At 37.4% G+C, this 138,310-nt stretch overlaps 15 protein-coding genes and 1 long non-coding RNA gene across 23 annotated transcripts; 8 read left to right on the top strand and 8 right to left on the bottom strand.

The window, feature by feature from the left end:
- Positions 1-23,604: 23,604 nt before the first annotated feature.
- LOC103435762 (uncharacterized) lies at positions 23,605-42,866 on the top strand. Of its 2 annotated transcripts, XM_070821105.1 has the most exons (5): positions 23,605-23,609; positions 37,919-38,001; positions 38,279-38,416; positions 41,722-41,909; positions 42,356-42,866. In XM_070821105.1, exons 2-5 carry the CDS (start codon positions 37,940-37,942, stop codon positions 42,544-42,546), a joined length of 579 nt encoding a protein of 192 aa, XP_070677206.1. In that variant the 5' UTR covers positions 23,605-23,609; positions 37,919-37,939; the 3' UTR covers positions 42,547-42,866. The 2 variants fall into 2 exon arrangements, with proteins under 2 accessions (XP_070677206.1, XP_028958397.1); XM_029102564.2 differs by lacking the exon at positions 23,605-23,609 and having other exon boundaries at positions 37,824-38,001.
- LOC114824898 (hypothetical protein At1g04090) lies at positions 33,591-37,074 on the top strand. The gene is made up of 2 exons (XM_029102565.2): positions 33,591-33,815; positions 35,337-37,074. Exons 1-2 carry the CDS (start codon positions 33,710-33,712, stop codon positions 36,935-36,937), a joined length of 1,707 nt encoding a protein of 568 aa, XP_028958398.1. The 5' UTR covers positions 33,591-33,709; the 3' UTR covers positions 36,938-37,074.
- Positions 42,867-48,046: 5,180 nt separating the features above from the next.
- On the top strand, positions 48,047-50,893 carry LOC103435765 (auxin-responsive protein IAA11-like). 2 transcript variants are annotated; one of them, XM_008374176.4, is made up of 5 exons: positions 48,047-48,766; positions 49,327-49,643; positions 49,957-50,083; positions 50,302-50,363; positions 50,463-50,893. In XM_008374176.4, exons 1-5 carry the CDS (start codon positions 48,420-48,422, stop codon positions 50,510-50,512), a joined length of 903 nt encoding a protein of 300 aa, XP_008372398.2. In that variant the 5' UTR covers positions 48,047-48,419; the 3' UTR covers positions 50,513-50,893. The 2 variants fall into 2 exon arrangements, with proteins under 2 accessions (XP_008372398.2, XP_008372399.2); XM_008374177.4 differs by having other exon boundaries at positions 48,066-48,766; positions 49,963-50,083.
- A 139-nt stretch (positions 50,894-51,032) lies between these two features.
- LOC103435764 (MDIS1-interacting receptor like kinase 1) lies at positions 51,033-54,579 on the bottom strand. Its single transcript, XM_008374175.4, has 2 exons — positions 51,711-54,579; positions 51,033-51,612 (listed from the first exon to the last, which is right to left on the bottom strand). The coding sequence occupies exons 1-2, from the start codon at positions 54,340-54,342 to the stop codon at positions 51,200-51,202; spliced, it is 3,045 nt and encodes a 1,014-aa protein (XP_008372397.4). The 5' UTR covers positions 54,343-54,579; the 3' UTR covers positions 51,033-51,199.
- Positions 54,580-60,802: 6,223 nt separating this feature from the next.
- Positions 60,803-64,497, bottom strand: LOC103435938 (bifunctional TH2 protein, mitochondrial-like). Its single transcript, XM_029102563.2, has 6 exons — positions 64,119-64,497; positions 63,903-64,011; positions 62,885-63,184; positions 62,388-62,808; positions 61,999-62,262; positions 60,803-61,789 (listed from the first exon to the last, which is right to left on the bottom strand). Exons 1-6 carry the CDS (start codon positions 64,301-64,303, stop codon positions 61,377-61,379), a joined length of 1,692 nt encoding a protein of 563 aa, XP_028958396.1. The 5' UTR covers positions 64,304-64,497; the 3' UTR covers positions 60,803-61,376.
- A 5,812-nt stretch (positions 64,498-70,309) lies between these two features.
- Positions 70,310-71,722, top strand: LOC103435763 (photosystem II reaction center PSB28 protein, chloroplastic-like). The gene is made up of 2 exons (XM_008374174.4): positions 70,310-70,597; positions 71,010-71,722. The coding sequence occupies exons 1-2, from the start codon at positions 70,525-70,527 to the stop codon at positions 71,477-71,479; spliced, it is 543 nt and encodes a 180-aa protein (XP_008372396.2). The 5' UTR covers positions 70,310-70,524; the 3' UTR covers positions 71,480-71,722.
- Positions 71,723-71,886: 164 nt separating this feature from the next.
- LOC103419904 (subtilisin-like protease SBT1.2) lies at positions 71,887-75,174 on the bottom strand. Its single transcript, XM_008357994.4, has one exon. The coding sequence runs from the start codon at positions 74,463-74,465 to the stop codon at positions 72,159-72,161; it is 2,307 nt and encodes a 768-aa protein (XP_008356216.1). The 5' UTR covers positions 74,466-75,174; the 3' UTR covers positions 71,887-72,158.
- Positions 75,175-82,882: 7,708 nt separating this feature from the next.
- LOC114825137 (putative F-box protein At1g23770) lies at positions 82,883-83,877 on the top strand. The gene is made up of 2 exons (XM_029103504.1): positions 82,883-83,278; positions 83,398-83,877. The coding sequence occupies exons 1-2, from the start codon at positions 82,883-82,885 to the stop codon at positions 83,875-83,877; spliced, it is 876 nt and encodes a 291-aa protein (XP_028959337.1).
- Positions 83,878-85,362: 1,485 nt separating this feature from the next.
- LOC114822991 (uncharacterized) lies at positions 85,363-86,208 on the top strand. The gene has a single exon (XM_029098248.2). The coding sequence runs from the start codon at positions 85,363-85,365 to the stop codon at positions 86,206-86,208; it is 846 nt and encodes a 281-aa protein (XP_028954081.2).
- A 322-nt stretch (positions 86,209-86,530) lies between these two features.
- LOC114825136 (uncharacterized) lies at positions 86,531-87,922 on the top strand. The gene has a single exon (XM_029103502.2). The coding sequence runs from the start codon at positions 86,531-86,533 to the stop codon at positions 87,920-87,922; it is 1,392 nt and encodes a 463-aa protein (XP_028959335.2).
- Positions 87,923-88,885: 963 nt separating this feature from the next.
- LOC103409149 (large ribosomal subunit protein P1-like) lies at positions 88,886-89,628 on the bottom strand. Its single transcript, XM_008347966.4, has one exon. The coding sequence runs from the start codon at positions 89,496-89,498 to the stop codon at positions 89,157-89,159; it is 342 nt and encodes a 113-aa protein (XP_008346188.1). The 5' UTR covers positions 89,499-89,628; the 3' UTR covers positions 88,886-89,156.
- A 6,465-nt stretch (positions 89,629-96,093) lies between these two features.
- On the bottom strand, positions 96,094-96,685 carry LOC103409148 (large ribosomal subunit protein P1-like). Its single transcript, XM_008347964.4, has one exon. It carries the CDS (start codon positions 96,626-96,628, stop codon positions 96,293-96,295), a length of 336 nt encoding a protein of 111 aa, XP_008346186.1. The 5' UTR covers positions 96,629-96,685; the 3' UTR covers positions 96,094-96,292.
- A 2,222-nt stretch (positions 96,686-98,907) lies between these two features.
- Positions 98,908-101,303, top strand: LOC108170357 (uncharacterized). Of its 2 annotated transcripts, none has more exons than XR_011581482.1 (3): positions 98,908-99,153; positions 100,074-100,436; positions 100,532-101,303. It is a non-coding gene; the product is annotated as an uncharacterized lncRNA (long non-coding RNA). The 2 variants fall into 2 exon arrangements; XR_011581483.1 differs by having other exon boundaries at positions 98,918-99,119.
- Positions 101,304-102,008: 705 nt separating this feature from the next.
- LOC103409147 (xyloglucan galactosyltransferase MUR3) lies at positions 102,009-104,921 on the bottom strand. Of its 4 annotated transcripts, XR_011580598.1 has the most exons (4): positions 104,789-104,921; positions 104,588-104,657; positions 102,301-104,310; positions 102,009-102,109 (listed from the first exon to the last, which is right to left on the bottom strand). XR_011580598.1 is itself a non-coding variant. In XM_070821104.1 (3 exons), exon 3 carries the CDS (start codon positions 104,147-104,149, stop codon positions 102,386-102,388), a length of 1,764 nt encoding a protein of 587 aa, XP_070677205.1. In that variant the 5' UTR covers positions 104,150-104,310; positions 104,588-104,657; positions 104,789-104,921; the 3' UTR covers positions 102,009-102,385. The 4 variants fall into 4 exon arrangements, 2 of the variants coding, with proteins under 2 accessions (XP_070677205.1, XP_008346184.3); XR_011580597.1 differs by having other exon boundaries at positions 102,301-104,657; XM_070821104.1 differs by having other exon boundaries at positions 102,009-104,310.
- A 14,457-nt stretch (positions 104,922-119,378) lies between these two features.
- On the bottom strand, positions 119,379-123,573 carry LOC103435767 (NADH dehydrogenase [ubiquinone] 1 alpha subcomplex subunit 9, mitochondrial). Its single transcript, XM_008374179.4, has 13 exons — positions 123,334-123,573; positions 123,151-123,247; positions 122,546-122,610; positions 122,149-122,234; positions 121,953-122,037; positions 121,798-121,868; positions 121,284-121,415; positions 121,088-121,203; positions 120,830-120,953; positions 120,691-120,759; positions 120,136-120,256; positions 119,820-120,031; positions 119,379-119,684 (listed from the first exon to the last, which is right to left on the bottom strand). The coding sequence occupies exons 1-12, from the start codon at positions 123,425-123,427 to the stop codon at positions 119,892-119,894; spliced, it is 1,200 nt and encodes a 399-aa protein (XP_008372401.1). The 5' UTR covers positions 123,428-123,573; the 3' UTR covers positions 119,379-119,684; positions 119,820-119,891.
- Positions 123,574-124,269: 696 nt separating this feature from the next.
- LOC103428034 (ABC transporter C family member 5-like) lies at positions 124,270-132,280 on the bottom strand. 2 transcript variants are annotated; one of them, XM_070822568.1, is made up of 12 exons: positions 131,973-132,280; positions 129,555-131,806; positions 129,102-129,422; positions 128,904-128,990; positions 127,895-128,584; positions 127,619-127,783; positions 126,977-127,271; positions 126,227-126,441; positions 125,783-126,088; positions 125,543-125,606; positions 125,196-125,435; positions 124,270-124,974 (listed from the first exon to the last, which is right to left on the bottom strand). In XM_070822568.1, exons 2-12 carry the CDS (start codon positions 131,664-131,666, stop codon positions 124,862-124,864), a joined length of 4,608 nt encoding a protein of 1,535 aa, XP_070678669.1. In that variant the 5' UTR covers positions 131,667-131,806; positions 131,973-132,280; the 3' UTR covers positions 124,270-124,861. The 2 variants fall into 2 exon arrangements, with proteins under 2 accessions (XP_070678669.1, XP_028958395.1); XM_029102562.2 differs by lacking the exon at positions 131,973-132,280 and having other exon boundaries at positions 129,555-131,955.
- Positions 132,281-138,310: the final 6,030 nt, after the last annotated feature.

Raw genomic sequence — 138,310 nt, 5'->3', positions numbered from 1 at the left:
TAATAACTAATATCCCACTAAATAAGGAGAAAAAAATGCATCAAAATTTTAAGAGGATAAATTTAGAAATTAATAATTAACATTTTATTTTAAGAAAATATAATAATGACATGTAATTTAATTTAACAGAAAATTGTGAGGTGTCTATTTGTCAAAGCACTTTAATCAAATTTAAAAAAGGCACAAATGTTTAGTCTAAAAGATACTAAAAAGTTGTAGAAGATTCTAAGTTTCCCAAAATTTTAAGTGAGAGCTCATGTAATATTGTTAATACGGTCTAGTCCTAATTCATTTATGGGATAACTTGATATAGATCCAATTTTGTGAGCCATTAGTAGGATTAGTCCACTTCATTGAAATCGATCTAATAATTGAGATTCCACGTATGCTTATTTGTGGTTTATACCATATTTACCCCTTAGGCTTATGAATTGTAGTAAATACACAAAATTTCTTAATTATGGGATTATTTGTGGTTTAACTAATCCCTTAATTGTAGGATTAGTTATTGCCATATAATCACCTCAACCCCCAGTTCGTTTCATCCCTCCTTTCCTTCTTCCACACAATTCCCTCTGTTAGATCAATTCTCCTCTTTTTGGTCTCTTCTTTTCATGGGTGATATTTTAGTGTTCTTCCCTCCAAATTTGTTCCTTTAATGGAGGTATATTATATCATATTTATATTTCTATGTTCCGTCATGTAGGTTCCCATAATTTATCTTCCAATACAAGAGGTAGTTTATTTTTTGTTTTGCAGGTAGATTATATTTGCTTTGTAGGTATAAAGCATCTTTCTTCCTATACAATAGATAGTTACTAGCATGGACCAAAATATCGATAATATCGGCAAAATGTCCCCTTAATTATCGTTAATATATCGTGATAATATCGATATTATCAATAATATCGCGAGATGAAACCCAAAAATACTTGAAAATTTCTGAAAAGTCTCAATCATGGTCTAAAATATCGATGATATCGGAAATATCGGTAGTCCAAAAACACGGAAATTTCAATGGAAATATCGGGATATCATCAATATCGATAAAAATTGAATAAAAACCACGGAAATTGTAAGAAAAAACTTGGAAATTTTTATTGAAACTTTGCAGGATGTTTATTTAGTCAATTATCTATTAGTTTATCACAAAACATTGGAAGGAAATGCATTGCATGATGGATTTAACTGATTTAAGTTGATTATATAGCGAGCTGGCAAACATTGTGAGTGTAGAAAATATGTAGTAATTAATGAAAGAAGTTTAAACACACCATAATCATTTATATATAATGAATTAGTACAATATTTTACACTTTATACATTGCATGGTAAGATACATGAGTGACTTAGTACCACATAGAGTTCCTATGAGGTTCAAATTTTTCACTATCTTCATCATCTCTATGTGTAGAGTAAGTGTATTGTGAAGAGTAGTCAGCAACCATGGAAATGACTTTCAAGAACCAAAACCCAAAAGTCAATAGGAAACCGAATACTTCGGTATTTTTTCGGGATTTCGGGATTACCAAACAAATGGGATTTGGAAACCAATCCCATATCGAAAATTTCGGTATTTTTCGGGATGGTTTTGGTTTGGGATTTTTCGGTTTGTGTTTGGGATTTTTCGGTTTGTGTTTGGGACTTTTCCGGTTTGGTTTGAGATTTTCGGGAATTTTTTCCAGCCCTATGTAAGTTACCAAATAAAAAATAGAAAAATTAAAAACCACATGCCATTGACTAAGTAATTAATTGACATAATTTAAAATATAATACCACAAAAAATTTGCAATATGTGCAAATTTGTTTCTTGCAAAAAGAATTCAAAACAAAACTATATATATAAATATTTTAGCATATTTTCACATAAACTTAAGTGATATGGTGGTCAAGGCGTTGAAGGAGTCAAACGGGGAGGGGTTCGAATCCCTCTATCCTCAAGATTGAGACTTTTCAGAAATTTTCAAGTATTTTTGTCACGAAATATTGTCATCTCAAAAAACGACCTTGAGGATAGAGGGATTCAAACCCCTCCCATTTGACTCATTTCAACGCATTGACCACCATATCACTTATGTTCTTATGAAAATATGCTAAAATATTTATATATATGATTTTGTTTTGAATTCTTTTTGCAAGAAACAAATTTGCACATATTCCAAATTTTTTGTGGTATTATATTTTAAATTATGTCAATTAATTACTTAGTCAATGGCATGTGGTTTTTAATTTTTCTATTTTTTATTTGGTCACTTACATGTAGGGCTGGAAAAAATTCCCAAAAATACCGAAATTTTCGATATGGGATTGGTTTCCAAATCCCATTTGTTTGGTAATCCCGAAATCCTGAAAAATACCGAAGTATTCGGTTTCCTATTGACTTTTGGGTTTTGGTTCTTGAAAGCCATTGCCATGGTTGCTGACTACTCTTCACAATACACTTACTCTACACATAGAGATGATGAAGATAGTGAAAATTTTGAACCTCATAGGAACTTTATGTGGTACTAAGTCACTCATGTATCTTACCATGCAATGTATAAAGTGTAAAATATTGTACTAATTCATTATATATAAATGATTATGGTGTGTTTAAACTTCTTTCATTAATTACTACATATTTTTTACACTCACAATGTTTACCAGCTCGCTATATAATCAACTTAAATCAGTTAAATCCATCATGCAATGCATTTCCTTCCAATTTTTTGTGATAAATTAATAGATAATTGACTAAATAAACATCCTGCAAAGTTTCAATAAAAATTTCCAAGTTTTTTTTTACAATTTCCGTGGTTTTTATTCAATTTTTATCGATATCGATAATATCCCGATATTTCCATCGAAATTTCCGTGTTTTTGGATTACCGATATTTCCGATATCATCGATATTTTAGACTATACTAGATTATATCAGTTTTGTTTTCTTCATAAATAGTTGGTAGTTACTAGATAATATTTTAATTTGAGTATTTAAATATTCAAAATTTAAAAACTGAATAAATGATAAAAAAAGATTAAAGAAATTAAATATTTTTATCTGAATGGGCAAAATTAATATCAAAATATGTAATTGGACAAAACTATTCATCTACCGGCCCTACAAACATTAAAACATGGGCTGAATTAAAGCCCAACCCGCAATAAAATTCTTTTTCCATAATTACCCCTAACAGGCTGGAATATATGAGTGGACGAGCTTGTCTTTGCTCTTGAATATGCGCTGCAAGCCATCGGTTCACCAAAGTAGTTGCTTGGTATTCCCCAAAGCAACATGAATACATGATAGAGCTTCGTTTTTGACACAAAACCGTGTTGTATTACGCAGTGATAGGGTTTGTATTGTTAGATCATTTTGAGGGAGATTTGCCCATTAATGCTAAAAACTTTATTCACAAAAAAAAAAAAAAAAAAAAACGTCATTTTGATACAATTAGACTACTAGTCACCTTTTGTAGAGTATGTTATTATGCATGTACTCCATAAGCTAACATAGTCTTGCATCCAAATATAAGATTAATATAATTAAGGTACAGCTCATAAGAAATTTTAGGGTGTATCAATTATATTGTCACATTGTGTTATTGGTTTACTTATGATGATAATGATTAATGACTGCTAACGATATAACTGATATTTCGTAACTTAAGTCATAATATGTCACTATGAATAAATAAGTATATTTACAACTTGTTTATACCATATTTAGGGCCTCGTATTTAGATCTCGTACAAATACTCGGGGGACTTAAATGTAATTATGTGATAAAGGAAAGGGCAAATATGTAATAAGTGAGGAGTCCTTATTCTATAAAAGGACCCCTCACCCTCACAATTAGGGGAGGCCAATTCCTAGGCCTTCTCACCGCCTCTCAAAGCTCTCACACTCTCTCCCTCACAAATACTCTCAGAGAAATATAATCAGTGTAGACGTAGCTCAAACCTTGGGGTGAACCACGATACATCTTGTGTTATTTACATTACTTGCAGATTCACGGTCGGATTTACGTTGTACCAAGACCTCCGGTTTTGTGCATCAACATTTGGCGCCGTCTGTGGGAAACGACACGAAAAGCTATGTCGGTTCTCTTTCATTTTTTCACCTCTGCCGTGAATATGTAGAAACTTGGGATCAAAATCTACGCTCCTTCCGCATCACCGTTGAAATCAACCCAGTTCATCAAGTTCCAATTCTCACATGTTTATGTGAGGTTCATGAAAAGAGAAGATGTGGAAGTAAATCTCTCAGAGCTCAAAAGAAAAGTGGACTCATCATTTCTCGGAGAAAGAGGTGAATTTACACCGGAGATCAAAAGTGGGTTGTTAGTGATGAGGAACAGATATGCACTCTTGCCTTGCCTTTGTTCCAGTAGCCATAAAAGGCATAGGCAAACCATGTTCCTTCCTCTACTAGGTAGGCTGCCTACCAAGATCGTCTTCTACCTCTAGAGCTGATCTTCTTCTTCTCCCTTCCAATTCAATTGCAGACACTTCCACCCTTTCTCTCCTCGCTCCCTCACTCAGATTCGAGCTCACAACAACAATCTCCAAGCCTCGGAGTTGCTGTCGCCAACTGACATCCCCGCTACTATGCTTCCAGAAAACCCGGTGTTTGCTGACATTTGCGCCTCTTCCATTGCCGGCGGCGTTGCTCTTTTCTTCCTGCTGTTGTGGCAAGAAATCGCCAAGCGTGGGATCTTCGACTAGAAACTCAATAGAAAGCTTGTCCACGTGAGCATTGGCCTAGTTTTCATGCTTTGCTGGCCACTATTCAGGAGCATTTTTTGCATCTCTTACCCCAGGCCTCAATATCTTCCGAATGCTTCTATTGGGACTAGGAATATGGAAAGAAGAAGCAACAAAATAATTAAAGCAGAAATGGAGGTGGAAAGAGACAGATAGCGTGCAACAGAAAAGAGAAAAGCAAAAAGAAGAGAGCACATGGAGTTTAGAGCAGTTGGAGACGGGACCCAAGGTGGTGAAGGGGACCTGCCGACAGAAAAATCAGAGAAGAGAGCACATGGGTCATGCACTTTCTTACCCACCATGAGGAGGCAAAATAGCCTTGAAAAGAGGGAAAGTCTTGCTAACAGAAAAATCAGAGAAGGAGCGAGGAGAGCACATGGGAAACAAAAACAAAAGCAACAAAAGTGCAAAAGAAAGGCAAAAGCAATCAAGTGAGCTACGGGAAACAAAAGCAAAAGCAAATAATAAACACCCATACAGCAAAAGCAAGGAATAAACATCCCACCAAAATGATGTGATTTACTTTTCTTGTTTTTGAATGATGTAATTTTTTTTTTAATCTTTCGGAGACATCTGTATAAACCCCATCAGAAGGTAAAAAAAAAAAAAAAAAGACAAAGCCCAAAATAAATGGGCTGGCATATTGTGGAGGGCGAAGGCCCATAAGCCCAAAATAGCACCAACCAGGTGATCAAAAGTACGCCCAGTACTCCAAAATTATTCGGTAACCTGCCGCTATTACCACCAACCAGGTGATCAAAAGTACGCCCAATACTCCAAAATTGTTCGGCAACCTGCCGCTATTACCATCAACCAGGTGATGAAATGTACAACCCATACTCTAATATCATTTGGTAACTCGCCATTCATGCCACCAACCAGGTGATGAAATGTACAACCCGTACTCTAATATCATTTGGCAACTCGCCATTCATGCCACCAACCAGGTGATGAAATGTACAACCCGTAATGAAATGTACAACCCGTACTCTAATATCATTTGGCAACTCGCCATTCATGCCACCAACCAGGTGATGAAATGTACAACCCGTACTCTAATATCATTTGGCAACTAGCCATTCATGCCATCAACCAGGTGATGAAATGTACAACCCGTACTCTCCTTTATGCCACCAACCAGGTTATCTAAAGTACGCCCAGTACTCCAAATTATACATGAGCATTACTCATGTCATTCATACATAAACATTCATGAGCATCACTCATGACAATCATACATAAACATTCATGACCATCATTCATGTCAACATTCATGACCATCACTCATGTTAACATTCATGAGCATCACTCATGACAACATCCATAAGCATCACTCATGTCAATCAACATAAATATTTATGAGCATCACTCATGTCAATCAGCTTCAAAAGCTTCATTTACAGAGCTCTAGCTTCAAAAGCTTCATTTACAGAGATCTAGCTTCAAAAGTTTCATTTACAGAGCTCTAGCTTCAAAGCTTCACTTGCAAAGCTTCACCTACAAAGCTTCAGTGCAGGGTATACAAATACCGCATCCGAACAACCGCCACTTCGGCCCATACATGGATTCAATTTGAAGTCTCCAGCCAACATACTCTATTGACCGAAGACTTGGGGGACTACATTATGTACCATATATTGGGCCTCAACTGGGCCTCATGAAAATACTTGGGGGACTTAGCCCATTATCTATGTACTGAGGAGCGAGCCCTTATTTTATAAAAGGGACTCCCTCACTTAGAGAGCACTCATGAAAATACTTGGGGGACTTAGCCCATTATATATGTACTGAGGAGCGAGCCCTTATTCTATAAAAGGGACTCCCTCACTTAAAGAACACTCATGAAAAATACTTGGGGGACTTAGCCAATCACTTATCTATTGAGGAGCGAGCCCTTATTTTATAAAAAGGACTCCCTCATCTTCGTTAGAGAGCATCGCTGCCAGCTGAGCAACCGCCTCGCCACGAGCATCACTCCTAACCCATTATTCATGTACTGAGGAGCGAGCCCTTATTTTATAAAAGGGACTCCCTCACCTTCAACGCTATAAGTCGAGCCAACCAAGGCAACGTAAGCCAAGAGCCGAGCAGCCTCGCAGCATGTGCTACTTCTAGTTGAGCACCATTTTAGATTGAGCACCGCCTCATATCGAATATCAGTTCAAGACAACATCTAGTTACTTCGGCCCACACATGGACTGAATTTCCAACCAAAAGACTCTCTTGACTGAAGACTTGGGGGACTACTGTTTATACCATATTTAGGGCCTCGTATTTAGATCTCGTACAAATACTCAGGGGACTTAAATGTAATTATGTGATAAAGGAAAGGGCAAATATGTAATAAGTGAGGAGTCCTTATTCTATAAAAGGACCCCTCACCCTCACAATTAGGGGAGGCCAATTCCTAGGCCCTCTCACCCCCTTTCAAAGCTCTCACACTCTCTCCCTCACAAATACTCTCAGAGAAATATAATCAGTGTGGACGTAGCCCAAACCTTGGGGTGAACCACGATACATCTTGTGTTATTTACATTACTTACAGATTCACGGTCGGATTTACGTTGTACCAAGACCTCCGGTTTTGTGCATCAACACAACTCAACATCAATGAAATGGTACCCTACATAAACCACCATGGGGTTTCCAATGGTTGGGGACAAATTTCAAGCCCGTATTCTACACGACATGTCGTGAGTTCGATTGCTAGCACGTGTGAATCACACGATGATGGCCGGGGAGACACGAAACAAAGCCACTAGCTGTTTTTTTTTTTTTTTCAAAATAAAATAAAATGGTGCACTATTTTATGGTGTGGCAAATACAGTATTTTTGCATGTGTTGAACTTTGGAGATAAATGGACTCATTCATCTTCTTTTTCTTTCCCTTGGATTTTTTTTTTTGGAACAAATTTCCCCTGGAAATTAAGGCTCTAAGGTTGCTTGATTTCCTTTGGCCTTCAAGGCAGAAGCATCGGATTTTCATGAGCAAAAAGATTAATTAATTAATTAATTCAAAACATATGTATTTATTCTATTGGAAAAAAACATATAGTGTATCATCCATGAGATAGATGTATATTTTGTTATTGTTCCAAAAATAGTGTGAGTTATTTTGTTTTAGTTTCAGAAATAGTGTATATTATTTTACTGTAGTTCCATAAATAATGTAAGTTATCTTGGTTAAGTTTCATAAATAGTGTAGGTTTGCTGTAATTTCAGAAATAATGTTTATTTTTTTCTCTTTTATAAATAGTGTGGGTTATTTTGATTAAGTTTTTTTTTAGAAATAGTTTGTAATTGTGTTGCAGTTTCAAAAATAGTGTGTGGGTTATTTTCGTTCAATTTCAGATATAGTGGTGGTTATTTTGTTGTAGTTTCAGAAATAATGTTTGTTTTGTTCCCTTCTAGAAATAGTGTGAGTTATTATAGTTCAGTTTCATAAATAGTGTGAATTATTTGATGTGGTTCTAGAAATAATGTGAGTTATTTTGATTTTGTTTCAGAAATAGTGTGAGATAGTTTGGTTATGTTTCAGAAATAGTTGAGGTATTTGTTGTAGTTCTAGAAATAATGTTCACTTTGTTCCCTTCAATAAATACTATGAGTTATCTCAGATCAATTTTCAAATATAGTGTGTAATTTTTCCGTAGTTTTAGAAATAGTGGGTTATTTTGATTCAGTTTAAAAAATAATGTATTATTTTCATATGTACTGATTTCCAACGAAGTCAAGTACTTTGCTTGTGAGTTCTTCGGAGAAAGACGACGAGGAAGAGAAAGAGTCAAATTTAATGGAAATACTTTTGCAAATTACAATGGAAAAAAATGAAAATTAAATTCTTCTACCATTAATCTTCTGTGTTAGTAGATCCAGTACACAATTACTCTCTCTCATGCACATATTAAATTCTAGTTTGGGGTTGATAACTATTTCCTCTGTGATTCTTTTAAATGAGAACTTAAAGCTTACTTTTGAATAATTAAAATTTGTCTTGATTCTATTTTTTGTTCTCACACAAATAAAAACGTATAAAATAAATAAAAACCAGAAAATTGATGAAAGTTTAATGGAGATCATTGCATATGATGCAAGCAAGATAAAGATTAGTAGGTTCCATCTGCAAATGGTGATCAATTTGGCAAAGAAAGTGCGGTCAAAGACGTGACAATAGGTTCCAAGCCACCTGGAATAGGAGAGGAAGTCCCATGAACGGCAGGAACCACCACCATCGGCTGACGATTCAAAACCTGAACTTGTTCCGCAGCACTAAGATGTTAAGGGTAAAATTGGATGCTTGATAAATTATTTTGTTTGAGCCAGCCTTGTTGGGCTGGTTTGTGATTGAGTTTTGTTCTAACTATTAAATAAAGTTAGTACATGATTTTTTTGTTAAACTTCAAAGTATGGAAGCCATTTTTATTAATTTTCCTTTTATTTATTAAAGCATCTTTAGTGCAAAGATTCAGATATTTTGGTTTATGCCCCAATGTAAAAACTCAAATCTTAAGACTCATTATGAGTCTTAAGATTTGAATCATTGCATCAGAGGAGAAAACGTTGGGCTCATAACTCATATTTGAGTTTTAACAATTTGGTTATGTGCATTGAGATGATTGGACTCAAAACTCAAATATCATTTTCTTGATTAGACTCAAATCTAATATTGTAACCCCTATTTTGGGTCTCAACTTTGCCGAAGATTTATATATGAGTTTTTAGTCTTTGGTGCATTGGAGAATCTCATACTCAAGTCTGAATTTTACGATGCATTAGAGATGCTCTTATAAGTGGAAGATCTAATATTCAACTCTTATAGAATCAGTGTTCTAAAAATCGGCCTAGGCAGTGAAGACTCGTCGCGATTTAGGGCATATTGTTTCGAAAAATTGGTTTGGAGCTAGGTGGCACCCAAGCAGTCCTAGGCGGATTTTATTTTATTTTTTTAAAATTAATTGTGTGCTTTTTTATTTTTTTAGTTTCATGGTGGTATACTTATGGAAATGGTGTACCTAATTTGCAAAGGATGGATTGACTACAAGTTCATCCAATTGTGAAATGAATTGGAGAACTTTTGAGGGGATACATACAAAAAAATAAAAAATAAATAAACTAGATACAATAACATTAAATAATTTAGTCTATATCCAATCCAATGCAAGGGTCATGAACAAGAAGAATTTAGTCTATCATCCAAGAATACTCATCATTATGATTATATGCTTACTGTTTTTTAAATATTGAACTTGTTGGATGGATGTACTTTGTGTATTATTCTACTTCTATTTTTTACATTTTATCATTCTTCTATCATCCATACAAGTATAGTTTTTTTTTTTTTTTTTTAAGTGTAAATAGACACTTATTTACAAGATATATAATAAATTTACATAAATCCGCCTAGGCCCTTGATAGCCGCCCGACTAACGCTTAGCGTTTTTTAGAATCTTGTATAGAATATAAGTCTCGAGTTAAATAAATAATTGAAACTGTTATTAGCACTCCAAAAATCTTATCATGCACTCCTTACAAGTGCATTTTATTTCAAAATATAGAAAGTTTAGAGTGCAAAATGAGAATTCTGGAGTGTCAATAATAATTCCCTAACTAATTATAATTAATTCGTCTCTCTCAATATCTTTGCATGGAAGAAAAAAAAAAGAACTGACACATATTTTCTTCGGGGTGCTATTATTGGCACTCCAAAAGTCATTGAGTACAATTTTATGTATTTGGAAACAAAATCCAATTGCAAAGAGTGCACTATAATTTTTTATTTTTTGAAATGCCTATACCATCTCTCTTTTTTTCATTAAAAAAATTATAAACACATACCTTTTAGCATCTCATGGCCCTTCTTTTAAATTCGCAATTGTGCATGTTAAGTAGAATTTAAACATGAATGCACAACCAAAATTTAAGGTCAATTCAACTTCCTTTTCTTTTTTGTTTATTAAAAAAAATATAAGATTTATATTAAATTCATCTTTATGATAAATGAAAAGGATTTAAACCCGAAATACAGTGAACTAAAGAAAAAAAAAATCCTAACCCTACAATCCACTACTTATGTTTTTATTGGATTGGTTTGATCAAAGATCACTTTCTAGTGGGACTTATCTTAAAAGAAAAAAAAGTGGTTTGATCAAAGATGACTCTCAAATGGGACTCATCTTAAACAAAAATTATGTTTGCAAAAAAATAGTTTTATTTTCTTTATTGTTGATCATCATTATGTTCTCTCTCATGCACATGTGAGAGAGAGTCAAATTTAATGGAAATACTTTTGCAAATTACAATGGAAATAAATGAAAATTAAATTCTTCTACCATTAATCTTTTGTGTTAGTAGATCCAGTACACAGTTACTCTCTCTCATGCACACATTAAATTCTTGTTTGGGGTTGATAACTATTTCCTCTCTGATGTTTTTAAAATGAAAACTTAAAGCTTACTTTTGAATTAATTAAAATTTGTCTTGATTCTATTTTTTGTTCTCACACAAATAAAAACGTATAAAATAAATAAAAACCAGAAAATTGATGAAAGTTTAATGGAGATCATTGCATATGATGCAAGCAAGATAAAGATAGTAGGTTCCATCTGCAAATGGTGATCAATTTGGCAAAGAAAGTGCGGTCAAAGGCGTGACAATAGGTTCCAAGCCACCTGGAATAGGAGAGGAAGTCCCATGAACGGCAGGAACCACCATCGGCCGAAGATTCAAAACCTGAACTTGTTCCGCAGCACTAAGATGTTAAGGGTAAAATTGGATGCTTAATAAATTATTTTGTTTGAGACAGCCTTGTTGGGCTGGTTTGTTATTGGGTTTTGTTATAACTATTAAATAAAGTTAGTACATGATTTTTTGTTAAACTTCAAAGTATGGAAGTCATTTTTATTAATTTTCTTTTTATTTATTAAAGCATCTTTAGTACAAAGATTCAGATATTTTGGTTTATGCCCCAATTTAAAAACTCAAATCTTAAGACTCGTTATGAGTCTTAAGATCTGAATCTTTGCATCAGAGGAGAAAACATTGGGCTCAAAACTCAAATATCATTTTCTTGATTAGACTCAAATCTAATATTGTAACCCCTATTTTGGGTCTCAACTTTGCCGAAGATTTATAATGAGTTTTTAGTCTTTGGTGCATTGGAGAATCTCATACTCAAGTTTGAATTTTACGATGCATTAGAGATGCTCTTATAAGTGGAAGATCTAATATTCAACTCTTATAGAATCAGTGTTCTAAAAATAGGCCTAGGCAGTGAAGACCCGCTGCGATTTAGGGCATATTGTTTCGAAAAATCGGTTTGGAGCTAGGCGGCAGGCTAGGTGGCACCTAGGCAGTCCTAGGCGGATTTGATTTTTTTTTTTTAATTAATTGTGTGCTTTTTTATTTTTTAGTTTCATGGTGGTATACTTATGGAAATGGTGTACCTAATTTGCAAAGGATGGATTAACTACAAGTTCATCCAATTGTGATATGAATTGGAGAACTTTTGAGGGGATACATATAAAAAATAAAAAATAAAAAAACTAGATACAACAACGTTAAATAATTTAGTCTATGTCAAATCCAATGCAAGGATCATGAACAAGAAGAATTTAGTCTATCATCCAAGAAAACTCCTCATTATGATTATATGCTTACTGTTTTTTTTAATGTTGAACTTGTTGGATTGATGTACTTTGTGTATTCTTATACTTCTATTTTTACATTTTATCATTCTTCTATCATCCATACAAGTATAGTTTTTTTTTTTTTAAGTATAAATAGACACTTATTTACAAGATATATAATAAATTTACATAAATCCGCCTAGGCCTCGCCTAGCAGCCTAGGCGCTAGGCCCCTGATAGCCGCCCGACTAACGCCTAGCGTTTTTTAGAACCTTGTATAGAATATAAGTCTCGAGTTCAACAAATAATGGAAACTGTTATTAGCACTCCAAAAATCTTATCATGCACTCCTTACAAGTGCATTTTCTTTCAAAATAAAGAAAGTTTAGAGTGCAAAATGAGAATTCTGGAGTGTCAATAATAATTTCCTAACTAATTATAATTAATTCGTCTCTCTCAATATCTTTGCATGGAAGAAAAAAAAAGAACTGATACATATTTTCTTCGGGGTGCTGTTATTGGCCCTCCAAAAGTCATTGAGTACAATTTTATGTAATTGAAAACAAAATCCAATTGCAAAGAGTGCACAATAATTTTTTATTTTTTGAAATGCCTATACCATCTCCCTTTTTTTCTTTAAAAAATTTATAAACACATACCTTTTAGCATCTCATGGCCCTTCTTTTAAATTCGCAATTGTGTAGGTTAAGTAGAATTTAAACATGTATGCACAACCAAAATTTAAGGTCAATTCAACTTCTTTTTCTTTTTTGTTTATTAAAAAAAATATAACATTTATATTAAATTCATCTTTATGAGAAATGAAAAGGATTTATACCTGAAATACAATGAACTAAAGAAAAAAAAAATCCTAACCCTACAATCCACTACTTATGTTTTTATTGGATTGGTTTGATCAAAGATCACCTTCTAGTGGGACTTATCTTAAAAGAAAAAAAAGTGGTTTGATCAAAGATGACTCTCAAATGGGACTCATCTTAAACAAAAATTATGTTTGCAAAAAAATAGTTTATTTTCTTTATTGTTGATCATCATTATGTTCTCTCACATGTACATATGAGAGAGAGTCAAATTTAATGGAAATACTTTTGCAAATTACAATGGAAATAAATGAAAATTAAATTCTTCTACCATTAATCTTTTGTGTTAGTAGATCTAGTACACAGTTACTGTCACAGCTCGTCCCGAATTATTTTTATCGATAGCGTGAATTGACTAAGGTACCCTTGAGCATTTGGTGGCGTTGTGTGGTTTAAATTTTGGATTTGGACCAATTCGTTAAGTCCCTAATATTTTGGGACCAATTAGAACTAAATGACTTAAGGTTTTGTGCTGGTTGGTGACCCAACTAGGACCACACACACACACACCACTCGTGCATACCACATACTCAGACCTCTTTTTTTCCTTCCTTTCGAATTTTCTGCGAATTCCGTACAGTGTACGGACAAACCTTAGATCAAGCATTTTATGCACGGATCAAAGGTTTGAAGGGTGGTTTTGAACTCCTAGCAAGCCCAGGAATCCAACCATACCCTTGGTTGAATGCAATACCTTCGAAAACCAGAGAACCAAGAACCTCCGATTTGAGTACTGTTCATGCACACGTAAATGTGTAGTTTTCAGGGAGTTTTGAGGTTATAGGAAGCTTTAGATCACTCCCCCGAAGCTCGGAGAATAGCATTAAGGCGTTTTGGACATCAAGAAGCTCGGGAATAGTGAGTTGCAGAGGTGGCCGGTTATCGTGGATTTTTTCAGTGAGATCCCGTGAGTTTTAGGTCCTAAAACTAGTAAGGATTTGTTCTACTTGTCTTAAGATTCATTTTGGTATAAAATTCATGAAATTTGGTTGAGAAATGAAGAAGATATTAAGGTTTTTCAAATTTTCAATTTCCAGCGATGGCGACGGCGACTGGTGATTCGCTAAAGAAGAAAAGAGAATATTCCGTCGATATTGACGTAATATTCCTAACAGCAGCTAACGGTTAACGGAATATTCTAATTTTTAGCAGAATATTCCCTAACGGCGGTTAAGGATTCCGTCAGGGTTGGCCGCTCGTGGGGGCGCGTGACGGCGAGTGGGGTATCGGAAAATTTTTCTAAAAATGTTTGTACCATACTTGACCAATCCCGAAACTACTGAGCACCGGTCAACGTTATACCGTCAAGGACCCAGAAGAGTTTCCCTCCAACCAGGAGGCTAATCACAGCGCGACACGTGTCGACATCAAAAGCCAATCATAACGTGACACATGTCGACATCAGAAGCCAATCACAACACGACACGTGTCAATGTCATAATGAAACTAGAAACTCTATTCTATAAATAGAGATCATTCTCTCACAATATTTCCTAATGTCATTTGTACTAAATCATTCACTAGTACTGACAAAAAGAGAGCTTGAACCTATGTACTTGTGTAAACCCTGCACAATTAATGAGAACTCCTCTACTCTGTGGACATAGCCAATCTGGGTGAACCACGTACATCTTGTGTTTGCTTCCCTATCTCTATCCATTTACATACTTATCCACGCGAATGACTGGAGCAATCTAGTGAAGGTTACATACTTAACACTTTCTGTTGTACCAAAGTCCTCGCTGACATGGGGAGCGAAGGAAGCCACATCACACAGAATGACACCCATCTTGCACCTAGTGCGAAACAATGAAAGAAGGAAGGAAAAAGGGTTGCTCTTCAAGCTAAAGTCGATGAGCTAGAAGCTTAGAACAACAAGATAGCAATGAAGAATGAAGTCCTCCAGGAGCAGTATGAGAAGCTCTTTGAGACACTCCACGAAACTAGGCGTACTCAAACATGCGAGCTCGTTGCCCTTGTGGATATCAACCATCATTTGGGTGCCTTTCAACACGAAGGGTCACCTTCTTTCGACATGGGTATCCCTGATGAGGAGCGAGCTAATCATCAAAACATTGATCAACATGAGACTTCTCTCAACCCAATTGCTTCGACCCGAAGCAGGAGAAGTGGAGGAAGACACCTCCTTGCAGAAGGGTTGGAAGGATTGAAAGTCGTTTATCGTGACTGCCGAGACTTCCTAAAGCAACGTCGAGAGAATCCCTTCCACATATGCTCGAAGATCAATGACCCAAGGGTTTCTGAAAGACTCAGTCCCCTCCCACGACCCAGGCCAGCTGCCAATCTAGGGAAGGAACGACAGGTCCCAAAGGAACATGAAGGTACATGGGACTCTAAGGTATTCTGACAGACTCGCCCTAAAAGTCAGTACGGCGAGTCCAAGGAAAAATCACACGCCCTTACTCAAACTTTCCTACTTCCAAGAGGCGATGGAGACTTACGAAAGAAAATCCCAGTGGTTCATAACTCCACTCAGGACCCCCTTGTCCTACAGCTCATTGAGGAAGTAAACAAGTTGAAGGCTGAACGTCAAGCCGAAATACCTGACTGGAACCAACCCAGGCCTGGCCCTCTCACAATGAGGATCCTCGACACCCCCCTTCAAGCAAAGACAAAACAAAAGCTTGGTTTACAACTCTATATTGGAAGGGAAGACCCAATTGAACACCTTAACCTCTTTGAGTCCACCATGGCATATCGGATGCACACCGATGAAGAGTGATGTCTTCTCTTCCCCTCCACCCTCTCTGGCGGAGCTCTAAATTGGTATTGCCGTCTTCCACCTGAGACAGTAGACTCATTTGAGGAACTGAGGAAACTGTTTGTCTCTCAACACATACTCCAGACCAATCGCTTGCATTCTGCAGATGACTTGTAAACTATTCGCCAGAAGCCAGACGAGTCACTACGAGAGTATGTCGGTCGTTTCAGCCATAAGTATTCTTGCTGCGCTGAGGCAGATGACAAGACCGCCCTCAAGGCCTTCACGACAGGCCTACGTGATTGTTTCTTCAAGTACATGATCAATGCCAACACTTGGAAGACTTATTCTGAGGTGATGGCACAGACTTACAACCATGCCTCTGCCGAGGCAATGACATATCAAGGGAAACCCCCCACAGCCACCCCTTATCAGCAAGTAGGGAGTGGAAGCCAGATCCAACCAAATAAGAAGACCTCGACCTTCCAAACGGCAACGGCGCCTCCCCCTGTTTTACTTAATACTTTGCCAAGTCAACAGACATATCAATCTCAGGGCAAAATGAAAGATTTTCATCATCACCAGTCTCATTTTAGTAAAAGGAGTAAGGGACACTACCGCGATAACCAAGGGTATTTCCATGATAATCCTCGACCTCAGGCAGTCAACACCGTAGGTTAAGCACGTGTTAGGACATCCCCTACCCTAAGGTATAAGGCATACACACCTTTGAACGCCACATGCGTGGCCATTTACCCCAGCATAGCACACCTGATACCAAAGCCAAAGCTAAGGCAACCGGATTACAAGCCCATGAAGAACACGGGCACGTTTTGCTGCTACCACAAGCATAACGACCATGACGGCGAAAAGTGTATCACCCTTCGTGATCATATTGAAGCTTTGGCACGTGAAGGAAAATTGATCAATTCCTCCTTCACATTCCAAGGAGTAACCGTAACCAACGCCAGGTGAATGTGATATATTCCATAAGTGGTGGGACACCCATATCTAAATCTTCCAACAGGGCCATGAAAAATAGCGAACGAGCTTTAAGGTCTGGCCACCAAGTGTTTCACGTGGAAGACATCAGGGGAGGTAAACATCAAAAGCCTAACTGGGATCTAATATGTTTCTACCCTGAGGAAGAAAGAGGTATTATCTACCCTCACAACGACCCACTGATCGTGGAAGCTCACATATCCAACTTTGAAGTACGATGAATCCTGGCAGACATGGGGGCTTCGGTCAATATCATGTTTGCTGAAGCTTTCAGGGCACTTAATCTAGCTGAACATTTGCTCGATCGCTCGATTTCCCCTCTGATAAGCTTCTCCGGTGATATCGTGCAACCTTTGGGGAGCATACACTTACCTTTCACCATTGGTACATGCCCTTACACAGCTACCATTACCACTAACGTCCTAGTGGTTGATTGCCCAACGGCATACAATGTCATCTTCGGACGCACAGGCATTAATGATCTCAAGGCCATGGTATCCACACATATGTTGTTGATGAAATTTCCAACCCCCTATGGCAATGGTTACATCATAGGAGATCAACTTAGTGCACGATCATGTTACAACACTTTGGTCAAGCAACAACACCTGCTTGTGCCCAAGGAAACCCTTTCTATATATGAACAAGTCATAAAGACCAACCCAGGCGAAGCCAACTTGGATCTTCATGGTGGCAACAGTTAACCCGACGATCCTTGAGATGACTCTTTCACCCAGCAAGCACAACCCGCTGAAGAGTTGGAGAAGATCTCTATCTCAAAAAATTATCCGGATCGCATAGTGAAGATTGACACCACCTTGTCACCACCTATTCGGTTGGCATTGATCTTTTTTTTGCAAGAGAACACTGAGGTCTTCGCTTGATCATATGAGGACATGCCAGGCATCTCTCCCGATATCATCTGTCATCGCTTAAGTATTGACCCCAAGACCAAGCCAGTGAGACAGAAACGAAGATCTTATGACGCTGAACGATACGAGGCAATGAAGGCAGAAGTTGAAAAACTCAAAGGCCTAGACTTCGTCCGCGAAGTCAATTATCCAACGTGGGTAGCAAATGTTGTCCTTGTTAAGAAGAATCCGACCAAGGAAAGTCTCTTACTCCAAAAGGTCTTGTGGAGAATGTGTGTCGATTACACCGACCTAAACAAAGGATGCCCGAAGGATAGTTTTCCTCTTCCTCTTATAGACAGACTTATAGACTCTACGGTAGGGTGTGAACTTCTGAGCTTCATGGATGCTTACTTAGGATACAACCAAATCCTCATGAACCATCCGGACCAAGAACACACAACCTTCACTACTAACAGATGACTATATTGCTATAAAGTCATGCCTTTCGGCCTAAAGAATGCAGGAGTGACTTATCAGAGACTGGTCAATTCAATGTTCGTCGAACAGATTGGGAAGAGCATGGAAGTTTACGTTGATGATATGCTAGTCAAGAGCAAACATGCTGACCAACATATCACCAACCTATATGAAACTTTTACCATTCTGAAGAGGTATCGAATGAGGTTGAACCCCAACAAATGTGCCTTTGGCGTAGGCTCTGGCAAATTCTTAGGTTTCATGATAAGCCAACGAGGCATTGAGGCTAATCCCGAGAAGATCAAAGCAATCCTCGACATGAAGAAACCGGTAACTTCAAAAGACATCCAGAGCCTTACTAGCAAGGTGGCAACCTTAACTAGGTTCATCTCTAAGGCCACAGACAGATGTGCTCCTTTCTTTAAAGCACTTAAGGGAAGTAAGAAGTACATTACATGGACTGATGAATGTGTTGAGGCATTTAAGAACCTCAAAGACTACATGAGTAAAGCCCATATGCTCTCCAAACCTGAGGTTGGTGACACTCTCATTATCTATCTGTAGGTATCGGCTTCAGCAGTAAGTTTCGTTCTCATTCGAAAGGATGGTAATGTCGAACGACCTGTCTACTACGCTAGCAAGGCCTTACAAGATGCAGAGACACGATACTCCAACATTGAGAAATTGGCTCTAGCACTGGTTATGTCTGCTCGAAAACTTCGCCTTTACTTCCAAGCACACTCCATCATCGTGCTTACCAATCATCCTCTTCGACAGATACTCCAAAGTCTTGACACTTTTGGGCGAATGATCAAATGGGTGATAGCATTGGGTGAGTTTGACATCTTTTACCAACCAAAGCCAGCTAAGAAGGGCCAAGCAGTGGCAGACTTTATCGCCAACTTCACATATCATGTTGACATTGTTTCTACGCCTAAAGAAGTGGTTTCATTACCCTCGAAAGCTTAGAAAATAGAACCAACAGCCCCAACATGGAGTCTATATGTTGATGGCTCGTCCAACCAACAGGGTTGTGGAGCAGGACTAATCCTTATGACCCCTGACAAAGTGGCGATATAGTATGTTATTCGTTTCAAATTCAAGGCGTCGAACAATGAGGCCGAATATGAAGCCCTTATAGAAAGCTTACGTTTGGCCAAACACCTTGGGGTTAAACGAATTGATATCTTTAGTGACTCCCAATTGGTGGTTAACCAGGTCACCAACAACTTTGATGCTAAGGATAACTCTATGACAGCATATCTGGCACAAACATAATTGTTGCTCCAGCACTTCCACTACCAGATCACTAAAATTCCTCGAGCGGCAAACAGTCATGCATATGCTTTGGCTCGCCTCGCCTCAGAGGTGGAAGACAAGATTGGGAGAAAAGTTCAAGTCGAATTGTTGACAGCACCAAGCACCATGGCTGCGAAAGTGTGTAACTTACAATATGGGGATAGTTGGATTACCCCGATTTATAGATTCCTTGCTTATGGTACCCTTCCAAATGACAAAGTCCAAGCTAAGCAGATTCGATACAAGACTACCCGTTACTTGATCATTAATGACCAACTCTACAAACGAGGTTTTAACCTATGATACCTAAGATGCCTTACGCCCGCAGAGGTGGAAATTGTCCTTTGAGAAATACATGAAAGAGTCTGCAGATATCATGCTGGATCTCGATCCCTAGCACACAAGGCTTTTCGCCAAGGATATTACTGGCCAACACTCCACCAAGATGCCATCAGAATATCCCGCTCATGTGATAAGTGTTAACGCTACGTAACTATTCCTCACTCCCCTCCCGAGCCGTTCACTCCCATGATCAGCCCTTGGCCCTTGGCCCAATGGGAACTTGATTTGATCGGCCCAATGCCTGCAGGGAAGGGCAAGGTCCGCTATGCAATCGTTGCAGTTGACTACTTCATAAAGTGGGCCGAAGTAGAACCCTTGGCAACCATTACTGAGGCAAAAATAGAAGATTTCGTATGGAAGAACATCTTTTGCAGATTCGGAATTCCCAATGCGATAGTCACTGACAACAGACGACAGTTCGACAACAATAAGTTTAGGATGTTTTGCTCTAAGTTCAACATCAACTTATGTTTTGCTTCCCCAGCTCATCCCCAGTCTAATGGACAAGTTGAAGCCATCAACAAAATAATCAAGCGAACTTTGAAAACCAGCTTGGACAAGGCTAAAGGTTGTTGGCCATAATTTGTACCCCAAGTTCTTTGGTCATACCGCACTTCGTATTGGACATCAACAGGAGAAACCCCATTCTCACTTGCCTTTGGTACAGAGGCAGTTGTCCCAGTTGAGCTTGAGCAAGTAATGTTCCGAGTCTAGAACTACGTGCAAAGTGAAAATGACAAATAACTTACCCTCAACTTAGATCTAGTCGAGGAACACAGAAACCAGGCTCACTTGAGGAATGTCGCCTACAAGCAGCGCATCTCCAACTACTATGACTCCAGGGTCAAACCTTGTTCTTTCAAAGTGGGGGACTAGGTATTGAAGAAAAGATTACTCTGCGACAGAGTCCTGAGTGAAGGAACACTTAGTCCAAACTGGGATGGACCGTTTGAAGTTGTTGGCATCAGTTGCCCTGGCTTCTACAAGCTTAGAAGCTCCAATGGCAAAACCTTTGGCCATCCATGGAACGCTGATCACTTGAAGTACTATTACAAGTAAATTCACATTGTACAAGTGTTAAGCTTCAGCCGTTCGGCATCCTATGTAACGAAGACTATTTGGCATGAATTCAATAAAGAGGTGATTTAGACAACTCAGTCTTAATCCTTTTACATTCCTTGCAATGAAACACTCGGGTTCAAAGCTTCGACATGAATGCTTCCAATAGGAAATCAAGTCTAAGTATATGTCAACAAGACTATACAAATAAACAAACAGTTCTAGACAGAACTAGTACATCCAAGTTATGGCTTATATCTAAACAAAGGATTTGCTCAAACATAGCCAGGCATTCATCAATGATAGTGCAAATACTTGGTAATTAACAACAAACTAGTACATCCAGAGTACATGGCATAAGCCACACAAACAATAAACTAGTACATTCAGAGTACATGGCACAAGCCACACAAACAATAAACTAGTACATTCAGAGTACATGACACATGCCATACAAACAACAAACTCGTACATCCAAAGTACATGTAGAAAAAGAGGGCACTACGAGTCATCCTCATCTGAGGCCGAACCCCTGACAATATCATTTTGCGTTTCAACCCCATCGTCATCACCACCTTCCTCAGCATCTCCAGGACCATCCTCACTCTTCTGAGACTGCTCACTAATACTAGCCTCATTATCAGAGTCATCATCACTATTAGGATCAATTGCGAGGACGAAGGCTTCACCCTTTTGTCGGTACTCATCCATCTCATCACGGTACTTTCGAATAATGCTTCCATTGTCGTAACGCTCAAGGACGGCCATCCATTTCCTTTTTTCAAAATTAGCCGCTCGGATGCAGTAAGGTCTAAAAGCATCGTGAAAGGCCTGGGAACCTAAGAACTCATGCACAGCAGCATCCCTCTCAGTTGGGATACTCATCTTTAGCCTAGAAACCTCAACCAAGGCACTATCCAACTCCCTTTTAACCTTGGAAACCTCAAGGATGGTTGTCTCCAAATGTTCCTTATTCACTTCCAATTGTTTCTTGAGCCTCACGTTCTTACCATTCCGCCTCTTCAAACTCTCAAAGTTTTCATCCTTAAGGCGGATGGCATCAGCCAAAGCTTTGCTCGTTTTTCTGGCGTCATTCACAAGTTGCTTATTCTCTTTAAACTTTGTCTTGTACCGCTCGACTTCTCGTAATCTGTCATCATACTTGGTCATGACCTACATGACAAGATAATCGTCAATACCAGGAAAAAGAGGGGGGAAAGCAAAGAAATGACAAAGTAACACTTCATAAGAAGATAGCCTCATTATCCAGTCACGATCTGATTCGTTCTCATCTAGCGGCTTGCCAAGCTCATCAACAGTGGATCGACGTCCTGCCAGGCAATTATTGACATACCTAAAACTACTTGGCTGCATGGCAACCTTCAAGTCCTTCCAATGAATGCTGCCAACCTCTTCCTTGTACTTTTTCTTACGGCTACAGCTAGGGCCACCTTCTTGGTCAATAGACTCCATGGTTGGAGGAAATATGGGATTGATGGTAGGAAAATGAGGCAACAGTTGTCTCTTCTCCCTTGCAACTATGGTAGCATCACACCCGATGGCCTTAGCTTCAGCCTTCTTTGAGGCAGCAATCTTGAGGACCTCCTCTTGTGACTTAGGTTTAGGAGTTGGACTCACCTAGCGCTTACGAGCTCCCTTGTGAAACAAAATGTCATCTATGGAAACTAACATGGGTGCTTTCCCTTTCTTGGCGTTAGTCTCCTCTTTCTTGCCCACTTTCTCCACTGAACAAGAAAAATCAAAGTAAGGAATGCAACTTTGTAAAAGAAAGAGGGGGCGAAATGAATGACACAACTTACTTGCTCATCTCTAGCACTCTGACACTAGGGGCTGGAAATCGTACTTTCAAAATAAGGGTCGTAGCTTGCCCAAATGTCTATCCTCTTTGGGCACCCTCAACACCTTCTCTATGTCAGCTAGCTCCCATCCAGATAGCTTGATGGTCCTTCACGTCACTGCACGAAGAAAAAATGTTAGAAGCAAGAGAAAATCACAACAAATAGCAAATAATGCAAACAATGGATACATTACAACCTACAGTCTGGAAGTGAGTAGGAACACGTCGCTCAGGCGTGACACCTTTAGCATACTCCCAATCATTATAAAGAAAGCACTAACGGTTTTTTCAAGTGCGGTACGCCTTTTTCTTACCAAAGACAATACGCTATCTCTTACTCCGTCATGCACACTTGGCATACCCAATGCATGCTTTCACCGGACGCATCTTATAGCAGTAACACCATTGATGAAAGGAAGGCTCACCTAGTCCACATTCCATCCAAATAATATAAAACCTGATCAAGGTATCCCAAAAACCAGGGTAGATTTGCCCAGACGCATATCCAATGATAGACAACATCCGTTGCAACCACGGGTGCAAAGGCAGCTTCACCCATAAAGTCAATAATATCTAGGTATAGAACATAACATGACCCTTGGGTGGTTCAGAGGACAATTCTTCATGATGCACCAAATGCATTCCTACACTACGGGGGATACTACATGATTGCCTTAGGGCCTCAAGTTGCTTTTCGCTATCTAACAAGTTTTGCACTAAATGGTCTGCTTTGAACTCAGAGCGAAATATGGGTATGGCGTCACAAACAACCTCCTCACCCACTGACATTAAGGAGGAAAAACCAATATTGGCTAAGGCTTGGCAATTGCGAGGATCACCCAATCTCGAATTTTTTGTACAAGACTCCAACAAAAGCCCTGAAGACTCCAACATTGCAAGCTCAAACCTAGAGTTAAAGTTAGGGAAGCCCCCATCACTAGGACTTCCAAACTCTGACATCTACAACAAACAGAAACAAACTCTATCACCACATGAAAGATCGAAACATAAAGAAAATCCTAGGGTGTGGAGAAAAACTCAATCAGTTCATTATGTTCTCAACCAAATACATGAACACTCAGACAACTCAACAAGAATGAAAACATGTGATTTAGTGGAGAAGATTACCAACCTGAAGATGGTGCAAAGCAATGCCGGAATCCCTCTCAACTATAAGAACACTTTATCTCTAAAAATCACTACAAAATGAGAAAATGAAGACAATGAAAATATTGGAAACTTCTCATTCTTATAGGGTTCAACATGGCCAAAGAAATTTGAAATTCAAAATTCAAACCATGAGAAAACCTCACATGGAAAGTCCTCAAACTTCCACACAAGCTAGGGAGTTTTCAAATTTCAAACTTGCAGCACCCCTCTCCCCCTTAAAAAAAAAGGGAGGAGGTGAACACATTAGCTTCATCAATTTATGGTGCCAACAAGAGCTTCATCAAAGGAGTTCAACCACAATTCTCAAAAGCTTCACACACTCTTGATCAAGACAGTGTGAAACAAAACCAATTTATGGTGCCAACAAGAGCTTCATCAATGGAAGGCAATCATAATTCTCAAAAGCTTCACACACTTTTGATCAAGACAGTGTGAAGCAAAACCAATTTATGGTGCAACCAAGAGCTTCATCAATGGAGGGCAACCACAATTCTCAAAAGCTTCACACACTCTTGATCAAGACAGTGTGAAGCAAAACCAATTTATGGTGCCAACAAGAGCTTCATCAATGGAGGGCAATCACAATTCTCAAAAGCTTCATACACTCTTAATCAAGACAATGTGAAGCAAAACCAATTTATGGTGCCAACAAGAGCTTCCTCAATGGAGGACAAGCACGACTCTCAAAAGCTTCACACACTCTTGATCAAGACAGTGTGAAGCAAAATCAATTCATAGTGCCCAACAAAACTTCACCTACAAAGCTTCAACACAAAAGCTTCACCAATAAAAACTTCATCAATGGAGGACAACTACAAATTCTCAAAAGCTTCACACTATCTTGATCAAGATAGTGTGAAGTAAAATCAATTCATGGTACCCAACAAAAGCTTCAACTCCAAAGCTTCACCTACAAAGCTTCAACTCTAAAGCTTCACTTACAAAAGCTTCAGCACAAAAGCTTCACCCACAAAAACTTCACCCACAAAAGCTTCACCTACAAAAGCTTGACCCACAAAAGCTTGACCTATAAAAGCTTGACCCACAAAAGCTTGACCTATAAAAGCTTGACCCACAAAAGCTTTACCCACAAAAGCTTGACCCATAAAAGCTTGACCCACAAAAGCTTGACCCACAAAAGCTCCAACCACAAAAGCTTTACCTACAAAAGCTTGAGCCACAAAAGCTTTACCTACAAAAACTTGACCCACAAAAGCTTCACCTACAAAGCTTCAACACAAAATCTTCACCTACAAAAGCTTCACACTATCTTGATCAAGATAGTGTAAAGCAAAATCAATTCATGGTGCCCAACAAAGCTTCAACCTTAAAGCTTCACCTACAAGCTACTGCACCTTGATACTCAGAAGTCCCACGACCACTCAGTGACTTGGATTTTTCAAGTCTTCAACCGAGAAGTTTTCCTCACTCGGGAAATTAAGGGAGCACTACCTCAACATACATGCTTCACTCTCAAAGCTTCAACATACAAGCTTCAACAAAAGAAAAAAATTCAAAGAACTTAGTGAAGAATGCCTTGGTGTATTTAACACAATACGTTGAAATGAAGCAAAGCTTGTTTATTGATATCTCCGATAAGTTACAAATATGTACATATACATGAATCAAAATAAACAAACAAGAGGGAGCCTTCACAAAGGTTGCTCATGAGAAGTCTCAGCAGTCGGCAGAGCCCCAGAAAGAGTAGGCATCGGAGGGTGATCATTCGGAGCCTCAGTACTGGGCAGAACCCCAGAAGGAGAAGGCACCGAAAGTTGATCATTTGGAGCTTCATTACGTGGTACAGCCCCAGAAGACAAAGGCAATAAATGCCTTTGGAACAAACCCACAAACCTCTGATGATCAAGCAAAATCTGACCATCAAATTCTTGCAACTGGTCAAGCTTCCTCTTCATGTTTGTAGCATAGTCATGTGCGAGCCTGTGCAACTGTTTATTCTCATGCTTGAGCCCTCTGATCTCCTGTTTGAGACTTATTACTTCAGCCGCCAATGATTCAACTTGGCGGGTTCGAGCAAATAGGCGTTGGGCCATATTAAACACAGAACTTGCACACTGAACACTGAGAGCCAGAGAATCCTCATCAGACCATTTGGAAATTAATCTGTTATCTTTAGGAGTGAGAAGGTTCCTAGCCACCACTGCAGCTGTCATATCATTCTTCATCATAGAGTCTCCAACGGTAAGAGGACCAGTAGGGGATAAGAATGATGGGCGCCATATGTTGTCTCGAGAAGGCATAGCTGCCTCTTCACCAAAGTTCAAGTCAAAATGAGGGTCGGATGGGCCAGACATTCTCAGAAATGATGAAAGAGAAATGAGGTGCAATAAATCTTTGAAGTAAGGGGAAATTTCCTACAAGCAATAACTCTCTGAATGTACTTCTTGCACACAATTGGTGCCCTTATAAAAGAAAGGGCAACAGGGTCGTTGGTTCAAGAATCGAAGAGGCACCACTCTCCAGATTCCAAAGATGCACCACTTTCCACAAGCAACATCAGCTCATCGGGTACCACAAATAACTTTGCCAAAGATCTCTGACAAAGTTTAAACACATAAATTTTGAAGGTCCAGCTACCCTACTATTACCCACAAGGGTAAATGAACAGCACCACTGCTTGATAACTAGAAAGTCCTAATATGTGTCAACCTTTGTGCTCCGTGGCAAGGCAGACTGGTAAAAATGCCCAACATTTACTCACATTCGAGAAAACACTCCCAACAAGATTGTTTGCTCAAAAATCGAAGAGGCACCACTCTCTGAATCTCGAAAGCCAGACTCTCAACATGATTACTTTCTCAAAAATCGAAGAGACACTGCTCTCCGAATCTCAAGAGTCAGACTCCCAACAGGATTGCTTTCTCAAAAACTGAAGAGGCACCGTTCTCTGAATCTCGAGAGTCAGATCCCCAACAGGATTGCTTGTTCAAAAATTCAAGATGCACCACTCTTCGAACTTCGAGAGCCAGATTTCCTTGGATAAAGCTTGTCTGCAATCTTCACATGCAACATCAGCTTTCCAGATACCGCAGACCACTTTTTCAAAGCGCTCTGACAAAGTTAAAACATGTAAAGCTTGCAGCTCCCACTACATTGCTATGACCAAGAAGGGTAAAGGAATAGCATTATTACTTGCTCATAAATTGAAGAGGCACCGCCTTCCGAATCTCGAGAGCCAGACTCCCAACAGGATTACTTTCTCAAAAATCAAAGAGGCACCGCTCTTCGAATCTCAAGAGCCAGACTCCCAACATAATTACTTTCTCAAAAATCGAAGAGGCACCATTCTCCGAATCTCAAGAGCCAGATCCTCGACAAGATTGCTTGTTCAAAAATTGAAGAGGCATCGCTCTCCGAACTTCGAGAATCAGATTTCCTTGAATAAAGCTTGTCTACAATCTTCACACGCAACATCAGCTTTCCAGATACCGTATACCACTTTTTCAAAGTGCTCTGACAAAGTTAAAACACATGAAGCTTGCAGCTCCTACTACATTACTACGACCAAGAAGGGTAAAGGAATAGCATTACTACTTGTTGTTAGGGAGACTCATATATATGTCGACTTTCATCCTCCACGGACAGGCATACATGTAAAAATGCTCAACCCTTCCTCATATCTGACAGGGCACTCCCAACGAAGCATCTCGTAATACTCAGCTTTCTTCCCCCCCCAATAATACCTATGCAAACTAGCCACACCAGAGCAAGAGTATCTCATATCATCAGGGTCAAAAGCAAGAGTATCTCATATCATGCTTTTTCCCTATCTTTTCCTTTGCCCTTGTTCTTACTTGCAAGACAAGAAGAAAGTGAACAATCAGTCAGTACTTGGAATCAAGCTTCCAGTCAGGAACTGACTGCCTGGAATCCCTTGCCTAACTACTTACCTGGCATTGCTCTCAAGTACTTATCTTCAACATCTTATGCTTCCAGAAAAGATACCACATCTGTCTGAGGAACAGATAGGGCAAGTGAGAAGGAGACAAGCATAACAGAACACGTGCCAATTCATCCACTACTTCCTCAACAACAAAAGTATCCCATATAATTAAGATCGAACGCACTTTTGATTTAATGGACTTGTTTTGACCCTCAAATTCTTGAGTCGACTTTATACTCTGGAGGAAACCAGAAAACCCTCCAGCCCAGTTCAAGAATAAGCTTGTGGAAAGTTACTTCTTCAAAAGCAAAAGTATCTCATATCATCTCTTCTCCATTTGCTTATCCTTATTCTTGTTGCTGTTTACGACACAAGGAGAAGGAGAATTATCAACCGGAAGCTGAAGTCGAACCTCCGATCCAGGTTGCTTGCTTGGAAGTTTGATTATTTACCTTGTCTGTTACCTCTTTCGGCAAATCTTCTAGCTCGGCGACTCGGGGGACTCCTACTATAGGTTTTGTATCGCACTTAACCAAGCCTGAAACTACAAGTAAGCTTCAAGTGAAATTGATACATTACTTTGTGCATCTTCATCGGTTAAAGATACCACCCTTGGATGGAGGAAAAGTACTTCCAGAGAAGATGCCACATCTACGTATGAGACAGATAAGGCAAGTGAAAATGATACCACACTTCGGTACTTAGAAGTTTCGTGATTACTCAATGGCTTGGATCTTGCAAGTCCCCAACCGAGGAGCTTCCCTCACTCGAGAACTTAGGGGAGCACTGTTTGTACCATACTTGACCAATCCCGAAACTACTCACAAAATGAGAGCTTGAACCTATGTACTTGTGTGAACCCTTCACAATTAATAAGAACTCCTCTACTTCGTTGACGTAGCCAATCTGGGTGAACCACATACATCTTGTGTTTGCTTCCCTGTCTCTATCCATTTACATACTTATCCACACGAATGACCGGAGCAATCTAGCGAAGGTTACAAACTTAACACTTTTTGTTGTACCAAAGTCCTCGCTGATTTTGTGTATCAACAAAAAATACGACGATGTTCCTGAGGTTGAGTAGGTCTCAGTGGTATATTCAAATACCCCATTTGAGCATTGTATGAGAAATTATTTCCTAATTTTTTATATGTGCTTTAAATAATGTTTATTCAGTTATTTCGCATATAGGTCAGACCTATCCTGAGGACGAACGCCATCAATCGAGGCTCGGGTCTACGACCCTTCGACATACCAGTAAGTGTGCTTTTGGTTTTCCGTATATACCTATATACTTGAGATTTTTTCCGAAAAATTAATTTAAATGAATATATGTTTTGGAAATGCCATGCAAGTATCTATCTATTTTAATTATGCATTAGTAGTTGCATACATTCATGATTGGTGCTGCAGACGCACAAGTAAGTGCCAGGTATGTTCATAAATCAAAGGTATGAGATTGTTTCGGTTATGTGATGTATGATGTGATGTATTGAGAGCTCATAAACCTGCACCCCGGTGTTAGTGCTCCCGCCTAGAGTAGAGCACAGTCCTTCACGTGATGTTCATCTCTCGCACCATATGCTCACCTTGGATCTAAGTTGGGTGCATAGGCTTGTCATACATACCACTTTAGGTGGTTTTGACTCGTAAGTGACCCGCGATCATTCGCATAGCCTTCACGTGATCGTAGCACTAAAGCATATTTACTTTACACCTAGTCTTGTTGTACATGCCACTTGAGGTGGTTCCGACTCGTGTGCAGGAAATGGATTTGATTTGATATGATTGAGATTGGTGATGAGCTATATACTCGGAAATGCATTTTGAGTTAGAGAGATTTGGCTGATGCGATATTTGATATTTATATATTTTGCCTGGTTTACCTATAGCATTGCATTGAGATACTTTGGCATGGCATACTTTTGAATATCGTTTTCTGAGCATGGTTTTGAGATATGTATATATTCTATTTTTCTGGGGGAAATTATACAGGTTTTACGGCGAGGGGTTAGAACTTTTGAGAAATGAAATGATTTTGAAAAGCTTTGTTTTTACCCATTCACACTTTTTGTTTTGCGCCCCTCTAGGTTTCAAGTAGAGGTGATTTGGTGGATCACGAGGATTCTGACGAGGGTTCTGACAAAACATCACCATGTAAGATAACCCTCGGTTGTTGTATTCTTAGTACTTATCCTGCTTGACTGCACTTAGACTATTTATGCTCTAGTTGTGTATTTCACACTTAATCTTGCTTTAGCACTGTATCTTAGTTAGTACTCTAGTTGATTTGGTTTTTTATTCGTAATTCCTTTTATCTCTATTGCTTTCGCACTGTACACATGGTTACGTCACTCCCACGTGACGGACAGCATGCCCTGATTCAGGTCGGGGTGTGTCAGTTACTCTCTCTCGTGCACACATTAAATTCTTGTTTGGGGTTGATAACTATTTCCTCTGTGATTTTTTTAAATGAAAACTTAAAGCTTACTTCTGAATTAATTAAACTTTGTCTTGATACTATTTTTTTGTTCTCACACAAATAAAAAACTATAAAATAAATAAAAACCAGAAAATTGATGAAAGTTTAATGAAGATCATTGCATATGATGCAAGTAAGATAATGATTAGTAGGTCCCATCTGCAAATGGTGATTAATTTGGGGTTGATTGGTGACCCACGTGGAACATACACACACACACTATCCATCTTTCTCTTCTCTCTCATACTCTCTCACCCTCGGACTCACTCTCTCTTCTTCCCTCACGTATGGACGACACCCAAAACCCTTTCAAACTTCACAGATCGATGTCAAAAAGGTAAGATTCTTGTTCCTTGCAAGCTTCTGAGTTCATTGGTATCATTTTTTAGAATGGAAAGCTTCAAAAACCCTAGAAATCCTAACCCCGACTTTGTGCATTGTTCATGCACACGTAAGTTTGAAGGTTTTAAGGAATTTGGAGCTCATAGGTAGCTTAAGGAGGTCCTTACGAGGCTAGGAGTGGTTTGTTGGAAGAGTTTGGACGTCGGAATAGCGAGAACGACGAGTTGCAAGTTTGGCCGGAATATTGAGGAGTTTTCCCGGCGAATCTCGTGGGATTTAGGTCCTAAAACTGGTATGAGTTTGTTCTAATTGTTCTAAGCTTCATTTTGACATAAAATTCATGAAATTTGGTTTAATATCGAGTGAGATATCAAGGTTTCAAGTTTTGCCCAGTTTTCGACGCTGGCGACGGTCGTCGGAGTTTTGAGGTTAGTTAACTTTAACAGATTCTGTTACTATTTAACTGAATATTCCTAACGGCGTCACTATTGCCGTGGGTGTGCTAGGCACGTGCCGGCGTGTTGGCGACGCATGGGTGGTCGAAATTTTTTTCTAAAAATATGGGGATGTTCGTGAGGTTGTGTAGATCACGTTGGTATATTCAAACACCCCATTTGAGCATTGTATGATAAGTTATTAGCTAGTTTTGCCTATGTGTTTTAAATAATGTTTTTATAGTTAATTCGCATATAAGTGAGACTTATCCCGAGGATGAGCGTGTTCAAGGACTACTCGGGGGCTACGACCCTTCGATATACCAGTGAGTGGGCTTTTGGTTTTCAGTATATATTTATATTTGATATTTTCCTAGAAAATACGTTAAATGAGATTATACCTTGAATGCCATGCATATAAATTTATAATTCGCATATGAATTGGTATATGATGCATTATATATATAATTGTGGTGTTGTGGACGCTCAGGTAAGCTCAGGTGAGTTATGTTTGGTTATTTGAATTATCGATGATGTGATATGTGATTGAATAACGTTGAGCTCATAAAACTGCACCTAGGGTGATTGTGATTTAGCCAAAGATATGGCACATGCTTGTTTATAATGTCACCTCCCGCGCCATATGCTCATATTGGATCTAATTTAGGTGCAAAGTCTTGTCGTACGGACCTTTACTATGGTTCCAACTCGTAGGTGACTGGCGATTTATCGCCCAGCAATTATGTGAGGGTAGTATTAAGCATAATTATATTACACCTAGTATTGTCGTACATACCTTTTCATTTGGTTCTGACTCTTGTGCAGTATAGTGCCGTATAGGTCATTGTAGTGACTCCGGCTAGATTGATTTTTGAGCTATGAATTCAGCCGTACATACTACCACAAGGGTTCCGGCTAATATGTTATATTTCTATGAAGTTATTCTCACCTGAATTACTTACTCTGTTATATCTTGGCATGACATACATATGAATATGATTATGTGAAGCATGATTTGAATTGATATATTTACATATATATATTTATGTATATGCTTATATTCTGATTCTGGGAAAAATTATACATGTTTTACTGCGAGGGGTTAGAAATATTGATAAATGAATTGGTTTTGTAAAACATTTGTTTTTGCCCACTCACATTTTCTGTTTTGCGCCCCTCCAGGTTTTAGGTACGCTTGCTGTTGGTGGCCTTGAGGACTTCGGCGGTTCTGACATAATAAAATAATTGTAGGACATCTTATGGTACTGTATAATTAGTACTTGTCCTACTGGACTGCACCTAGACTTCTATGCTCTGATTAGAAGTATTTACTCTTGTATCTTACTCCTAACATTTCCTGTTTAGTAGTGCACTCTAGTAGTTTTGGTTTTTAATTATTCATATATTTCTTATCTTTATTGCTTCCGTACTGTGCACATGGCTACGTCTCTCACGTGACAGCCAGCGTGCCTTGATCTAGGTCGGGATGTGTCATATACCATCTCCCTTTTTTTCTTTAAAAAAATTATAAACACATACCTTTTAGCATCTCATGCCCCTTCTTTTAAATTCGCAATTGTGTATGTTGAGTAGAATTTAAACATGAATGCACAACCAAATTTTAAGGTCAATTCAACTTCTTTTTCTTTTTTGTTTATTAAAAAAAATATAAGATTTATATTAAATTCATCTTTATGAGAAATGAAAAGGATTTAAACCCGAAATACAGTGAACTAAAGAAAAAAAAATCCTAACCACTACTTATGTTTTTATTGGATTGGTTTGATCAAAGATCACTTTCTAGTGGGACTTATCTTAAAAGAAAAAAAAAGTGGTTCAAAGATGACTCTCAAATGGGACTCATCTTAAACAAAAATTATGTTTGCAAAAAAAAAGTTTTTTTTTGCTTTATTGTTGATCATCATTATGCTCTTTTATTCCAAGATTTTTACTCATAGAAATGTTATTTTAACATATTGAAAAAGAGTGGTGAATTTATTATTACTAATTCTTTTATTTTGCGTTGTAGAATCTCTTTTACTTTTAACACACAAAAAAAAGAACAGAAAAAGAAAAAGGTTTTGACCAAAAAATGAAAAGGTAAAAGGAGAAAGAATTCTATTCGCAGTCTCCACCATGCAGATTTTTTAGATTGGTATTGGATATTTTGAGTTTTTTAATTATTAAATTTAATATTTTTTATAAAACATATAATTAAAATATTCAATATTCCAAAATATTGTAGAAAATCTCCTTCTGCCATAAAAACGAATTAAATTTTTTTAATTACAATATTCAATACTTTGTAAAAAATCTCCTTCCGCCATGAACACAAATTATAGAAAGTACGTGTGCATTGTAGGAGTCGGGCCCACAAACATGATTAAGCATTCTATTATTCATCACTTACAGAGCTGTCGCAATCACATCTCCGAGCACAATAAAATCCGAGTTTCAGATCAGAGGCCAAGACAGAAGCAGAAAGTTTCGGCTTCCGTTTCGGGTTAGTGATGTTCGGGTGCAAGTGCTTCCATTGGAATCAGCTCACAGATTTATTACCACCTGAGCCTGAAGAACCCTTCTCTCTGCCTCATCCCATTCCTCAATGGCCCCCAGGTGTGAAAAATTATACTGCAAAAGCTTTGATCTTTTTTGGATTCTCTTTTTGTTTTTGAAAATTATGATCTGGGTTTTTGTTTTTTTAGATTATCTGATTAGTATTTGGAATTTTTATGGATTGTGGGTTGATGGGTTTGTGGATTCTGCTGAATGCTATCATATGTGGCTATGAAAGTTTACTTTTTTTGGGTTAATGGATCATGCATTATAGCCGTTATATTTTTAGATAAACTGTAAGTGTCTAACTGTATTTGAAAAGAAAATGTCTTTTCCTTTTGTTAATTTCTGAAATGAAGCTGAAGTTATTTTATTATTGCAAATATTAATCAGTGTTTTTTTTATGGGAATTAGAGATTTTTATGGTTAGTTTGATTCCTCTGCCAAAGTACTTGCACTTATCAGAACTAACTAAGCATATATTTTCGGAATCATGATGAACCTCCACTGGTTGTTTGAATTTGAGCTGGAGTGCTAACATGTAACTTATAACCTATGCGTTTCCAAGGGTCATTGTTCATCGCCATCAACCTGTTTTCTGTCTGTATATGTTATCTGGTATGCTCTGGTAAGTTTGTGAACATGCTGATATTCACGATTTTGTGGTTCGATCATAAATGATTTTGTTATACTGTGTTGCATTGGTTACTCGGTATTTTAGCGCAAGTGTGGATGTTGTGTGCAAATAGCCTGTTCATTGACCATATGCTTTAGATGGCGGTTAAGTTGTATTCCACTAGATATGATGCACAGCAGCAAAAGAACCTACCTTTCGGTTAGCGTGGTTTAACTCGATATCCATTGTTTAGTCATTCTACTAGGACACTCTTTTTCTCCTTTTTTTCCCTCTTGAAGCTTCTCTCCCTTTATAAATGATCTCTTATGTCCTTAATGAGCAGCTTAAGATAGTCTTTTTGCTCATTCAGTTTCTGGTTATATGTTTCTGCCTATATTGTTAGTGAATGCTTATTCTGTTTTTTTAGCACATGATTGCTGATTTCAAAGCTCCAGAAATTGGGGTTTATCTGTTCTTCCTTTGCTTAAATAATGAATTACGAGTTAGAAATTTACTTGTTAGTTTGTGCCACAACATATGTTGAACTTCACCTCATGTTTGGATGGTTTCATCTTCTTTCCGATGATTAGTGTGCTTGATGTCGTTAATTGTGAGTTTTCTGGATTATGATGCATTTATTCTTTGTTTTCTTAATCAAAGCTTTAATTTAAGTAGCTCGTTTCTTTCTGTAGTTTCATATTCACTTATGTTGCAGCTGACTATTTATGAACATGCAAAATTTTGGAGGTTGTGCAAATTCAGAAATAATCTTTTCAAGTACGACTAAGCGTTAACGCAAAAAATTTTAAAAAATTATATAGTCTATGGGAAAGACCGAATGCTTGAGTACTCCTAGTATAGAATGATGAAATATATGTTCATAGCTCTTGTGATTCCATTTATTTATACGAATGGCAGTTTGGACTACTTTTCTAAATGATTCAGGGATGCATTTTTCTTCTCAGGTGAAGGTTTTGCTTCTGGAAGAATCAATCTCGGAGAAATAGAGGTTTCCAAGATAACCAGATTTGAGTTTATCTGGGCCTGCACTCCATCAGAGGACAAGAAAAAACATGTTACGTTTTATAAGCCAGCAGGAATACCTGATGGATTCCATAGCATTGGTCATTATTGCCAATCCAAGGATAAACCTTTACACGGTTTTGTTCTTGTGGTTAAAGAGGCAGAGTTTCCAGAAACAGCTGATGTTGGGGAGAGTGTCAAGTTGCCGGCTCTCAGAGAGCCACTTGATTACACGTTAGTATGGAGCCCTGATGACGGGAATGGGGACAATCATGGTGCATATGGTTATTTTTGGCATCCTCAGCCACCAGAAGGTTACAAAGCAATGGGCTTTTTAGTGACTAACAGGCTTGATAAACCTCGGTTGGATGAAGTGAGGTGCGTTCGAGCTGATTTGACTGACAGATGTGAAACTTACCGCCCAGTTCTTAATGCGATTACAAAATCTCTAAATCTTCCTTTCCAAGTTTGGACTACAAGACCACATCATCGGGGAATGATGGGGAAAGGGGTTTCTGCCGGTACATTTTTCTGCACTAGTGACTCCAACGTTGGAAAGGATGTGCATATTGGATGCTTGAAGAATTTGAATCCGAAGCTGCCTGGAATGCCAAACCTTGATCAAATTCATTCGCTTATCCATCATTATGGACCCACCGTATTTTTTCATCCAGAAGAGATTTACTTGCCATCTTCTGTTTCATGGTTCTTCAAAAGTGGAGCGCTTTTGCACAAAACTGGCACGTCGGATGGTGAGGCTATTGATGGTAGTGGCTCAAATTTGCCTGGCGGGGGGTCAAATGATGGGGGGTTTTGGATTGACTTGCCGACTGGTGAACGAAGAGAGATAATAAAACGCGGAAACTTGGAAAGTGCAGAACTTTATGTTCATGTGAAACCGGCTCTTGGTGGGACTTTCACTGACATTGCAATGTGGGTGTTTTGTCCCTTCAATGGACCAGCCACTCTCAAAGTTGGGCCTCTGGACTTCCCTCTTAGCAAGATCGGACAGCATGTCGGTGACTGGGAGCATTTCACACTCCGCATCTGCAACTTTTCTGGAGAGCTCCAGAGCATATACTTCTCGGAGCACAGCGGTGGCAAATGGGTGGATGCATATGATTTGGAGTACACAGACGGGAACAAAGCCATTGTCTACTTATCCAAAAATGGACATGCGAGCTACCCTCATCCCGGGACTTTCCTTCAGGGGTCAGACAAGCTAGGCATCGGAATAAGGAACGATGCTGCTCGCAGCAACTTATCTGTGGATTCAAGCATTCGGTATGAGATTGTTGCAGCCGAGTATCTTGGAAACGGGGTTGTGAGTGAGCCGGATTGGCTGCAGTTTATGAGAGAGTGGGGTCCAACAATAGTGTACAATTCAAGAACTGAGCTTGATAAGGTTATCAATGTCTTGCCTGTGGTGTTTAAGTACAGATTGGAGAACATATTTAATAAGCTTCCAGTTGAGCTTTATGGGGAGGAAGGTCCTACTGGACCAAAGGAGAAGAACAATTGGGTGGGAGATGAGAGAAGCTAGGGTTTTGCTTGGTTTGTGAGAGAAAAACCTACCTTCATGAATTACTTCTTGTAAGCCTAAGTTGTAACCCTATGTAATGTGTCCATTTTTGTGTATAGATATATACAATATAATGTGTGATACAAGCTTTTTGAGAACGTTTTTAGTTTTTAGTGATGGAGGGAAACATTTTTGCATTTGGCTTTTTGAGCACTTGATACATTATAAGGGACGAGGTTCCTCTCCGGTTTCTGGGGATCTGGGGATCAATCAATCGTGTCCTTTTATCGTATATTGTGCGGTCAATTTTCGTTAAGTACTATTTATATTCAATTTTAAATAAAAACTCAAAATAATTTCTAACCGTACGATGAACGGACATGATTGATTGATTCTCTGAATCCCCACAAAGAGGATTCGGAGGGGATCCTATTCCCATTATAAGGTTGTGACATTGTCACGGGTAGGGCCGGATTAACAGAAAAAACACGTCGAATAATCTAAAAAAAGGGAGGGTTTGTGTGTGTTTGTGAGAAAGAGTAGGGCCAAAGAAAGGATTCACATTTTGAACATATGATAAGTATTAGCTGGTCGAGTGACACCATTTAAACTATAAATTGGTTACATGAGAAAATCCTTTAAAAATAAGTCATTTACCCTATTGAAGTTTTTCTCCACAAAGCCCCTTTTAGGGGCTTATCCGGACAAACTCTGCGCTTTGTGATAACGTCTTAGCGACTTACTCTTCCTCGTAGTGCTCGAAGACGTAATTTTTTAATATTTATCTCAACTGATTTGTTTAAAAACAAAAAAGCAAACTATCGATCACGGGCCTTTTGACAAAATGGACCTTAGGTCCATATAAACACCGGCCCATATTCTCTACATTTGAGAGGGACCAAACGGTCCATCGGTGGGGGCTTGAAACTTGGAAGCAAAGGGCACCACGCCAGCAGTAGAAGGAACACACAGCACATACGAAAGAGAGGACTGGGACTCAGAGCGAGCGAGCGAGCAGAGAAAATGCTGTCGAGGAGGTTGGTTTCGTTCCTCAACAGGAGCTCCTCAGCGCCACACTTTTCCAGGTTCAACTTTTACTTTATTTTCTCTTCAATTTCCTGATCAAATTTTAATTCCCATATTTTGCCAAAAAGTTGAGTAATCGGTTCACCAAGTTCCTATAACTTTGAATAGCAGCTGTTGCAGCATTACCAGATTTAATTTGCACAAAAATTATGAACTGGGTCGTTGTAGTTTTGGGTTTTTGAGGTCATAAAATATGAAATAATGGATGCAATTTCTTGTTGTTCCGATTAGGATTTGATGGAGTGTGATGTGATTAATGAGATGGGTTTTGTGCAGTTTGGCGGCGAAGACAGTGGACGAAGGGAAGAGCTCGTCTTTCGGGCGAAAGGCGGTGTCTTTTATTCTGATTACCACTACCGGCGGTGTTGCTTTAAGTGCTCTTAATGATCTTGTGATTTATCAAAGCTGCAGCAGGTATTCCTTCCAAGTATATGGGACATTTTTTTTCTGTTTCATTTGATGTGATTGATCAGTTTACTCAAATTTGGAACTTGCGTTTATGAACAACGTTGTTTTTTGTGCAGTTCGGTTTCTTAATGTTAGGAAGCATCGCTGGTCTGGTCTAATTTATAATCTATGATAGTCCTTGAAAAGGCCCTTTTTTTTCCTTTTTTCGGGTTTGGAAATCGTTTGGATCTATTATATGACTGGTTCTACAAATTAGATCACACGTTTGATAATGTCTTGGTTATATGAATTTACAGATTGTATTTACAATACCGTGTAATGTAGCTTTATAGGAAGCATATAGATTTAAAGTATATTTGTAGAGAGGGCGCGGAAAACTAACCAAGAGGTGATTTACACCATAGTGTAACTTAATCTTGTACATACGCAATGCAGCTCAGGTCAAAGGACTACTTTGCATTATCCCAACCATGAGTTCTCATGTGACATGAATATGAGAACTCTTCGTTGATCGTGTTCAGTGAACTCATTCTCTATTGAGCACCTACGTACTTGTCTTGATGTCACACACACCAATGACTCGAGACTAGTCACTCTCCCTGAGAGAATACACAGCACGTACTGATCTTAACAAACTGTCAATGCCCAATTGGCAATCCTATGATCAGGAACGTTTAGGATATGTCTACGAAAGAATGGTTTCATGAATCTAACTTCTTTAGATCGCATTCTCTCAATCACATATTCCTTTGGACTTATCGTTTAAGCATATAACATTTATATGAGATGGCTCAAACAATAATCTTTGCCCTTGATATTAAACAAGATTAGTTTAACATGTGAAATGTCCGTAAAGTATCATCATATGATTGGTTTTAGGGCACATTTCCAACAATCTCCCACTTGCACTAGAGCCAATCAGCTTAGTCATCAGTGATGATACCTCTTCTGTAGTCATTTCATAAATGGCTGAATAGTAGGCCTAGACAATGGATATCTATATGTTATCCATAGAAGCAACCTTGAGAATAACGACGTCACCATTATACATGATTCTCAATCATGTGGTTCAGTCTCTCATTTGAGTTCGAATCTTGATGAGACCTTGATTCCCTGGCTTAAGCTATCGCCCCATTAGTGTCATAGTGTCAGTACACTGGATACACTTTCTGGTTGGAACCGAATAGAGAGTTCATAAATGAACTTTCCCATCCAAACAACATTGTTGTAAGCTTCTATATGGCAATATATTTTGCATTCATAATGGAACACACTAAAGTCATTACTTTTAATGTTTCCATCCAAAATCTCTTTAGTCATAATAAAGAGATATCTGATTATCTATTCATTCATAATGAAGAAACATCCAATGATGGATTAGATTCATAATCTAATACATTTACGCTTCCTTTACGTTACTCTAATTCTTCCTCATTCTTTGAGGAATCTATCCTTTAGTATTTCTTAAATACTTAAGGACTCACTTGACAGTTGCCATGGTTCTGATCCTGGGCTTGCACTGATATCGTCTTGTACCGTTCTAGGTACAACTCATATCAATGTTTTTCATACAATATGAAATTTATCATCATATGAGAAACTTCCTAGCATCTATTGTCTATTATTAGGGTTTGATATAATCCAATTATATCATGAAATATATCATTATAGATTTCCATCCCATGTATATAGACTATATCTCCCATATACATTCTATCTTCATATAATGTTTTAAAGTCATAACTTTAACGAAGAAGTATTCTTTCATTTCCAAAATTAATATATCATATATATTAAATTTTTAGGAACATGATTAACTCCCATATACATTCTATCGTTATAGAATGTTTAAAGTCATAAGTTTAACGAAGAAGTATTCTTTTCATTTCTAAAATTAATATATCATATATATTTAAATTTTAGGAACATGATTAACTCCCACTAATCTTTTGTAAACCTAGTAAACAAAAGATTCATTTACATCTTTATGAGAAATCAAACGATTTGATCCTTTTTCTCATAAGATGCTCATAGCTCCCACTAGCTTGCTAAGATTCATGATGGATGGATCTCTACAACTTACATGTCTTGTGATTTATATTTTTAGACATATATTATCAAGACTATCTTAATAATGGTTTCGGAAACCCATATCATGTCCAAACATTGAATCATCATTTAGTTGTAGCTAGCTATCTTCGAATTAATTGAAACCAAGACTACGTCAAAGATGGTTTCTTCAAAGTCAACCATCCTTTTGATTGTAGTTACCTTAAGCTACCAATTAGCTTATGAAGGTTTCATTATTTCGGGTTAAATGGTACTTTACCATTTCCTTGAGTATATATCATATATATACACTCAATGTAGTCATAAGGATTTTCATTCTTATTTCTTTCGAATTAAGAGGTGCAACTCTATGACATAGTCATAAAGTTCAAACCATTCAACCGAGATGGTTTATAAATCCTTCTTGACTACGTTGGAGCTTGTGGTATAGGAACTAGGTTGTTATATTTGTTGATTATCATCTTGTCTCTCAAAGAACGAATTCTTTGAGTTCTATCTCTCGTTCATTTGCTTTTAGGCAAATCACATTGTAGGATTACAATGAACTACCCAACAAAACAACATTTGTTAATTGGTTTATAGAAGCGATATCCAATAGTTAATTTAAGGATATCCCACAAGATTGTTATCAAACAAATATTGCTTATTAGCACATAACCCCAAATCTTAACATGCTTAAGATTTGTCTTTCTTTCCAACTACATCTTATGGAGTCATGAAAAATTTGGAAGATCTTCTAATTGACAATCATATTGTTTTTAGAAGTATATATCCTATATATGGGTAATAGATAACATCTAACAAACTAAATCTTATTCGAGTTCGTTCTTCTCCTTAATGGAGAAATTTATTATCTTATGATGCTTCTTTCCTTGATATCTTTCAAGGAGACTCATCTAAAGTGTTTCTTTTCCTTGGATCAAATCTAAGGAGGTAAATACTTTAGACGTCTTACTCATCAACTTACATTTCTTGAATTCTTTGAAAACTTTTGCAAAGTATTCGGACTTGTGTTTATTCAAAATAAACTATAGTCCAACCGAGAGTGATCTTCGGTGAATGTCATATAACATGAGTAGTATTATGTTTGTGGACAAGTGCCACTAACATCTAAGTGAATTAACCTCAACAACTTTGTGATTCTTTCTTCTTTCCAAAAGAATAAAGATTCGAACATTTCACCTTTATACAATTTTAGTAAGAAGGTATTGGATCCGGATCTAACGATCCAATCTTTGCAGCAAGGCCATGGAGAAAGCCAGTAAGAACCCAGCAATCATAGAGGCTATAGGGGAACCTATTGCCAAGGGCCCATGGTACAATGCTTCGCTTGCAGTAGCTCATAAGCGGCATTCTGTAGCTTGCACATTTCCTGTGTCTGGACCACGAGGCGCGGGAGTCTTGGAGGTGAAGGCTGTACGTAAAGGAGGTTTGTATTGATTTAAATACAAAAACAGACATATGATTGTATGTGCAAACACACAAGCAAATACACATAAAGACATACATTGTGTGCATGTGCTCTCACACCTATTTATTTTGGTGTTTGGATACTTCACGCACTTTCATACATTGTCGCTACTTGAATATACATTTAAAACCATAATAATGGTGCATGATTTTACATCCAACGACATATAATTGATCAACATCGTTTGTTGATGTGTACTTAAACTTGTTGTCAGTGTTAGATCTTTTCCAAATTGGTTTGTTTGGAACAACCAGGCTATCCCAATTTGTGTATCAAAGTTTTGTGAAGAATGTTAAAAAATTAGCTAGACTTTTGTGTTTGATGCTTTAAACTACATTTTACATATATCTCTCGGGTTTTGATAACTCTTTTAGTACTTTAATGATCGGATTTCTCATTCGCAGATAACACCTGGCTTTCGTATCTCATCCCTCGCGATTGGGACATCCTAATCATGGATGCCCTCGTCCATATTCCTGAAAACGAAGAGAAGCAGCGAACAGTGCGAATTGGTATTTCCGACAGTGCCCCCGGTCCTGCTTGTACGGCATGCACTGGTTGTCCCACTCAAGTATCGGCGAGTCCGAAGAACTGAAGTAATAAACGCATCAGTATGCAAGAGCGTTTGCACTTCTAAATCATCCATCTCATACAAAACTTGGTACAGAATTGTAATAGCATAGAGACTTGTCACCTGAGTATTTTGTCCAGTTTTTAGTTTTTCAGTTTTTTGGGTGACTGGTGGGAAAGCTCAAAGCTTTCGGTTTATAGTCTTGGGCCGGGTTTTAGAAAGTGGAGCGGTAGAGAAGAGTTGGGCTGTTGTTTCCTTGTAAAAGCCCATAGACATTTCCCTAGATTTGTTTTTCCTCTTCTTTAATAAGTAATTTGGTGGAATAAAATGTTAAGTTTTAAGAAGGCATACTTTTGCAATTTTTCTTTATGCACTACAGATTGGTTGTGGAAATCAATGATTAAATCTTGCATATATGAATCTAATGAATACTTGTAACTTAATTTTACAAGAAATTTGTATCATTTAGATCATCTTTAATGGTGGGATAAAGTTTAAAAATTTAAGTCAGAAAATTTTTGAGTCATAACCTAAAAATTGCTCTTTAATGCATAGGCTTAAAATTTTAGTCCTAGATTCTTAAACAATGACTTTAGCCTCTTTTTTTTTGGGTAAACTAAAATTTATGTGGATTATCCTAGTTTATTTTTATGAACATTTTAATAAAAAATATTTAAATTCTGATAAATAATAAAAATCATACAAATATATGGGTATTGAGTGAAATTTGATTTAAATTATTTTAGATTTTGGTTTAATTTTGGGTCGTCTGATGACTCTAATCTTTTTTTTATACCGCTAGATTTGATCTCATTTGATCACAGTCGTTGGATTATAAGTAAAAAAAATTTAAAAAAATTTAAAAAAAAACTTGTGACTCCAGAATGATATAAACCATGACTATTTTCTTGGGGGTGGGGGATAGTAGCCCAAAATTTTATTTTATCCCCGAGGCTTATTTTAACCCAATGATTGATGATGATATGAAGGGATTTAAGGTTTAAATTTTAATCTTTATCCCAATCACGGAAGATGGTCTTAGTAGTATGAGTCGCTGTAGTCAAACCCATTTTTTATATTAAAAATGTAGAGAGTGTAGAAGGTTCAAGTAACCCAAATATTAACGTGAAGTAAAATACAAATTAATGATGAGTGGTCAATTCATAGAAAATCAAAACTTAAAGTCAAAACATTTGCGTCTTGAATCTTGACGTGTACTATGTGGTCATGGACCTACAATATAAAATTGGTGTCCTTTATTTTTATTAATTATAGGTATTAAGTTATATTAATACGTTTGAAGTGCGGGACAAATGTTTCTGTGTAATGTTTTCGGTACACACAAAATTTTCGTAGAAAATGAATAGAAAATCGTTTGTGTATTGAGGCATGTGCTATATTTTTATATATAAACCTAACAACCCTTTTGAAGTCACAAGCTTCATTAAAATTTTTGGACAAAAATGCTCTCAAAATAAAAAAATTTCAAAGCAATCCAAAATAATCCACCAAATAATGCAGGGGTATTTTTGTTATTTTAAAAGTATTTTTTTAATTTAATTCTTTATGTACAATTTTTTTTTAAATTAATACCCTACAATAGACTGGCAATAATGTAATTCAATCAGTTGTTCATTAAATATTATTTTTTTCTATTTTTAAACACGTTCAAAACATCTTAAGAGGTATGTAATGTTAGTTATAAAAAAAAGGTCATTCTCACGTGCATAATAATGATTAAATTGATTGTCAAATGATTATTATTAGTTTTTTTTTAAGAAAAGATATTATCTACACTAAGGGTTAAGGGGCTGGGTTTAACCTCTCAATGGGCTAGCAATAATGTAATTCAATCAGTTGTTTATTAAATATTATTTTCTCTATTCTTAATGTAAATTCAATAGAATGTAGATAGAAATTGAAAAACCGATTTTATTATGTGAATTCGGCTGCTTTGATTGGTTTTGTGAGATTTTTTTTCTAGCATGATCTAAGATTATTAATTTACTTCAAATATTTGACTTTCCTTTTGTCAATTCACGCATATAAATACATTTAAAACATGTAAGTCGCGTGTAATACGCCGTAATTCAAAAAATGTTTTATGCGCGTGCGTGCATGAAGGCTAGTTTAAATTTAAATAAATGAAGAATTGACACATTATTTGATAAAAACAAAACTTTTCATATATATATATATATCTACTAATTAATAAAACTCTCTTTGTCAACCAAAAGAGGGTAAAAAGACAAATTAGTCTTTTATCACAAAAAAAAAAATTGGGCAATATTGTAATTTCATAAGTTCATATTTTACTTTTTTTTTTTATTGAAGTCTCACCTACAGATGATGTTAAAGTACCTCCAATATTAAAAAAAAAAACCTCCCACTCCCCCCACATTCTCTCTCTCTCCCTCTATCCTTCTTATTTTCTAAAAAAAATGTGTTCATACACACAAAGTGTGTAGACAAATATTAGTATATATTAGAATAAGTACGATATTCATTGATACGATGAAATGGATATGTACAAATAGAGGGTATGGTGCATTAAATAGGCATCGATAGAAACTTTGCTCGCGATTTCAACCGGTCAAAGAAAAAGGGAATGTCACGCACTAACAATTACAAAGCTATACTATCCTCAAAAATAAAATTAACCATTATCCCGAACCTTGCCAACGTCTTTGTGCATTACTACAACATTATTATATTTCATTGTCCGTAATCATTCTTTAATCCATCTTTAATTGATGCAATTGATTAGTGGAGAAGTGGATCGAATTAAACATGCCCACATTTACCTTCTTTTCTTCATTTGACATTATTTAATTTTGGTCGCCAAAATTGCACATCACTCTAATTGTGCCCCATAATTAAAAAGACTTCTAAATAAGAGCATCTCAAAAGAGGATACCAAATTAAAAATGTTATTCTTACTATATATTTATATCATCTCTCTAATAGAGAGAGACACACGTGTAGTAGTGGGCCCTACTTATATTAGATAGATGATACAAATATGTGATAAGTGTAACATTACTCGATGCCCAATTCTAAGTGGAATGTCACATAATAAAATTTGAAAGTAGATAGAAATTCTAACTGATATGTCAATCCTACATGGATTGATATAGAGATTATGTGTTGCCAATTTTGACATACAAATTTACTTAGGTACTCACTAAGTAAAATTAAATAACATGTATGTTATTTTTTAAAGTCCAAGAAAAATTAAATAACATAAACAAAATATGTCATTTGCTAACGGGGGGACAATGGTTATTTTTTAAAATAACGTGATGCCCAAATTTAAGTGAAATGTCACATAATCAAAATATGTCACACATTTCATTTTTTTTAAGTCCAAGAAAAATTAAATAACATGTCCGTTATTTTTTAAAACAATAAACCATGTGTTAGAATATTATTGGATCAAAATAAAAAAAAAGTGAGTATATAGGGTACTCCCTATTACTTATGAGTACCTAAGTATCATATTTTGACATATGAGAAAATGTGATGTCTTTTACCTTGTGAATGTTTTGTTGCGTGGGTCCTAATATTGCAATTATAAATCATGAAAATAGTTGTTATTGATTTAGATTGAAGAGTGAGTCATACAATTATTAATTTGAATAAGAAAAACAATTGGTTGAAGCAAAAGGAAATTTGACATTGCCATATAGGCCTTCAAATTTATATTTGACATATTTTTTGACATTTTCATTGGGAGAACAACTTGTATTGTGCAAGTTCACTGTGACGGTGGCGTTCAATGCCAATAATACAAGTAAATTTGAAAAAGAATCAACATATGTCTTTATATTATTGGTACGGCACGCCACGTGGTGATAAACTCGTGCCATGTAAGTCATTTTCCTTTTGAAGATGCTTAAGGTGTCACCATCTCACATTGAATGCCTGCGCTATGACTTTTACTCGCTATCTGAACGTGACAATTTAATGCATGACCCATTAACCTGACATGAAACAACACAAAAAATAACGAATTCCGAGTCAAGGTCTAACTGGTCAAGTGAATTAAGGGGTCAATCCGTTAACTAAGAGTTGATTCAGCTCTACACCCGAGTAACCTATTTCAACTCATTAAACTTAAAACATTTGATATTTTGTAGGAATATGATGTGTTGAAAGTCATATGTATGTGATGTTGGAAAATATTAGTATATATGTTTATTTTAGTGTTTGGGTTTTCCTTGTTAGTTTAGGAATTGGGCTTATCCGAGTTAGGGTTTCTTAGGTTTAGTTATCTACAAATATTGCTTGTAATTTAGTTTTGAGAAATAAGTCAGTCAAGATGTATCATCTTCGGCTCATGTAGCCATTTCGGCATTTTCGTTTGTTTAATAATATTCTTATTATTTTAGTAGTCTTGTTCGTCTCACACTTTGATATTCAACTTGTGAGATATATATGTGAACTTGTGGTGCTTAATGAAATTATTGTAGTCTTATTGGTGAATAAAAAAAAAACCTCACCAATTTATATATTACTATTTAGGGATTTCTTATGAAATTTTTTATTTGATTATAAGTGCAAACGAGTCTAGTAAGATGACTCGTGAATTTTAACAGTTGGGTTGGGGTTTGAATGCTTAAACCTGTTAAGATAATTTGGGTTTCACGACGAGATTGTTAAAATAATAAGTTTAACATGAAAATAAAACGAACACAACAAACACAATTTGTTTATCAGGTCTATCCCTCCCGTTGACGGACCGTGTCCCCTCCCTATATGACACCGTGTCAACGAGAAAGTACGGAGGAGTCCACGTGACAGCCGGCGGACTTATCAGCGTTTCGCAAAATTTCGGACCTCAAGCCCCGGCGAATCGTGTCTCTCCTACAATCCGCCGTTGGGCTGTCCACATAAACTCCGATGCTTCCTTGGTTCCAGGTGTCACAAGATACGTGCACACCAAGGACGGGCCCTACGCGGTCCCAATTCCAACGTGTCGAGGCCTGTGATGGGTGGACCCAGCTTGTCGGCTTGTCGTTTGGAGCGTATGGGTTGTGGCTGTGGGTTCCATATCTTGTTCACCTTTCCTACCTTAAAGGCACGAGAATTTCCTCCATCTGCTCCTTAAACGTCTTCTCCTAATTTTCATAAGATAGAGCAAAAATTTAACCCAGCCCCTTTTACTCTTGATGTATAGGAAGAAATGCGTTTTGTTCGATAAATTTTTATCTTTTTATTTTTGAAATATTTAGATTTTTTAAAACTCCGTAAAACAGTAATTATATCTTTATTTTTATTTAATTTTCAGAATTGTAGTGAATAAATTAAAACGACTTAAAGCTCGACGAGCGAATGATAACTCATGTCTTGTAAAGTGGGGACGAGAAATTGAGAGATAGCTTAGAAGCAAGCAAAGATATTGGTGGAGACGCATAAAGCAGACGGCAGACAGCAGACTGAAGGTGGGTCCCGCCCCACATGAGTATGAGTGGACCCATCTCTTTCATTTCGTACTATCACCACCCACCGCCAAAACCAACCCGAAAAGCAAACCCCCATTAACTTAACCCTGCCCCCGCGCCCCTCTCCCTTTCCCAAAACCGATCAAACAAAAGCATATAGGATTCTTTTTCGCTCAATTAAATTGAGCACAGTCGCCCGACAAACCTTTGGTTTTGTGTCAACTGTGCAAAGGATCACTGCCCCAAGCAAAACCCACTTCTCCCTTTTCCCAATTTCTGTCTCAATCAGTTTCCCCTAACTTCAATTTATCACCAAATTAAACCCTAACCCTTGTCTCAACATTTATGCAATCACTCCACCTGCAACTTTTATAAAATCCACCATCTGGGTTCTGATCCTGTGAGCTTTTTTGTTGGAATTGAGGTGGAAAGGAGGAAGCTTTGTTTGTTTCAATGGAGAGTGGAGGTTCTGCAAGTGGGCCGTCGACTAAGTCAACGCTGTCCAGGGAGGAGAATTTTGCCATGTCTTCTGAGGACTCTTCTACCCCTGAGGAGTCTGGGCTCGAGCTCTGTCTTGGGCTGAGCCTTGGTGGTGGTGGTGGTGGTGGTGGTAAGGGTCAGCAAGGGCAAAGGGGTCAAGTTGCTAGGATCTTGACTGCTAAGGATTTTCCTTCTGCGGGGTTTTCTTCTTCGTCGGCTTCCAAGTCGTCGTCTTCTACTTCTTCTTCGTTGAGCAGTGCTAATGTTGCGGCTGGAACCAAGAGAAGTGCTGATTCTGTGGCTGCTGCTAATGGTGGCAGGTAAGATAATTAAAAAATATTCTTTTTTTTGTTTTTAATTAATGAGCTCCATTGGTTGATTGTTGGCTCTAGTTTTAGAATTTAATTGGGTTCTCTTATTGCACATCACAAATTATTGTTACCATTTTAGAATTTCCAAGTATTCGGTACCATGATGTTCTGTTGCAATCTTATTTTCTGCCATTGATTTGATTTTTTCATATGTTGTTGTCGGATTTAAGAACCTTTGTTTGTATTTGTCAGTTGTTCTGGTTGCAAATAACCTCTTCTGCTTGTTTAGCTCAATGCACAAATATCCTTGCTGGATCATTGGTTTACTCACAATTATAGTTCTAGATTAAAACTATAGTGTACAAACATTTATACACATGATTGTGTAATTATCCGGAGACATTAAATTAGATTTTCTGCTTTTCATTGTTGCTTGAGGTAGTAGGACTTACATAGCGTCCGGTTGTTGAGTTGTTTATGTGGAAATATTGTAACCTTGCCGCTTTTTATAAGGTTTTCGGTTTTGCTTTCTTCTCTGATGGGATTGTATCTTTTGTTTGTTGAAGCAGTCAGGTTGTGGGATGGCCTCCTATCAGAGCTTATAGAATGAACAGTTTGGTTCACCAAGCGAAATCTTCATCTGCCGAAGGATCTAACTCAGTAAATGAGAGAAGCGAGTGCAAGACTGGTGCGGGGAAGGTTAACAATGGAGGTCACAAGACCAACGGAAATGCTAAGGAGATAGGGCAGCAGAGTGGTTCCCTGTTTGTGAAGGTGAATATGGACGGGATTCCTATTGGGCGAAAGGTTAATTTAAGTGCACATAGTTCGTATGAAGCCCTAGCACAAAAATTGGAGGATATGTTCCATGGGCCCTCGACACATGGTTAGTCATTTATTGTTCCCAAATCCTGGCAACTTGAATTTTAGTTGTGCACAACGGTCCTTCTGTGGAACTCGAATTATCTTCCCAAGCTTTCTTGGAATGTCAATTGAATCAAGAAAATTTCCAGATTTGAGTTTATTTTGCCGAAACTTTTCCATTTATGAAAGTTAAGAGTTACTGGTATTCTGATTGTGTAAAGTCCACTTGAAATCATGGTTTTCACTTTGACAAGATCAAATTTTGTTTATTTCAGCCGACTAGGGATGGAAATATTTTCCTTTTGAGTGATGATGGTATCATATCTATTAATTAGGTTCAGGTGGTCCGGAGATGGAAGGAGCAACTAGACCCTCAAAATTGCTGGATGGATCATTTGAGTTTGCGCTCACTTACGAAGATAAAGATGGAGACTGGATGCTTGTGGGAGATGTTCCTTGGGAGTAAGTTTTTTTTCAATAAACGATGAAGCGTATGGTGCCTGCGTAATACTATAATTGAATTCAGTAGTTATTGACTTGTTCTGCTAGTTCATATTTATAATTCGTGTCACTGGAAACCGTTATCTAAAATTTTAAAAGCCATACTGAGCAGAAGAATATGGTTTTTGAGTCGTTGGTTTTGCCTACAGCTTATGCGTTTTTACTTATTTTGCATTCAGGATGTTTCTTGGTACTGTGAAGAGGTTGAGGATTATGAAGACATCTGAGGATAACGGACTTGGTATGTAGGGATGGCTGTTAATTTTGTCTCTGAAAATCGAATTTGTCTCCGAAAGCTTTAGTTTCACCCGATGCTAACTCTGTTAATTTTGATTTGCAGCTCCGCTGTTACGGGAAAAGAATGTGAGGCAAAGATGTAAGCCAATCTAGATCGTTTCTCATAACACAAGCAAGAAGAGACAACCTATGTTTGAAAGTGTACAAAGTGGACAAAACCCATAGTAGGAGCATTTTGGAAAGAAGAGGGAGAAACCGTTGGTTTTCGGGTTCATTTTTGGTGCTGTCGAATGCCATTTTGTTTTGTTTTTGTTACGCCTTCTCCGAGATCGATCTCCCTACCTTTTGAAAACCACAGCCACCGTAGTTTTCAATGTAATACTGCTATATATATACGTTTGCTTACTTTGGTGAATGTTGTGTAAGTTGTATATATGGGAACGCCCTCAAATGCTCGTCTGTTCAGCAGACGAGCAATTTTGGGTTTCCCCCTTGTTTAATGGAGAGAAAACAAGAGATATTGTTAAATGGACACTTCTTTGCTCTTTACACATAAGTACACATCCCTCTGTATTTGTGTCATGTACGGAAATATATCTCCTTAACATAAAAAAATCATAAGTTTTTGCGTACATGTCAAATTGCGATTTGTAAGTCCTCAGAAGGAGTCGAGTAAAAAAAATATAAGCTCTCGACTTAATTTTTACTTGGATATATGCTTCTTACACCAGTATGAACCATTGATTACAAACAGTAAATAAATCTCAATCGTAAATACAACACGAAAAATGGAAAAATCAAAATAATGATAGCCGAAAGGGGGAACTCAAAATTCGGTCCCTAGAGAAGGCCATGTACAGGTGAGGTGCTAAACACATGCTGGTCCTTGTTAGCTGCTGCATATGCATCGTTGTTGTTGCTGCTGCTTTTTCGCCGGGGCTTCGCCTCTCCGAGCATCGTTATGACATCCCTCATGGAAGGCCTGTCCTTCGGAAGCTTGGCAGTGCAAAGCAATGCTATTCTAAGGACTAAGAGCATCTCTTCTTGAACATGCTTGCAGTTTCCTACACCGGGGTCTAATGCTGCTTCTAAACTTTTGTTGTCCTTAATCTTCCTCCGAATCCATTCCACGACGTCTACTGACTCACCAAATTCGGGGTCTAATGGCCTCTTTCCTGTTAGAAGCTCCAATAGAACCACACCGTAGCTGTAGATGTCGATCTTTTCGTCAACCTTCAATGTGTATCCATATTCTGATCAAAGAACGACAAAGTCACAAACTTGTTAGTGGCAAGAAAATTACAGATTAACATGTGAAGTTGAGATGTGAAACTGGAAGGTAGAAACTCACCAGGGGCTATGTAACCGTATGATCCAGCCACCATTGACACTGTCTCGTTTTTCCGAACCATCATCCGTGCCAACCCGAAATCCGCAATCCTTGCGTCGAGGTTTGCATCAAGCAATATGTTATTGGACTTGATGTCTCTATGGATGACTGGTGGGTGACAATCATGGTGGAGATAGGAAAGACCTTGTGCAACTCCAACTGCTATGTTGTACCTTGAAACCCAATCTACAAGCAATCTCCCTGCTTGCTTGCCATGCAAGGTTTCTCCTAAGCTGCCATTGGGCATAAACTCATATATGATCATCAAATTCGTATCATTGTTCAAAAATCCCAACAATCGAACTATGTTTCGATGCCTTAGCCTTCCCAACAGATTCACTTCCCCAACTAGATCGTCACTGCTTCCAGTTTCAATGTCTGTTGCCGGTCTCCACAACTTTTTAACTGCCACAACTGTGTTTGATCTTGATATCTCTGCCTTGTACACAACCCCGGTGGCTCCCATTCCGATCACATTTGATTCCTTCACACAAGCCAGGATGTCAGTACTTGTGAAACCAAGCCTCTGGAATGCCATCAGTCTCCATGGCCACTCTCCATTGCCAACTTCGAAACTGTCTCCGAAGCAACTCCCATTCGAGTACCACCTCTTGTATAGAGTTCGAGCACTGAAAAGTGCGAGTCCAACTGCTAAAACTGATGAGATCCCAATCACCCATCCTGAAACAATGTTCCTTGTGTGCACATTCCTATGCCTCGATGCCAGCACTGGATTTCGCATGCACGGAGGGAGGACACTGCCACAGAGTCCGGCATTGCCCACAAGATCACTCGGGTTTATTCTTCTCAGCACACCATTTTCTGGGACAGGACCCTCTAGCTTGTTGAATGAGACATTGAGCGTCTCCAAGGCTGGTGAGATTCCGAAATTTTCGGGTATGCCACCAGTGAGAGAGTTGTTGGACAGATCAAGAATGGACAATGTGGGCATCATGGCAATTGATTTCGGGATGTCTCCGTTCAATTGGTTGTTCCTCAGATTCAAGCTTACCAATCTCTCACATGAAGCAATGCTTGCTGGGATGGTTCCTGAGAAATGGTTTGATGAGAGATCAAGCACCGAAAGTGAAGGGCTGTCCTGGAATTGATCTGGGATTTTGCCGACCAATTCATTATTCGAGGCCATCAGGGTTTGCAAGCTTGGTGCAGAGAGAATGGTGGAAGGCAGAGAAGAATGGAGGCGGTTTCGAGAGACATCAATGAAAGAGAGTGAAGTAGAAGAAGAAAGATCATCTGGGATTGCACCAGTGAGATTGTTGTTTGCTAATTCTAACCTCTGAAGCCTCTCAAGCTTGCCAAGCCCAACTGGGATTGTTCCGGAAAGAAAATTGTTCTGCATTCGAACACGAACAAGCGAAAGGCACGTGGATAGGCTCGCCGGAATTGGACCTGTGAGGGCATTGTTGAAGAGGATGAGCTTGGTGAGGTTGCCCTTGTTGCACAATGTGGATGGAAGCTCACCGGAAAATGAGTTGGATGAGATGTCCAACCACTGCAATGGGGCATTTTTGCCAAGATCGCTAGGCAAAGGACCTGAAAACGAATTGTTCCATAACTCAAGAACACTTAACTGACTCAAACTTCCAATTCCGAATGGAACTGAACCTGACAGCTGATTACTCATCACATTCAAAAGCTGCAAATTCTTCAGCTCCCCAATCTCAGCTGGGATTTCCCCCGATAACATATTATCAGAGAGATCCAGCAATTTCAGCGAAGAAATGGCGCCAATTTCAGCTGGAATTTTGCCTTCAAAATTGTTCTTGTATAAGAACACAGTCTCAAGAAACTGAAGCCTCCCCAACTCAGCTGGAATCTCACCACTAAGATTCCCAACTGCCAAATCAAGATACTTCAGGTTGGTAAGATTCCCAAACTCCATTGGAATCCCACCTTCAAACTCATTGTACCCAAGGATCATAGCTTCCAATGAGGACAGCTCTCCAAACTCAGCGGGGATTTCCCCGGTAAGACTGTTGCCGGAAAGCCCAAGAAACTTGAGCTTCTGCAAGTTCTTGAATGACTTTGGAATCGAGCCCCCGAAAAAGTTCCCTCTGAGATCCAGAGTCTCCAGCATTGTGGCATTGCCGAGATCCTCAGGAAGAAACCCCGAAAAATTATTACTCGAAGCGTTGAGTTCCGTCAATCCTCCAGCACTTCCGAATCCCCATGGAAACTCACCAACAAGTGAGTTTTGACTCACATCAAAAGTTTTCAATGCTGTGAGATTTGAGATGGATTTTGGCAGTGATGAGGAGAAGCCACTGCAGCAGAGGTTGAGAGAAGTGAGGCTTCGGAGACGTTGGATGTCGCCGGATACCGGGCCGCTGAGGTTCATGTGGGAGAGATCAAGCTTCTCTACGTGCCCCTCAGTGTTGCACCATACGCCTGTCCAATTGCAGTGAGCTCCATTTTCCGGTAAGTTCCAGTCTTTGAGGCTGTTTAGTGGATCAATGAGGCCTGCTTTCATCGAAAGCAGTGCAGAAACTTCGTCATTGGCCACAGCTGCAATGCCAAATGAAGAACAGCACAAAAATAAGAAGATCAGCAATTGGGTTTTCCTCAACTGCATCTTGTTCTGCTTATTGGGTTGTGTCTTTTGCCACGAGTGGTGTGGGCGGAGGGCGGAATTCGAAGACAGGAGCTCGAGTGCAAGGGTAAACGCTCGTAACCATGCTATTCTCTCTGGCTTTCCACCATTTTCAGTCTCGGAAACTGATAGAGAGAGAAGGTGAGAGAGTGTAACTAACTGTAGTTGTATGAGGGAGTAGTGGAAAGAAGAAGAAGATTGGTTAATGTATATGTGATGGTAGATAATAAACAAATGAATAATTAGTGAATAATTGGTATATAATAAACAAATGAATAATTAGTGAATAATTGGGGTGGATTAGTTTGTAATAAGATGAGGGGCTCGTAATAAGATCTTAGGGACTGCAACAGGCTGTTAACTGCAAGTAATGACGGGGAAGGGTTTGGACTTATTGGAAGTTTCTCCGACACCATACATGGGATGGAGAATGTGGTGAATACCCCTACCCCTACCCCTCTCTCTCTCTCTCTCTCTCTCTCTCTCTCTCATGCAGTGCGAGTGTTCTTACTCTCATTAATAAAAATACGTTAATCAACATTTAAGTAATAATTCAACCGTTAACAATCACGTCATATAGTTCATGAAATTTGGTCTATGTTCTCCCTAGCATTATTTCTTATTATCTGTTATATCATATTTAGTCAACTCGAGAGAGTATAGAGTAGTTAGATCATAAACACACAATAAAAATGTTTCCTTTCCCCTTGATTCTTTGTCTGATCCAAGTAAATACTTCATAATAAAACTAATGAGATTAAACACTAGGACTGTTTTTCCCCTTGATTCTAGTAGGACTGTTTACCCATTTGAGCTTAACTCTTGCTCACCCCATACCTTTCCTTTCAATCAGTTTATTTATTAATGGATTTTGCTAGCGACAGATGTTTACGTGCAAGTGGATGACTTTCAGTTATTGATACATGGTATTGTGAAACCCAAAAGTATTAACGGGTGGGGATCATTCACATGCCTATGGACGCTCCCTTTAATATTGCTCTTTATAAAAATCTTTGAAAATATTAACTTCCATTATATTATGTGTGAACGACTCTACTTGTAAGACATTGATGATTAAAAGTTACTCATACAAATATGTGTATGACAGTCCTTAACATTGCTCTTTTTACGGATTTATCCTTACAAAAATAAATGTTTCACATATGTTTATGTCAAAAAGCAATAATTAAAACAGTTATACCTAATACATAGGTTTGGAACAGAGTAACAAAAGTAACTAAAAGCCACTTTATCTTAAGGCATACACAAATGATGTGGAACCCAAAGCTACATATGCTTCGAATGATTTGGGTTTCATCGATCTTAGGGTTTCCTTCCCTTCTTCAGCTTTTAAAGAGTAACTTCTAAGTATGACAAAGATACAGAAAATGATGCTCAAAGTGGATCCATCATTGAATAATCTAAAGAAAAAGAAAATATCGATTAAAGCGTGTGTATTTGCCAACATCAAACCCTAATCATCTTAGTCACTGCTCACTACAAGTTAAAATAATTTCTAACCTTAATAAACATGTTTTATGCAACACAAAAAATGATGAGAAACAAGAAATTTACAGGAATATATGAACCTTTGTTTAGCGCTGTATGTCTAAAAGTTGAAATAATATAAAATCACAGCCAATTCATACCCATTATATATGTAGTTAATAGTTTATATATATGGTTAAATTAGAGTCAATAACTCAAATGAACATGCCATTTATTCCTCATGATTGAACGAGGGAATCATGCCATGTTACAAGGTGAAATAAACAATTAATCAAAGACAAAAACTACTCTGCTCTTGTTTAATAATACAAATTTATATCAGCCATACCTGGCTAATTAAATGATAATTAACTAGGGAACTCTTCCTATTACCTACTGCACCCTTGCGGGAAATATACACCAACTTAGAAATTAAAAAAAAAATATAATTGGATGGATGCTAAACACACAATAAAGGACTCTAAACTATGATTTGTATACGGCTTAAGGTATTGCTTAGTGCCCCTAAGTTCTATATATGATTACAAGTTTATGATCAATTTAATTTGTGCATATCTCTACTATTTAATAGAACTCTGTTTGTCAACTCAAGAAGTTTGAAAAAACTATTCTAACAATATCAACAAAATTAAAGAAGATAACCAAACTAAAAGTTAATTACAGGCAATACGGTGAATCACACACAACAATTTCTTGGTTTTTTCTCTACTCACAGCCAGATAATCTCTATTTTTCCTCCCACCTCCCCCTCTTCAACATTTTTGTCCCTCTACTCTCTCTCTCTCTCTCTCGTCTCCTTACCTTCGAACCCGTTAAAAACAAATCACTACTCTCATAAAAAAGCAAAAAGAATATTTCTCTTCGTGTATGACCTTTGCTAGTCTGCATTAAAAAGTTAGCTCTTTCGGTTTTTTTTTTCCTTTTCGAAGGACTCAAAAGGGAGTTCCGCATGTTATAAAAGAAAAAAAAAAGTAGAAAAAGGGAGGAGCGAACAGGAGGAAATGGAAGAAAGTTATCAATGGTGGTCTGAACCTCACCAACTACCATTTCTCTCAGATTAAAATATTTTTTCCTTCTCTTTTTTTCCTTTTCCCTCTTCTTTGTTGTTATACTGCAAATTTTCACATGTACACATGCACACATGCAAGGCAGTCCATTTAAAATAGTCAATGTATCATGTATAGTAGTGGCACTTTTTTTAATTAATTCACAATATTAGGTACCATTTCTGCAATTAGAACAGATAGGAAGGCCACGTGAAACAGCAGCTTCCTTGGGAAGTCCTTCAACCCCATTATTGGAGAGAAAGAAAAGAGTTTATTTTCTGGGTGGATTAAGAGAATTATTGGGTGGATTACTTGATCCGTGGATCTGCTGCTAAAACTTCTCATCTGCAAAACGGAAGGAACCCATGGGAAGAAGGTATGGATGGCTACGGTATTTCACGTGGGTTTATGCTGAGGCACCCCAAAATCTTTTCATGGTGCTTGTGGCTGCACATGTCCCACATGTATGAGTTGGGGTCCACGATGTTTTGGGACCCACATTTGGTACACTAATCTGCAGTGAAATACATAGTGAGTGCATGGTGCGTACCAATAATACAAACCCAGTGTGCCAGTTTTCTCGTCTGTGCACTGCACTCCTTATCTTGTTCATTTTTGTACTATTTGTGATTCATTGTTTCAATCATGGTTATTGATTCAGGGGGAAGCAATATTTTGATTAAGTTTAGAGGTGAACACGAACAAGGGGTTCGAGAAACAACATGACAGTACATATATTATCATCCCTATATAGTTTATTTCTAATTTTTTTTAATGTTTTTAGAAGCGAAATTAGGGAGAAGGAAACGAAAACTAAACCTCAAGTATATGCTAAATCTTTTTGAATGTGCAATAAGGAAAATAGTATAAGCCATTCGGATGAGGCATTAACATTTAACATGTAGTAAGGTATGCAAAAGTTCTTGTGAAAACTAAATAATTGCATCTTTGACAAAAACGGTAAGCAACACACGGTTTCAATGGATTTTGCAAATTCTACAAGAGCTATCTTGATCCCGAGAACCAGTGTTTTTTGCCGTAGGGCTTTGGTATATATAATTGGTTTGTTTAGGTTTCAAGCTTAGAAAAATTGAATAACGATAAAGGAAATTCACGGTACTCTTTAATTAATAAAAAAAATAATATCGGTACTATTTAATTTGAACGTTGATATTAAGTACAATTTTATTATGGAAAGGTTAAATAAATAACACTAAACGTTATTATTACTATAACAAGGTTGGTAATTACGTTATTATACTTAGACGTGATTGCATTAAACTACCAATATTGATTATAACACCTTGGACATCTTATTAAATATAAAAGGACTTCATGAAATTACAAAACATCATAATTCACTTATGGGCTCCCTACATTAATATATAACAATGTTACAACATAACATTCAATGGTGAATTACAAGAAAAATAAGGTTATACTATAGTCCTTCAAATTTACACCCCTAGGTTACATAAAAATACTAACATTATATTTTCTTTTTGAACAAACGATATTATATACACTAAAGAGGACGGGATGAGCTTAGCCTCATAATGGGCTAGCTATAATGTGGTTCAAATTCGCCTTTGGCGAGAATCGAATTAACCTAAGATCTCTCACTAACAAGTGAAGAGAAATACCACTAGACTTCAGTACTAAGTGGCACTAACATTATATTTAATTATATTTAATTAGACTGAAGGACGTTGATATTACTATAACATGGTTGACCTTTGCTTGTAAGTTAAGTTACACTACAAATGTAGGATATTATATTTCGACATGATTGCATTACATTACTAACGTTAAAATTAAATAGCATCCATACCCTTTCTTTTTATTTCCTTTTTTTCAGCGTTCAAATTTTAGATGTTAGACCAACAAAGAAAGTTAAATGGTTTTGTGAATTTCTACCAAACCCATCACATAAAGGTTGTTTAGGAAAAAAGTAATTTTTACTTAACTTATAATTTGATGGAAACAACTATAAACTAGCCAATGTTAGTTATAGTAGAAATAATCGGACCAACAAAAAAGGGGATACATAGGCCAGCAGAAGATCATACTAAAAGGAGAAAACCTAGATCCAAATTCTCCAAATCCTTCATATTGATAATGATCTGCGTCAGAATCCAAGGCCTCTTTACCGCAGTATTATTCTTTTCCTCAGCTAATCGTATATGAGATAAAATGTGAGCAAAGACCTTCTTGCAATACTCTTCTCCAATCAACAAATCTGAATGCCCGAAACCCACCACAACTACCCTTTCATGTCTAAACCCTGGCTGGTGCAACTTCATGTATTTATGAGCAAGAAAAGATGTTTGAGGAATCACAAGGAGAGACCGAACGCGCGATATATATATATAGTGTTGGGAGTGCCATTCTTTCTGGGTGGATCAAGTAGGAGTTGCCACCATTGCTGTCTACTATAAAACTTAACCAGATTTGCATATCTTTCTGAGGTGGGGAAATGCTGCCATAGGAGCCTTGTTGAGCTTTCCTTGTTCAACCGCTGGTGCACGGTTGGACTTAAGTTTTCGTGCCAAAATGCGTTTCCAAATATGCTGGAAACAACTTCACATTCATTACAGGTGCATCTTTCGTAACGAGGTATTAAGCGGGCTATAAGTTTCAGAATCCTATTACGTGAGCTCACCAGAGTTGATGTTTCCACAAGTGGAACTGTCTTGTTATTTCCAAGCATCAACATGGATATCCACACTACATATGTATACTATATAAATTAGAATGCTGATTGGCTCCTCACTGCAATACAGGAAGCCACAGTTTGACTTTGAACACATTCTTTATTAATTTCTGTTATTTGATCATTTTTAATTCCTTCGATTCTATGATCGAAAATAAAAATGTGTGGATAAAAGGTAAAAGATAATGTGTGGATACCTGAAATTAATTCCTAGGAAGCCTAGGGTCTTAGTTGCATGACTTCTACTCGTTTTCGTAACTACTAATTATTGAATTTGGTTTTGTAAAACTTGCAAAATTCGCTATTAGTCGGGTGAGGCAATTATAATTATAATAGTGGGCATCCCTATGTTTGGGTATTCAGTCGTGATGGAAACTTCTCTCCTCTGGGAGTCAATGCTGAACTCTTCCAACTAGTTTGGCTAATTAAAGGTGTTGAAATTTCCCCATGAGTTTAATTAATATAAATGGGTGCATATAGTGCCCCCACATTTATTCTTTTGTTTGCATCTACTTACGCAGGTTAACACTCTTCTCATTTAGACTTAAAAGACTGCAATTTTGACTTAGTCGACTGGTTAAATAATTTTTAAGTTGGTTAATTTTTGTAAAGTTGAAATTTAGAGACATGCTTAGAAATTATATGATTTTGATCGTTATATAATATTGAAAAATTAATTAAAATAATTAAAAAAATAAAATGAGAACGTTTAAATAAGAAAGTTGTTAACATCCTCTATATATTATGCCTCCTAATACTGATTACTGTTGATGCAAATATAAGGTTGAGATGTTCCCCAGCGGACACCAGATTTCCATTTATTTAAGGCCCAACAGAAAAGAAACTTCAATTCCTATAGAAAGATCATTTTACACCAGTGACAAGCCCTTCACATAAGGCAACCCATACCTTACCCAAGGCGTAGACTTAAATTGGATTCAACACCCATAAAACAACCAAAAGGTTACAACTTACAAGACAATTTTGAAATTGTTAGATTAATCGTATTAGGTATCCAATGTTAACTCGTCATTCATGAAAATTAAATTTGAGATTTTGTTATTATAAATGAAGAAAAAATATCAAAAAACTGTAGTGCCAGTGATATTTGGTAACCACTTCATTGAGATTTTATCAGAAGTTATGACCCAAAACAAAAGGTTATAAAATTGAATTCATATCAAACTAAATTCATATATATTTCCAAAACGTTTCTCCAAGGTTTTATCCGAAGCAATGACCCGATAATACAAGGGTTAAAAAAGAATGCATCAATATGATATACAAATTTTATAGACAAACAAATCAACATTACATCCTCTCTTTTCTTTCTCCTACCAGTAAGTTGCCACTGAAATCTTTCTCAACACCAACTTAGTTGAACCTGAAGGATAAGAATCTAAAGAAAAGCTAAAGGAGAACACAGGTAAATAGAAGAATTAAGATGTCATTCTTTTACTTTTGACAAGTCCCTAAAGATAAAAAGGGGCTGGCTGTGGCACTCAACTAAAACTTAGCCACCAATACTGTCTACATATATAGGTATAGTCTACTATATATTATGAACTTCCCTTTGGGTTTGTTCTAAAACTACGAATAAGAGTAAGAGGGAGGGTCTTAAATGTAACCCTGTATGTATTTTCTTCTTTCTATCTCACTCGCCACGTGATGTGTGAAATGTGAGAATGAGAGAGACAGAAAATGAGATATATCTCCGGTTACACCTAATTTTTTTTTAAGAGAGGTGCTTATGTACCTAAAATAAAAGCCTGTATTTCAGCCCAACTAGACACTGTATAAAGAATTCCAGACATTGGTTTCCAATTAGAGGAACAATCTTCAGCAAGTTCTCTCTGCCTCTTCACCAAGCCAGAAAACAATGGGACAAAGGAAACACCAAAGTGATCACCTAGTCTCCTCAAGGATGAACTTGATCCAATCACAATACCTATATCTGCCTCAAGAAGGCAAAGCAAGTCACCCACTGAGCCTCCAATGTAAACTGTCAAGTGCTTGCCTTCACTCTTTCGGTCGATTAGGATGTCGTTGAAGGCTTGAAGTTTTTCCATGGGAGACTCCATCTTCTTCACAATTTCGCCGGTCGTAACAGATTCTTCATAGACTAGCTCATTGGAATGTACATTCAAGACATTCAGATCTCCTGTACAATAAAATTTAGACATTTAGTAAATCCTAACACACTTTTTGGACAAGACGATATTCTATTCTAAATTACTCGAATTTAAGTTGAAGGGAACTTAAACTTGGGTGTAAGGGCTGGCGGACACACTGCCCTGGCAAACGGGGCCTAACCCACATGTGCACATTCCTAACACACTTGAAATATATAATGTATTCCAAGTAACATACCTGACGAAAAAGCTGATGCAATTAGATCATTGCACCAGCAGTATGAAAGTACATGAACATCAGCTTTCAGATTTTCATTTTTCACAATCCTTTGAAAGAAGCTTCTGCAACCATCCTGAATGAGACTCTGGCCAGCCCTTTTTATATCCTCTACATTCAAACCCTTCAGTACTCCGGACTCAACCACCCTTTCGTTTGCCTTTCTCTCAAACGCCGCGAGTTGTTCAAGCGCATTACATAGACTTTCGTAATCAAATTCTTCCACTGCAAAATTTAAGGAACACAATGTTTAACTTCATGCTATTTTTCAAAAAATAATATACGAACACTGAAATTTCACGATGAGAGTAAAATCAAAATGCAGTCCAAATAATTAGTTAAGACCAAACCTTTATTACTGGCCAAAATGCTTTCGACAGATTGTTCAAATTCTTCAGTATATTGGGTGGATAGGACATCCCAAGTGCTCCTCAAGTCTGCGGAAGACATTCGCGCGAGTTGCGTTTGATCAGATCCATCAATATCAGCCTTTGGTGCTGTTATGAGTGCAATCTCAGCCAGTATGGCAGCAGAGTCAAATGCAGTGCATGCCAAATCAAAATCACATAGTATCGTCAGATGGCATTCGTCGAACTCATACATCCGAGATAGAGGGACTACAGATTGCTGATCAGAAATTGGTTGGTTAACAACAATATCTACTAGAAGTTTCATTGCTTGGTGATAGAGATTCTCTATAATTTCAAGCTCCTCACTAGTCAAGCAAATGCTAAGTCTGTCTAGCATGTCTTCATTTTGCAAAGCTGTTTCCTGAAATAAAAGTTTGGTCATTAAAAACTTAAAACAAAAGGGTATGAGAAACATATTTGATTTTAATAAGACGAACCTCGAGAATTTGAGACGAATAGGTGTCTATCCACGTTTTGTATATGTGAGATTCATAATCATCAGAACTTAGAAATCCCTGAATCTCAGTACTAATGAAGGCATAGAGTCTGATACAAGGAGCCAGAGCAGCAAGTGTGTAAGCAGCAACTTTGGTCTTTTCAAAAGGGGTTGCAATTTTACCGGGAGCCGATCTTTCTCCCTCAATTTTCCCCGATGCTGTTGCAAGCAAGAAATCTGTGTATTTGTTCGTTGCAATGCCGTTAGAAGCGCCTTCATCCGCGAGCTCAAATCCACATTCCTGCATATTATGTTCATTTCAGACTTTTAAGTACTGAAACCTGAATTAGCACGCGTGTCTGTCACACCGCTACTAACATGAATACAAGTTGAAGTTAATTCAAAGAAGTCAGTCATTGCAGTAAGCAAAGTGAATTTCCTTTGAATTTTTGTTATGCTGGTGCCAAGATACAATTATACACAGAAAATTAAATGATGCTATGGAGATTGTTAACATGCATATGATGCAGTCGTGGGTTAGGCTAGTTGGATAGGAGTGTGCACCCCATGCACTCGAGTGATCCCTCTTGATTGATTAATGCAAGGAGGCAATATTACTATTAGTTATCCCTCTTGATTTATTCCCATTGATTAAGCTGATAATATATAATGATGAACATCATGATCATGCAGCCATAATTTGCAGGATAATATTAAAAATAAGTCTTCCTTTTATTATTCTTTTTTTTTTCCATTTCTGGAATCAAGTAATCAACCAGTGTGATAACTATTTGATGAAAAATCAAAATCGATATGGTGAGCTAAGGCTGAATAGACTAATTGTCCACTAATTACGGAAACAAAACAGAGTCTTAATTAATAATCCATCCCAATTTTTTTCCATAATATCCGTCATCAGGACAGTTTTCTCGGAATCCAAACAGATTTTAAGAAAACTATCTGGATTATTTACTTGGACAAAAGAAAAACAAAAGGGAAAGGAATCTTTGAATATTTACTTGGACAAAAGTGTCGTGCGTTTGAAGCCTGCGGATTATACGTTTCCTCAAATCGCGTATGCCATTTTTGTCGTCGTCATCATCTGCACAATCCTCCGCCAATTCATACCTGACAAACAGAAAACAAAAAACCAATTATTCACTGCATGTATATTTCTATGTGTGTAAAGAGATTACGGAGGAGGATGATCGAGGTTGATCGAATATCCGACATACGCGAGAGCGAAGGCTTTGAGAAAATGGAGGTCTTGAGAGATGAAATGGCGGAAGGTGGTCGGAGAGTGGAGAGTAGAAGAGGCCAACCGCACAAAGAAAGGACTGTACAAAGCGAAAACGGAGTATTCTTTTCTGAACTTTGCCCACAACCGCCGTGCTAGGCTTATTCCTTCGTCCACGGCCATAATCTCCAACGGCAATAGCGAGGGCAACAGAGAGTTAGGGGATCAATATTTCTAAGACGATCTACGTACGATTTGGACTGAGCAACAAATAATATTAATAGAGACGATGAAGGAGAGAGACGGAGGGAGAAAAGAAGAGAAAGTGGTTTGGTGGATTTTTGGAGTTCTTGTTGTCCGATCGTTGAAGTTTGATTGTCTATGTGGATATATTGGTAATATTTATAGGGTCCATCGTCAGTCCAATATTGCGGGGGACATAAGCTATGCAGGGGCAGAGTCCTAGCCGCCGGGTCAACTTAGCAACAAACATGCACCCTCTTGGCTTCATCCCTTGCGTCATGATCCTTTTTCCCACCCACCTAGTTACATTTTTCACCCCTTCTAACATCTTTTTGTCGTTATCCCTTACAAAAGTCACACTTCTAAGTTTTGAGAAAAACTTTAACATGACTGCTTAACTAGAATAATTCTCACATTGGATGATACCAAAATACATAAAATGTTATACTTTTTCGAGGGTGCCTTACCAACTACGTGAACAGACTGTCGTACTGATTTATTTTTCTTCCCTTATGTTGGATCACAAGTTATGATACATGTAATATTTCATTTATTTCGTCTGGTAACGGATGTGTCATCGATTTAATTTAACTAGTGTTGCCCTTAATTTTTCATATGCAGACGATAACTTTACCAATTATCTCGTCACAACTTAAAAGAAAGGTACTGCTTCAGTATATACTAGAGAAAAAAAATTATAGCCCTAGATAATTTACCGATTTTGTATAACCAGTCATAGTGAAGGTTTTCGTAAGCAGCCTAAAGTTACTGTATATGACTATTTATACTCTACAAGGCTGCAACTTGTATAGGAAGTAGTGCTCTCCATGATCATAAGTTGGGGTGACAATCTAACAACAAATCCAACTGCATACTTTATATTTTTCTTTCAACTCAATTGCATATTATAGTTATGAGTGCATTTTTGCTCACCACCATTTAGTGTGGTGTATGCTCACCACCTTATTTATCATCATTAGATGAGTTTGAATTTTGAGATTTGTGCCTGTCTACTACACGAATCTCGAAATTCAAACTCATCTAACGGTGATAAATAGGATGATGAGCATACACCATACTAAATGGTGGTGAGCAAAAACACTCCCTTATAGTTATAATGTTGGTGGATTTTGCTTTTAATGTGGTTCAGTGCACCGTCGCTCGGGTTCCTTTTTGCTCGTTGCGCCGAGATTTCGTCTCCCAAAAGCAAAATCAGTATACATGCTTTTGCTAGCTATACGCGGTATTCCTCGTTGCCATCTGACTTTGACTAGTCCAAAAAGGCAATGGACTCAACTAATTTAGAGAGACCGAGAGAGACCCTATTACTATTACTAAGTTATGGTTCATGATCACAATGATGAACAAATCAAAATTGATCTTTTCATTAAATTTCCACAGTTGGGGGAACTCTATGACTTAGTACCGACGGACTCGATCATTTGGTTGGTATTTGACTTTGGAAGAATCAATCGGCTATATATGGTCATGGTTGTGAGAAATGAAAATGTCATTAACTTACTTTGTTTGGTAACTTTGGTTTTTAATTTTTAGTTTGTATTGATATAGAATGGTGGAAGGAATATGTAAGAAATGTCTATTGAACGGTCTTCAAAATGAAAACTAAAACCCGTACATTGAAGGAATTTTTGAAAACCTTATTTTCATTTTCAAGCTACATGATCTCTTTAGGGATAAAGTAATCCCTTTGATATGAGAAGAAGTGAGGATAAAAATGAATGAGTATGAATAAACTACCGCCCTCAGTTATCATACCTTATTTTTTAAGTATTGCGTATCAAAAACAAATAAAACTCACATACTTTGTCATTCATTCTATTGTTAGTAAACACATAATCCGCCCTTAATTTTTCCATCATTCCTTCCACGACCCTTTCCAATATCCTTTTTCATAGTTTGTACCCCACCTGTGTCACATCAAAAGACTTTTTAACATATTTTTTTGGAAAAAAATGGACCAAATTGAGACATGAAGTTAGACGATTGAGGGATTAAGTGACATTTAATATTTTAGGTTTTAGGAGTGAAATGAAACTAAAGTTTGAATTCATGAGGGCATCAGCAATGTTTAAGCCTTAAAAAACAAAACAAAAAACGAAAAAGGAAGTAGTTGCTAACTTGCTACACGAGTATACGGTGCATAATGACATGAATAATATAATGTTGTCGGGACCTGGCTTAAAATTGGCCTATCATTTTGGAAAAAAAGGCAATGTGTTAAACACGTTTAGGCCTTTCTGGAGGTCCTTCCCATATTCTTCTAGTATTCTGCATTTTGTTGACGCTGCAAATATATGAATTCCAAATTGTTCACTCCATTTGGAACGGAACTGAACATTCTTTTATCACTGTACATGTTCAAGTTGTTCAACAAACATATAAATTAACGTGACTCAATTTGTCACATCCCCGCCCGGGGCGGACCACTTTCCGGGCATGTTCCACCACCGTAGCACGATATTGTCCGTTTTGGGCTTACCATTCCCTCATGGTTTTGTTTTTAGGAATTCACGAGCAACTTCCAAGTGGGTCAACCATCTTAGGAGTGCTCTGACCTCCTTCTCGCTTAACTTCGGAGTTCCTACAGAACCCGAAGTCAGTGAGCTTCCAAAAGATCTCGTGCTAGGTAGGGATGAAAATATACATTTAAGGATCACTCCCCTAGACGATGTGGGATGTTACACAATTTACATGTTGAAAACCCCCACACACACACACACACACACGTCCTTTCGTTTTCAGTTTCCTTTGTTTTCAATTATTGCAGAAACTAAAGTATTCAAAAGTCGTGGGAGATTGGAAACAAGAGTCGTAGACGACACACAATATATCATGATTAAGCTAGCTATAAATATGATTCATCTTATTTTTGTTTGTCAAAATATATGATTCATCTTCTTTTTCTTTTTGTCAGAATATATGATTCATCTTTTTTTTTTGTCAAAATATATGAATCGTTTATTAACTATTTAACAAGTGGCAAGGCATGTAAATCATGATTTGGGTGATGATATAATATAGGATGATATGATATCGCATTTATCCCAAAATTATATAAAACTCAACACTAATTAGATGGGATTTCAATCATTAAGCTAACGATAGTAATATGATGGTTGATTTGTGGACTTTAAGTTGATGCTTTAGCTAAATCTTCATTTTTGCGGGACGGCGTTCAAGCTATAGAAATTTGTTACTCACGATTTTATTTGATATAGTATTCATTCATTTGAGTTAGGTTATCATATATTTCTATCCCATCTTAATACCATATAATCTGATACGTAATATGTTTAACCAAATATTTAATGAAATAAAATTATTAACTGAGGTAACATTTACACGTCAGTTACGAAGTTAAAAAGTATGCTACAACAATACGAGTTCTTGTATGTATAAAATATTCCACAACATCTGTCTATCATACCATTTTTTAAATGCCATGTGTCAATTTTACACTGCTGAAATTTTTTCATTTTTCGATAATTTGAAGTAAAACAAAATAAAGAAAAAAAATAAAAATTTTAAGAAAAATAAAATAAAAAAGAGAGAGACCTAACAACAAACCCATATATCCTCCCCGACCTCTCCTACTTACTTGCAATGGCCGCCATTACAATTTCAACATTTTGCATTAAAGATTTGGGAGATTTGAAGTTTTTTTAAGGAAATGAAGTCTCACGCTAAAAAAAACAAGGTATCAACATTTCGCAAAAGAAATATGCACATGAGATACTCAAGGACCACGGTTTCTTGGGTGCAAGGTCAGTGGAATTCCTAATATAGGAATTAGGAAACCAAACTTTTCGACAAAGATGAGTTGCTCAAGGATCCAGCACAATTGCCGGCATTTAGTAGGCCGAGTAATTTACCTTACTATCACTCGTACGAACATCACATATTCAGGACATGTTCTTAGTCAATTTATGCATGAGCCGCGGTTACCTCACATGGATGTCGCTCTCCAAGTTGTTTGATATCTCAAGGCCACTCCAGGCCAAGGTTTGCTTTTTTCCATCAAACAATAATTTGAACTTGGTTGGTTATTGTGACTCGGATTGGGCTAAGTGTCCTATAATTCGTTGTTCTACTACTGGATATTGTGTTTTCTTGGGGAGTTCATTGATCTCTTAGTGGAAAAAGAGGAAAATAACCACGTTATTATCATTCAGGGACTATAACCAACGCAACTTTTCGAGGGCTCAGTCATTCAATATCCTTAAGTTAGAGCTAGCGCAACTTTTCGAAAGTCCAACTTAAGAAGGTAAATTCGAGCCCAGTAAATCATGTGTATGACATATCGAAAGAATGGCGTATTTCCATGCTTCTTGGAACTCGATTTTAATCTCACTTTGCTCTCTGTAACTCAAAAGTTATCACTTTACTCTATAAAACTCAAAGTTCACTCCATTTTTCCCCTGGAACTTAAATTGATTCCATTTTGCCCCTAAAACTTGAAAGTCGTCTTTATAAAACTCAAAATTTGCTCCACAATACCTTAGATCTGTTAATTTCTTATATGGGTTTGATTTGGGTGCGTCATGCTTATCAATTTTTTATTTTTTATTTTTTTTTCATCTCTTCAATTTCTTTTAAACTTAATATTCTCTAGTTGTTGAATGTTAACATATAATAGAGATTTATAATCAAAATTATTGCACATGTGCCAACCTTATTGGGTGTTGACTCCCACAGATGTTTTCAGAGGCCACCTATAAATTTCGGGGGGAAGAGAGAGTTTACAATTTAAAGTGGAACAAATTTTGAGTTTCAGGGAGTAAAGTGATGACTTTTGAGTTACATGAGGCAGAGTGAGATCAAAATGAAGTTTCAGGGGGTGTAGCTAAAAATAAGACCGAAAGAATAGCATGCTTTGAACCACGAAGAAGTTAAGTTCTAACATAAAATTAATTGACAATATAAAGTAGCTCAATTTATTTATAAGCTCATGCAAAGTCCATTATCTTATTAATGTAGAAAATCATTCTCAACAGTGCGGCAGGAACACGATGATTGCTATGTTTTTTCTTTTATTTTTATTTTTATCGTGGTTATTTGTGTTTGGCCAATTTTAAATTATAGAAAAACACATAAAAGTCCGTCATGAATCACATTATATTTGCTTTCATATTTTGTACCAATCTGATCCAAAACAAAAGTTTAATACATACTTTATTATCTTACTCACACATATCACTGTCTTGTTGAGATTTGAGATGTTTTTTTTTTTGTTTTATTTGTTATGACGTCGATCTACATAAAACTAAAACAAAGTTATGAGAAACTGTATCATAAAAACTCAAACATCAATCCAAATTGAAAAGCTTGATTATCTGAACTGAACTAAAATCATCTTATTTAGTTCGTTACAATTTGAAAAAAATCATTGGTAATATGCTCGGTTTGGTTAACGGTATATACTCTAGAGTTCTAACAGAATTGTTAAATTATATAACCTAATAAAATCTAACCACTTTTATTCAGACGTACAACTTAATTGTGTGCTTTTAATTTGCATTGAAAAATTGTCATTAGGGCCGAATTAATTGAGATGGATTGTATAAGACTAGCAATATTGGGCTTTTTGACCTTACTTGAGTGAACCCTTGTTGGGCTTGAATCCAAAGCAGAGAGAGATTTTTTGGTGTGGCCGGTATAGGGGATGATACACCACGTGTCATTATACAAACAGTGAGATATGTATGCTAAAAAATTAATAACTTAAAAAATAAGATTTTCCACCGCTCATATTAAAACATGTTGTATAACACTTGTGTTTCCATCACAACTAAAAGTTTCTTCAAAGGAGAATAGCAGGCGACGTGTCCAATTGCAGTGATTTGCCACGTATTCATGGACCCTCATGCAAAGTCACAACATACCAGAATCTACTCAATCTAGCAAGTTGAAAACTTGAAAGTGCTATTCTCTCTCTCTCTCTCTCTCTACAATACATCCACCAATGACCAATCCTTTGAAAAGCTAAGAATGTACTCAGAGTGAATGGCTATGCTTGTTACACGCCACTCTATGTCCTTGTTGCTCACACCACTCTATCCCCAAACCACAACTCCTGAGTCCTTTCTCTTCTTTAACACACACACACACACACACACACACTCTCTCTTTCTGCTTGTGTAATGGCAACCCTGCAGTCGCTTGCATTCTCCTCTCCAGTCTCACAGTGTCTGCGGCAACCACGCCTCCATTCAGGTAGCTCTTTTGGCTTTTTACTTTGGTTTATGTTTTTATTTTCTTGGGGGTCATAATTTAACTCGGTACATTAACGTTTATGTGTTGTGCTCTTGGGAAATTATAGGCGAAGGGTCAAATGGGGTGAAATTGTTCCTTGGGTTTTGTTAAAGTTTCAAACTTTGTGTCAGTTTTAGCAGTTTCCAAGTTGATTTGATTGGATATCATTTTCTCATGATGCCTATCAATTAAAACACTAAATTTGTTAATTGGGTTTTATAAGTAACTATATCTATATGTTGCTGAACCAATCAATTTAACTAATTAGTACTTAATGATAATTATTGATATGACCAGGTGATGGATTGTGACTTGTAAGCATAGCCATGGTACTAGCAATTGGCAAATGATGATTTATGTTCTGATTGTGTAGGCTTGTTATGTTGGGGTGTTCATAGAAGTGCAGAATCCACATTCAAAGGGCAGTCTTTGCGCGTGTCTCGTCCCCAATGGGCGCCATTAAGACGGTGTACTCAAGTGTCTAGGTCTGTTACAATGATGGTCAAACCGAAAATTCAGTTCATCCAAGGAACCGATGAACAGACAATACCAGATGTGAGGCTAACCAAATCAAAAGACGGTACAAATGGCGTGGCTATTTTCAGGTTTGAGCAACCTTCTGTGTTTGACTCCTCTGGTGAGTTTGGTGACATCACTGGATTTTACATGATTGACGAAGAAGGGGTCCTTTCGTCAGTTGATGTTAACGCCAAATTTGTCAACGGAAAGCCTGCAGGGATTGAAGCAAAGTATATAATGCGGACTCCAAGAGATTGGGACAGATTCATGAGATTCATGGAACGCTACTCAAATGACAATGGCTTGAGTTTCATAAAAAAATGAGGCGATGTATATCCTTATCTGCTGTCTTCCTCGAATATCTTATTAGTCCACACATGTATTTTAATGCAAGTACAGCATCGTCCTTCCGATTCAACCAATTTTTCTGCTCTTATTGAGAATTATGTCAGTATTCTGTATTTTGAGTTATAGAGGTGAGAAAGCTTATGTTTCAAAGCCTTCTTTTAACTACTCTCTTGCAATTTGAAGAAATGATACGATGAAGGTGACAAATTAAACGATTCAGCTTATGTGTTCGACCATTTATCTTGTAGTTGCAGAATGCAGACGACTTGTTAAGGCATTGATAAACCATGTAAGTTTGTTTCTATGTCTCCCTTGGATTTCATATTTGAATTCAAAATATTATAACATCTGCTCACTTGATGATAGATGATAGAAGACAGGGATTCTTATACTAGATACCGAGATTAATATATGTAAATTCAATATTCCCAACACCATAAGAGACCAATAGTTAATACAATAAAAAACATCTGCCTTTATCAGATGATAAAAAGACAGTTTACATCTAAAATTTTCTCCCTCGAAAAGCTAGGATAAGGTATTCGCCCTCGAATGGTTATAAATGTGAATCCAATGAGTCAATAACAATGGATTTTTTGATTTCTAGAGTAGAACTACCACGACCACTCTCGTGTCATGATTGTTATCAGCCCTTTTACTTCCAAGTCACCGAGAAGGGGCTTTTAACCCGATTGAAGCTATTGTTAGAATTCACCCATGTCAGCTGCCCTTGTGCAAAGCTCATCTTCCCTTTTTCTGTTCTCTTCCTTGATATAAACCATACCTTATAACTCAAACTCTGATTGATGTGTGTGAAGATTAACCTTTGGGGTTTAACTCTCACTTTTACTTCCTTAGGTGCCATTACTTCCACCTTGTAAATGGAATTAGGACTCCCCACATTTGTTACTCGTCTTTTGATCATTTTACTTCTTGTACCATGTTTGAAAATTACTGAAATGGAGGGGTAATTGAGGCTGAAACCCCTGTTCATCTTCAAAACTTCACGGCAGCTGACATTCCTGTGAGTGATGGTAAGAATTTCTGATTTTGTGTATCCAAGAGTGCATAAATGCGTGACATAATCCTCTGGCCTGATGTCATAAATCAACCCTGGATCAATGGCTCTTTCAGGGTTGACATGTCCGGCACCAATTGCAAAAACACCAGCTGGTTTGTCTCCATCCATTATCGGTTTTCCTGCATGGTCAACTACTTCAGCAGTTGTCATAACGGCAGATTTAATGGCTGCAGGGCTCCATTTGGGATGAGCTGAGCGTATCAGAGCCGCGATGCCACTGCCATGTGGACAGGCCATTGAAGTCCCCGACATGACAGTAAAATTCACTCTTCTAGAATCTTCTGGAAGGCCGGTGGGGCCTAAGTTTTGAGGCCAAGCAGCAATTATGTTGACCCCGGGAGCAATCACATCCGGTTTGAGGATTGAAGGGTTAGAATAACTCGGTCCTCTAGCAGAGAACTGAGCTACTGCTGGTGCTCTGGATTTTCCTATAACTGTACCTCCGAATGCAATTCTAGCTGTCGGTCTCCTTGTAGAGTTTATGTAAGCTTTCAAGTGAACTGATTCTTTGAAGCCAATAAGAGTTGCAGGCAAGACATGGACATCAACTGAGTTTTCCTCTTGGTTTATCACTGTGTTTGCCAAGATCATTGCAGCACCCCCAGCTTCCTTCACCACTTCACCTTTCTCCGCTCTTCCATTGATACCTCGGTCACAAACCACAATTTTTCCACGGACTTTTGCTCGTGGAAGAGACCCTTTGAAGCAATATTCACTTCCACTATTCTCACTTGTCACGTAAACCAGTTCAAGCTCTTTCCCTGCTCTCTTAAGGTGGTTTCCAGGGTACAAAGATTCTCCATAGAGGTATTTTCCGTTCCCCATTTGAACTATTCCTGGAAATCTTCGGTCTAGTGTACTTGCACCAATGGTAGTGATCCAAGGAGCTTCATTGGCAACTGAGCTTTGGATGGGACCATTGTTGCCTGCTGCGCACACAACTGAAATTCCATGCTCCACTGCTCGAAAACTGCCAATTGCAATGCTGTCATCGTAAAGTGGAATGGGGAAGCCACCTAGAGAGAGGGAGAGAATGTCTACTCCATCTCTAATTGCAACATCCATCGCTGCAAGGATATCAGAGCTATAACATCCATTGAGCCAGCACACTTTGTACACCGCTATATGTGCTCCGGGAGCCATTCCTCGAGCCACACCAGCTGCAGTGCCGAAAATACTTGCCATTGGGACAGTAGCGCCCCCTGCTGTTGATGATGTGTGAGTTCCATGCCCGTGGGAATCACGCGGTGACACATACTCACGACCACCATCTGGTGTGTACGTAGCTACGCGATGGCCTTTAGTGAAAAACCTAGCACCAATGAGTTTCCGGTTGCAATTTGAAGAATTGAAGTTCTGCCCTTCTTGGCAAATCCCTCGCCATTTTTTGGGAACTGCTGGCATTCCACGATCATTGAAGCTCGGACTCTCGGGCCAAACTCCGGTATCGAGCACCCCAATGATTGTGCCTCTACCAAAGGCAGATTTGTACCAAGCACCTTCCCTCGAAGCACTGAGGCCGAGTCCCAAGAATTTGTAAGAATAAGTAGTGTGAATTTGGAGCCTATGGTCAGGCCTAATTGCAATGACATCGGGCAGCATTTTCAAGGACTCGAGCTCCGACTCAGATAGCTGAGCGGCAAACCCTTCCATGGCAGAATGGTAAGAGTAAAGAAGTCGCGAAGAAGCATCTTCTTCGGAAGACATTGTTTGTTCAAGAAACGAGAGATGCCAACTCGGCTTAGAAGCAAAAGAAGAGCTGGTCACACCCTGAGGGTTGAGCTGAACAATGTAAGTCTGGAGAGTGTTTGCACAAACCGAAACCAAGACAATGAAGAGAATGGAAATGAAAAGACGGGTTTTGAGTGTTACGAGTTCCATTGTTGAAGGTTAAGAACACAATGGAGCGTAGGCTGCTGAATGTGCATGATTTGGTGGAAGAACTGAGGGGGTATTTGAAGGAGTTTGGGGGAGCTTTCATAAAAAAAGAGAGATCTCTGAGTTGAAATACGAAACTCGTGAAATATAAGAGCTCTGCATCACGAGGATCCATAGTAGTGGTGAAGAGTGAAGAGCTTGAGCTTGAGCTAAAAGCTTTTCACGGGATATAATGGTTTAAGATTTATTTCATTTATTACCATGGAAGGCAGTAATGGTAAAAGAATTCTGTGAATCTTTGTTTCTCAATTTGGCGTTTGGATTTCATAGAATATAGAAGTTGGTCATTTAATGCTGATCTCCCTTCATGCTGCTCTGCATTTACCAACACGCTCTCTATCCTCTACATTTGGTCTCCCTGGCTCCGTCCCCACATGCAGCTTGTGCATTGCTACTAGTTTGAACAAAGGCGGAAATTTGAACTTGGGATATTGGAAAGAGAAGTACCATTAGATTATAAACTCGAGCATCACAGTAAAACAATTCGAAAATATGAATGTATTACCAAAGATCGAGTTGGATGTGGTAATGTATGTAACAATAATAATATACTCATTGTTCCTTTGGAGCCAAGCGGCTGTGTGAAAAACATGTCCCTTTGTCCTGGGTTCAAAAGTTCAAAAATTACAATGAGTAAACTGCCGATTTGCCCCCTGAACTATCACCCAACTTTCGATTTGCCCCCTGAACTTTTTAATTGGAAAATTAAGGACTTAAACTAATTTTTTTGGCCGATTTGCCCCCTGCTGTTAATTTTTCATTCATTCCATCCAAATTTCTGTTAAATGGAAGCATATGCACAACATGTGTGGGTAGTTCGGTCACTTCATTCTTTAAAATAATTGAAAACCTTAGATTTCTAAAATATAAACCTATGCAAATATGTGTGATTCTATAGCTTTTCTGTCTGAAGGTCTAGTGAAATGACGCTTTTGTCCACAAATGAGAGTTACGTGGTTTGCACATGATAAGAGTTAACGTTAATTTGGATGAAATTTATGAAAAACTAACGGTAGGGGGGAAATCGGCCAAAAAAATTAGTTTAAGTCCTTAATTTTCCAATTAAAAAGTTCAGGGGGCAAATCGAAAGTTGGGTGATAGTTCAAGGGGCAAATCGACAGTTTATTCAATTACAATTGCCGATTTTATGGAGAAACACTTGCCGGTGCCATAAAAAATCAACTTATTTATGATACTGCTAGCGCGCCAAATTTCAATTTAATTACGATATTGTCACTATCACAAAATTCAATATGTTTACGATTGTGCTAGTGCTTCCTTGTTTTTATTCTGATTATTAATAAAAATTCATTAAGTGCTTTTCGTTAAAACAATTTTATGTGGAAAATTTTTCATTAAGGCCCTTAAATCATAACATTGCCAATTTAAATTATCTCTCAAACTCTTGCTAGCCAAACACCAATCTCTCTCTTTGAAACCATAACCACTTGTGTATGTCAACACCTATTATTTTTCTCCTTTCCTATGCCATGGCAGATCGGGCATGGCTTCTCCGTCGACTCTACCGGCCCGCTCCCATTAAGTCTCTCCGCCAACCTCTCTCCTCCCTCGTCATCAATCCTTTCTCTACAACACTGATCAAATCAGTAAATCTAACTCATTGGTTTCTTAACCATCCATATTAATGTGGTTTTTCAAACTCATAAAATTTATCATTTTAGCGAGATGTGACAAATCCTAAATGGAGGAAGTGTCGAGGGTGGGGTGGGGAAGAACCATAGTAGATCTGTCATAGCATATCCAATGAGTGATTTCCACACGTCCGAAATTCAGAAAGATCTATGACACAAAAGAATACAAAAGAGTCACTACTGTTCTTCTAAAAGAGAGCAACTTATATAGAATGTGTTCGCCATCACATGGCATCTTGATCCAATAATACATTGTCATGTGAAAAAAAAAACTTGCACATTGCATGCATTATTGGATAGGGGATGCTAGGTACGTGGCTGTGTGAACTCGTTTCATATAAGTACTTCTCCTTCAAAAGTGCAATAATCTCAGAATAAGTCCTAAGCACGGCCAACCCTAAGGGTAGTCGAAATAGGCGCCCGCCTAGGGCTCCCACTCCGGAAGGACCTCTATTTTTTTTAATATATATGTATATAAATTTTACAATTTAAATTCAATAAAAGTTTCAAAAAAAATAAAATCACAGGCAATACTATTACTTTCCACAAAAACAATTTTACTTTTTTTTCCCGTCACTCATAGGTAACTATAGTTTTACTCCTTAACTATAGTTTTACTTCTTCATATCTATTAAAATTCAAAATTCAAAATGCCAGTTCTTTTTTCTCGATACAACCCCACTCGCTTTCACTCTCTTTTTTCATAAAAACTATCGCTCTTCTCTCTCGGTCTTCACATGGTAAGGATTTTGATAATGATGGGAAATACTTTTTTTCTACAGCTAAAAATTTTGAGAGAAACTTTATCGAAGGAAATAAATCAGGCAATGAAAGTGTTGAAATATCTAAGACAAATTGATGGTAGTTTCCTGAATACATGGGTTGCTTATAAAATTTTGTTAATCATACCAGTTATAGTTGCCACTGCAAAAGGAAGATTTTCAAAATTAGAGTTCATCAAATCTTATCTTCGATCAAATATGTCACAAGAAAGATTGAATGGGTTAACTATTTTATCAATTGAAAAGGAATTGGTTGAAAAATTAGATTATGTAAACTTAATTAGTACATTTGCGTTTAAAAACGCGAGACGTGTAATATTTAAGTAATGTTTGTATATCTTTTTTCTTTTGATATTAATTTTTAATGATCTTCGATATAGACTTTTTCATGTATTTAGCAAATTCATTTTTATACATATTAATGTACAAAGGAGTGGGGGTCAAAGAACTCTAATGCCCCATTACGAAGGCTTGCCTAGGGTCCCACATTCTCAGGCCGACCCTGATCCTAAGGGGCACTAATGCTGCCACTAAGATGATGATGTCTTCATTGTGAAAAGGACTTATATGAAACTGATTCATTGTCATGTGGCGTTTCAATAAAAAAAAAATTATAGCGTTTGGAGAAAAACTTACATATGATATAACCATATTAAACAGAACGTTGCAGAGCATGCGGGTAAAACTTATTCCTTGCAAAATTGCTGTTATTGACTACAACACATAACCAAGACCGAAGTTTCTACCATTGAAGAGATAACCGGCGAAAGTGGTACAAAAAGGATTTTAAATTAGCGTTATCAATTGAGAGAATACGCTACACGCGTATCCACAGCTTTATGAATCATGACATAAGAAATAGAGCCCCCTACATACACGTAAAGTTAAAATAAAGAGTTCCAAAGCTCATTTTTACAAAAAAAAAAAAGCTCATTTTTACAAAAAAAAAAAAGAAGCTCATTTTTACAAGAAAAAATACAAAGCCCAAACTGGTTTCTTTGTTATGACCGCCAAAACTAATATGCGATAAAATTTGCCCAACGTGCATGTGTCATATAAAAAAAGAATTGTTTTTAGGGTTGTTTTTATCAGTTGCCTCCTCGTAAAATAAAAACCCTTATTTTCGAAGGATCTACTATTAAGGATAAAAATGTAATTACACCTTCAAGGGATAATACTTAGAGGCTAAGGAATGTTTAGTTTGTTAATTTAGTTACACTTTCTGTTAGTTGTAATGACAACTGTGATGGTTGTTATAGTTGTGTATAAATACTCATAGTGTAACAGTTATAATTTTAATTAATGAGAATATTTCTCTTAATATGGTATCACTCGCCCTCAGTCTCACGACGTCTTCTCTTCGATCCTATTTTCTTGCTTCTCTCTGCACCGCTTCATCTTCTTCGATCCATTGATCGTGTTCTTGATCTTGATCGTGCTTTGTTCTTCTCGATCGTGATTTCTTTCTCAATCCAGCTATGGTGACTGCTACATCTTCTTCCTTCGAGTTCACCGATCCACATCCTAACCCTAATTCTGCGATTTCTTCCTCCATTACAATCCAAAATATTGGATCTATGGTTCCGATCAAGCTTACCACCACAAATTACCTGACCTGAAGTGCCTTATTTGCTCCAATTCTTCGTCGCTACAATCTTACCGGTCTTATTGATGGATCCATGGCGGCGCCGCCCAAATATCTCCTTGATTCTTCTGGCAATCGCACCGCGACTCTCAATCCTGCTTACGTTACTTGGTTTGAGAATGATCAGAACATTCTCATCTGGATCAATTCCACTCTGTCTGAATCTTTGATTCCTTACACAGTTGGCGTCACTTCTGCTCGCGAACTTTGGGCGAAATTGGAATCGCGTCTCGCCACTGCATCTCAGTCTCACATCCATGAGCTTCGTTCTCGTCTTCGCAGTCTTGTTAAAGGTGATTTGACTGCTGCTCAATATCTCCAGCAAATTGAAGAAATTGCCGATGCCCTAGCAAGTGCTGGTGCTCCTGTTGAAGATTCCGATCTCATCTCAGTCACACTTCATGGCTTACCTCCTGAATTTGACTCCTTTGTGGATGCTATTCAGTTTCGTCTTGGTTCCACGACTATTGATGAATTACACGGATTACTTCTCAGTAAGGAGATTCAACTCAACAATCGGAAGAAATCTGTCTCAACTGCACCATTTCAGGCATATAATTCCTCGGCTGGTATTCTTCCCTTGCCTGCTCCCTCTATCTCTCAAGCATTTACTGCTCAGCATCCTTCTCAGTTCTCCAATCAAGGTCGCAATGTGGATCGCAATTATTCGGGCCCAAATCGGGGCAATTTTCAGAATCGTGGAAATTCCAGATTCAACAATGGCAGAAATACCTACTCTCGTCCTAATCAGCGATTCAATCGTGGAGCTCGCAATAACTACTCTTCCACTCGAAAACTTTTCTGTCAGATTTGTCGACAACCAGACCATGAGGCTTGTGATTGTCCTCATCGCATAGATCAAAACTACAATGGCAAATCTTCTCATTCTGCAATGGTTGCTGGTACCTCTCCTTCTCCTCCTACCTGGATTGTTGACTCTGGTGCTAGTTCTCATATGACAAACTCGTATGCCAACCTTCAGAATCCAGAAGCCTACACTGGTCCTGAGCAAGTGTATATTGGAGATGGCAAAGGTTTACCTATTCTCCATTCTGGCTCATCCTCTTTGCATACTTCTACTAATTCTTTTGCTTTAAAGCATGTCTTACATGTTCCTGCTTTAAAGCACAATCTTCTTTCTGCTAATCAATTTCTTCTTGACAATTCTTGTTCTATGCATCTTTATCCTTTTCACTTCACTGTGAAAGATCTTTCTTCGGGGAGAATGCTTTTTAAAGGACCAGTTCAACATGGCTTCTATCCTTTTCACTCATCCTTCTCTCCTGCGAATTCTCATCAAGCTTTAGCTGCCTCTGTCAAAGCTCCAAAGCATCTTTGGCATCAAAGACTGGGCCATCCTTCTGTAAAGATCATAAATAAGTTGGTTTCTCAATCCTGTATTTCTGTTCTTGATGCTTCAAATAAAGATTTTGCTCCGATTGTGTACTAGGAAAATGTTCTAAACTTCCTTTTTCTAGTACTACTTGTACAACCCGAAAGCCTTTAGAGCTTATCCATACGGATGTTTGGGGACCCTCACCCATACTGTCTCATCATGGTTTTCGGTATTATGTCATTTTCATAGATGACTATACCAGATATTGTTGGTTCTATCCTTTAAAGTGTAAATCTGATGTCCTCTCCATCTTTATGCAATGGAAATCACTTGTTGAGAATTCTCTGTGTACAAACATTATTACATTACGTTCAGATTCTGGTGGTGAATTTGTTAGCACTGCATTCTCTCAGTTCTTAGCTCGCCATGGCATTCATCATCAGCTCACTTGTCCTCATACCCCCGAGCAAAATGGGTGTGCCGAACGTAAGCATCGGCATATTGTTGAGACCTCTCGAACTCTCTTGGCAGCATCAAAAGTGCCTCATGCTTATTGGGTTGAGGCTTTTGCTACCTCTGTTTATCTCATCAATCGGCTACCCACAATATCTCGATCCTCTCCTTGGCAGTCTCTTTACCAGAAAGAACCTGACTATAAATCTCTCAAGGTTTTTGGTTGTCGTTGTTTCCCTTGGTTGAAACCATACACATCCTCCAAACTTGATCCTAGAAGCACACCCTGTGTCTTCCTGGGTTATAGCTTAAATCACAAGGGTTATCTATGTCTACATCCATCTACTAACCGGTTGTATATTTCAAGGCATGTTATCTTTGATGAGTCCACTTTTCCCTTTCATACCTTACATTCTTCTTCATCCCAACCTGTCTCCTCCTCTCCCTTATCCCCATCCTCTATTCCCTCATCACTCACATTTCATTCTATCTCTACCCCACCTACACCCTCTGTCCCTTCTCCAATCCAGGTTCCCACCTTTGCAGAATCTTCAAATCTGCTCCAACCATCTGCAGCTTCCCCCAATCCCTGCTCTCAGCCTATATTACCTATCAACACCCACCAAATGCAAACTCGATCAAAATCTGGCATATTCAAACCCAAAGCCCTAGCTGCAACCAAACACCCTATTCCTTCCCATCTTGTAGTTGATTATGTTCCTTCAACCTACCTACAAGCTTCTAAACACTCTCATTGGCGTAAGGCAATGCAAGAGGAGTTCAATGCCCTTGCCTCTACTGGTACATGGTCACTTGTACCCCCTTCTTCCTCTCATAATCTTGTGGGATGTAAGTGGGTGTTTCGGATTAAACGGAAACCCGATGGTTCTATTGACAGGTACAAAGCCCGTTTGGTTGCTAAGGGTTTTCACCAACAAGAGGGTCTTGACTACACTGAAACTTTCAGTCCCGTGGCCAAACCAGTGACTATTCGTCTCCTGCTCACTCATGCTGCTCAGTTTGATTGGTTCCTCAATCAATTAGATGTCAGCAATGCCTTTCTCCATGGCACCCTTACTGAATCAGTGTTTATGCAACAGCCCCCTGGCTTTGAAGATCCAACCAACCCGCATCATGTTTGTCATCTTCACAGATCCCTTTATGGTTTGAAACAGGCTACTCGAGCCTGGTATGACAAGCTTCATCATGCTCTGCACTCTCTTGGTTTTAAAGGCTCCCAAAGTGATCATTCTCTGTTTATAAAGAGTTCTCCTACTCCGGTATTCATCCTCGTCTATGTCGATGACATCTTAGTCACCGGACCCTCTTCTGCAGCTTGTCAACATGTCATCACTCAACTCAGTGATCTGTTTCCCATCAAGGATCTTGGTGCTCTTCATTACTTTCTTGGTATTGAAGTTAAACGATCATCCTCTGGTCTTTTCATCTCTCAAACCAAGTATATTTTGGATCTATTGGCAAAAGCAAAAATGGAAGGTGCCAAGCCCTGCAGCACCCCTCTCAGTACCACCAAGCTGGATCACTTGTCTCCACTGCTCGATAATGCTTCTGAATATCGATCTCTTGTTGGAGCTCTTTAGTACTTGACTTGGACTCGACCTGATCTTAGTTTTGCTGTGAATTTGGTATGTCAGTTTATGCATAGTCCCCGCCTTTCCCATCTGCAAGCAGTAAAACGTATTCTCCGCTATCTTAAAGGTTCTCTTGATCTTGGATTATGGTTCTCCAAGTCCTCTCAAGTTCCATCTATTCAAGCCTTTTCCGATGTCGATTGGGCGGGCTGTTCCTTGGACAGAAGATCTACAGGTGGCTACTGTGTCTATTTTGGCAACTCTCTCATTAGTTGGAGTGCCAAGAAGCAACCTACTGTTGCTCGTTCCTCCACTGAAGCGGAATATCGATCTCTTGCAAATACGGCTGCAGAAATCACATGGATATGTAAACTGCTTGCTGACCTCTCTTATTCTCTGCCTCATTCTCCCACGATCTGGTGTGACAATCTCTCTGCCATTTCCTTAGCGAAAAATCCTATTTTTCATGCTCGAACAAAGCATGTCGAGCTTGATTACCATTATATTCGTGAAAAGGTTCTAGCCAATCAAATTTCTGTGCAGTTTATTTGTACCCAGGATCAGGTGGCAGATATTTGCACCAAATCTCTGTCACAACCTCGGTTCATCCTTCTTCGTGACAAACTCCAACTGCGATTACCCCAGTTTCGTTTGTGGGGGGATATTAAGGATAAAAATGTAATTACACCTTCAAGGGATAATACTTAGAGGCTAAGGAATGTTTAGTTTGTTAGTTTAGTTACACTTTCTGTTAGTTGTAATGACAACTGTGATGGTTGTTATAGTTGTGTATAAATACTCATAGTGTAACAGTTATAATTTTAATTAATGAGAATATTTCTCTTAATATCTACTACGGATTTGAATTCTAGAACCCCAAAGTTTTCTGATTGAGAAAGTATGGAAATTAGTGAGCCGGTGGCTAACAAGTACTCCGACTTCGAGCTCTTTTACTTGAGGTTGATGAGTGTACTGACGGAGGAGTTTGCAGATGATCGAAGCAATCGAGAACGCTTGGTTATTGCAGTCCATGCAATGCTCTTAGAGGCCGGTTTTGTTGTATTCGATCCGATTTCAGGAACGCAGTCGAGTGATCGATTTCATCTCTTGAACAAATGGCCAGCGCTGGATCATCGGACGATGTGGGTGCCTTATACTTTGCCTCATATTTTGCATGATATTAAAAGAGAAAGTATTAACAATTCTTACGTGATCCAAGCAGTAAGAGGGATAGCGCTGAGGTTTCAGAGTAAGAGGGATACCGGTCTGCCACTTACCGGCCTCAACGCCATCTATGTTTGCATGAGGAAAGGTTTGGTAGCACGGTTGAATTTTTTTGGGAAAACAAGAATGTGGGTCTTCAAGGGAGGGGTTTGTATCGGTCTGTGGAAAATTTGCTCTTCGGGTTTTGGAAGATTGTCAAGGATGAGATTGTACTGCCTTTTCAGATTGAGCTAGGCAGAAATCCTGGTTTTCCGATTGTATTGCCTTTTCCGATTGAGTTTGGGCAAAAGCCGGGTTCAGCGTCTCCAACGGGGATTATGGGTCTTCCATCGGAGCTCAAAATGAAGGTTTTGGAGTCACTGCCTGGTGTTGACATTGTCAAACTAGCATGCGTTTGTAAGGGGATGAAAAATATGGTTAATGATGTTATTGATGAGTTATTATGGAGGGATAAGTATTATGAGGAGATTGAGAGGGGGGTTGAGAGTCCAGCGAAAAGAAGACGAGGACAACGAGGAGAGGTGATCGTTGAATGGAAATTATTATTTGTTAGAATTTGGAAGAGTAAGGCTAAATGGAAGCAGCTGGAGAAACAAAGGCAGGTAGCACCGTCACCGTTCAGGTGCATGCAGTACCGATCAGCTAAACGAAACCAAAGGTCATCTGCTTAGTGCTTACTAATTTTTAAGGAGTAGGATTCTCTCCATTCTTTTTTTTCTCTTTCCTTTCCTCCCCTTTTATTTGAACGGTCATGGTTAAGTCACGTCAACATCTTATATTAATTTTTTTTTATAGAAAGAGAAAGATAAAATAGAAAAGGTAAGAGGAGAAAATGAAAGGAAATAAAAAGAGAAAGGAAGAAAAACCTAATCTAATTTTTAATTGCATGGAACCTTGGTGTTGCAGTAGTGTTAGAAAAGATATGTAATGTAAGCCTTACGTTAGAAGTTACTATTTGTGTGTAATAATTGGTTCTATTTTGTTTCTGTTTTTTTTTTTTAGCATAACTTGTAGTTATTTGTAGTGGAGATGATTTTCTTTAGCTTTTCACGCACTTTTTTTTAACACTTTTAGTAATCAGATTGAACAAGTCAAACAAAAATAGTAATGGAAATACGTGTTTATTGTTTGGACAAGGATTGTCTACCCTCCATTTCCGGTGCCTTTCCCGTGCCATCCTATTTTGTGTGGTCACGGTTAAGCCACGTCAATATTTTATATTATTATTTTTATAGATATAATAAGACAAAAATGAATAGTAATATAAAATGTTGACGTGACTTAACTGTGACCACACAAACAGGAGGGCATGAGAAAGGCACCGGAAGCAGGGCCGGCCCAGGCCCAGTGCCACAGGGGCAACTGTCCAGGGCCCCAAAATGAAGAGGGCACCAAAATAAAAAAAAACCCATATAACTAAGTATTAAAAAAAAAAATTCACAGTCCAAATAGGGGTTGGCAAGAGCCCAAAAGGCAACAAAAGGGCCCAGAAAGACCCAGCCACAGATTAGAAGAAAAAAAAAAAAAAAAAAAAAAAAAACATAACAAAACATATCAGGGACAGTGGTCCCAATCAAACCCTAATCACTAATATACTACAACCTTTCCCGATTCCCCACCCTTTCCCGATTCCCCACCCACCCACCCACCTCCCTTTTGTTCCCTACATCCCTCACTTTGCCTTCCCTGCCCCTTATTTTTCTTTCTCTGAATCATTATTTTTCTTTCTCTTGAATCATTGGAGCTTTGCTCTGCCATCCCAAGCCATCCCAACTTCTTTGCTACAAGCTTTAATGGTTGCTCCAAACTCTCAAGCGCAAAGACAAAATTAGTTTTGACGTAAATTTTTAAAATTTTAATTCTTAATTTATAATTTAATATAAAATTTTGCAATGCAAGTGATATAGAATTATATGATAAATTGATAATTGATGTATAGAATTATTGTTGTTGATGAATGATGAATTGAATTCTTGACTAATTGATTATTGAATTATTTGATTTCATTTCAAACCCAATTTTAGGTTCAATTTTTATAATATGTTTGACTATGTGTTAGTGTTTTTATAATATATAATGTGTTGGAATGATAATTTTGATAGGAAAATTTTGTTATATCATGTGTAGGTAATTTTTGCAAACAAATTATCGAAGCCATGTCTTTTAGGAAACAACTCTCTGGTAATATGAAAAGAAAAAAAAAGGCAAAGGATAACGAAATTGCCGAAAGTTTAAGAGGATCTCTTAATAAATTTTTCTCTACAAATAATGAGTCAGTTGAAAATTTGAGAGAAAATAATGTTGGTGAAGAGCCACAAAATGTTATTGGGGAGTCTCATGATCATGAAAATGGTAGTGATTTAGAAGAAAATGTTGGTGATGAGTCTCAAGACCATGAAAATGGTGGTGATGTGGATTTAAATGTTGATGATGATCATATTGGTGTAGAGGAAAATATTGAATCTCCTGAACCTATTTTCCATATAAACATTTATGATCCAAGAGTTTGGGATGGTCTTAATGCAGAAATGAGAGACTTGCTTGTAGAAAATGGGTCAATTCGAGAAACTAATCTCACTTATCCTAAGGACAAACTCTCTAGAAAATTTTCCTCACACTACTATGATCGAAAATTACCAACGGGTGAAATTTATGATAGGAAATGGCTCGTGTACTCAAAAGAGTTGGATAAAGTCTTTTGCTTTTGTTGTAAATTGTTTAAAACAATTGCCTCAAAAAGTGAGTTAGCAAAAGATGGAATTAGTTATTGGAGACATCTTGGTGTGAAGCTTGACCAACATGAAAAGAGTAAAGAACATCTTACTAATTTGAGAACTTGGGTTGAGTTGAAAAGTAGATTGACAACAAATCAGACAATTGATAAAGAATTTCAAATGCGAATCAAGAAAGAGACAAATCATTGGAAACAAGTGATGCTTAGAATTATTGCTGTTGTGAAATGTCTTGCTATACGTAATTTAGCAATTTCGTGGAACAAATGAAAGACCTTATGAAGACTGTAATGGAAACTTCTTAGGTTTACTTGAAATGATTGCGGAGTTTGATCCAATAATGCAAAAACATTTTCGACTCATTGAGAATAAAGAGATTCATCACCACTATTTGAGTCATAAAATTCAAAATGAGTTGATAGCTACTTTAGCTTCAAAAGTCAAAACCGCAATCATTAAAAAGGTAAAAAAAGCCAAATTTTTTTCTGTCATTCTTGATTGTACTCCTGATGCAAGTCATGTGGAACAAATGACTTTAATTTTGAGATGTGTTGACTTGTCAAGTAGGTCAATAAATATAAGGGAGTATTTCATGGAGTTTTTAAGTGTGGAAGATACATCAGGACAAGGACTTTTTAATGAGTTGCAAGATGTCCTAAAGTCTCTTGATCTTGATATTGATAATGTGAGGGGACAAGGTTATGATAATGGATCTAACATGAGAGGGAAACACCAAGGTGTCCAAAAAAGATTGCTAGACATAAATCCCAGAGCATTTTACATGCCATGTGGTTCTCATTGTCTTAATTTAATAGTTTGTGATATGGCAAGTTCATGTCTTAAAGCAAAATCTTTTTTTGGAGCATGTCAATGCATATATACGGTGTTTTCCAACTCTACAAAGCGTTGGAATATTTTGCTTGAACATATTGATGGTTTAACTTTGAAGTCATTGTCAACTACTCGATGGGAAAGTCACATTGAAAGTGTTAAAGCAATTAAATCCCAAGTAGCCCAAGTTAGAAACGCTTTGTTTACGTTGGTGGAAATTACTGAGAATCCCCAATTGAGTAGGGATGCAGAATGTTTAGCATCAGGAGAACTTTCCAGTTTTGATTTTGTATTAAGTTTGGTTATTTGGTATGACATTTTGTTGAAGATTAACATGGTGAGCAAAAAATTACAATCTGAAGACATGCGTCTTGATGTTGCTGTAAAGGCTTTGGAAGCACTTGTTACATTTTTTGAAAACTACAGAGAAACTGGTTTTGCTTCTGCCATGCGTGATGCTAAAGAAATTGCACTTGAATCGGAAATTGACCCTGTTTTTCAAACTAAACGTCATAGACCTAGAAAAAGACATCATGATGAAATTGATGGTAATGAGAGGGAACAACAGTCTGCTGAAGAATCATTTAGAACAGATTATTTTCTTGTTATAGTGGATATTGCTCTTTCTCAACTGAAACACAGGTTTGAACAGTTAAAGGCTTTTGAATATATTTTTGGCTTCTTGTTTGATGCACCGAAGTTGATTTCATTGGATGATCAACAACTAAAAGAAAATTGTATGAATCTTGAAGCACATTTGAAACATGGAAATACCATGGATGTAGATGGAGCCGACTTATGTTCCGAGTTACAGGTGTTGCAAATGATGTTACCTGAAGAAGCATTTTTCTCTAATAACCCTTGGACAACCATGGAAATAGCAAACTTTGTAAAAGAAACTGACATGTGTCCTAATGTCTTGATTGCTTATCGTGTACTGATGACTGTACCTGTGACCGTGGCATCTGCAGACAGAAGTTTTTCAAAATTGAAATTATTAAAATCTTACTTGCGGACCACTATGACTCAAGATAGGCTAAATGGATTAGCAATCTTATGCATTGAAAAGGATGAGATTGAAGACTTGGAGTATGATGATATAATTGATGATTTTGCTTCAAAAAATGCCAGAAGACAATTTCTTAAAGGTTGAAATTTCAAGGAGTTTTGCTAGGAATGGTTGTATATGATTGTATTTTTGATTGTCGGGGTTTAGGTATTATGTCCCCCCCGTTGTATATTTTCTCAAGTAATATAATTTGGGCGTGAGGGCCTAGCCCCCCAGCTTTGACTGGGTTCCAGCCCTCGTTAAATATTTTTTTTAAACATATGTTTCCGTATTAAAAAAGGCCACATTTTAAGCTTTCGCACTGGGCACCCAAAAACACAGGACTGGCCCTGACCGGAAGTGGAGGGCAGACAATTCTTGTCCTGTTTGTTTTCCTATTCTTAATCTTGTGTTGCTCATCTGCTTCTCAGATATGGACATTTTCTTTTCTCATTTTGGCGAAACTCGTGTTTTCTCGCTTGAATCTAGACTCTAGAAACCCCAAAAATCTTAGATGGATGGTTCAATTTCTGAAGAACTCTGTCGCTTTGAATTCGAAACACATGTTTACGTTTTGGGTTTAGTGTTCTTTTGGGTCAGTCATAAATAGACTAAAAAATAAAATAAAAAGCATAATGATAGGTACTAAGAGCATCTTCAATGGAAGTCCTCCATCACTTTTGAGGACTCATTTAGGAACTTTAAGAGAATATTCGAGTCCAATATTGTCTTCAATAGAAAGTCCTTACAGTATAATCTCTAAATGTTGGGACTAAAAAATTAAATAAATCATTATTAATTTGGTTAGAGTATGGTGGCCATGATCTAAACAAACACATTAATTACTAAATCATGAGGTTGGGTTAGGTAGTATTTGATATTATGTCCTTTATAAGTATGAAAACAAACTCTATTATTAAGTCCTTTATATAGGCATTATCATGCCTTCGCATGAATGAATCAATATGCCTCGTAAATTAATTTTCCAACATAAACTCGTTCCATAAAGCCCTTTGAAAGAAAACTGATTTCCTGCAATTAATTTCCATTCATTTAATAAAAATTGAATTAAATATCAAACTCTAAATTTAATCTTGTTATTAGTTTTCCAGCATACATAAACTTGTCACACATGAGCCTTTCTCCAAACAAAAGATCTTCAAAATTAGATGCTCAACATCAAACCTAGAATCTACATATCATACGCCAAAAATAAATAAACAAAGCCCTTCTATAATAAACAAAGCCCTTCTACAATATTGATAAGGTACCTAATCTCAAAGTACTAAAAACCAGCAAAGATGGACTAATTAGTATATGTCGTGTTTGAATGGAGCTCCTAATCGAACAAATTGAAAAGTCCCTCGTCATCACTTTCTTCCTTGGGTTCTTCCTTCTTCTCCTCTGGTGGAGGAGCAGCAGCAGCAGCTGGGGCGGCAGCCGTGCCGACACCTGGGGCAGCAGCGGCTACTGCACTAGCGCCGCCACCAACGCCAACATTCAGGATAAGATCGTCAATGTCTCTCTTCTCAGCAAGCTTGGCGAACAAGCCAGGCCAGTAAGACTCAACAGAGACATTGGCAGCTTTTGCTAATGTTGTAATCTTCTCAGCAGTGATTGGGATGCCTTCGTCATGGAGGATTAGAATGGCGTAACTGCAAGCAAGCTCTGAAGCCGACATCGGTTTTTACTGAAATGAGGGAGAAGAGATATCTGAGATTGAGGGGTCTCTTCTAGGGTTGTCACGCTAAATCTCTATTGAACTGCAAATGCATGTATTTATAGATGGAGATCAAAGCTTTGAAGGTTTAGGGATTTTTTTTTTTTTATTGTTAAACATTGTTAAAGATTGCCGTTTTTTACTTTGCTGGTTATTAATTGTTGAATAAGTTGTTGTCCTTTTCTTATGGGACTTCGTTATTTGTTACCAAGTCTGTAGGAATACCCATTATTTGTGTAATCTGTTAGTCACCGAACAAGTTTGTTTGTTTGTTTGTCTGTTTTTTTATTTTTTGTCAAAGGATAACTTTGATTAAATTCTAATAGAACCGTCTTCAACAAGAATATTAGATAAAAATTTCAAAACAAGAGTATCTCAATGGAAAATATCTCCATGTGAAGCAACATATGAGGCTACAGCATGAGCAGCGGCATTTTCATTCCGCTTGGCAAACACAAACCTCACCCCTCCTAATTGAGACGCCAAGTGACCAATGTCATGGATAAAACACTCCAAAGTAGCCTCTATAGCATACCCCCATTAATCATACTAATTATCACCTGAGAATTAGACTCAATATCCACTGCATCACAACCCATCTTGATACATACCATTAACACTGCTCGAATCACACTAATTAAAAACCAATAAGCCTCCAATGTTCTTTAATTTTTTTATCAAAGTCCTGGATATGCCTCAAAAAATTTGTATCATTTGGTTTGTAAATTTGATTTAAAGAATTGGTCTCCCTAGTCAAAAAAATTGGTTTAAAGATTTGGTTTACGTTTTTGTTTATGCTGTTTCAACCAGTCAAATATTATCTATTTTTGATAGAGGAGGATAGCTCTTTGTGTTCGGGGCATTGATCCGAAACTCCGAAGGAAGGGATCATTCCACCAGAAACCCCTGATCTCCCTTCTTTACCAAATTTTATTTAAGGAAATAAAAGATAGTCGGTGAACTAAGTTAAAAAGCCAAATCTCGACCACCCAAATACTAGGTCCGTAGACTACTAATAAGCACATACCGCATATCCATAAGAAGCTAACAAATCCCAAACCCGGCTACCTTCTTTACATATACGTGTGCGAATAAAATGTGTTTTTATCGTACAGCCAAAATTTAGTCTCTACTTTAAAAAAATATCAATTTTTATGATATCTTTCAAATACAGCAAAAAATCAGTTTGAACAGATCTAAATATCCTTATAATAAAACCAATTTACAAAAGCTAAAACATGTTTGATCTTCTACGTTTGTTCAAAGATGGAGACTGGATTTAAACAAAATGAAAATAGACAGAGACTGTAGAGGCTTCGCCTCTACAAGTTTCGTGGGTAATTACTTGAGTTAATTGGATAACAATTAAAAGAGGATTAACGTCTATAATTTTTTCGGTTCCATATAATTTTCTTTTTTTTTGGTTTCATACAGTTATGAGTTCATATATATTGGCGTCAGTTTCTTGCAATTAGGTTTTAACTTTTAAGATATACTAGGTCTTTTTTTTTGAGTAAAAATCCGTCTTTTCAATTTGATTGTTATATTTCAGCTTGGTTTCCTTAGTTTTATGTTCTAATTTCTTTTCTTTTATTGCTATTTCGTTATTGAATTTCAATTTTTGTTGAGGGAATCATAGTGGTTGTTTGGCCTTAGGTTCTACAGTATAATAAAGTATTATTATTTTGTAAAATTGTTTAACCCAAAAGGATGGAAGTTCCCATCAGGCTACCTACAAATTAGGAAGAAACCGAATTAGGTTTTGGTGTGTATGTTTAAAGTTGTTGAAATAGGGCTCGGCTTGAAGACTTTGTTTATTACACAAAGGAAGAAGATGAAGAAAGGATGGTGAGGGAGCATCCCAATAACAAGAGTTTTAATTTTATGGGTATTTAGGTTAATTCAATTAGATCTTTGGCTATATTTGAAAGAATTTGTAAAAATTGACATTTGTGAATTTAGATGGTAAATTTTGGTTAGAATTGATAAAAACTCAAATAAAATCATTAGAAAACTAGATTTTAATCCCTATATAAGATGAAGTTTAGAAAAATGTCTTATACAAGATTAAAAATTGATTTTAGTCCCTAGACTCTATTTAATGCCATCATATGTATTCAATGTCTCTTTTTTTCTTTTTTTTTTATTATAATTTTATGAATTTAAATTTTATAAAAATATTATAAATTTTAATTCTCATTATGGTAAGCGTCTTAATTATATAAGAAAATATTTTCGTAGAGATTTTTCAGTACACTTATATTTTTGCATATTTTCTTACAAATTCATTACAATATATTTAGGTACGAACATTTCGGTACACTGGATTAGTATAATATGTAAAGGTACGGATATTTCGGTACCCTAGTTTAGTATAATATATTTAGGTACCGACATTTCAGTACACTAGTTTAGTATCATATAGTTAGGTACGGAATTTTCAGTTCACTTATGTTTTTACATATTTTCTTATGTGTCACTAATTCACTATAATATATTTAGGTATACCGACATTTTGTGACAGACCCCGACCCTGTATGTCCACAAGGACTCTAAATCGAGCTGTGCTGGCCGACACCTGGAAGGTGACGAAGCCATAAAGTGTAAAGATGTGGAAAAATATGAATAAATTTGAACCTAAGAGTGCCTAAATACCAGAGTGCGCTGGTAAGCGGGAATGAACCCACTTCACACGTGACGTCAGAGCATAAACAAAGTACAGTAGAGTGGATTGAAAATCATACCATTGAAGGTAATCTCCAATACCAAGACTTGCCAGAAATCCTCGTTGATACGAAAACTCTACTACTAGACCTGGAGGGATAAAACAAGAATGAGGTCAGAAAATAAAGCTTTAATAAAAGTCTTCTCAACAAATAAATCCCTCACCGTAACACCTGTTTAGCTTCCAGAAAATCATACCACGGATAAACACGAAATCAAAAGTATACTAGCATTACATCCAGAAGTATACCACATCACATCATCTCATTAGCAATATAAATAATCAAGTGCTTAACAACCCATACTAGCACGCTAGTCGGAGTCACCTGTGGTGATCTGTACGACTACAATTATATCTCATCAACCAATGCTACCTAATAAGTCAGAGTCATCTATAGTGACCTGTACGACTATTCAAATCTCATCACATATGCTAGCTCACCATATATCTCATCACATATGCTAGCTTATCACATATTTCATCACATATGCTAGCTCATAAGTCGGAGTCACCTCTAGTGACCTGTACGACGTATCCATAGCTCAATAAGTATACATGCACACGAGTCAGAACCACTTAAAGTGGTTGGTATGATAGGACTAGGTGTAATTAAATACGCTCAAGTGCTACAATCACGTGAAGATTACGCGAATAATTGCGGGTCACCTACGAGTCGAAACCACATATAGTAGTCTGTACGACAGGATTGTGCACCTACCTTGGATTCAAGGTGAGCGTAAGGTGTGGGAGGTGAACATCACGTGAAAGACTGTGCCCTGGCCACGGGCGGGAGCACTAACACCGGGGTGCAGGTTTATGAGCTCTAAATGCATCTCATATGACATATACAACTCATAGGCAACCTGTACGACAATGTTGGAGTTGCCTAAAACATAATATAGTCATGCCATCACTTGATCATTTCAACTAATATCATAAACTCAATTGAACTTACCTGGGTGTCCTGCGTTCGCCTTTGCATTTCAAAGCATTTACAATAATTATGTGCAGGTAATATACATATAGATAAACCATGATACAATCTAATACTCAACCATGTTATAGCATTTTTCCAATATATACATATATATATATAATGTGGCGTAAAATGCACAATCGATAACGCCCTACTACCGAATTATTTATTTTTGGAAATAATTGTCAGGGATAAGTCCAACTAAACACTAGTTTAATTAACTATCATTACTTACGTTTCCTTATTTCAATTTCTTGATTCCTTCCACATTGATTTATGACCAACATCCAATCACTAAAAACATAAGGTTAAATCTCATATTTTCACCAATTTCCTTCACTTTACTCAATTCCCAAACAAGGTTTTTGTTTCAATTATTGTATGGCTGCATCTAACGTCTCGTTAGACTGCCTACATACCCTAAACAGGGATCAAGCCATTCGTAGTTCAAAATAGTACTTCAAAGCATTCACAGTAATTATACGCAATAAGCAATTTATAAACATTGTGGAATAGTCAATCACACATATATATATATATATAATATACAATAAAAAGGAAAAGCCCCATTTACTTGAGGTCCACGCCACGACTCTCTAGCATGCACATCGAGACATCACGAACCATCATCGCCTATGACCAATTATCAAATCATATCTCAGAGTTTGTACCGATAAAATACACAATTTACATAAAACACATCTCTACGTAATTTAATTTGAAAAATCTGTATCACAGATTTCAATCTGTTGCTTCCAAAGATACACATTATACTTCTAGAACAACATCCTAAAATCTCATTACGATCCAACGGTCGGATCTCCGCCAATTGCCAAAACTAAGTGGCGGTTAACCTTTTATTTCATGAACTTACAAATCCAATTCGGGAAGATCCGTTTATCGGATTCTTGATCTGTAAGTTCCTATGGTCTTCAAATATTACGTACTATAACATATTAAAGTTTGGTGACGATCCAACGGTCGGATTGTTGATTTATATGTTTACCAAGTAACATATCATAAAGAATTTAGGTTCAAACGATCAACCAATGTCATACTAACACCAAAAATGAACTCAAGACATCTAATTTAGCCTAAAAATAGCATCGACGACCCCTTGGCCACGCGCCGCCTTGGGTGGCGGTCGGCCACCCAGACTTGCTGGAAAAATCAACTATTTCTAAAAATTCTCAAACTTCACAGAAATGAGTATCTCATTAAGTGGAACAACTTTTATACCTGCCATGAAGTCCAAAAGTGGACAGAAGATGGTCAATTTTTCCCACAAAGCCGGCGGGTGCCTAAAGCTTCCCGATGTCGATTTGTCGTCTACGATGGTCAAACGGAGTCAAGGTTGGTTGGGTTTTTCTCCTGGGATGATGGACTACAACGCTCAAGTGGTGGCATCGGCCATCACTTTGCCGATTAGTCGAAAATTTGAAAAAGGTGGCCGGAGTACTATTGATTTTCGTCAACTTTCGTGGCCTCAAACTGCCACATACCGTGGTTAATCAAGGTGGTTCTTGGGTGGGTTTTGTAGAGGAGAATGAGAGCTTCAAGATGGTGGTGGTGGCGTCGAAAATCTCCACCGAAGTTGGCCGGAATCGGCCTTGGAAAATGGGAGCTCGTGGTGGGTGTGGGTCGACGGGAAGGCTACTTTCCCTTTTTTTTTTTTTTCCTTCTTTTTTTCCTGATTTCTGATTGGGCTTCTGCCCTTTTTTTACCTTTTATCTAATTGGTTCTCCTTAACCAATTAACTCACTTTAAATAATCAACTTCAAACGTTCGTAACTATACCGTTATAATTCGGATTCGCAAATGGGTTTCGCCTATGCATTCGTACCAACGAGTACTACTTAAAAACGCCAAAAGAATAAGTCACACATTCCTCTAGACGATGGTCAACATAAATCAAAATCCTTGCCTCTAGGCATTTTCGTCAATTCCCTCGATTAAAATAAATAAAAAACAAAATTTTAGGGACGGGTTGTCACATTTCGGTACACTAGTTTAGTAAAATATATTATGATATGGACGTTTAGGTACACTAATTTCAGAAGGTTAAATAAAATTAGTAAATAAAAATGTGTAGAATAATAAATTTAAAATTTAATGTAACAACATTAAATAAGTTATCTATTAAATATAAAAACAAAAATATAATATGAATTTCTAACACCAGGATTTTATTAAATTTTAATCTTCTTGAAGGATTAAAGTTCAAAAACCCCTAAAATCATCAACAATTATTCTAATTATTTAGCACCAACTAAGGCAGCGCTTTGTATAAATGGTGAACAACCAACGTGGAATTGGTTATTTTCAATCCAAATGTGTTCCCATCGCGGACCCAAGCTACACGAACCGCCTCAATAAAAGCTAGAATTTTTGCAGACGCCAAACTCACAAACTCTAATAGAAGCAAAAACACCAAGGACTTGTGCCGCAGTTGTATGAAACATCCCCTCCAAACCCGCTCCACCATTAGACATGAACCATATATGTTTAATTACCTAAATCCGTCCAGACATTGACAAATTCCAATAAACTGGAATAAAAGAAGGAAACGTAACAACAAGCGAAGAAATGCGAATCGAATAAACGGTCAATTAATAACAAAGATTTGTTGAATCAATTTCAGTTGTGTCTTCCTCTTCTTTCCTTTCTCGTTGACTCAGGTAAGGGCAAAAGTACGTAGGCGAAATCGAGATATGATGAGCAAAAATTTAAGAATTAACCTTGATTTCCTTTCATATTTATGCTCATGACATGAAATCATCCCATTATTTTCTCTCATCAATGCAAATTATATAATTCCTAACAAGATTTTTTTTAACAACTTATCACGCCACTTATTTAGTTCTTCATTATATATTTATATTGACCAAAAAAGAACAACAATTTGTCCATATAGCAATACGTATCATAAGCAAAAAGGAAATTATGAAAGCCCTACTACAATATTCATCATTAGGTAACTAATCTCAAACTAAGTAGTAAAAACCAGCAAACTAATTGAAAATTGGACGTCAATGTCTTGTTTCAAAGGAGATCCTAAGTGAACAAATCGAAAATTGGACAGTCGTCGTCACTCTCTTCCTCGGGTTCTTCCTTCTTCTTCTTATCCTCTGGTGGAGGAGCAGCAGCAGGGGCGGCAGCTTCGGCAACACCTGGGGCAGCTACAGAAACTGCACCGCCAGAGCCAACATTCAGGACAAGATCTTCAATGTTTCTCTTCTCGGCAAGTTTGGCGAAGAGGCTGGGCCAGTAAGAGTCGACAGGGACGTTAGCGGCTTTCACCAAGGTTGCAATCTTCTCGGCAGTGACGGGGATGCCTTCGTCATGGAGGATCAGTGTGGCGTAGGTGCAAGCAAGCTCTGAAGCCGACATCGTTTTTCTACCGAATTGAGGGAGACGAGGTATCGGAGATTGAGGGCTCTCTTTTTCTAGGGTTTTCTATTGAACCGCAAAAGCATGCATTTATAGGTCGAGATTCTAGGTAGGGTTTGGCGGTTTAGGGATGTATTCCTAATCCTACGAGGACATTGAGAGAAAATCCAGCCGTTGATTTTTGAGGAGAAAACCTTGCCGTTGATTTTTGAGGAAATATATTATATATTTGATTATAATTATTATAACGGTTATACGTTTATTAATTACATTATTGATTTTAATTTATATTCGCTCTTTGATAAATTTTCACGGGAAAATTGCTAGTTTGCAGTTAAAAAAAAGGAAAAAGGAAATCAATTAAAGTTTCTTGCAGGGAAAGAAATCCAAATCGGGCTAGTTGGGTTGCTTGCAAGCAAAGTCAAAGTGACTTGGATTGCAAGCAAATAAACTTCAACTTTATGAGAGAACACACGAAGAACCAAAGGAGAAAGAAGTGTAGCATGGATATTCAAAGTTCCAAAACGAATGAGAGAATTTGTGAATCAGCTGAAGCAAGAATAATAGAGCAAAAGATTAAAATAAATCAAGGCGATAAGCATCTCGTTTTAGATCGTCAGGTAGAATTAGAGACTAAACAACAGGGGTTAGTTTGTTTGTTTATGTGCCTTGGAGATAATTGAAAGTTATAAGTTTTGGGGATTTTCTAGTAACGCTTCGGCTTATAGTACATCGAGAGATTCTTAACTGCTGAATCCTTATTCATTGGACCTTTTAAGCCACACCTAAACATCCATTGTTTGATGCATGGCCCGCTAAGTTAAGCGACAAGAGATATAACTCCCAGCTCAGCCCAAATTGAAGAAACTTAATGCATGGACTTTAGCGAGAAAGAGCCTGCAAATGCGATGCACAAAGAGGGACAATTTTTTTTAAAAGGAAAACTAATGAAAAGGGTTTGAAAACTTTGAGTTTTAACGATAAGGACTAAATAAAGAGTAAAGTGAATAGTATCATGTTTGACTTTTTAGTGTAAAAATGTGGTTTTTCATTAAAGTGAACAGTATTGCGGACTTTTTGTTAAAACTCCCTTTTTAAAATGGTGTGTGAAGTGCAATTGCTCATCTTCTGTCCCACATTCTTTTCATTCTTCATAGTTCTTACCTTTTTTTCTTCTTCAAACGATATTATCAATAGTAAGAGGTGGATGAGTGAGCTAAACCTCATAATGGGCTAGCAATAATGTGGTTAAATTCTTATTTGATGAGAATTAAATCTAAGACCTCTCACTTTCAAGTGAAAAAAAATATCACTAAACCGTAGTACTAAATATTAATTCTTACTTCTTTTGACACTTGTTTTCTTTTTTTTTGGTCAAATTCGACATTTGCTTCAGACTTGGTAAAACCTGTGATTTGATAAACTGGCCAAATTATTGTAGAAAGATCATTACTAAGGGGGTAGTCAAATTAGGTTTTGATAGGATTTTAATAGACTTTAAATATGGGTGTAGTCGATTATAGTTTAAAAAAGAGAATTTTAAAAGATTATGTAATCATGGTGTAGTCAAATTAGGATTTAAGAGGATTTTGAAGAATACACCCATATCAAGGGGTATTCGATTAAGAGTGTAAAGAATACATTCAAATCTAGGCATAGTGAGAATGTCAAATATTTATTAGGATTTTAATGGCCGAGGGGTTTTGAGGGATTTGAGAGTGGGTGATATAAATACAAAGTGCCATCAAGAATCCAACCCTACCCCATGTGATTTCTTTTCACTTTCATCACAGAAGTGAAACAATCTTCCTCTCACACGTCTTCCTTTATCCCCTCATGGTATTGCTTTGCTCTTCCCAACTCGTATAATTCTTGGTTGATTTGTTTCATAGATAACCGCTACATGTGTACTTATCAATTACTACCTTATTTCCTTCTCATACATATATATCTATACGTATAAAATCACATATCCCTAGCTTCTCCGAATTCATGCTTTTTGTGTTGATTATTTTTCAATTGTATTGTTTTTCTGTTTGATAGCAATGAAAAGAGAAAACCTAAGAGCAGTTCCATTGGGGAACTGATAGGCTGGCACCCAGCCAAAATAATGGCCCGGCACCCGGGTTTTTCACTCTAGCCCAGTAGATAGGCTGGCACCCAGCCCAAGCTGGTCTCCAGGCCAGCCCAAAATCAACTGAGCAATCAGACGGCTCAATTGACGTCATCTCACACTTACACCCTCAACCTCTTCGCTGCACCAACCTTATCGCCCACTACGCCCCTCTGGGCTCCCCCTCTCACGCTTACACCATTTTCTCCACCATCTCCTCCGCCTCCGATGTCTTCCTCTGGAATGTCATGATCAGAGGCTTCGTCGACAATGGGCTGTATAACAAAGCTATTGCTCTGTACAGTGGTGTCAGACCTGATCATTTTACTTTCCCTTTTGTGATTAAGGCTTGTGGGTTTGCTCGTGATTGGAGATTGGGTAAGAAGGTTCATGGAGATGTGATTGAATGTAGGTATGCATTAGATGTGTTTGTAGGTAATTCACTTATTGGATTGTATGGGAAATTTGGGCAGGTTGAAACTGCACGGTAGGGGTGGAAATTTGGGCAGGTAATTCACCTAAAGCGCACCCATCCCCACCCTGAACCAACGCATACCATTGCAACACCTCCCAGACTGCCAATACCCATCACCAACCCACCCCAAAAATTCTACCCAACAAACGCAGTTCCAAATCCGAATGGAGAGAGAGAGGGAGAGAGAGAGAGAGAGAGATGCAGAAGGAGGTTGACTCGTCGGGAGTGGCAAGAGTTGGCGTTTTGGGATGATCGGAGAAACAAATTGAGGAGGATGTAGAGGGAGAGAATAGAGGGTTCTAGTGAAACCGTGGGCTTCCAGACTTACCTTCTTTTTTTTAATAAAATTATTATTTTTATTATTTTATAATAAAAATTAATAAAATTGACTAGGTAATTTTTTATTAGGAATAGAAATGCATTTGGTCTATACATTGGAATCTATCACTATTCACTATTCACTTAGTGGATTAAATAGGCTGAGTGCTGACGCATTTTTTTAGGGATGGACTTGTTCTAACACGCAATAGATTAGCTAATATGCATGCTTTTTTAACCAGCCAAGAGGAACTTTGGATATTTTACTCCAAATAATTGAAAGGGGATTGGATAAATTTGATGGGTTTTTATTATTTCTTAAATATCTGTGGTATGTGAGAATTCAAGAATTGTTCTTTTTTATTAGAAGTATATTTGGGTTTAGTTCTTAATCTGTGTTCAGTTCTCCATTGTCATTTTTTGGTTAATTAAGGCACTTTGCTCCTTTATTAATGCATTGCATATTGTATGGTTCAAATGGTTTTTGTTAAGTATGTCTTGAATTGATTTTGTTACTGCTACTGCTTCCATCATACTAGTAATTAGAAATGGGAGACAAACAACAAGAAATTGGAAAAGTGAAGGCCAAGAGTGATGATAGCGCTTGGACTTTGGAAGAGAGCAAAGTGCTGTTACAATAGCTCGTTGAAGCTACATTAAGTGGATGGCGTGATGCTAATGGCTTGCTAACCAAAGATATTGTGATGACAAGAATACTTCCGGCACTTAATGAAAGACTAAAGTGTAATAAAACTTATAAGCATTGCACAAGTCGAATGAGATATTTTAAGAAAGAATATGAAAAGTATAGTCAGCTTATGAGAAGCAACTCTGGCTTTGGGTGGGATGCAAACACAAAGAGATTTGTTGCTGATGACGAAGTTTGGGAAGAATACTTTAGAGTGAGCTTCTTGGCTTTTATTTAAAATAGTATATGTAACTTGAGTGTATACTTATAGTTTATTGAACAATTGTGATTTTCTTGTTTATTTTATAGGCCCACCCAGACCAAAGAAGCATTCGTAAAAAATCTTGTGATGACTTTGAAGATTTGCAAATAGTACTTGGGGATGCAACTGCTACTGGAAAACACTCATTGGGATTGGGTGAGGAAACTGATGCAAGAACTTTTGTAGTGGAAGATAGACAAGGTGGAATAGAGGAAGATGAATAGGTTGGAATAGAGAACTTGTTTTACGATGAGGAAAATGGAGGCTTTGTACTAAATCAAAACCAAGCATCACACCAAACTTCATCATTTGATCAATTATCCTCATTCTTACCCACTCAGGCAACTAGCTCAAGGATTCCCCCATCAATCGAAACAGAACCCAATACCAAGGGAATACTAGATCATCTGAGACCACTAATCAAGCTAGAATTAGGAAAAATATTTCACTTACTCTCGGTTCAATTGCCACCGACTTCCGAGGAGTTCATAGTCTGTTGGAGAAAAGGGATAAGGATAGAGAAAGACAAAATTCTATATGGGATGCCATCAAGGAAACCCCAAATTTGGATGAACCTGCTCGCTATTAACCGGTCGCTTTGCTCGATACTAAAACCAGAAAGGATGCATTTATGAAGATGTCATCGGAAGAGCGGTCAAATTGGATATGCTATAATTTGAAATGATATGTGATTGGACTCATGATACATTAGTTTTTATTTGTTTGTTTTATTTTGGATTATGTTTAATTGGCTTATTCATACTTTTTGTTAATTGGATTATGTTGGATTATGTTTAATGAATGATGTGTTTAATTTAATTAATGATATTATGTGAGAATGTAGGATTTAGCTCTGTTGAATTTTGGTTGTTGTTACAGGAAAAGGTCGGCTTCCCCCAATTGAGGAAATCCGAACTCTACTTGATCGTAGTGTTCATGGAACACTCTCCACTTTTTCTTAGGTTTCTATATCAGTGTTTTTTGTTCTTTTCTTAAATGAATTTGTGTTTCATTGTTTTTTTATTCTAAATTAGTGGGTGACATTCACCTCTCCCAGACCCTGCGTAAAGCGAGAGCCTTGTGCACTGGGTACGACCTTTTTGGTGGGTGACCTTCTTACACTTTATAGGCAGTAGACTCGTCAATTAGTATTTCTTAGTCTAGTGTGGAGATTATGAGAATGAACTACCAGATAGCAATCCTATTTAGATTAGATGTCTCCCAGTCTATGATTAAGGGTAGGCCTACTAATCATCCCTCAGAAAGGCATATTATTTCATGCATTTGGATGCACTATGTATAAATCCCTCTTTCTTTAACTAGTAATTATGCGAAAGTCTATGATAGAAGTCCATACAAATCCATAAAAATCTATAATGGAAATCCATATAAATCTATCAAAATCCATATAGAATTATAAAATCTATTATAATCCTTTAAAATCTGTCACTTAAAAAAAGTCTATTAAAATCCTCTGAAATCCAAATTGACTACGCCCCTAAAGTCACGGCCAACAAAACAAAAGAAGAAAAAGCTAATTTATAGCTCCTGGAAATTGTATGTATGCAACATCGTACACAGGCGTCTGTATGGTAGAGGACTAATCATTTACTCATTGTTATTTCCTGTAAGTAAATAAGAACACCAAAAACTCAGCTAACTTACATGACAAAGAATTACTAGACAAAATTACATAATGCAGAAACAAAAACTTTTCGAAAAACATGCACTACAAGCAGAACATATGGGTCTATGTTTTGGATTTGAGCCTGGATATTTTCAAGGTGAGTTCTGTGATGAGCTTTCGTGACAGTACCTGCCGCAACTCAATGCAGGAAGGCTCATCCGCTCATCGTTGTCTTCATGCATTAGCTACTGGTGAAATCCTTATTGCTGTGCTGTTATTTGCCCGATGATTGATGTCGTTGTTCATTATGCCACGAGTTTTTCGCAGCTTCGGCAGATGTATCAACAGAATCACCATTACCATCCTTTGGCTTCGAGAAGAAAGGATCCCATTCGTGAGCTCCTACCTCACGTTGTCCCTCCTCCAACAAAGCATACTTCCAACTGTTTTCTTCGATGAAGTTATCATCTGTACGACCCTCGATTATGTCCTTCCTCAACTTTGTAACTTTGTCAATGACGGCCTGTACAGAAACATCAAAGGCATCTCTAAAAATCCCCAACTTTGAGCGGGGATCGGCGTATATCAGACTTGGAATAAGGCTTATGACCTCCTCCCTCATTTTCTTCACCTGCTCAGGAGTAATTCGACTAAGTGTTTCCTCTATGCTAACGTTCCTCTTGCGAATATCGTCCTCTGGGATGAACACTGAATACCTTGTATAATCTTTTGGTAAATGCCAAGTATATTGTGTGTATGCCGACCCAGGATGGAAGAAGACAGGTATGCAACCAGCCAACATTGAATCAAAAGCAGATCTTCGTGTGTATGAATCGCCTTGCGGTTGCAGGCAGAAAAGAGATCTCTGAAACATATGCATTATACTGCTTGGAGAATGACACTTGCTTTCCCCAAAATCACATTCCAACAGCTTACCAACCTTTGAACTCCGGCACTGATCAATGATCTTCCCCCTGATTGACTTGGGATTGTCAGGACGGGGGGCACCAGCAAAAGAGAAAAGGAACTCACGCTTTAATCTTCTCATTCGTTCCTGCCAAATGAACACATCAGCATCTTTTGCTGGATGGAAATATGTGGGATATGGAATACCAAAATCATTAGCATTCCACGGGCTTGATTCTACCACAAGCATAGACATATTCTTAGCAGCTGGCAGAAAGAGAAGCTTGTTACCCCAATCCGATTCTTCCTCTGAAAGTCTCCTGAAATCCCAAGTTATCCTTCCTGCAACAAGAAAGTGGTCTTTGCCACCCATAATGCTCCATTCTGGCCTCTTCGTAAGCCAATCAACCAGATCGAGTGAGGCAGCATCCCTCCTTGATATGTTGAAACCCCAAAGGTACCGGGCAATGTCAAACCCAGCATAAAAGGGAACAAAAATAGCAGCAGCAAGAGATGAATCATTTGTCAAACACTCATATTGCTTCATCCGATTGTTAAATATGACATCCACAGCGAACTGATTCGTGGCATACCAACCCGTATCCCCAAACACACCCTCTGCATTCTCAAGTGGAGGCCCAAGCCCAGCATTAGTTGTGAACTTGCACATATTTGTCCAACGGCTTAAACTCCTACATTCCTTTAACATATCCTCATTAAACCTCGAGGGAAGATCATGCACATAAATATACTTCCCACCACATGGATCACTCTTGTTTTCGACAGTTCTCAATGCTCTCATAAATGGATACTTCTCCGCTTCATTGATCTGGTTGTTTTTCGCAGGGGCTACAGGGATAGGTGTTGATTCAGTGCTCTGGCTGTCCCTCTGAAGATCATTAATTACAAGGGTAGGCTTCACTTTGGAGTAAACACGACCAGCTTGTAAATTGAAAGATTCATTCACGGTACTACCTCCCAGCACAACGAAATGGAAGTACAACAACAACATCCAGAAGAACACAGACAAAGAGGCCAAGAAACAAATCCTTGTATTCTGATTCTTTCCTGTCCCCTTCTCCATTGGCTCCACAGGTACACTCGTCGGAGAGCGGCGTCTCATTGGATTCATAATCCACTCAATCAAGCAACCTTCCTATCCGAACCGAAAACCCCGCACCCATAACCATTCACCAATTTCCCACAAAAACCCAAATCCCAAATCAACTCAATCAATCACCAAATTCCCACAAAAACCCAAATCCCAAATCAACTCAATCAATCACCAATTTCCTACAAAAACCCAAATCCCAAATCAACTCAATGAATCACCAATTTCACACAAAAACCCAAATCTCAAATCTCAATACTTACACCAACAAAGAATATAGCAAAACAAAAACCCTAACCCTAATTTCAACACAAGTAACTCTAGAGCTTATATTTTGAGCTACAAAATGCAAAGCAGAGAACTTTTTTTTCAGCTGAAAGATAGAGGGTTTGAGGAACAAGAATACAGTACACAGATGCAACCTTAACAAACTGAAATCGAACAAATCTAGGGACAAACCAGTTCTCCAGTCAACGACTCAGAAGAAGAAATGACTGAGTTGGTTCCGCCAGTTGCGCCTGCTTCGGAGCTGAACATAAAAAATACAGAAATTTACAGTCTGTTAACAGCTAAAAATACAGAAAATTAGCAAACTTTAGAACCTTGAACACGAAAAAAGAGAGAGGAGCGAATCGAAAGAAGGAAGACAGAGACACTTACAGAGGTTTCGATTTGCCGAGAAAGTTCGAGAATTTTTATATTTTGTGCTGAGATTTAGACTCCTGGAGAGAGAGGAAAGAGACATGAAAGTGAATATAATATGACTGCGATGCTCGCGCGCGTAGGAGACGAAGGGGGGCGCACGTTAGCAAAGTGAGCCGGCGGTTGTTTCGTGTCGGTAGCCGGTAGGATCTTGCCGCGTGGAATGATGGGAGGACGTGCCTCGTTGAGGAGCGTGATGTCACCCCACTCCCTTAAATTACGTTGCATGAAAGTTGAAAATCCCACTCATTTCCTTTTGTGACCGAAAAATAAATTAAAAAATTCCCACTATTTTCTCTCCAAACAAAATCCCACTCTCTTTTTGTCCATAGTCCAACTCGTATTTGAAAGTATCACATAATATTACAGTTTAGGAATATTTTTAATAAGAGAAATTAGGTTTTCGTTTCTCTTTTTGCTATTTCATTGATAAAAACATTATTTATTTTTAATTTTTGATCAAGATCCTTGGGTATTAATAACATTATTAATTACTTCAATAATAAAATATTTTTACCTAAAACTATTCATTTAGTGTTAAAAATGTTACAATTAGTATATTTATATTTATAGCTAAATTTTTATCATATATTTTTATTTTTAGTTTGTACACATTTTTAATTTGCAAACCTTTGTTAATTTGTACCACTTTTCTTTTCAATTTTAATTTGTACCCATATATATATATATATACATATTTTGTTTTTTTGCCCATATTTTTTTAAGTTTATTTGTATTTGTGTCTATGTGTTTACCGTCACATGACATTGTATTATTAATCAATGATAGAAAATTACATATGGTATATTTATGTTTTATGGTAAAGTTTGTATCATGTATTTATATTTTTAGTTTGTACCCACTTTTAATTTCCAAGCTTTTTATAAATTTGTAGTATTTTATTTTTAGTATTAATTTGTACTCATGCATTAATTTCTTTTCACGCCCATATTTTTTAAAATTTCATTTGTACTCATAATTTTTTAATCTTTTATTTGTACCCTAATTTATTTATAATGTACCCATTCTTCTTTATTAATGCACCACTTAGTTATATGTGAAATGTACCAATTTTTTTAACACTATGATACATTCTTTTGCCATTTATTATTTCTTATTGTTACATAGTTTTTATCCATTTATTCAATTAAAATGTTTGAATTATTTTTTATTGTCGCCGTTTCTAATAGTTATAACGAGAGATTTTTAATTTATAAGATTATAAATCTCATAAAATATCAAACAATTAATGTCAAAACTATAAAAATATAAACCTTAATTGTAATATAATGAGGTGTACAACAAAGTCAAGGGACTTTGATCAAACTTTGAATACCATTAAGGTTTTAGTCAAAGAGTGTTAGAGACTAGGGACCGCATCCAAAGTATTTATTTTTTATATTTGTAAGTGAGATGTATTAAGTTTGATTATCGCTAAAGACAAATTTGAATCACATTATTGCTAGTTTATTTTGAAGTTTAGCCTATTCCCTTACTTTTTAATGTAAATAATATCGTTTGTTCAAAAAAAAAATACTCATATTTGTGAGAGAGAAATGTTCTCGTTGATTTGGAGTTTAGGGTTTCTCTTTTATTGAAGTGTAATTCTAAAACCTTGAGAAGGTATACTGTCTCAGCAAATTTGACCATGTGTCTGTGAAAATATTTAGATTTGACAAAGGCAAAAAGAGAATAATGTTTTTTTTTTGTCAGACAATATATTTGTTAGATTAGATGTTAGATTAGGAAGCCGATGAGGTTCAAACCCACATCGTAATGTAAGGACAACATTCGTCTCCACCATTGTGGTAGAAGGCCACATGCAAAAAGAGAATAATGTTAAGGGGCACACATGGAATCAGTGAGTGGGTAACATTGTGAGCTAGGTGTATCGCAAAACATGGGGTTAAAATTAGAGTTATTTTTTATTTTGGCTTACCATTTAACAATTATATATAATTCATGTGAATAATATGCATCTAATACAACCACTATCTGACTATAGATATCGTATTTGCTTTAAATATGTAAATATTATAACCAAATCCGCAAACTAGAGTTAATTGTATGATGTCAAAATAGGGACTTAATCCAAAGGTGATAAAAACCAACAACCAATGGCTCCCAACTATTTTTAAGGAAAATAACAAAAATTGTTTTCTCCTTTTGTCATTGTGATCAGATTTGTCAAAGGTTCTTGTTTTTTTTTCTTAACATTAATGAATATGAGCAAATTTTAGCATAAATCATTGTCTCCAAATTTGATATCTTAGACTTCATCAAAAATCAATTTGATTTTGAACGTTTACCCCATAAAGAACTAAGAAAAGTGGGGATCATCAGAACTATCAACCATGTCATTTGCTAAATATAGCTGATATTCATTAAGAATAAAATAACATTAATTAAAAGTGCCTATGAATATCTCTTCTGAGGAGAGAGAGAGAGAGAGAGAGAGAGAGAGAGCAAAGTCAATTAGCTTTCCCTAAATAAGGAAACCCAGTTTACCATATATTTTGATGACATATTCAACCTAACCATAATGTAAATCATCAAAACCGTCGATTCAAATATAAACGAAAATATCATAAGAGTATATGTTTATGTTGGTTATTTACTTTATTTTATTAATTAAAGATTTAAAACTTTTTTTTATTAATTAAAGATTTAAAACTTTATATAATATTATTCTAATAAATAGGAAAAGTCATGTTTAATGTGGTAAGTCATGTCACTTAGTATTACGGTTTTGTGATATTATTTTTCACATGTAAGTGAAAGATTTTAGGTTCGATTCTCACCAAAGACTTAAACCACATTCTTGCTAGCCCATTGTGAGGCTTAGCTCCCTCCTCCACCTCCTTAGTGTAGATAATATCGTCTGTTTAAAAAAAATGAGGTAGGTCATGTCTTTTACTAAAGAGTATAGATAGTTTTAATCTTTCTTGGCCTTTTGGTTAAGATCAAGAATATAGAGTTTTATAGATAGAGAACTCCTAAAACAGAACATATACGTCCAAATATTTTCTTTCACTTCCTACTATAGTATTTTTCTACATTCCCTATTACATGTAGATAGATAGATAATATCGTATGTTTAAAAAAAATATGGAGTAGGTCATGTCTTTTACTAAAGAGTATAGAGAGTTTTAATCTTTCTCGGCCTTTTGGTTAAGATCAAGTATATAGAGTTTTATAAATAGAGAACTCCTAAAACAGAACATATACGTCCAAATATTTTCTTTCACTTCCTACTATAGTATTTTTCTACATTCCCTATTATCCTCCTACGTATCTCCATCATCAATGTCAATTGATTACTACTTGGCATCCCTTATGTCGTAATCGTGCATATGGACATGTAAGTGAAAGATCTTAGGTTCAATTCTCGCCAAAGGCCAACTTCAACCACATTATTGCTAGCCCATTGTGAGGCTTAACTCCCTTCTCCACCTCCTTAGTGTAGATAATATCGTCTGTTTAAAAAAAAATGAGGTAGGTCATGTCTTTTACTAAAGAGTATAGATAGTTTTAATCTTTCTCGGCCTTTTGGTTAAGATCAAGAATATAGAGTTTTATAGATAAAGAACTACTAAAACAAAACATACACGTCCAAATATTTCCTTTCACTTCCTACTTTAGTATTTTTCCACATTCCCTATTATCCTCCTACTTATCTCCATCATCAAGGTCAATTGATTACTACTTGGCATCCCGTCTGTTGTAATCGTGCATATGGATTAGATACTCTTTGAGATTCAAGAGTTGTATCTTGGAGTTGTAGGTAGCCGTTATAAGCTACACGTAGAGAGGCATCTATAGCTTTAGGACAATGACCACACGCCTCTCTTGATATCACAGGCCAGATTAGTCTTCACTCTTTTTTTATTTATTGCTTTATTTATGGATACATGTGTTTAATGCATTTGGGTATTATTTAATTCTAATTGCTTGAATGGGTATTATGATTATAATCATTTAAATTAGGGGTTTTTTTAACTTCAATCCTTCAAGAAGATTGCAATTTAAAATAAACCTTGTGTTAGATTACATATTGATTATAGTCCCTTGATGTGTCCTTAATTCAAAATAATTAATGTGCATTTTATTTAATGTCTCTCATTAAATATTTAAATTTATTAATATACAAATTTTTATTTATTTTTTTACCAATTTTTCTTTAATTTATTAATTTTATTTAACATTCTTCAAACTTGAAAGACTCAATTAATGTACCTAAATGTTAGTACCAAAATGTATTATATTGAACTAATGTATTTAAATCTTAGTACCAAAATGTATGTTATCTGCACCGAAATGTACTACATTAAATTAATGTACCTAAATGTGTGTACCGAAATGTATGCACAGAAATGTTAATACCGAAATGTATTATATTAAATTAATGAATCTAAATGTATGTACCGAAATGTGTGTATCTAAATATATGCACCGAATGTATTATAATGAATTTAATGTACCTAAATGGAAAAGACCAAGTACATCAAAATATATTGTATAATCAAAATTAGTTTATCTAAATGTTTACAACAAAATACATTACGATAAATGAAATAAAATTAATACATTAAAATTAGGAAGAAAAAGAGGTTATTAATGTATCAAGATACTAAAATTATATTTTGATCTTACTCATAATTTTAGGCTAAAAATCATCTTTACCAAGAATTAGAATGAAGTTTCCTATTTAAATTATCCTACAGATTCGTTAAAACTTCTACAATGTTTTAACTAACATATTCAAACTGTTTTAACAAGGTAATTCTAATATTATATCAATCCCGAAATCTGAATAAAGAGTGGTATATATATGGAGAAGATGGCACCGTCTCAATCGAGGTTGGATCGAACTGAAATCTTATATCGTTGTACCCCAAAGCTTCTCTCCTGCATGTGCATGTGAGAGGAGCAGGATCCATCTAATTACGAAACTTAATTTTGGATTATCATGATCATGGCTGGGTCCACACTCTACTGCCCAATGAAAGAAAAGGATCATGCACGGTAATTTGACACATTTCCAAACAGTGAGTTTATGTACTACATTGTTTATTAAGGATTATAAGTGCATTTCTCACTCATTTACGAATAATGTATCTTCATCGTATAAATTTTATAATTAGAATCGTTCAATTGTCTCTAGAAAAAATTATCTAAATCGAAGATCGTGAATGCATAAAAAAATATGGAACAAATCGGCTTTACGAGTATGCTTGTTTTCGGTTGAGAAGCCTTTATTGGGCACGGTGCTACTACCCACCTCGAGAGCAAGTAGTCGCTCACTCAGATGAAGGTGTGCAAAACCGCTTTGTAGCTGATTTGGTCTCTGCGCTGCCTCTTTCTACGGTTCTGATGGTGAATAGTCTTCTTGCTTTGTTGGCTTTGACTGCTTTTATCTTTTGTTAAGCTATGTAAAGGCAAATTTATGTTTTCATTGTGCATCTTTGTAGTTGTTAAGTCAAGGATTAGATTTGTTCATTTGGGACTTGTTTGCATCTGTGGTTTAATATTTTGTTGTTGCTGACAGTGTATCAGCTAATCCGAACGACATATTGGTGAGGTACATGATGGTTGTGGCGATGAGTAGTTGCATCAGCAACGAAGTCTAATTGGGCCATCATGTGCTTTGCTTAGGACTCTTTCTTCCCTAGGCCTACTAGCAGTGTTTATTTAAGTTTATCACTTGTAACATTTCCTTCCATCAATGGATCTTATGTTTGACAAAAAAAATTAAATTTTTTTGTAAAGATGATCTTTAAATGGAGATTAAGAATTTGAATGGTTCTAATTGGACAAATTATACAATAAAAACATGTTATGTGCAAAATGTAGAACATGTACATTCCTCGTAAAAATATACAAATATTATCTTTCTTTTGATGATTTTCAGATGCTCATCACATGTATGGTGCAATGGCCATAGTAAACGCAGCAATATTTAATTAATTAATTTAGCTTTAGTGTTGCACAATTGATGGGAGCAAGGAAAGGATAATAATTTACTCAGACTCCCTTTCATTCTATTAAAGCAATAAAATATGTGATTACCTACATTAATGTGCCTTTAGCAATATACCTTTTCTGATTATTGAGGAAACCCCTTTAATTTGTTATTTAATTAGTATAGTCCCCATAAGAAAACTTATTATATTAGTGAGAAATACTCTAAATTAAACAACAGGAAAATCATCGTTTATAGTCAGTGACAGATTCATGAATCTAATTTTGGGGGCGATTGTAAAACATTTAGGGTTTATCAAGCAGCTGATGGACCTATCGTCATCCGTGTTCATATCAACAAATGCCAAAGCAATATGTTGAGTAATGTCAAGACCCCATGTCGAGTACTGTTGTCATCACGTCTTGCCAAATGCTACTGAGTTATAGAATGCAGTGTATCAAACACTTGATGGGCACAAAAAGTCTCGTATCAGACATTTGAAGGGTCTCCGAAGGAGCTTTACATGCATTTTTTCAACTTTTGAATGGTTCCAGGACCACCCGAGTCTTTATGTAAATCCGCTCATCCTTATAACGTAGTAATGGTGATCAAAAGTTGATTCCAAAGTTTTTTTTTTTTTTTCCTAATCAAAACGGCTCTTGAAATATTTTTTTTAGCATTCATTGTGAGAAGCTTATTTGTGAGGAACATCATTTATCAGAATCCAATCCGAATTTAGTCTCATAACAATGTGAATACTATGAAGCATGGTGGTCCATTCTTTAATTTATAAACCACACATGATATGTCCTTACATGACCATGATATATTTTGTTAGGTTTGATAACTTATTGTTTCTTCCAGTCAATAAGAGAGCTCGACAATTCTACAAGGACTAATCGAGCAAATCGACTAGTACTCACTACATATTTTTCTCACCAGAAAAAAAATAAGAAGAAAGGGACTGGTGGGGAAATATGCTCCATGTCCTTTATTATTTATGTAGGTGTTGAGGTGCATTGTTTATTTCAAGCAGCTGGCTAAAGCTATATGCAATTGCACCCCAGCATGTGAGGAAGCTCTTATTTATTTTTTGTACCCGAGTTGGGCATCACAACTTTTAATATGCACAAGAGAGTGGGTAACCACAAATGTTTCTATGACTTAGTATCCGTGTATTGATCGATTGTTATATTCTTGATGGATCTAATGATCTGGACGAGGGAGACATTCGAGCTCAAATGTTTCCAAGTGTCGAACATTTGGACTTTTGTAATAAAATATCGAACAAAAAATAATATTTGTTGATGATACGAGTATACCATTTAAAAAAAGGGATTCTCATTTTTTGAAAAAAAAATAGAGATTAATTGTTGTGGGACTCACTTCAAATTGAACTTCAATTTTTGCAAGTCTCAATTCATAGATAATTTTTAAAAATTCAATTCATTCTGAAACGATGTGCCTATTTAATTATCACGATAAAATTTCAATGTTTTTTAGAGAACAACGTATTCGTCAATTTCTTTGAACTCATTTAGATGCTCAAATATTTCCAATTTGGCTAATATTTTGCAAGAATGATCTATGAGGTGCAACTTGTAAAATAAACAGTTCGAATCGTTAAAACTTGATATGGTGTGGACCCCATAACTAATCCCTATTTGTAATAAATAAAAAATAAAAAATAAAAATCTCTTCCCTTAAAAAACGATATTTGATTTTTTGAGGGTATGGTGAAGAAAAATGAGGAAGAGGATCCGAATTTATAGAGATGAGACTTGTATTGATAGGCGGCATAGGTGATCCCACATAAAGTTTACTGATCAAAATGCATATATTGTTGTATTGTTTTTGTGTCATACATACTTGAGAATAAGATATATCGAATAACAAAAGAAAGATGTTGGTGGTTAAACCGACCCTTTAAATGAGAAAAATGCATAGTAAATCTAATTAGCATAATTCTTATGTGGAGATGGATCTCATGTAGCATAAGTTTGACTTCGTAAGTAATATTTTTATGCGGAAAATGACATTTCAACAGATATATAAACATGTTAAGTTTACAATGTGAATTAAATATAAAAGAAGGATTTTTCAAAAACCCTTGCCCGAGTGAAACTAATACAACAACAACAACAACAACAACAAAGCCTTTTCCCACTAAGTGGGGTCGGCTATATGAATCCTAGAACGCCATTGCGCTCGGTTTTGTGTCATGTCCTCCGTTAGATCCAAGTACTCTAAGTCTTTTCTTAGAGTCTCTTCCAAAGTTTTCCTAGGTCTTCCTCTACCCCTTCGGCCCTGAACCTCTGTCCCGTAGTCACATCTTCGAACCGGAGCGTCAGTCGGCCTTCTTTGCACATGTCCAAATCACCAGAGCCGATTTTCTCTCATCTTTCCTACAATTTCGGCTACTCCTACTGTACCTCGGATATCCTCATTCCCAATCTTATCCTTTCTCGTGTGCCCACACATCCCACGAAGCATCCTCATCTCCGCTACACCCATTTTGTGTACGTGTTGATGCTTCACCACCCAACATTCTCTGCCATACAACATCGCTGGCCTTATTGCCGTCCTATAAAATTTTCCCTTGAGCTTCAGTGGCCTACGACGGTCACACAACACGCCGGATGCACTCTTTCCATCCAGCTCGTATTCTATGGTTGAGATCTCCATCTAATTCTCCGTTCTCTTGCAAGATAGATCATAGGTAACGAAAACGGTCGCTTTTTGTGATCTTCGCTAGATTGCTCCGGTCATTAGTGTGGATAAGTATATAAATGGATAGAGATAGGAAAGCAAACACAAGATGTACGTGGTTCACCCAGATTGGCTACGTCCACGGAATAGAAGAGTTCTCATTAATTGTGAAGGGTTTACACAAGTACATAGGTTCAAGCTCTCCTTTAGTGAGTACGAGTGAATGATTTAGTACAAATGACATTAGGAAATATTGTGGGAGAATGATCTCGTAATCACGAAACTTCTAAGTATCGGAGTGTGGTGTCGTCTTGACTTGCCTTATCTGTCTCATAGGTAGATGTGGCATCTTCTCTGGAAGTACTCTTCCTCCATCCAAGGGTGGTATCTTTAACTGGTGGAGATGCACAAGGTAATGTATCAATTTCACTTGAAGCTTACTTGTAGTTTCAGGCTTGGTCAAGCGCGATACAAACCATGTAGTAGGAGTCCCCCAAGTCGCCGAGCTAGGGGGTCTGCTGAAAGAGGTGACAGACAAGGTAAGCAATCAGAGCTCCGACTGATTGTTCACCTTCTCCCCATCTTGCAGCAGCATGAAGGATAAAGAGAAGAAAAATGAGAAGAGATGATATGAGATACTTTTGCTTTTGAAGAAGTAACTTTCCACAGGCTTATTCTTGAACTGAGCTGGAGGGTTTTCTGGTTTCCTCCAGAGTATAAGGCCGACTGAAGAATTTGAGGGTCAAAACAAGTCCATCAAATCTAGAGTACGTTCCACCCTGCTGATATGGGATACTTTTGCTTTTGACAGAGTAATGGATGTATCGGCACGTGTGCTGTTACGCTTGTCTCCACATGCTTCCTTGTATCCTTCGCACTTGCCCTATCTGTTCCTCAAGCAGATGCGGAATCTTCCCTGGAAACATAAGATGTTAAAGATGAGTACTCGAGAGCAATGCCAGGTAAGTAATCAGGTAAGGGGTTCCAGGCAGTCAGTTCCTGGCTGGAAGCTTGATTCCAAGTGCTGACTGATTGCTCTCTTTCTCCTTGTCTTGCAGGTAAAAACAAGGCCAAAAGAAAAAACAGGGAAAAAGCATGATATGGGATACTCTTGCTTTTAACCCTGATGATATGAGATATTCTTGCTCTAGTATAGCTTGTTTGCAGAGGTATTATCGGGGGGAAAGAAAGCTGAATATTTCGAAAGGCTTGGTCGGGAGTGCCCTCTCAGATATGATGAAGGGTTGAGCATTTTTGCAGGTCTGCCTGTCCGTTGGGGATGGAGGTCGACATATATAGGAGTCTCCCTAACAACAAGTAGTAATGCTATTCCTTTACCCTGCTTGGTCATAGCACGGTAGTGGGAGCTGCCAGTTTCACATGTTTTAACTCTGTCAGAGCACTTTGAAAAAGTGGTCTGTGGTATCTGGCTCTCGAGATTCGGAGAACGATGCCTCTTCGATTTTTGAGAAAGCAATCATGTTGGGGGTCTGACTCTCGAGATTCGGAGAGCAGTGTCTCTTCGATTTTTGAGGAAGTAATCATGTTGGGAGTCTGGCTCTCGAGATTCGGAGGGCGGTGCCTCTTCGATTTTGGAGCAAGCAATCTTGTTGCGAGTGTTGTCTCGAATGTGAGTAAAGGTTGGACATGTTTGCTAGTCTACCTTGCCACGAAGCACAAAGGTTGACACATAGGGACTTTCCAATTATCCAGCAATGGTACTGTTCCTTTACCCTCTCTTCGATTTTGAGAAAGTAGTCATGTTGGGAGTCTAGCTCTCGAGATTCGGAGGACGGTGCCTCTTCGATTTTGGAGCAAGCAATCTTGTTGGGACTGTTTTCTCGAATGTGAGTAAAGGTTGGGCATGTTTGCTAGTCTACCTTGCCACGAAGCACAGAGGTTGACACACAGGGACTTTCCAATTATCCAGCAGTGGTACTGTTCCTTTACCCTTGTGGGTAATAATACGGTAGCTAGACCTTCAAAATTTATGTGTCTAAACTTTGTTAGTGCTGTTTCTTTGCTATTCTTTTACCTTTCTTGGTCATAGCGATGTAGTGGGAGCTGCAAGCTTCACGTGCTCAACTTTGGCAGAGAACTTTGGCAAAGTGATCTGTGGTACCCATGAGTTATTGTTGCGTGTGGGAAGTGGGTGATTGAACAGTAAGATTCATGTGCTTTCTACTTCACCAGAAGTCTTCGATAGAATGCCCATAATTTCTGCAAAGCTGAGTGTGCGTGTGACAGGTGCTGACAAGGCTAGAAAAGTAAGTGCCTCTTTGATTTCTGAGATCGGCCCTCGTGGTCTCTGAGCAGCCCAGCTTTTGAGAAAGCGAGCGCCTCTTCGATTGATTCGGAGAACGGTGCCTCACCGATTTTTGAGAAAGCAATCATGCTGGGGGTCTGGCTCTCGAGATTCGGGGAGCAGTGTCTCTTCGATTTTTGAGAAAGTAATCATGTTGGGAGAGTGGCTCTCGAGATTCGGAGGGCGGTGCCTCTTCGATTTTGGAGCAAGCAATCTTGTTGGGAGTGTTTTCTCGAATGTGAGTAAAGGTTGGGCATGTTTGCTAGTCTACCTTGCCACGAAGCACAGAGGTTGACACACAGGGACTTTCCAATTATCCAGCAATGGTACTGTTCCTTTACCCTCTCTTCGATTTTTAAGAAAGTAGTCATGTTGGGAGTCTGGCTCTTTAGATTCGGAGGACGGTGCCTCTTCGATTTTGGAGCAAGCAATCTTATTGGGAGTGTTTTCTCGAATGTGAGTAAAGGTTGGGCATGTTTGCTAGTCTACCTTGCCACGAAGCTCAGAGGTTGACATACATGGACTTTCCAATTATCCAGCAGTGGTACTGTTCATTTACCCTTGTGGGTAATAATATGGTAGCTAGACCTTCAAAATTTATGGGTCTAAACTTTGTTAGTGCTGTTTCTTTGCTATTCTTTTACCCTTCTTGGTCAGAGCGATGTAGTGGGAGCTGCAAGCTTCACGTGCTCAACTTTGGCAGAGAACTTTGGCAAAGTTATCTGTGGTACCCATGAGCTATTGTTGCGTGTGGGAAGTGGGTGATTGAACAGTAAGATTCATGTGTTTTCTACTTCCCCAGAAGTCTTTGACAGAATGCCCATAATTTCCGCAAAGCTGAGTGTGCGTGTGACAGGTGCTGACAAGGCTGGAAAAGTAGGTGCCTCTTCGATTTCTGAGATCGGCCCTCGTGGTCTCTAGGGAGCCCAGCTTTTGAGAAAGCGAGCGCCTCTTCGATTTCTGAGATCGGCCTTCGTGGTCTTTGAGCAGCCCAACTTTTGAGAAAGCAAACGGCTCTTCGATTTCTGAGATCAACCCTCGTGATCTCTAAGCAGCCCAACTTTTGAGAAAGCAAACGCCTCTTCGATTTCTGAGCAGGCGCCTCTTTGATTTCTGAAGCTCCGTCGAGTGCAGATTTTTATAGGGGCTGGCATTAAGTTCCAAAGCACACTTGAATCTCCACCAGTAGAAACTTCATTCTTGCACTTCTAAGATCTTGATTTGTCCGACCTCTTCTCTCTTCAACACCTTTGAAAATGTCTGGCCCCTCCGACCGTCGTTTTGACTTGAACCTTGTTGAAGAGGCAGCCCCGCCTTCTCCAGACAACATATGGCGCCCATCCTTCGTCTCCCCAACTGGTCCTCTTACCGTTGGGGATTCCGTGATGAAGAATGATATGACCGCTGCGGTGGTGGCCAGGAACCTTCTCACTCCCAAAGATAACAGACTACTTTCCAAACGGTCTGATGAGTTAGCTGTTAAGGATTCGCTGGCTCTCAGTGTTCAGTGTGCAGGTTCTGTGTCTAATATGGCCCAACGCCTATTTGCTCGAACCCGCCAAGTTGAATCATTGGCGGCTGAAGTGATGAGTCTCAAACAGGAGATTAGAGGGCTCAAGCATGAGAATAAACAGTTGCACCGGCTCGCACATGACTATGCTACAAACATGAAGAGGAAGCTTGACCAGATGAAGGAAACTGATGGTCAGGTTTTACTTGATCATCAGAGATTTGTGGGTTTGTTCCAAAGGCATTTATTGCCTTCGTCTTCTGGGGCTGTACCGCGTAATGAAGCTCCAAATGATCAACCTCTGATGCCTCCTCCTTCTAGGGTTCTGTCCAGTACTGAGGCTCCAAATGATCCCCCTCCGGTGCCTTCTCTTTCTGGGGCTCTACCGACTGCTGAGACTTCTCCTAAGCAACCTTTGTGAAGGCTCCCTCTTGTGTGTTTATTTTGACTCATGTATATGTACATATTTGTAGCTTATCGGGGATATCAATAAATAAGCTTTCCTTCATTTCAACGTATTGTGTTAAATACACCAAAGCCTTCTTCGCTAAGTTCTTTGAATTTTCTTTTGTTGAAGCTTGTATGTTGAAGCTTTCTGAGTGGAGCATGTAGGTTGGGGTAGTGTTCCCTTAATTTCCCGAGTGAGGAAAACTTCTTGGTTGGAGACTTGGAAAATCCAAGTCACTGAGCGGTGTGAAGGAAAAAGAAATTCACATGCTTCAACCACACAAATAAACAATCAATTAAAAGTACGATCTCCAGGAGCACATTCTGTAGGTTCTTAGAATCAAAACATTTCATTTACCCAAAAAAAACACCAAAGTAAGTCAAGTGATGCACAACAACATTAGCTTGCCGACTAACGTAGAACTTTACAGTATCCTGGAGTCTTCAATGAACACCAATCACTGAGTTATCGAGTTCTTCCTTGTGTATCCTTCACAACTTGAAAACTATGCATATATAATATCTTTCTTCCTTTTAAATTTTGAACACTACTTCATTGCTGAAAGAATGACACCAACTGTTCACACATAGATACGTGTCCAATTATGATTTTCGATTTCAATTATTTGAACACGTATCTATTTGTGATTGGTGTTCATCATAACAGCAGCGAAGTAGTGTTCTTAAATTTTGGACATGTATTAATTTGTTTGTCGGCAAAAGATTAAATTCCCTCACACAAATGAATTAGCACGAAAATCTCAAATTTTTATCAACAAAACAATGAGAGCAACAAGAGAAATGGAATAGATACAAATAAAAAGGTGGTCCAAAACCCTGGCTGCTGCTTTGAACGAGTTAGGGTGTCCTTTCTCTTCTTTCTCTTTCTCTTCGCCTTGTTCGTTCTTAATAGAAACGACTTAGAGAACTTGACGTCCCCAAAGAACAAGTAAACTCCCGGATCCTTCATTTTCACACAACTCCCGTGCAAAACTGAACTGCTGGCTCCCTGAACATTGTTGTTTATATAAATGTTGATGCAGCAACAGTCACTCGATTCAGCTCCGATGCCCGGACGTATGGAAAATGATGCGCCGGTGTTCTTCCCTTGTAAGTTGATGCGTTCAAAGAAGCCATGGTCTGCATTTGGTTCCATAACGTGTTTTGTGGCTCCGTCAAGCTATTTTCCAGACTATATATAACTCCAAATCCTGCTCCTTGGCTCTTGCTTCCTTTGCTTGCATTATGAGTTTCGCATATAGACTTTCCGAGAAAAGCCAATTATTCCTCGTTGAACGACTTTAAGCCTAACTAGAATTTTAAGAAGCGAACTGCATTTCATTTCACACTAAATAGTGCTATTTCCTTTTACAATGCGATATTTCGATCGAGATCTCATAGTTAGTGCAAGGGAGCAGGCACACGAACCTGACCAACTAACCGCAACCCAAATTTCCAGTAGAAAGTGTTATAGATCACAAAAATACCACTAATTCTGCGAAATTAGAATCTAAAGCATTTCGCATAAGTTCGTCATAGTTCATTTTTATATGATTTTCTCATGTTTTATTATGCATCGAGTGTTTTATTTAATTAATGGGGATGCAAAGAAAACTACGAAACAGAATCTATCAATTTTAATTTATGAAGGGTAATCTTTAAAGACAACAAAACTCTCATCATTTTTCCCATCCCACTACTCGAGGACGCATGTCAAGAGAAAACAGATAAAAAGATGCATCAAATTCCCTTCAGGCCACAGGGCTTATGAACAAGCACAACAAAATGATGCCGGATGTGCTGGAATTACAAATGGTCGAAATTCGGTCGATGGTGACAGATACAAAACTAGAAAAGAATAACTCTCCATATCTTTTATTTCTTCCTACTATTTCTCTGAGAAGCAACCCCCTTTGAAAACCTGTCATACAAATCGTAGACAATCGTACTATTAATACAATTATACCGAAATACCACAACGAAAGGAAAGAGACGTTTGGATCGGGAAAGAGAGAAAAAAGAAAGAAAGATGAAGCATACGTCCTGCAACCCTAACCTGATTACAAGTTTGCAAGTGGGTTGTACTGCGGACTTGAAAAGCATTTGGAAATTAGAGAGCCTGAGAGACTCATGGCCAAGCATCTGGAGACACTCTTTCACTGACTGTAGAACCGTAATTTGGGCCACCCTTGCGAAATTGGATAAGATACTCAATAGGGTAACCCTTCAGCTTATGGGGCACAAGTCCAAGATCACTGAATGTCAAAGCTACAAAGAGCACCACAAAATTGAGAAAATGAGAAAACCTACCAATCATAGGGAAAAAAAAGGGGAAGACGGAACTACCACATCCTAAAATTTATTAAACTTACCATTTTCTGACACAAGTGTATCTGTAGCTTGGGCAAGGATTTGATCTCGGTTGAAGATTTCAGGATTAGGTAATGGAAATGGAACTTTGTTGAGCAATATTTCTCGTGGAGCTCCCATTGCCTGGAACAATCAAATCCATAAACATTGGCGGTCAAGTTGATAAAAAAAAAAAAGGTCGTACCCAGTGCACAAGGCTCCCGCTTTACGCAGGGTCTGGGAGAGGTGAATGTCGGCTAGCCTTACCCCCATTTTATGGAGAGGCTGCTCCCAAGTCTCGAACCCGAGACCTACCGCTCATGGGCGAAGGCGGTCAAGTTGATAAAAATAATTAAAAAAATAAAAAAGGCATACATAGGCATGCCTCTAGGATATTGAGACCAGGCAACTGACATGATCATAAACACATACACAAGACATGATCATTAAACAACATTGAAGTAACACCATTATATTTATTTCGGTGTGGGGGGAGGGGTTGAGCTTGGCTCTTACGACTGATTACAGATTACTCTTGGCAACCAAACACACTTGCATTATCAAGATTAACTGTTTACCTTTGCAATTGGGAGAGGAACCTTCACGTAGCGAGGCCATTCACGGATTGTATCAAACATAAGCTCTGCCTGCAGTCCTTGGGTGCTTAGTAAGAGAAATTTCATGTCAATGCAAAACAACTTACAGATGGGAAATTACCAATTGATGCATTGTAAAGACCTCAGGCCCACCAAGTTCATAAATTTTTCCCATGCTGGTACCATCATCTTTCAAGGCTGCCACGATTGCCCCAGCAACATCAACAACATATACCGGTTGGAATCTGCATGGAAGTTATTGCAAACAAAATATCCAATGAAGGTTCATAAAAAGATATGTGCATGAGCAATTTTGTTAAATTACAAAATTTGAAAAATTAAAATAAATTGGCATTCAATTGATAGATTGAAGGCATACTTCGTAGATCCATCCCCAATAAGCGGAAGAAAGCCATATTTTTTTGCAAAAAAGGCCCAGCGATTCAAAATCCGATCCTCAGTACCAACCATCACAGCAGGTCTCAAAATGGTGGCCTATTGATGAAAGTGAATGTTAGACACTGCTCCTTTAAATAAGCATGCCAACATACAAGAAGGACAGGAAATAACTCTACCTCAGGCAATTCACTTAAAACAGCTTCCTCTGCAGTAGCTTTAGTACTTAAGAATCTGGAGGGGGACGAGGAAGATGCCCCCAAGCAAGAAACTTGAATAAATCTCATGATACCCCCATGTTCTTTGGAAATCTGCAAAATATAGAGATTAAAAAGAAGACCGATATGTGTCTAACAACAAAACCTGAATAAATGACATCCAACTTTTATATCTCCACTAGTTGGATATTGAACAGAATTTCAGATCCCGAAAGACACTTCTATCTATCTTGAAAGAATAGTCCAATTGCAAGCAGGCTAAATAGCTGCATCGCATACTGCAACTTGTGTGTAGAAGTGTATTATACACAACAAACTATCGTAACTGTCAAAATAATCTTGATAAACACTTTTTTACTACTTTTGTTAAGGATGATGCTTTGCTTACCAACTTTTAAGAGAAGTAGATGGCAGTAGGATCAGAAGCAACACAGGAACGAAAATAATGTCATGAATGTCAATGCAGGATACCTACCGTTGCCAGTTGTTGTGCCATGGAATGATTCACTTCCTCAAAGCTAAAGTTTCTTGTCTCAAAATCCCTCCCTGCCAAGCTACAAAGTGTTCCTTCATTGAATCCAAAGATTAAAGTATCTTTAATATATAAAGTCACGACTCAAGAATGCATACCAATGAGATTGATAACCACGTTTGCTTTTGCCATGACTGCCTTAATTGAATCTTCATCTCGCGGATTGTATTTCATTGGTACTATCTGAGTAAGTGAAATGTGAGAACATCAGGAACATAATAATTGAAGAATGGAGAAAATTACTTCCCCAGTCAAGAAGGAACATTAACTAAGAAACAGCACAGATAACCCTACCTGTCCCAAATCCCCCATTAACTTGAGGTGACGATGGGAGTCCTCAGAACCACGGAAAGGAACTAACACCTGACTTCCCATTTTGGCTGGAATAGAAGTAAAGAATCAGCACGAGCATGCATGATAGATACTATAAACACTTAGGGGATGTTTGGTATTCTTCTTGAATCTGATTTTTGAAAACTATAAATTATCCTCAAGGTAAATGCCAAACAATCCATTATACTTCTGTCATTTTTTCAAGGATAAAATACAAAATCACACTTCCCCAGATCAAGTTCAGTCCAACAATCACCTACTAGAAATGTTCTCAATCATAACAATCACAGTCTAAAACAATGCATACATGCAATTCAATGGAATTCCAATTAAAAGCATTTATTGACAGTTAGCTCACCAAGTTGTTGCACAAGATAACGCCCAAGGAACCCCGTAGATCCAAAGACTGCAGCAACAATGCCACTGAAAAAAGACAGATTATTTTCTGAATAACATAAACAACACAATCATGTGAAACACGTACAACCGAGTTTTGATATGTATGTTTGCTGGGTTTTCTCTATCTGCATAGTTAAAGCATTATTAGCACATTATCTTCACTCTTCCCCTGGCACATTCATATAACATTTTTGTTTTCTCAAGAATTAAGCTGGTTATTTAGCTTCTTAAAAGTTGCATTCCACCTCCAATGACAACTTTACTTACTGAGAAAAAAATAAGAAATCTATCCTACCCTAATGGGCTCATATAGTTCATATATTCGATAAAAGAAATAACTTCGACAAAAGGTTTACTTTTCCTACCCTTTCCCTGAAAACTAACGGAGCAACAACAATTAAACATTCTAACTCTTTCAATAATATTCAATGCAGTAAAATCAATTTCGATAAAAAATTCTAACTTTTCCTACATTTTCTAAGAAAACAAACGGAGCAACAACAAAAGGCTTCAACTTTCCAGACTGATTGACGCGTAACGAGAAATGAAAAATTGGAGGGTTACCTAACAGATGATCTTCCACCTGTTCCCTTGCGCACAAGGTGCCCCACTCCCTTGGTGGCGAGGGTAGATCCGTATTTTGGACGATCAGCTCCATAATCTACAAAATTGACAAATTGAGACCACCAAATTAGGGGGAATTCGAAAATCAAACCCTAGAAATGGAGAGAAATGAGGGATTTTTACAGTGATCGGAAAGGGGGTAAATTGACTTGAGCGACGAGATGGAAGATGATTGGGTCAGATACTGGTGCCCAACGCGCTTCGAGACGGCCTGCATCGTGCTCTCAGCTGCAGGTTCTTCAGAGTGAGCTAGAGAGAGAAAGAGAGGAGAGAGAGAGAGAGACCTGTTGGATGAAGAAGATGGGTGGGATCGGTTCTGAGTCGAGTTCTAAGTTGGGCATATGCTTACTTTGGTTTGGGCCATGATAAACTTTGGGCTCTCTACATATGACCCACTTCTTTTTTCTTTCCTTTTTTTTTTCTTTCTGAATTAAATTAAAAAGCGACATCATACTCCGAACTAATCTATAGAGTCGGAAGCGGGTTTAATCTCGAAAGCATAAGAAAATACACCCACGTTACCATTATATGTTGTCAAGATGTCAATTTGAATAACTTAATTGAATGGACTTTGTTTGTCAAATAGTTTAAACATGTTATGTTGTCAGACTGTTAATCTAGACAAGTGATTTAGTTGTCACAAGTGTGTACAATAGTTTAGCATAACATACCAACTTGATAATGTTAAACATCCATTGGTTTGAACATGTAATCATGATCGCTTCAAGATAGAATTTCTCTTGTAAAAATTTTAACATATTATATTGTCAGACTGTTAATCTAAATAACTGATTTAATTTTCCCTCAATTGTGTTTATATTTTAACACAGCATCGGTTTTCTACTGGTAATGGTACATGGTTAGGATCATACATATTGGTACTATGGAACCTATGTATTCCATCATTACCTTGAATATTTGAGAATTGGCATTTTCAACTCAAAAAACATAAGAAAGTACCCGTGAAGTAGTTTAACATATTATATTGTCAGACTATTAATTTGAATAAGCGATTTAATTTCCGGTGGAGCATACAGTAGTTTAACATAACATACCAAGTTGATAATGTCAACAATTTATTTAATTTGAACATGTAATCTTTTGACCACATCATGATCCATAGCCAGTGTCATGTATCAAAACATAGTATGTGAAGAAACAAGAACAAAAATATGGGCTTAAGTTTCTAGCATTAGGACTGTTCTTTTGATATCAAAAATTGTGGAACAAACATTGACCCATCTTCCCTTGAGACCAAAAACATTGACTAACCCAGCTGCACCTATTCCCTAACTGAATAATTGGACCTACTGCTTCAATCTAAACTACATTATTGAACATGATTAAGCACAAATCTACTCCTGTCGTTGCCTCTTCTGCGTATTTTATTACAGCTCTCACCAACCCAACTTATTTGTCTGACGACCGTGAAAGAATTCCCGGATTTGGCTTGGGGATGACTTAGAAACAGCTTTCCTCAAATGGGGGTTTGGATTGATAAAACGGCACGCACCTTTGTCCTTTCCCATTTCTCTTTCAACTTTCCGAATGCAGCAGCACCAGCAAGGAACGCGGCATCAACTGTCTTGTTTTGTATCATCTGCTCTTGCTGCTGCCTTTGAATCAAAGGTTATCGGCCATGACATCCGAATCAAAATTCTGGTATGCCACTCGACCTAGATGAATACTCTGTCACCAATTTTAGAAACATGGATGACTTATCTTCTAATAGTCGTATAGGAGTATCAAACTCTGCCACTCGACCTGCAAAAACATCAAATATGTAGGTTAATAAGCATTCTATGGGTCCTCATAAAACCTCCCAAAAGCACCAAACATAACCTTTCCCCAAAGAAAAGCAGAATCATGTCACATAATATCTAGTTCAATGCAGTTACATGCAAAGGACCATATGAAAACTCGAACATTTTTCCTCTATTGATGAATAGGTGTGTATGGAATTTATAACGAATCATTTTACTTACCATCACTGAGTACCAGCACTAGATCACTATCAATGACGGTTGGGATACGATGTGCAATCGTGCACACAGTACAGTTCTTAAACTCTGTTCGAATAATTTTCTGGATAAGATTGTCTGTAGCTGTATCAACCGATGCTGTTGCTTCATCAAGCACCAATATTTTTGCCTGCTTAAGCAATGCTCTTCCAAGAGAAACCAGTTGCCGCTGACCCACACTCCAATTATCTCCATTTTCCAGTACTGCAATTTCAACACAAAAATCCGACTCATTGGTAGCCATACCCCAACCAAGACATTCTAGTTTTCTTTGTTTAGAGGGTCGGATGTGTAAGAGATTTAACTCATACCTGGTGCATCAAGCTTTTGCTCCTTTTCACGGATTATGTCTCCAAGCTGAGACTTGTCAAGTGCCTGTACCAAATAAAGTAACCCTAGTTAGGAACTATGTGTATAATACACGCATGTACAAATTCTTGAAAATTGCTGGCTTAGGTAATAAAAAAATTGTTTTGAGTCCCAGAGGACGTAGTCATATTCCAAAATGAAAAAGGGAATGAAAAAGATAGGATATGCAACCGTAATCAAACCTGCCAAATTTCATGATCCAAATGCTCTTCAAGGGGATCAAGATTGAGCCTAATGGTCCCTTCAAATAAGGTAGGATCCTGGGGTATGATACTGAGACGACTTCGGAGATCATGAAGACCAATTGTCGAAATATCAACATTGTCTATAAGGATCCTCCCAGCTGATGGTTCAATTAGTCGAAATAATGCCTGGATCAAAGTAGATTTACCACTTCCAGTACGCCCAACAATTCCAATATTCTTTCCACCGGGAAAACTACAAGTAACCCCATGAAGGACAACAGGAAGATTTTCCTTGTAGCGAACCTTCAAAGGAAACAAGGAGGAAGCTAAACTGTTATCATTGTGTAATCCAATTGCAATACTTGATTTATATTGAACTTACACATTGTTCCCAAAATTAAGCATAAGCATAATAAAACCTGTGAACTGCAGGCAGCATACCTTTAAATCAATTATGTCAATTGCTCCATTCTCTGGCCATGTAGATGGAGGTTGAGAATCCTCAATAACGGATGGAGCTTCACTTGGGATTTGACTGTACTGATATATCCTTTCAATAGAAATAATTTTGTTTTCAAGCTTGCAAAAGCTAAGTATCCATCGTGATAGGCGTGCATTTAAATTCAGACCATATGTGACAGCGAGGCCAGCCATGCCTACATGGAAAAACGAATTACAATTAGATGTGGCATTTTGTCATAATCTGAAAATTCTACTCCTTTGTCATTGTCCCATCAAGCCATTTAATCATCTGAATTATGTCGTGCAACTAAAATTTAGACTACATCAACACTAATCCAGTTCTCAGACCTGCTTAGTGTTCTTAAGCTAGCAGAAAGGGTACAATTTTTTTTTTTTTAAATTACAATGCTTTATGCACATCAAAGCACACTGCTAAATGTGAAACCAAAATAAATCGTATAACATATGATGGTTGAAAATTATGAGCTCAGAGATTCAATCAGGTTAACATGTAAGAGATACCATGTCATAGACACTCCCACTCCCACATAAACCAAGTCAAAGAATTTTCATATATTTTGTACGCTTCAAAATGGAAGCAATCATTCAGACCAAGCAAATATACGACTTGCCTTAAGAATGGCAATGCTATTTCATATTCAAGTCATGTTTTTACAGGACTCAGATTTCATGACAACATACAGATAATAGTATAGGACACGAACTTACTTGGATCGATACTCCCATGTGGAAAGCTCACAAGTAGAATCATGCAGAAAGCAAATACAAAAGTTGAGAGTAATTCCATGCGCAGACAGAGCCATTCAATAGCTGCAATACTGCAGAAGAAAGGGCGAGCGAAACAATCAAGAAGATAAAGGTTCCTCTTCATGAACCTTTTTTCTTGTCCAAATCCTCTTATAGTGGCAGCTCCAGCAATTGACTCGCCAAAAAGATGGATAATTGGAGACTTCTGGATGCTAACAATTCGGACCAGTTCCCTTGATGAAGCCATGTAGTATTTCTGTATCAAAGAATGCTCTCATTCAGGTACAATAAAGTAGGTTTAATATCATAAAGTAATTAGCTCAAAGATGTACATACACAACATGACAAAAAGACAAACAATAAGGTTTCTCAAAGTGATGAAATTGATCACCACGATTTAAATGCTTTTGCAGTAGCAACCAAAAGATGGTAAATAGTACTCAGCTAATGTATAGTTATATAAATATTACAGAATTCGAAACAATAATATATAAGTAATTGTATGCGAAATTAACAGGGAGCAATATCCTTTATATTTTTATCTTCAGTTTTCTAAATTACTAGGAGTTAAAACAACAAATTCAGGGCAAAAAATTTAAGTACCTGCATCCACAAACAAGCAATGGCCATAGGAATAACAAGCAGCAAAACTTGCCAGGTAACTGTTGTCATCACACCAACAATACCAATAAGTTGTATTGTCGTTGAAGCGAACCCACCAAGTCTAAAAGGAATATCAAGATCCACCACACTTTGATCAATTGATACCTATAGAAAACAAACAATTCAATAATTATATATGCAAACGAAAGGAGTTGGTGAATTAGGTATTTTTCACAAACAAAAAATCACATGAATTCCGGAAAATGAGAGACTTACACGATTCAAGATCCGTCCAGCAGGAGTAGAGTCAAAGAAAGACATTGGTGCCCGGAACACACTTCTAAGCATCTTCACAAACAATTTCTGAGCAGCTGCTAGACCAAACGTAGCTACCAAAACAGCCCTAACAAATATAAACCAAGAGCTTCCGAATGCAAGGGCCATGTAAACACAAAGAAGGACCATCGAACTCACTTTCGGTTGATCTCCTTCTGTTTGGGGATTTGCCCAAGCCATCCACCAACTACTAGCAATTTGAAGAAACTGAAATACTGTTTGTGCAATGATTATTGGTGGAATCAGCAATCCTTTATATGCTGCAGCCATATACGAAAAGTAGACCTTCATGCTGACCCTTCCTCTTACCCTTTCCTCTTCTTGGACAAGCTGCTTTTTTCTTGAGCGCTTTGCTTTCTTTTTCTCTTTAATTGCTTTCTGCTCTGAAGCTGACACACCTTCTTGCACTTCCTTTGCCAAACAGTCAACACTACTGCTAGGTTTATCACAATTTTTTCGGAGCCCAGTATCCAGACACAAGCTTTGATCTGAATCTCCCGATGAGTTATTGGGAATATCCATAGCTTCAATTGCTTCATGGTGAGCTGAGACTAGTGATTTGAAATCAGTTCCTGCCTGTAAAAGATCATCATATTTTCCTGCCTGTATGATGCGCCCTCCTTTAAGAACCTACAGATACGGAAAATGAAGGTTACAGACTTCTTCTCAAAAGCACACAAAATAGAACACACAAAGTCAAATATAGCAAACTAAATTTGGAATAAATGGAAAGGGAAGTAGAAAGTACGGAAAAGAGAAGGAAAAAGAAAATACTAAGTGTTGCAATAAACGAAAGAAACAACAAAAGTAAAATTTCTCCAAGACCAACAGTCATGGTGCAACTGCTAATGTGTGACTCGCCTTATACACATAAGCTACAGACTATAGATGCCAATATGGACCTTTCATCTCAGAAATAATATATTAAAGGTTTTTTTAAAGACTGTACCAGTATCAAATCAGCAGCAGGCAGAAATTCAACTTGATGGGTCACAAAGACCACAGTTTTATCTTCTAATGCTGTCAATATGTATTCCTGCATCACCCCCATAAAATATACTTAGCTATCAACCAAATATATATATATATATATATATATATATATCACTTCAATTGAATTGTGATATCAGTGATCAGCAATACTAACCTTAAACAACTCTGACCCAGTGTGTGCATCAACTGCACTAAAGGGGTCATCAAGTAAATAAATGTCAGCATCTTGATACAGTGCCCTTGCAAGCTGCACACGTTGCTTCTGGCCACCACTCAGATTTATACCCCTATCACCGATTATGGTCTGGTCTCCATGTGAGAAAAGTTCCAAATCCTTTTTCAGTGAACAAGCATGGATAACCTTCTTGTACTTTGGTTTATCCATTGGGCTACCAAAAAGAATATTTTCTTCAATATTTCCAGACTGTATCCATGCTGACTGAGGAACATAGGCAGCAGTACCACATAGCCTTACCTGAAATGATATGGCAAAAAACAAGTATTGGGAATATTATCACTTAATAATCATCCTAGGAAAAAAAATAACCTTGAAAGGAAAGAAAACGTGAGATGTAAAACAGAACTAAGTTCAAAAATACCAACTTACTTCACCGGAGATTTTCGGGATCTCACCAAGGATGCAAGAGAGAAAGCTTGACTTGCCAGCCCCAACCATTCCACAAACAGCCACACGCATCCCTCTTTCCACTTTCATCTGTATTCCTGATAATGTTGGCCTGGGAGAGGAAGGGTCCCAGCAAAAGACACCATCTTCAATTTCTATTGACGTGGTTGAGATGCCTCGTGGCAGGACTATTGTTGCGTCCTCCTGCAACTCTTCCTCCTGCAGGAATCCAGAAATTCGATCAAGGGAAACTTTTGTCTGTGCCATCATTGATACAAGGTCAGGGAAATTCCTGAGTGGTTCTTGGAGTATCCTGAAAGTGGCTAGAGCAGAAAGCACACCACCTGCAGTCAGCTGGTGACCCAAGAATATAGAGGTACCAAAAGTTACGGCTGAAACAAATATAGGAGAGCTCCAGAACATGAATGTAATAAAAGCTTGAGAGTAGAGAGCTTTGCGTAGCCACTTGAACTCCACACCACGCATCTCCTCTAACTTCAATCGGTACCGGTCCTCCCAAGCTTGCAACTTGAGAATCCTCATGTTTCGCAGGCACTCTGAAGTCTTCCTCATTCTTTCATCCTTGGCAGTCATCAACTTGTCTTGATATTCTTCTTGTATCTTTGCCACAGGAACAGTAAGAACAATGGAGATAATGGTGGCAATCAAGGTTGCAACAGAAGCGATTCCAACATTCTTGTACAAAATTGCAAGGGCGAGAATGATTTGCATGGGAAGCATCCACATGTCCTGGAGATACCAAGAGTAGTCCCCTATCCTTTGCACATCAACAGCCATGTAGTTAACAATCTCTCCACTAGTGTGACTCTGCTTGGCCGAGCTGGAAAGTCTGAGTCCCTTTCGGTATACCATTGCCGTTAGAGCTGATCTTACATGCATACCCAAAATGTCTACCCCAAGATACCACTGCCGGGTTGTTAAGGTCTCAACAAGCTTTGCTGCAAAGAAAGTACCGGCAAGAATATACCCTTCATGAGGGAAAGTCTCTATCCCCCCCAAATAATCAACAAAATAGCTAATCATAAACGGACCCACATATGAAACAAGAGTATTTAATCCAGCAAATACAGCATTACAAGCTCCCTCCTTCCAAAAGGACCTGAGAATTGCCCAGGCTAAAGAAGGCTGTCCTGAACGGTTTTCAGCCTTCACTTTCTCCCAATTTGAATTCAAGATCTTATAATTAGTTTTGGCTCGATCTTGTGGTGCAAGAAGTGGAATGTCCTTGATCTCAAGCGGTCTTTTTGCCCCAATTGAAAGAAGCGGGTTCATCCAAGACAGTGTGGCTAAGCTGAAAAGCCCGGCATCATGATAAGGGCTAACCTTAAGACACCCTGCTTCTTCTTCAAGCAATGGCTCTTGAAGATCAGATGGTCCAGAAACTTGAATACCAGTAACACCCCTACAGGCAACGAAACAAAGAAACGCTAGGGCCGGTGTCACAGCGAGATTTGCCACAACATGAGAACTCATGTGTTTCGATCCTTCAATTGCAAAAGCTCTCCCATCAACATATAAAGTGCACAAGCAAATCAGAAATGACACAGACCACCAGACCCTCAAAAGCAGTGGGAATTTCTCACATGCCTTGAACTTACAATGCAGAGCCGAAAAGCTCAGCACGAACGAAGCCAAAGCTTGTGCAGCAGGCAAGACTATCACAGACCAATCCACAACATTCCCATTACTTCTCTCCCTTATCAGACCAACCCCATCAAAACCCAACACCAAAACTTGCACAAACAACACATAGAAGCAACAAAAGACCGAAAATTTGAAGTCTCTTCCAACTCTAACCTCACGAGTTCCTCCATCCACAGCACTATTACGCCGAATTGAGCTCGAATTCAAATCCGAATCATCCTTGAGGATTCTAATCCGACTCAGACAACCAAACACCCGGCGAGCTAAGAGGATGCAGAGGAACCCAACAAAGAGCACCAAATTGATGAGAATTGAAGCGAGCTCCAAAACAGGCAAACCCTGAAGAGCTGTCAAAAGGGTAATTGAGGATTGCTGAGCTGCTGGAGAAAACGAAGGGATGCCTCCATGGAGGAGGATAGTGGGACCCATAATTGGATGTAGCGGAACTTGTGCAGGATTCGATTGAAAAGAGTGAGTCGATGGTGAGCTGCTAAGCGAGAGGAGGAGAAGAGATGGATTCGTTTGACAGAGAAGGGCATTTCACCATCTGGGTTTTGAAACAAAAACCTCTGCAGAGACACATTGCACGTGGAAACAAACAGATACAGAATTTTATCAACACAGATTTCGGAGAGAGAGAGAGAGAGAGAGAAACAGACACAAGAGGACAAAGACGATGCACGAAAAATCGATAACTTTCAATGGGAAAATACCAAAAAAAAAATGAAAACTTGCCTGCAAATTTTGATTTAATGGCGTGAACCGATGAAGGTTTGTGCTGAGGCAAGCCTGTGATGGAGGTTGCCCAACAAGCTCCGCCTCTCTCTCTCTCTCTCTCTCTCTCTCTCTAAACGCAAAATTGGACAAAACCCACAAAGATTTTACACTGAAATTCAGAGAGAAGACGTTAATGGCGATGAGAATTGAGAGAAAGCTGAAGGTTTTAACGTTTAGGAGTCGAGAGAAAGAAGAAAAAGAGTCTTTGTAAAGGGTTTTGTTTTGTTCTCTTCTATATTATATGGTTTTATAAACACCGCGTGCCAACTTTGCAAGGGAGATGGTCATTAGAGCAACACCACCCATGGAGCCTTCCCCTGGCAATCCACTATTCAATTCACCAACAGTAACGGCCTTAAATGAATAGTAATTACCATTAATGAACAGTAATTGTCATTTACATCTCCATCCTTGGAAACCTCCCCCCTGACAATAAGCAATTAAAATAATAGTTTTTTTTTTGTTTAAATAATAAAAAATTACAAAAGCTCTCTCTTTCTCTCTCTCTCTCTCTCTGACACAAAAAAAATAAAAAATTGTAAAGTCCTCGGGCCACCGTCAACTCCCCACCTCACCTTCGCTCGGACTCCCACCGTCGCTCGACCTTCACACGGCTGGACCTCTCTCCACCGGCCCTCGGGCCCTTTGTCCTCGCCTGTCGCCCGAGCAACCAGCCTCCGCTGGAGTTGCTCTTATATACTGTCGATTGAGAAAAAGCTAGATGGAGAAGGGAGGGAGGGACCAAGATGAGAGAAATTATTTTATATTGCTGCCATTAAATGAGGAAGTGTAGGGCAAAAAAAATAGCCAAATTAAGTGTGTACTTTCCTTTACGAAAACAGAAAATGTGTTTTTTTTTTAGCACACAATATTATTTATGGAGTGGTCTAAGTCTTAATCAGAATTAAATTCACTTTTGACGAGAATCAAATTTAATACATCTTAATTATATATGAAGAGAAATGTCATTAGACTGTGGTACTAAGTGGTAATAAAAAATATGTTTATTTAGTTTTTTTATTTTAATAGAAGCGATAATTTACTTTTTAAACCCATTTCAATTATAAAATAATTTAAACTTGAGTGAAGAAGAATACCACACTATTCTAGCCAATTAGACAAATCCAGCTTGTGTAATGCTTTGACGAAAAAAAAAAAGTTGTGCAATGCTTTATTTATTATTTGTTTCTTGCCAAACGTTCATACGTGTGACAATTGATCTTTTACTCGTATTCTTTATTATTTATTTATAATATTTATTTTCTTTTAGTTTGGATTTTTTTTAATTAAATTGTTTTATTTTATAATTCTAATTAAGGAAGGATACTTTGGGATATTGAAAGCTTCATTATTTTGGTGCGCTCTATATATATAGGGGTGTGATATCCACACATCATTTTTTACTTCTTCCATACCTTTTTGGTTTTCGACCGTCGGATCGGATGAATTGAAAAAGATCAGCGGACAGAAATTAACAAGGATGTGTGAGAAGTAAAAAAATGTGTGTGGATAGCACACTCCTATATATATTAATTTTTCAAACTATATTATTTGTATATGAAATAATGTACATATTTGTGGAGTCATGTGTGTGTGATTTGAGATAAAGAATATGTTTGTTGATAAAAAGAATATTATTGACATGGTTTTGTGGTTATTGATGAGATCATGATGGGATCTCAACAGGCAAGGAAACATTAGATTATGCATAGACATTCCATTTGTTAATGAGAGAGAGAGAGAGAGAGAGAGAGAGAGAGATTTGTTTGTTTACACTTCATGGTGGTGGTGGTGGTGGATTACTGGATTTCTGATCAGAATATTGAATGTGACTCCGATGCCATCATGATAATGTTTCTGGGATTTTAGTAATATCCCATTATTTATTCTAAGATTCACTGCTACTTTGAGTTTAAGGCTTTTGCTTTCACCACCCAAATGTTCATCAATCATGGACCTATTCAAATAAGATTAACTACTTTTAGTATAGAAAAATTAATGAAAAGAGTTTGAAAATTTTGATTTTTAACGATAAGAATAAAATAAAGGGTAAAATAAATAGTATTATGATTGACTTTTTAGTGCAAAAATATGATTTTTCGTTAAAATAAACAGTACCTAAAGTTTTTCATTAAAGTTCTCTTTTAGTATTAGGCTTTCAGCATCCCAAATATTCTTTAGCCCAATATTTATTAATGGAGGCTTTCTCGAAAGTGAGATTTTCTATAGACTTTCTGTCTTATGTTTTTGGCGCAATATTTTATAATGTTAGTACGGAAATTGATGTTAAAATTTGCCATGATGATAATATTTTTGGGTTTTTATTAATATCCCCAATATCTTCTTCACTACTACTTTGAGTTGAGGCTTTTGCTTTCAGCACTCCAAATATTCTTTGATCATGCACCTATTCAAATATTTATTATAAGATTTACTACTTTCAGTTCGAGAAATATTTTTGCTTACCACCTTTAGATGATGGTGTTGTTCATCATTTTATTTATCACCGTTATATGAGTTTAAATTTCGTAAATCAGTATAGTTGGTAGACACAAATCTCAAAATTTAAACTCACCAAATGATGATAAAATAGGATGATGAACATTACCATCACTTGAGGGTGGTGAGTAAAAATACACTCTTCAGTTTGAGGCTTTCAACATCCCAAATATTCTTTATCTCAATATTTATTAATATGCTATGGTGATAATTTTTTGGGTATTTAATAATATCCAATATTTATTCTAAGATTCACTACTACTTTGAGTTTGAAGCTTTGCTTTGAGCACCCCAAATATTCTTTAAAAATGCGCCTATTCAAATATTTATTTAAGATTTACTACTTTCAATTTGAAGATTTGAGCAACCCAAATATTCTTTAATCATCTCCTTCGTCACCTACATTGGTGACATATTAAGTATGAGAAGTCATGGAGCAAGAAACCTTAGTTGATCTTATTCATGATTTTTTTCAGTTATATTCTTTAAACATGCGCATATTCAAATATTTATTTAAGATTAACTACTTTCTGTTTGGAGCTTTGACCATCCCAAATATTCTTTAATCGTCCGTCGGACCTCCTTCACGTTCATTGGTGACATATTAAGTATGAGAAGTCATGAAGCCAAAAATTTTAGTCGATCTGATTCATGATTTTTTTCAGTTATATTAAATTACAAATTTTAAAAAATCTGAATTCACACCTTACTTTATTTTATATGTGTTTCTAAATATAGAGAGAGTCCATAGTTTAAACGGCTCCCATATATTTTAGAAAATGATGAAAATCAAGAACCGGAATAAATCCATTACTCATTCTATACAAGTAACCATACCACAATATATAGCATATTTACATACTTAGAAATGAGGAATTCATAACTAAGAGAAAGGAAATAGGAATTGTAGGTAAGAACCACGTGTTTTTTAATTTCATACATAATAGTGAACGCATGAAAAGTTACGAATCTTGCTTTGCAGAAACAAATAGGTATATATGTTAACTAGGTAGCAGCAGCACACAGTGGCATGTTATGTAATGCATGTAACCGAAAGCCACAGGGACTGACAATCGATGGGTTGCGGTGCCATGAGAAAATTGTGTTTGTTTTTTGTGTTGAACATATCAGGAACCGCACTTATCAGTTATCACCTAAGTTGGCTGCTTTCTGCAGATATGAAGGTGATGACATAGTTTCCAGAAAACTTTTGTGGTTTATTGGGAAAGGTATGGCCCCCAGCTGCTGAGAGTTGAGGTTGAAGGATGTTCAAATTTCTTTCTAGCTGACATGCATGCACATGTGGGATGTCGCTGTGGGGGCACTTGCTTTTGTAGTTTTTTGTAACTATTTTTATAATTTCTAGGCCATGATCTCTGACTGTGATGCACTCAATTTTTTTGTTTTTGGAATTTTAACAAAAAAAAAAAATTCTCGGTACTGTTTACTTTAACAAAAAAATTATATTTTTACACTAAAAAGTCAATTATGATACTATTCACTTTACCTTTTATTTTATCATTTTCGTTAACACTCAAAATTTTCAAACCTTTTTCATTAGTTTTTATTTTTTATTTTTTATTTTTAGGAAAAATTGCTCATCAAAGTGATCAACTTTGTTACGTGTCCGGGATTGCATGCATTTTTAAGGCAATGCAACCAAGGATGCCTGCATAATTAAAGTAATCCCAGAGAAGAAAATACCAAGGATGCCTACATCATTAAAAGTGAAGGAAAATTAATGAAAATGATTTAAAAACTTTGAGTTTTAACGATAAGAACAAAATAAAAGGTAAAGTTAATAGTACCATGATTGACTTTTTAGTGTAAAAATATTATGAACTTTTCGTTAAAATTCCCTTAAAGTAATCCCAAAAAAGAAAATTAAAGTAGCTTTATTATGTGCTTTTAGTTCAAAATAATTTTAGGTAAAGCGTTGAAAACTTAACAATTGACGGTAATACAAGAAAAGTTAGCAATAGTTTTCAAAAAAATAAAATAAATTAAAGTAGCTTTATTATGTGCTATTAATTCAAAATAATTGTAGGTGAAGAGTTGAAAAGTTAACAATTGACGGTAATACAAGAAAAGTTAGCAATAGTTTTCAAAAAAAAAAAAAAAGTTAGCAATTGAGGTTAATATACAATGAACTTCAAATAGAGGATCAATTTATTTTCTTTTCAGTCACTTAGTATTACAGTCTAGTGGTATTCATCTTCACTTGTAAGTCAGAGGTCTTAGATTTGATTATCGTCAAAAGCGAATTTTAACCACATTATTACTAGCTCATTGTGATGCTAATCTCATTTTATACCTTTAGTGTAGATAATATTGTTTGTTAAAAAAAAAAAACATTCCCTTTTCGATATTTGTAACCTATTCAATTATTATTACCAAAAGGAAAAGTTGATTGTTTTCTAATTCAACGGCTAAGCTACGTTTAACGTCTATGTCATGCGAGGAGAAATTTTTTTATAGTAAATGCCATCGTCTCATTAGGTTGAACTCATGAATAGTGGAATCAAGCCCTCTCCCTCCGTTTCATGGCGACCTTTTACATCGATTTGTTTGGCACCGGTTGTAGGCTTGTAGCAAGGGTTTTGTGGTGTTAAGTACTGAGCTCTAAATAGTTTCTAATGCTATTAGTGAATGGCTAACTATGTAAGTAACCACCACTTGATATTATGATCTAATGATATTCCTATTCACTTGTAAGTGAAAGGTCTTAAATTTGATTATCGTCAAAAGTGAATTTGAACTACATTATTGCTAGTTTATTGTGCGGCTAAGCTCACCTCATTCTCCTTAGTCTAGATAATATCGTTTATTCAAAAAGGAAAATCATGCAAGTAAATAAACTGAGTAGCACAATAAGCTTATAAAGCTAATTGGTGTATAATAATTCTTGTTAAACCCACCTGCCATTCAAACATTATATTTGGCATTAAAACCTGCCATCTTCACAAAGTTAGCACTGGGTATCCATCACTAAACGTCTTAACAGCCTTTTTTTGAACCCAGAATTCAATTCTTTGTCTCTGGATTGATGCTGACTTGAGCTCGCACAAATTGTATAGAGCTGTCATATATTCATATTCACCACCGGCCACCTAGGTTGGACCAACATTTTTCAATTAAGACGGCACTTTTGTGTCTTCCAAACTCCGTATATTTAATCATAATTGTAATTGTCTTGATTATTTGGTTTAGTGGAGATATTTATCAGTGTCACCGAACAGACGGACGAAATATAACATGTCATTATATATACTTGGAGGAACACATAAAAAAAAATATTCTCTAATTTATAATTGTGAGAGTTTAGAGAGAGTTTAGAGAGAGAAGAAATAAAATTGTGAATTGTATTATCTTGAATAAGATTACACTTGGTATATATATACCATCATTTACATATATGCTCACTACCTATCTTACTAGTTAAGTAAAGTATAACAAACTTCTCACAACTCTAGCAACTTTACTTAAGCATCATTTTACACTACTACCCTTAATATCCCCCCTCAAACTAAGCTGAGGTAGTCGAAGTGAGAGTTTGTCACGGAGAAGAAGAAACCGATCCTTGGATAAAGCTTTAGTACATATATCTGCAGTTTGATCCTGTGTACAGACAAAATGCACAGTGATGGAATTGGCTAAAACTTTCTCCCTAATAAAGTGATAATCAATCTCCATATGCTTGGTTCGAGCATGAAACAGAGGATTCTTAGCAAGAGATATAGCAGATATATTATCACACCACAGTTTAGGAGGGCATGGAATCGGAAGACCAATATCAA

This window comes from Malus domestica, chromosome 05, assembly GCF_042453785.1.
Source record: "Malus domestica chromosome 05, GDT2T_hap1".
Taxonomy (NCBI): Eukaryota; Viridiplantae; Streptophyta; class Magnoliopsida; order Rosales; family Rosaceae; genus Malus; species Malus domestica.
This window is presented reverse-complemented; position numbering and strand designations above follow the sequence as displayed.

Bases quoted from the DNA above. Each gene is read 5' to 3' on its own strand.
- LOC103409147 (XM_008347962.4), bottom strand. From the start codon at position 104,149: ATGAATCCAATGAGACGCCGCTCTCCGACGAGTGTACCTGTGGAGCCA.
- LOC103409148 (XM_008347964.4), bottom strand. From the start codon at position 96,628: ATGTCGGCTTCAGAGCTTGCTTGCACCTACGCCACACTGATCCTCCAT.
- LOC103428034 (XM_070822568.1), bottom strand. From the start codon at position 131,666: ATGGGTCCCACTATCCTCCTCCATGGAGGCATCCCTTCGTTTTCTCCA. The intron at 127,784-127,894 runs GTAAGTCTCTCA...TGTTTTCTATAG, and splicing joins CTGGACGGATCTTGAATCGT to GTATCAATTGATCAAAGTGT. The intron at 124,975-125,195 runs GTAAGTAAAATG...ATGTTTTTGCAG, and splicing joins AGTGCTGGTACTCAGTGATG to GTCGAGTGGCAGAGTTTGAT.
- LOC103435767 (XM_008374179.4), bottom strand. From the start codon at position 123,427: ATGCAGGCCGTCTCGAAGCGCGTTGGGCACCAGTATCTGACCCAATCA. The intron at 123,248-123,333 runs GTAAAAATCCCT...TCAATTTTGTAG, and splicing joins TTACCCCCTTTCCGATCACT to ATTATGGAGCTGATCGTCCA. The intron at 120,760-120,829 runs GTAATTTCCCAT...CAAGGACTGCAG, and splicing joins TCTTTACAATGCATCAATTG to GCAGAGCTTATGTTTGATAC.
- LOC103409149 (XM_008347966.4), bottom strand. From the start codon at position 89,498: ATGTCGGCTTCAGAGCTTGCTTGCAGTTACGCCATTCTAATCCTCCAT.
- LOC114822991 (XM_029098248.2), top strand. From the start codon at position 85,363: ATGTCTTTTAGGAAACAACTCTCTGGTAATATGAAAAGAAAAAAAAAG.
- LOC103435938 (XM_029102563.2), bottom strand. From the start codon at position 64,303: ATGGCCGTGGACGAAGGAATAAGCCTAGCACGGCGGTTGTGGGCAAAG. The intron at 64,012-64,118 runs GTATGTCGGATA...TCTGTTTGTCAG, and splicing joins CTCAAAGCCTTCGCTCTCGC to GTATGAATTGGCGGAGGATT. The intron at 61,790-61,998 runs GTATGTTACTTG...TTTATTGTACAG, and splicing joins TGCATCAGCTTTTTCGTCAG to GAGATCTGAATGTCTTGAAT.
- LOC103435765 (XM_008374176.4), top strand. From the start codon at position 48,420: ATGGAGAGTGGAGGTTCTGCAAGTGGGCCGTCGACTAAGTCAACGCTG. The intron at 48,767-49,326 runs GTAAGATAATTA...TTGTTGAAGCAG, and splicing joins GCTGCTGCTAATGGTGGCAG to TCAGGTTGTGGGATGGCCTC. The intron at 50,084-50,301 runs GTAAGTTTTTTT...TTTTGCATTCAG, and splicing joins GTGGGAGATGTTCCTTGGGA to GATGTTTCTTGGTACTGTGA.
- LOC114825137 (XM_029103504.1), top strand. From the start codon at position 82,883: ATGGAAATTAGTGAGCCGGTGGCTAACAAGTACTCCGACTTCGAGCTC. The intron at 83,279-83,397 runs GTTTGCATGAGG...GGGTTTTGGAAG, and splicing joins CCGGCCTCAACGCCATCTAT to ATTGTCAAGGATGAGATTGT.
- LOC114824898 (XM_029102565.2), top strand. From the start codon at position 33,710: ATGTTCGGGTGCAAGTGCTTCCATTGGAATCAGCTCACAGATTTATTA. The intron at 33,816-35,336 runs GTGTGAAAAATT...TTTTCTTCTCAG, and splicing joins CATTCCTCAATGGCCCCCAG to GTGAAGGTTTTGCTTCTGGA.
- LOC103435762 (XM_070821105.1), top strand. From the start codon at position 37,940: ATGCTGTCGAGGAGGTTGGTTTCGTTCCTCAACAGGAGCTCCTCAGCG. The intron at 38,002-38,278 runs GTTCAACTTTTA...GGTTTTGTGCAG, and splicing joins TCAGCGCCACACTTTTCCAG to TTTGGCGGCGAAGACAGTGG. The intron at 41,910-42,355 runs GTTTGTATTGAT...TCTCATTCGCAG, and splicing joins GAAGGCTGTACGTAAAGGAG to ATAACACCTGGCTTTCGTAT.
- LOC114825136 (XM_029103502.2), top strand. From the start codon at position 86,531: ATGGAGTTTTTAAGTGTGGAAGATACATCAGGACAAGGACTTTTTAAT.
- LOC103435764 (XM_008374175.4), bottom strand. From the start codon at position 54,342: ATGCAGTTGAGGAAAACCCAATTGCTGATCTTCTTATTTTTGTGCTGT. The intron at 51,613-51,710 runs GTGAGTTTCTAC...TTCTTTGATCAG, and splicing joins ATACGGTTACATAGCCCCTG to AATATGGATACACATTGAAG.
- LOC103419904 (XM_008357994.4), bottom strand. From the start codon at position 74,465: ATGGAACTCGTAACACTCAAAACCCGTCTTTTCATTTCCATTCTCTTC.
- LOC103435763 (XM_008374174.4), top strand. From the start codon at position 70,525: ATGGCAACCCTGCAGTCGCTTGCATTCTCCTCTCCAGTCTCACAGTGT. The intron at 70,598-71,009 runs GTAGCTCTTTTG...CTGATTGTGTAG, and splicing joins GCAACCACGCCTCCATTCAG to GCTTGTTATGTTGGGGTGTT.